The sequence below is a fragment of the Euprymna scolopes genome, chromosome 3 (assembly GCF_053919585.1).
Source record: "Euprymna scolopes isolate OS-2025 chromosome 3, ASM5391958v1, whole genome shotgun sequence".
In the NCBI taxonomy this organism is placed as follows: Eukaryota; Metazoa; Mollusca; class Cephalopoda; order Sepiida; family Sepiolidae; genus Euprymna; species Euprymna scolopes.
Window position 1 is genome coordinate 67,474,696 of NC_136484.1, and position 114,483 is coordinate 67,589,178.

Here is a 114,483-nt window from a genome sequence, read left to right on the forward strand (position 1 = left end):
CATTCCTGTACAAACAGTTATCTAATTTTAAGGCCAATCAAGTTTTATTTTCCCACCGATGTTAATTTCTGAAATCTACTTACTATACACATTTTTATGTATTTTTTTTTACAATGACAATGAATTTAAGAACTAATTTTATTAACTTTTTTTTAGTCAATACACCTATTTTTATTTATTTTTAATTTTACTCTCTCAATAGATTTGTTGTTGACATCAAAACAAAAATGACTTTAATTTTGTGACATTTTGGTAAACTGGTTACCATATTCAGACATTGAAAAAAAAAACCAAAAAAAAAAAAAAAACATACTATACCAATGTTGGTGTTAATTGGAAGAATCTTATGTTTTTCTCACTTAAGAACATTTTTGTAAGCAGAATAAAAACACTATAATGAATTTATTAAATATTTTTCCAATTAGGCTCTCACCTTATTCTCTTTCTTGCATGAAATGCAAATTTTAATTTCATGATTTAAGAATTGCTGAGAAATATCTTTAAAAAAAAAAAGTAATTGTAATTAATGAATCAGTTTAATTGTTTGCAAAAATAATATTTTCTGTAAAATGATTTTTATATATATATATTTTACTTTAAAAAATATTTCTATAAAATTGATTATTGGAACATGAAATTATTTTTCTAAAATATCTATTCTGTTATTTTTTATTTTATTTAATAAGTAGATTTGTTCTAACACTGGCCAATTTTCTCTGAAAAAAACAAAAAATGATACCAGAATTATTTCTTTATTACTGATTGTAATAAAACAGACCTTTGAATTTTCTGCCTTTTTAGTGAATTTAAAAAAAAAATGTCAAACCGGCCACATTCCTTCTATTATCTCATCTTCTCACTATAAATCCAATCTCATCTTCAAAGTGAATGACATTTAATTTATTTAAACAAAAAAATGTATGTCAATACAAATTTTGTTAAAATTTAGCTTTCAAAGTAAAGGCTTCTGTTTGTTTATCCCATGTTGAACATTTTATCTGTAGAACCCGTCCATCATCAGTCACTCTGCTTATCTGCAGTTGTTGATAATTTTCAATGAAAACATTATTTTCATAATTTAGGTACTTGCCTATACATAAAACAATTAAAAAAGTAACCAAACGTTTACACATTGGTTTATTAATAAGATAAGCATAATTAGGATTCATGAATATATTGTCCAGCATTTTTCACTAGTCATATTTTATTCACTTTCTTTTCTAGATTAACACCCACCCTCTCTCCCTAAAATAAGATTTTACTTTTTTGTAGACGATTACATGTTAACTTGGTGCAAAGAAAAAAAAATATATTTTAAAGTGAAGAATCAGTTTCATGTATAAATTCCAACATAACATGATACATTTCCGAACCATTGTAGCAGTTGGCCTTTTTTGTTTAACCATTAGACTGAGTGGTAAGGTCGTAAAGCCACACATAAAAAAAAGTACCCCTCCCGCCAAAAACTTTCAGGATTTATCGTCCATAGTAGTAAAAAATAATAATAAATAAATTAAAAAATATCTTTTTTTTTCCCACCAAGTTTTCCAGGATGTTCCCACGTAATCGCATAAAAAAAACAAAAAAACTGGGAGAAGGAATGCGTAAAATAAAGTTGTTGTTTTTTTGTAATGTTGATGTGTAAAATTCATGTTGCAGCTAATTTAGATATCGTAAAAAATATCGAGATGTAAACACCCCGATTTTTAAAAATAAATTAAGAGATTTTTTTAAATTGAAACCTCAAAAGTTTTTTAAAAACTGAAATGTTTTCAATTAACAATTGAATAAAATGAATTGACGTTAACGTCATGTATTAAAGGGAGTTAAGCTACTGATTTTGATCCCAGTTGCTTCCCTTAGATTTTTGCTTTTATAGTTGACTTTCCCTTCTGTCCATCTTTTATGGCCATCCTCGCCGTGTTGATCTTTATTAATGTTGTTCATCTTCAGTCGGTGCTTCCCAAAGCTGCCCTCGTTTCAGAAATAACATTGTAATTAACGAGGATTTATTAAATAATAATAATAAAATATCATTTAACTAATTTTTACTATTCGTTTGTAGAATTAAGTTGAACCAGTCGGGGGTTCAAAATAGAGGCAGGATTGGAGTTTAGGTGGCGATTAACCTCGAACCCAAACCAAAAGCGAAAGGGACACAAATCTCGATTCACCGATTTGTATCCATGGAAACAATGACCATATCGTTCAGTTACAAATAAGCTGAACTTATTTTTCAAAATTAATATAAATTTTAGCGATATTTGTTTACTCCGTTGACGTCGCGCGCAAAAAAATAAAAAATAAAAAAAAATAAAATAAAACAATATAAACAGATTTTTTTTAATAAAAAATGAAACAATTTTTATATTTACATTATAAACATATAGAACTTTTGATTAATTTAAAAAATGTTAAATAATACGAACATAATTGTTCTTGTGCTTTTTGTTGGAGTGAAAGTACAGAATATTTGCAAAACACCCACACATCAACAGTACCAGAACAAATATCACTAAAATTGAATTAATATTAATACCTTTTAGCGATACATTTTCGATAAAGAAAATGATTAATATTAAAATAGGTCCATATTAAAAGAAATTTAGAATATTGTTTAAAATAAAAGAAAAAAAATTCTGTTTATATTTAATTAAAAAAAAAATTATTTCAGCTTATTTGTAACTGAACGATATGGTCAGTTTCCATAGATACAAACCGGTGAACGAGTTTTGTGTCCCTTTCGTTTTTGGTTTGGGTTGTTTTGGGTTCGAGGTTAATCGCCACCTAACCTCCAATCAAACTCAGGCTTAATTTGTTGACAGGTAATATTTTGTATTTTTATTGCATTAAATTGAATTATTTAAAATAAATAAAATTACGAATTAAGTCTAAAAAGAAAAAGATATACAAAAAACTGCCGGGGATTTTTATTTTTTTTTATATATCTTTTTATCTTTCAATTAAAGGCATACTGAAACTTTGTTTTCTATTCAAACAAATGTCGGGGTTGGGTGGGGAGTTAGTAAACTGTAACCGTATGTTATTTTAAGTAATTTTTTTTCAATTGTGAAAACTTTGGAGGCATTTGATAGTTTAGAAAAAAAAAAAAAAAAAAAAAGTAGTCAACAAAAGCGCATAACAAATGATATCGAAGGAAAGGTAAATTGCTCTTCTACCTTACTGGATAAGTTTTTAGTTTTTTTTTTTTTTTTTTTTTTTTTTTGTTTTTTTACTTATTTAAGTGTTTAGTTTTAAAAACAAGTAGTGTTGAGTGATACGTTAGAACAAGAAAAAATGGCCAACATGAGAGGGTTACATCTTTTGAGTCTTGATAATCACTCAACATAGAAAATCAAACAAAATACCAGTAGAAACCTACCTAATAACTGTCACAGTGATATTTAGTTGTTATATTTGGTTTTTGTTGCCACTCTTTAGTTTTGTTATGTATAATGCATTTTTTTATAACAGATATTCAAATGGTAGTATTAGTTTCTCACATGGTTTCAGTTTAAAGAATTTTTTTTTTAACGAATTTGTTGATACATCTATTAAACGTTCCCTGATTATTATAAGTTTGGGATGCGTTAACATTGTCAACAAGATATTCTTAGTTTTTTTTTTTTTTTTTTTAAGTTGGGAATGAAGGGTCTTGAATATCCAATTTTAAATAATGCCCCACTCATCAGCCAAGGCATGGAAAAAATATGAATTCAAATTTTTTTCTCGTTTACAAAAGTAACGTTTTTAAATATTATTTCTTAGTTTTTAAAAATTCTACACAAATAAAAATAAACTTTGAATTCAATTGGATTTTGTTTAATTTGTCTGTCGATTCAACAATTTTGAAGTATCATTTAAGTTTTTATTTTGATTTTGATTGGAGCAAATTCTGCTCACAATATCTTTTCATGTATATAAATACAAACACTAGAAAATCTTTGATTTCTGGACAGTCCCCACCAAAAAGGCCTCCTTCTATGATATTCATAAAACCATGACAACTGGACCCCCCCCCCCAATTCATAAATGCTTTCAGTCTCATGAACTCAAATTTCCACCATTCATTTTTTTATGCTTTTTTTATGCTAAAACTTTTTTGTTTTGAAACCATTAAAAAAAATTTTTTTTTTTATTTGTCATTTTCTTACTGACAAGAATTTTTTTCTCCTCAACATTGTCCAATTTAGAGAAAAGGGTGGGTGTGTGGAAACTTACAAGTAAAAACTATATTTTCTGATATCCACTTTAATAATAAATTGAAGATGAAAGCAAAATATTTCAATTCCTTTTCATCCTTTAAAATATTTTTAAAATAGTGCGCGGATATTAAAAAAAAATAAAAATAAAATAAAATTCCTTTGAGGGGAAGGGGTATTGTTTTGTACACTTTTTTTTCCTGGTCTGATGTAAAGAGAAAAAAAGCTGCAAAATGTTTTTTTTTTTTTCAAATGTAAAGAGAAAATGTAAATGACCATGAATTTCTCTTTTTAGGAAAGAAAACTTTCTTCATCAATTCAATAAAACAAACAAAAAAATCAATTTTTTGGTTTCAAGTTTCTTAATTTTATTTTTTTCAGATTTCATAAAGTTTGCTTTTTACTTCATCACACCATTTTAATACAAGGGGCGTTCAATAAGTAATGCCCGGCCCACTTCAATTGTCTGATCTAGCTAAAATTTTGCATGTGCAATGATTTATATCTCTATGGGTTATGTGGCAAATTACAGTTCTGAACTAATTGCAGTTTCTGTTTTACAAATATTTGAATGTAATCAGGTTTGAAAATGTAGCCTGTTAAGTATTGTGCAGTGATCTGTTGTTTTTTGCATTTGTAAGCGAGACTTGATGAAATCAAAGAAACACACAGTAATGATGCTTCGTCATGACTTTGTAAAATACATTAAACAATGGGAGAAAAACATAACTGATTCCTATGTAAAGAAAGACTAATAACTATGCTAAGTCTTGTTGCTCTACTAAGTGGGTTAGGAGCATTACTTATTGAACACTCCTCATATATAAGATTATGTATAAAGTAGTCAATTTAGTGAACGTTTCTTTGATGTTAATAGTTTTCTTGTTTTTTTTAAGAGTACTGCCTTTCTTCTAATATGAAGATGACACACTAGCTTGTCATTCAAAGTTTGTTCCTTCAAATAGCAAATTTTATTAAAATTCTACTCATAATTTTTCACTCGCACAATTTTTCACTTTTTTTTATCCATAAATTTTTCTGTTAATTTATTTTGCATGTATCTCAATAAAAAAGAATACTAAAATGTTTTGTAAAACCAAAAACTGCCTTAATTGAAATATTTATTTTTTTGTCAGTGCAAATCATTTCAACTTTGATAATTTTATATAAAAATGCAATATAGGTACAATTTAATCAAGACATTAAAAAAAAAAAATGAAAATATTAAAAAAGGGGGGGGGGGTATATTGTACATATCCATTTTGGACTAAAGATTTCTCCCAAAAAATTTCACTTAATTTGATCGGGTAGTTTTTTTTTTTTTCTTTTCAGCAGAAAAACGTTTTTATGACAGCATGTAGACTGTAGCCATCTTTGAATTTTTTGAACACACCACGGGGAGATAACTCAATTTAAAGCTCCGACACTCCCTCCCCATCTTTAATACAAGCTTTTCTTTCTAAAAATCGAATCTTTTGCTCGGTATACTTTTTTTTTTTTTTTTAAACAGCGAAAAAAAATTATCGGAGAACTTCGTTCCATAACGGATACGTACAATATAAGCTTTTTTTTTTTTTTTTTTTCAATATTTTTAATGTCTTGATTAAACTGTACAAGTTACCACTATCCTTGATAATACAAAGAGAAAGAATTTTTCTTAAGCCTGGCTTAAAAGAAAGTAACAATAACTTTAGTAAATTTTAGCTAAAGAGGAAACATTTAAACAATTTCGGTAAAACCTGCTTTTTCCACTGATAGCTCCTTCCCCAGAGCCCGCTTACATTTTTTTTTTTTTCTTTTTGGAAGAGGAAAAAAAAGGGGGAGGGTGCATAATTGCATTAACGCTGGCTTTGTAAATTCAGTTCTTACAAAGAACAAAATATAGATGACAAAATAAAAATATTAAAAACAAATACTTAAACGGAAAGTAAGGTTCTTGCTCAGAATTTCTCATATATTAAAAATAAAGAAAATTAGTCGTGATAAAATGAAAATATATTCCAGAAATCACATAAATTGATCAAGTAGTTTTACTTTTAAATAAAAAAAAAAAAAAATCAAACTTTGAGTAAGAAAGAGAGGCTGTCTTGACCACCATTTTGAAAACAATCTAAAAGACAAAAGAAAAACAAGGGGGCAATAAATCTATAATTCAAACTTGCAAGATTTGTTATAATGTCTATGATTTCCTTTATAAAAATAAAACTTGATAAATTTAGTTAATTTTTGGAATATATTTTCGTTTCGTTACAGGTACATATATCATACAGATTTTTCTTTATTTTCGTTTAAATTCTGGGCAAAAACTGAAAGCATAGGTACGGTTTAAAAACAGAGCAGATGACAACTTCTTAAAGTAAAAAAAGATTTATTGTATTTTAAGATAAATATACATTACAGCGTTATTTCCAGATTTAACATTGCATACATGTATCTCATCTGTTTAGCAACAAAGAGGAAAATGAATGCTGAGGGATTAAAAGGGAAAATGTAAGCCCTGCCAGAGTTGAAAGGTCAATTATTCTGGAAAGGTCATTTTGCATATAACATTAATCATTAAAAAAATAAATAAAAGTATATTAAAAATAAGATGGTATGTGAATTTTTTTTTTTAAAGTTTATTTCAAATAAGTCGGCTTCTTTCACTATGTCGAGATCATACTTTACACAATTTTATTTGAGATGAAGTATGGATTGTGGGGTGGGGAAATATGATTAAAGAAGCTGAGGAAGAATATATAATGATTCAAAACTTGTTTGTGAAAAATAAAATTTTTGAAGAAATAATTTAATCCAATCAAGTATGAAAATAATTTTTTTTTTGGTTTGTTTTTTTTTTTGATTAAAAAAGATAGAAATCATTGTTTAATTAGTGCATAATTACTTTGATTAAGGTTAGTGGAAATTTGTGAGTAATCAATTTTCCTTTCTCCCTCCACATAACATTCAATTTTCAGAAATTATATCATCAAATGAATTTCCAGATTCTTGGAATTATACAAGTATTATAAAATTGCCAATGAAGTTTATCGATATTTCATAATTATTTTTTCTATTCATGTACAAGCTTTTTAAAAGAAAAACCTTTGGTGCTTATCCAGAATTCAACCGAATAAAAAAAAAAAAAATTAAAAAAAAAACCTTGGTACATATATTCCAGGAATTATGTAACTTGCTAAACTATATATATATATATATATATATTATAACGATTTTCAGTAATTCAGTATTAATTGTTGCCATTACAAGACTGAGTTTGATCTCTTTCTCGAGAGGTTGTTAAGGGGAGGTAAAATGATAATTTATAAAGATTGCAAAGCGAGACATGCCATCATCATAAAATTTGATCTTGGTAAAAAAAAAAAAAAAAAAAAAGACAAAAAAAAAAAAAACTATCAATTTATGGTTTCTCGAGTATGACATTTTCATTCCATGATGGGTATGTATGTCATAAACATTTTTGCATTTCAGTTTTTTTTTAAATTAGGTTGAATTATGGACAAGTATGAAATTTTTTTTTATAAATACCACAGCTTTTAAGATATTTTTTAACATCACTGATAATCATACAAATGAACATGTCAAAACATAAAATGTGTGAGAATAACAAAACAAACAATATTATTAAGACTTATTGGGTAAGGAAAATTTCATTATAATTAGAAATAAATATTTATTATATACACTCATACACCCATTGTCTTTGGTCAGAAAGGATAGAAAATGAGAGACTGTTTAAGATGTAGAATTCGTAGTCAAGGTCAGGATACAGAACAGGTTTTCTGATCACGGGATTGAGATGAGCCAGAAGCCTGAGTCTGGAAGAAAAAAAAGTTGTGCCTATTAATGCTATTTTCTATACGCATGATCATAAAAATAGCTTGCAAAGTTTTTAGTTTTAATTGAGTAACATAAAATGCTTCCAATTATTAGAAGACATGTATGGTTTTATTATCTTACAAAAGAAATTTTAAAAAAATAAAAAAATCAACTTTTAGATTCTTGGAAGCTTCCATGAATTTCAAAGATGTTTTTGTATAAGTAATAACCTAAATTCTGCAAAACAAACAAATCCTAAGATACAAAAATACTCATCAAATTCTTTTTTAAAAATGAAGATCTGTGTCAGCATATACTTGAGCAGTGGACAACGGATATCATGTAGCAACTGCTGCTGCTGCCCCGGGTATGAACGTGTTTTGAATACAAGTATATTACTAGGTACAGTTTCTGTAGTAATGGCCAACCAAAGAGTAGCTATTTCTGTGACTGCAGCAGAAGTAGGAACTGCATAGGGCCATCAAGCCAGTTGAGAAGACTTATCAGGAGTCAATCAATTAGTGAGCCATTTTCATTTTTTAGTGCTAACTTAAAAGGAAAACCATTCAATAAAAATATTCCTGGACTTTTAAAAATAACACAATTAGTCTTTATTTGCACTTTTAATCTTAATAGTATGTACTCTTACATCATAGGTAACTTGCTATGCCGTTTGGTTATTGTATTTATCAACCTTTGACATTACTTCATTTTATGCTAAAACCAATTATGATTGATTTGTAGTTTCATGTTTTGCAAGCATATATTTTGTAAATAGCCTATTTTCTATTAAAGTCATAGATGAGACCCTGACAAATACTACCACTTGGGGTCAGAGTGAACCTGGGAGCAGTGGCAACTCCATCCTCAACAAAGCTTTCAAATTTGGATCTTAGACCCTACAAAAGGATCTCTCTTATGAGGGAGGAAAACCTGTTCCTGTATATTATTATCATTAGACCAAACATCATCTTTATATATAAGAATTAACTTTTTCACAGCATACTCCTTACTCTGGTTAAAAACACATCTGCAATCATGTCTGTATGAACACCTTTCAACGGATAGATACAGAGCTGGCATACACCCTAGACGAATTGAACTGGTTTCCTCCAAAGGAGGAGTTAATAGGAATATAAAATTCTACAAGCTGTCCCCAGTCGCATGTATAATTTCATGTTTCTGAATTTTTATGGTTATAACAAAAGAATATTCTTATTATTTTTAAATTTTTATGGTTATAACAAAAGAATATTCTTATTATTTTTTAATTTTTATGGTTATAACAAGAGAATATTTTCATTATTTTGACTTTCGAGTATATATCAGTTAATATCTTATATGATTTTAGATAGAGTGGTGTGGTTCACAATTGATTAACTGTGTTGGATATATACTTGAGTCAAAACAATGAAAAGAATATTTTCATAGTCCTAGTTATAATTTAAAGGATATTAATGATTTTGGTCATGTCATTTTTTTCAAGTTTGATAGTGATTGGTTCTGAGATTTATGATGGCTTGAAGTGTTTGACATGCAGGTGTTTTCAATGCCAGTCTCATTAAATGGTCAAACCCATCGCAGGTTTCTTTCAAGTATAACAAGAATTAATTATAAGAACTGAAGACGGTCATCCGAATTCCATTTGAAACATCTCACAAGTCTACTATAACTTAAAGGACTTTATATAAAATGGGTATTATTTGGATTATTCAGAAAACTGTTCTCATTGTTAGTGTTATTTTATCAACGTTTTGGCTGATGTAACCTCAGACCTTCAAGTGTATCTTACTGAAATCAAGAATCTTTCAAACTCTGAAATCTGCATGAAATTTTGAACAGAACTCTTTATTTAATAAACGGGAGTAACATGCATTTCAATTGCAGATTCCCAAATTCAATAAGATACACCTGAAGTTGGAGGTTACATCAGCAAAAACAGTGAAAATAAAACTAAAAATGAGAAAAGTAGTCCAAATAATCCATCTATTACAAATTAGAAATCCTCATCTCAGAAATTCAGAAACATGGGAAAAAAAAAGGATTATGAAACACTATTATCTATGATGCAGGCATCTATTATCGAAAAATAGAAGATAAAAACAAAAATATTTGCATTATGTAGTTTCTAATAGCTTTATTTTTCAATAATTCAAATACCAACATTTTCTATAAAAAAAGAACAATCCTCAATTTCTTCTTCATTATCTCCTTTAAATGGATTATTAACAGATTTGAACAGCATTGATAGTAAGAGATGTATGAAAGATTTGGAATGACATCGTGTGAATTTGCAGATGATTTATTGGATTGTTTTGAAGACATTGTTGAATTTCTGTGTCAGCAGTCACAGGATTTCAGGTAACTTTTTTTGTATCAATATTAATTTTTTTTGTATCAATATTAATTTTTTTTGTATCAATATTAATTTTTTTTGTATCAATATTAACTTTTTTTGTATCAATATTAACTTTTTTGTATCAATATTAACTTTTTTGTATCAATATTAATTTTTTTTGTATCAATATTAATTTTTTTTGTATCAATATTAACTTTTTTTGTATCAATATTAATTTCCTGCCTTTAAAGAATCAAACAAAGTTTGGTACTTGAACAAAATAGATATTTCTGTAAAACGTTTGCAAAAATAAAATTCTAAATTCTTTATAAAAATATATCAGTTGAATACTTCATTAGGGCATCTGTAAATTTCAGTTTGATGAGTTTAAGTGTTGCAATCATCATATCAGCAAGTTGTTAAACAACTTTGGTTCTTTGGTGGTTACGATTCTGCAGACAGGGAGGTGGTTCCTATAACCAAAATATATATCTATATGAATAAATGTTACATTTTATAAAATATTTACACACTCATGTGGAAACAAAATAGATGGTATTATTATTGAATCACCATTAAACAAAATATTGCTAAAATACTGAAAAGTTTTAAATGATCCTTCTACTTTTACTTATAAACCAATAAAAAGAAATGAAAAAAAAATCTATTACTTTTTCACTATTAGCCACAATTAACCACTTTGATGTACTTACATGTCATGCTGAAATAAGTAAAATAAACAATTTAGAAAAAAAATTAAAAAAATGATTGAATAGAAGATTAATTACAAGTAAAAATCAATTTTATTTTATTGTAGTTTAATTGTATTACATTGTTCAGTTCTACTTGCTTTAATGAAAGAATGACTTATCTCCCCTGTTTTACTTCTGCTCTTACTAATGACAGATAGAGAAAATATGATGATTGAGTAGACGATTACATAGAACTTTTTAATAAAGATAAACATCAATCATTTTCTCTCTTTTTTTTTTTTTTGGTTATTTTACTTATTTCAGAATGATATTGCAAGTACATCAGTGTTTTTATTTGAACTGTGGTTGGTTGGTTGGTATATTGGGGCTTCACGGCATATCAATCACTGTGGGTTATGTATTTAGTTGAGATGGTTTTTGTTGTTTGTTTTTTTTTCCCCCCGAGTTATGTATTTTAAAATTTTTTGAGTTTTTATGGTTTAAAGTGATTTGAAGAGTTGTATTTTTTTAAAAAGTATTTGATGATTTGGTGTGGTGTTACCTTGTGAAACAATTCTTTGATTTCATTTACTGTATAATATTTATTTCTGGTAGTTTCATATTTTTGACATTCTGTTAATATATGTTTTATTGTCATCTGTTTGTTGCAGAAAGTGCATTTTGGTTTTTCTGTTGCTTCGATTAGGTGCGAGTGTGTTAATTTGGTATGTCCGATTCTGATTCTGTTTAGAACGATATTTTCTCTTCGTCCTTTTATTGTTGTTTTGTTTTTGTGTTTTATTATGGGTTGGTGCTCGTGTAGTTTGTTTTGGGTATATGTGTCCCATTCTGTTTGCCATTTATTTTTGTTATATTCCCTTATTTTTCTGCTGAAATCTGTGTATGGTATTTTGATGTTTGTTATATTTTTGCTAATGGCTTCTTTGGCTAATTTGTCAACTTCTTCATTGCCTGGAATACCAACATGACTTGGTATCCAGGCTAAGATTATTTCTTTACCTTTTTCAATAATTTCATTGTATTTGTTCATTATATCTAATATATAAGGATGCTCTAGTTCTTCTCTTAGAGCTAAGATGCATGACAAAGAATCGGTATATATAATGAATTTTTTCTTATTGTTGTTCTTAATTAATTCAAGTGCCATTTTGATTGCTTGTAGTTCTGCTGTGTATATTGATGTGTCGATGGGAAGTTTTATTTGGAGATGGTTCTGTCCATCTGTACATGCTGCACCTGTTCCTTTTTTTGTTTTGGCTCCATCAGTGTATATTTCTTTGTGTTGTAGGTACTTTTCTCTGAGTTCGCCGAAGTAGCTTTTATTTATTAAGTTGTTGGTATTGTTTTTTTAGTATTTAGTAAGAGTCAGATCAGTGCTTGGATCTTTCAAAGTCCATGGTAGTTTGTTGCTTACTGTGTGTGTGACTATGTTATTAGGGTTTTCATTAATTTGAGTTAATATTTCTTTGATGCGATATCCGAAAGAAGATATGTTTTTTGGTTTGCTGGTAGAAAAGTTTGTATATTGTAGGTTGAAGGTTTTTTGTGTATTGGGTTGTTTGGATCACTTTGTAGTTTTATTGCGTATTGTGTTATTAACTTCTGCCATCTTAAATGTAGAGGGGGTTCATTGGCTTCTATGTATAGGCTTTCCATGGGTGATGTTTGATATGCTCCCAGACTGAGTCTTAATCCTTGATTTTGTATGGGTATTAATTTTTGGAGATAGGATTTATGGGTGGAGCTATATGTGATGTATCCATAATCTAATTTTGATCTTATGTGTGCCTGGTATATTTTTAAGATTGTGTCTTGGTCTGCTATCCAGTCTGCTTTTGATATTACTTTTAAAATTTTCATTGCTTTTTGGCATTTTTGCTTTAAGTTAGTGATATGCATATTGAACTTAAGTTTATTGTCCAGTGTGATATCTAGAAATTACGTGTGTTGTGCTATTGGGATTGGGTTTCCTTGTATTTGTAGTTGTGGGTCTAGATGATATTTTTGTTTTCTGCAGAAATGAATACGGACAGTTTTGTTTTGTGCCAACTTGAATCCATTTTTATTGAGCCAGTTTTCTATTTTGTACCTATGCATTACTGCATCTTTTTTTCAATTGTTGTTATATTTAATGCAGAATATGCAATTGAAAAGTCATCTACAAATAATGATCTTTCAAATTGTGTGTCGGCAATTTGTGTGATTTCATTTATTTTAATTAAGAATAAGGTGGTGGATAATATACTACCTTGTGGCACTCCTGCTTCTTGCTCGTATTGATCTGATAGTGTGTTTCCTTGTAGTATCTTTGAGACGGGAAGTTTTGTATAAAGATTGCCATATTTCCTCTTATTCTCATATTGTGTATGTCTCTTAGAATTTCATATCTCCAGGTTGTATCGTAGACTTTTTTTGGACGTGGTGTCGGCATACGAAACCGTCTCTAATAAATGATTCTAGTCGTACTATTTGGTCGTTTGTACTTTGCTTTCGTCTATATCCACTCTGATATTTTGATAAGAGGTTGTTTTTTTCCAGGTACCACATTAAGCGGTTGTTTATCATCCTTTCCATAGTTTTGGAGAGGCAGCTGGTTAGGGCTATGGGTCTGTAACTGGTTGGGTTATTTGCATTTTTATTTGGCAATTGGTATGATGGTTGATTCAAACCAGGATTTTGGAATTTCTCCTGTGTTCCATATTTTGTTATATATGTCAAGCAATAGTTTCAAAGATGACCCTGGTAGTTGTTTTAGGAATTGATAATGTATATCGTCTGGGCCTGGAGTTGTATTTTTGCTTTTGTTTATTGCTCTTTTTAGTTCTTTTATGTTGAATGGTATGTTGTATGTTTCTTTGTTATTAGTTGTAAAATTAAGTTTTTCTCTTTCTGCTGTTTCTTTATGAATTTGGAATGATGTTGAGTACTGTTTGTTTGATGAATTTTTGTAGAATTCTTCAGCTAGTAAATTAGTTATTTAGTTTTAATTAAATAGTTTATGGTATTTTGTGTTTCTTTTCCAGCTATTTTCTTTATTATATTCCATGTTTTTTTAGTTGGTGTTTGGTTGTTTAGCTGTGAAATATAGTTTTTCCAGGATGTTTTTTTGCTTTGTTTTATGGTGCATCGTGCTTTGGCACACATCTCTATATTTTTGTAAGTTAATTGTTGTAGGGTTTTGTTTGAATTTTTTAAGTGTATTTTTCTTTCTTTGACAGCTTTTTTGCAGATTTCATTAAACCAAGGGTTTGATTTTTTTGTGGGGTTTGTTCAAGTTTTGGGTATTGTTTTGGTGGCAATATTGTTTAAGGTTTGTGTGAATTGTTTTAATGGTTCTTCTTTATTTAGAATGTTCATGTCTAATTCTGTTCTGCATAGATTGGTAAATGTTTCCCAGTTGGCTTTATGTAATTTCCATTTTGGGACTTTTTCTTCCCATATTTTTTTGATTACTTTTAAGTATGATGGGATAGTGATCACTTCTGTGTTGATCTTCTAGTACATCCCAATGGAAGTCCATATAAATGGATGGAGTGCATAAATGGTTGCAGACATGGATCCATTGGCAGGGTGGATGTAGGTATTTTTACCATTGTTTAGTATACATAGGTTGTATTTAAGATTTCATTTATTATATTGCCTTTGGTTTTGATTACTTCCCCAATGGTCACTGTGTGCATTAAAATCTCCCATTATTATAAATGGGGGTGGGAGTTGGTTAATTAGCATGTCTATTTCTTTTTTTTTTATTGGCTGATTTGATGGAATGTATATGGAGCAGATTGTGATTTTGCGGTGTAGATTAGCCGTTAGTGCTATTGCTTGTAGTTCAGTTTTTAATTGGAGGATTGTGTGATGTATAGTGTTTTTGATTAGTATGGACACTCCTCCGATTGCTCTATTTGTTGTAGATATATGGGTTTTGTCGTACATGTTATATTCTTTGAATTTGTAGTTGTGATTTTCTTTGCTGGATTATGTTTGTTGATGATTTCTAGTATTTCTACATGATTAGGTTTTAGTCCTTTGCAGTTCCATTGTAGGAATGTTGTTTTTTTATGATTTGTAAGGTTTTGCATGGGTATTGTTTTTATTTATTTATTTAATTTATTTTTTTTCCCTTATTTATCGTCATTTATAGGTTCATGGGGTAAGAGGGATATCTTTTGATTCCTCAGTCTCCATGACTTCTTTGTTTTCGAATCCTAGAGGCATAGTGTTTTTTTGTTTATCTCTACTTTTGGATTGTGAGCGTGGTCGTGGTGTGTTGGGGAGTTTAGGTTCATGCGCTGCAGAGGTTGTTTCGCTGTTCCGCCGGCCCCTTTTTTCCGGGGGATCCTTCGGCATGTCTACCTTTTTCTGAACACCCAGGGGAGTCTCTTTTGGCCTGGAGAGTGAACGTGACCTGTCCGTTGAATTTTTTTTTTCTGCTATTTTGGTTCTTTTTTCCTCTGGTATGTTTTTTGGTGTTTGCTTTTTTTTTTTGTTTTCTTTTTCGGCTAAAGGGATTGTTTCTATTGGGTGTGATGTTTGTGTTTTTGGTTCCAGTGAGGTTTTGTTTATATTTATTTTTTTAATTTCTTCAATTGTGTTTATTAATATTTTGATTTGGTCGGTGAGATCTTGGATTTTAATGTCTAAGTTTGTTGTGTGATAATTGTCGTTTTGCTTATTAGTATTAGGAGTATTCTTTTTTGTTATTTCTGAATGTTTGATTGTTTCAACTTTTTTCCTTGCTTCTGGGTAGGTGATGTTTATCGTGTGTTTAATTTTGGTAATTTCTTTTTCTTTTTTCCAAATTTCACAATCTTTGGAGTAGGTACTGTGATTTTCTTTACAGTTGGTACATTTGGGAGTTTTTTGACAGTTGGTATGATTGTCATTTTCTCTGCACCTTCCACACACTGGGTGGCGTGTGCATTGATTCTGATGGTGGCCAAATTTTTGACATTTGAAGCAATGCAGTGGGTTGGGGATGTAAGTTTCGACTTTCAGTTTCTCATAGGCTATTTTTATTTCTGGTGGGATTTTTTGTTGGTAAAAGGTTAGTATGTATGTGTGTGTTTATCATTTCTCCATTTTTTTTTTAACTTGAATTCGTCTAATGTCTGTTATGTTCTGTTCTTTCAGATATGAACGTATTTCGTCAATGGGACAAAGTGAAAGTTCACGGCTTTTTACCACTCCTTTGCATGTGTTTAGTGTTTTGTGGGGGTATGTTTTTATTTTATTGAAATGTTTCCATTTTAGGAGTTCATCCGCCTGTTGTTTTGTGAAGATTTCTATTAGCAGAGTGCCATTTCTTAATTTTTTAACCATTTTGGGTTTTATATTTTTAGATAATATTTTCTCTATCTTAAAGGGAGAAAGTTTGGTTAATGGTGTTTCTTCAGTGGATTTCATTATTATAAAATTTGGATATATATTTTGCTCCTCAGTCGAGTCACTATCCGAAGTGTCTAGCAGTCTTTTTTTACTTGGTGTTTTGTAACTCATTAGGATTGTTTGTGGGTTCATCATTCCTGCTCCTCACCCACCTCGGAGCCCTATTTGGGATGTGCACAGGGGGGAAACCCATTCGCCCTGGCTACAAGAGGGTTACAGGAATGGTATACTTGCATATAATGTAGACTTTGAGCAAGTAGAAAATGGGAAATATTAGAGGAAAACAGCCATGTCTAGTTTTTATTCATTATATACAATTGACCCTTAGCCACCGCTTTCACCACTTATTTATGGATCTGTGTTGATGGGAGAATGTTGTGTAGCATTTAGGTTTTGTGTAGGTTATATGTGTATAAGTGGTGCACTAGACGTGACCAGCCGATTGATCGGATCGGGCCCGTCTAGCCCAGTAAGGGCCAAAGTGGTGTGTTGGGAAGTGGGGGTACTAAAACCTGACCTCCAAGTCTCTCAACCACCAGGATCCCGTCCTAATGGCATTACGGGTCGCTACCCACGGCCAACAGCTAGCCCCGTTGAGGGACTTCTACTCTCTTCAGGGGAGCAGTCGGCATATTCTGATGCCCTGCCGACAGGGTCTAGTGGAATCTTGATCGATTTGAAAAATTTTTCATTTCCAGTTGTTTTTTTGTTTTTTTTAAATATTTATTTATGGACTTTAGTCCAATTGTTTTTATTATTTTGGTTGGTATTTTTAAGTTAGGGAATCAGTAGGGAAGTAGGGGTGAAATGACAAAAATAAAATAAAAAAAAAGAATGTGGGGGGAAGAAAGGGAGGGAGGGGGGCTGTTGTTTTTGTTTTTGCAAAACATTTAAGTTTTACAAAAGAGGATGGAAAACAAAAACAGAAATTTAATGTAGGTGCATGTTGTCTCACGAAGCCAAAAGACAGCCTGATCTGGTAGCACCAGATTTGAACTGCGATTAATAGTAAAGAAGCAATAAAAATTTATTTTCATTTAAATTGAGAAAACTACACGCTTCAAAATGTCCATCAAATTTAAAAACTGTCTGGACAGCGTATCATTGTTGATAATTGTACATTTTATTTTAATCTAAGTAAGCAAAATGGCCTCCAGTCCGTAGCAAAATGGAGCCGTAAATGGATGATAACATTTAATGCTAGTAAGACTAAGCTGCTCTCCTTTAACAATTACAAAAAGCCTCTCCAACCACCGATATCCATGACAAATAACTCCCTACCTGTGAATTTTTCCTTCAAATTCCTTGATTTAACATTCACGGGAAATATGAACTGGAATAAATACATTGAGGACATTGCGAAGGCTGCTGCAAAGAAGGTGAGTTCCCTCTATCGTGCTAGAAAACTACTCACACCGGAGAGTATCCTGTACCTCTACAAAGCCACCATTCGCTCATGCATGGAGTATTGCTGCCACATCTAGGCGAGTCTCTCCCTTTTGGATGGGGTCCAAAAAAGAGTCGCCAATCTAACCCGATCCACTTTGTCAGCAAGACTCCAACCTCTTACCCATCACTGCAATGTTGCATCCCTGTGCTTGTTTTACAAGCATTTTAATGGAATGTGCTCTGATGAACTCATTACACTTGTGTCTCCTTAATGTACATATTCCTGACAAATCTGTTTAGCAGCAAAATCACAACCCTTCACTGAAAGCTTTCCACTCTAATAGCTTCTTCCCTAGAACAGCTAGACTCTGGAATTCCCTTTCTGCTACCTGCTTCCCTGACTGTACTGATATGCAGAAGTTCAAATGTAATGTAAATCAACATTTTGTTAATCTTTCCTAGGCATTGTCCCAATTAGCTGTCCCTTATGTCCAAGTGGCGATGTGCCTTGTTTAGGTTGAAGGTGAGTACAAAAAAAAAAAAAATTTTTTTTGCCTTATTACAATTTTTTTTGTTATCTTCTGAAAATGTTTTAGGGAAACATCCGGTCTGTCATAATTACTATCATATAGAAATACCCAAAGTTAAATAATGCTCCCACCCCATACACACACATTAAAGAATTATAGAAAAAAAGTAAAATACTTACATTAGTTGATCTAGAATTTTCAGCTTGACTTGCTGCTATAGCTTGAGCAAGTTGGAAATCTTCCTCCTCTTGTCGAGTCATTCTAAAGTTAAGAAAGAAAACAATGTACGTCAACAAGAAAGAAAACAATGTACGTCAACAAGAAAGAAAACAATGTACGTCAACAAGAAAGAAAACAATGTACGTCAACAAAAAAGAAAACAATGTACGTCAACAAAAAAGAAAACAATGTACGACAACAAAAAAGAAAACAATGTACGACAACAAGAAAGAAAACAATGTATGACAACAAGAAAGAAAACAATGTATGACAACAAGAAAGAAAACAATGTATGACAACAAGAAAGAAAACAATGTATGACAACAAGAAAGAAAACAATGTATGACAACAAGAAAGAAAACAATGTATGACAACAAGAAAGAAAATGATACATAACCATGGTTCAGTTTTTTATGCAATATTATGCAATAAATACTAATCAAAACTGGCAGTGTTAACAATGAACAATGCTCATAAAAACAGAATATGTAAATAATATGGTTTGCAAATTTGCTCTCATTACATTCTGATAAACAAGGAACATAAATTCGATAATAAAAAAAAAGCATAACTCAAGAGAAATTGTGGAATCATTTTTTCTAAAAATATAATTACCTATTAAAATCTTATTCTCTCCTATTAAACTAGGTCATTAATTTTTGTCCAAAATTTTCAAAATAAAAGAAAAAAGAAAAATCTGATGTGCGTACCTGCCTATAAGAAAACAAAAATATCAATTTCCAAAATTCACATAAATTGAATTAGTTAAAGCAGTTTTATTTTTAATGAAGAAAATCATTTTTAAGTGATTAATGGGAATTCATAGGCATTACAACAAATATATTAAGTATGAATTATTGTCAAGTTATTTCTTGGTATATTGCAATTCTTTTTTTTTTTTTTAATAGTGAACGAGACAGTCACTCCTCTGATATGCATAAAAGTTAATTTTCTTATTTAAAAATAAAACTACTTGATCATTTTTCATATGATTTTTGGAATATGATATTTTTGTTTCACCACAAATACATAGATCATACAGATTTTTCTTTATTTTTGTTTTTAGGGTGAATTTCAGATAAGAGACGACCATTGTAGCATTAAAAACATAACATGAAAAAGAAATAAGAAAATTTAAAAAGGAACCCAAATAAACAAAAGACTTCTAAATACTAACTTTTTACTTGCAGGAGTGGCTGCTTCAGGATTATCTTCTAATGAAAGTTGCAATGCCTTCGCTAAAGCTTCATCTTCAGACTGAAAAAAAGAAAGAGAAACAATTTATTTGCAAACTCTTATAATATTTTTATTTATAGACTGTTACAATTTTGTTTTAACAACATTGACACACTGGTTCCCGCTGGATCACCGAAGTTAAGCAACATTGAACCTGGTCAGTACTAAATTGGTGACCATTTGGAACTTCCAGGTGCTGTATGTGCTCTCCACTTATGTCGGCATGGTTTCCAGTCGTCCTGGACTTTTCCTTGCCACTGGACTCAAGCAGTGCCGATTCAGGAGAGGTGTGGGTGGGGATTGCACAACCCTTGCCTCACAATTACATGTGTAACTGCCCCTACAAGGGGTATCCTTTGTCTTTCGAGACTGAACAGAGGCATCAACAATTTTGTTGAGCAGAGGTTCCCAACACCAAATTTTTTCCCAAGAGATAGAGGCGTCACTAAACAATAAAGATAATCATTGTCATGTAATACTGGGCACAAGTGAAAATTACAGTTCCAAATAAATGGACAGGTGAACTCTTTGATATACTTATGTATCAGGCAAAAATAGTTACACCAAAAAGTTACGAAGAGCAAAAAGTCCTGTAAATCAGGTGGAGATAAATCAGTTTATTATAACAACTGATTTATATTATAGATTAAAATTTTTTTTTTTTTTTTAAATTTTGGTGAAGATACTTATTTTTGTATGATACGTAAGTATATGAAGGAGTTTTTACTTGTGCTAAATACTATATAAGCACTAGATGATCATATCATTAAGGGGGAAAGATCATTTATCTGAGGAGGAATAAATCTACACCGACATTGGTAAAGAAATCGCTTAAACTCAAAGTACACAACCTAGTTATTTCCCTTTAAATCTCGGTGACAACTGATTTTTATTTTTGATTAAAATACTACTTAATAATTTATGTACTCACGAAGACAACTGTTTACTCTAAAAGTTTTGTTTCTTTAATATAATTTGTTTTATTTCTTATTTTTATACAATTCTCACATTATTATTTTTTTTTTTAAGTTGTACTATTTAAGAATTTAGTCTCATTTTAGGATAGAGATCACAAAAAGAAATCAAGAGTGAAGTTAAAACGACGGCTGTGATTGGAAAATAGTCAGGAACCACTATTGTAGGAGAAAAACAAAACAAACAAAAACAAACTAATTTTAAACAGAATTATAGAAATATACACAACAAAGTTTACAATATTAAACAACATTATTTCTCTTCCAACTTATTCAATAATGTTTATAAAAGTTTCCTCCTTAACCATTTTAAATTGGATAAGAACTTGGATGTAAACAAAGTATATTTGGATGATGAAACTATTGAGGTTATCAAGAAATTTTGTTACATTTGTGATACCATTGGAGCATAGGGTGGTGCGGGTTCTAGTTTGATTACAAGAGTTAGGAATAGATGGAATAAGTCCAGAGAAACTTGCTATTACGAACAAGCAGAGCGTTATCATTGTTGAGGAAGGAGTTTATCAGGCATGTGTGCACTGTATGATGATATATGGAAGTGAAACCTGGTCAGTGAGAGTTGAGGATATGTGTTGCATGGGAATGATACGATTGGATGTGTAATGTGAATCTTAAAGACAGGCTTAAATGTGATAATTTCAGATGAAGATTAAATCTGGACAGTACAAGGGGATGTGTGCAGAACAGGCGATTTCAATGGTATGGTCACATTGAAAGCATGAAGAAAAGTTTTTGGGTTAGTAGATGTAGAATAGTTGAGATAGTAGGTTCAGTTCACTAAAGAATGCCAAAGCAAACATGGAGGAAATGATTAAGGATTGACTTGAAAGAGGAATAAAGACCTGGCAAGAGATAGGTTAGTTTGGAAGTCAATCTCTAAAAGCCATCCAAATAATGAGCAAGAAATTTACAGCATTTATTATTTCATACTAGTTGATTTAGAATGTAAACTAGCATGAAACTAAGATAACACTATAAATTTCTTTCCACTATTATCTTAATATTACCATACTGCTCTGTATTTCATACATTGAGTACTGTTTTTATATGGATTGATGATCCATACAACAAAGTATTTAAAAAGCCTCCAATGAGTGCTTCATTAAACATTTTTTTAAATATCATTTCTTGTATCACATGCACGCATGTACACACTATCAAATCTACTCACCATTTGCCCTTGGATTGATGAAGCTGCCATTCTTGTATTTTGATTGCTTCGATTATTTTTCCTAAAATAAAAATATTTCATTTAAAAATTTTGAACAAAATAAACAGAAGATACATTTTAGTAGGATGCTTATCACATATTGTTGTATTTTGTTTTATAATGAAAGAAATAGCACTTTGACGATCTGCCATTCATTTTCATTTTGTTAAATGACAGACTGAATTATCTCCCCCCCTGCTTTACAAGTTTTCTGCTCTTATTAATAGCAGATCGGCAAAAAATAAAGACTGATTTTTTGTTTTTAATTAAACTTCTATCCAATATTTTTTCCTAATTTTTGGTAAGGATACTTATGTTTACCTAATACATCAGTCTATAAAAAAATTTTACTTGGAATGTGATTTTCGTATGTGCTCCATAAATATATAAGTGCCAAAAATATAACAATAAAATATTAAGCAATACAAAACAAATGCATTTTATTTTTTAAATATTGTAGCATTATAATTTATAGTTTCAATATCAAATGTATAAGTGATATATATTTGAACATTTTAAAATATGTAAAAATATCGAAGTATGAATAATTTGGACGATTTGGATCTTAATTACACATGGTAATCAAATGATCAACTCACTTGTCAGTATATGTATTAAAATTATTTAATTACAAAGTAAAGAAATAAATGACAAGATTTTTAAAAAATAAAAATTAAACAAATAATATCAATTACTTTTCTGGTTGTTTCTTTTTTTGTGAGGAGTTTACAATAAAAGGTCCAGTCGAATTCTGCATTCTGCTAACAGCTGCCGCCCTGAAAAAGACGGAAAAAGTTTAAACCATTATCAAACAAAAAAGAAATTTAATTAATTTACAAAACAAATTCTTAACAAATGTTTGTATTCCACTTTTCAATAAATACTAGCCTGGGTGCCCAGCGTTGTCCGGATGTTTGGAGGTGTATGTTGAGCAAAAAGTGGTAGTAGACAGGCAGGCTCGAACCGTATGGCGAAGGAGGAAAAGAATGGGAAAAAAAATGTGATGTGCTTGCTGTTGCACCCATTGCCAAGCCATAAGTGACATAGGTTTAAATTAAGGCTAGACAATCAAAAAGAGGGTATAACTTTCAAAAATATCAGCGAAAAGAGCGACTCTTCCTTGTAGAAAACTGCTCTGTTTTGGGCCAATTTTTCGATATTTGTCGTCTGAAGGGTCGAGTTTCAAAATGATATCAATCTTGTGAAAATTTGTTGCCTCTGTCAAAAGTTTTAGACATACATACATACACATTTAAACAAACAGGCGAGATTTATATAGATGGTGGCACCTTTGTCAAACCTCATGTAGTTTCATACATACATATATAACAGTTTTATAATAAAAGAAATAGCACTTTGACGATCTGCCATTCATTTTCATTTTGTTAAATGACAAACTGAATTATCTCCCCTGCTTTACAAGTTTTCCGCTCTTATTAATAGCAGATCCACAAAATATGAAGACTGATTTTTGTAGAAAAGTTTATTTTGGAAAAATGGATTTTGTTGAAGAATTCTCTTAAATTATTTACTTGTAAATATCTTTTTAGAATTTGATAAAAATTTGAACAATCCACCAATATGTTTCATCATGTGTTTATATAGCTGGGTCATTTTCGGTTTTGTAATGTCTTGTAAGATCTAATCTTATTGGGGATGGGGCCAGTTAAATCATCCACAGAAGTGTTCCTAATATGAAAGATTTATGGACAAATTATGTATATTATCAGGTTCTTCAAGAATTCTTTTATGCATAAACTTGATAGCTTTTCTCTTTATTGAAAAATTTCAGTATACAAGGGGCGTGCAATAAGTAATGCCCCTGATCCACTTCTAGTTGTCTGATCTAGCTGAAACTTTGCATGTGCAGTGATTTATATCTCTTCGGGTTATGTGGCAAATTACAGCTCAGAACTAATTGTGGTTTCTGTTTTACAGGTGTTTGAACCGAGTCAGGTGTGAAATGGAGCCTGTTGAATGTCGAGCAGTGATCCGGTTTTTGTATTTGAAAGGATGCACACCACAGGAGACTTTTGATGAAATGAAAGAAACTTATGGTGATAATGCCCCATCATATGACCTTGTAAAACGCTGGCATCGTGAATTCAAACATGGCTGGAAGTCTGTGGAAACAGCTCCCAGAACGGGTCGCCCCCTACCATTGATGAGGCATCTGTCCATCAAGTTGAGGCTGCCATTTTGGAAGATCGGCGCATTACTATTCACCAAATAGCCCAAGATGTCAAGATTAGTACAGGGTCTGTGGAAACTATCATTCATGACCATTTGCATATGCATAAGGTGTCTGCCAGATGGATTCCCAGGTTGCTCACACCATTCCAGAAGTGAGAACGCGTCGAGTGCTCGAGGATGCATTTGGAGATGTGCCAAGAAGATGAGTCAAAGTTTTTCAAAAGACTGATTACACAGGATGAAACCTATGATTTAGAGACCAAAGCCCAGTCAATGCAGTGGAAGCACTTGGACTCACCACCTCCAAAGAAGGCAAGGGTGCAGCCCTCTGCTGGCAAGGTCATGCTCACAGTCTTCTGGGACCAGGACGGAGTAGTGATGACAGATTTCCTGGCAAAGGGTACCACAATTACAGGAGCATATTATGCTTCACTTTTGAGAAAATTAAGGGAAGCTATCAAAATCAAGAGGCGGGGCAAGATCAGCAAAGGTACCTTCCTCCTGCAGGACAATGCTCCGGTTCACTACTTTCATGTCACCAGATCAGAAGCACGGGCGTGTGGTTTTGAAATTCTCCCTACTCTCCTGAACTTGCACCCTCTGATTTTCACCTCTTCCCAGCCATGAAGTTAGTTTTGAAAGGAAAGCGTTTCCCAGATGATGCAGCCTTGATTTTTGAAGTCACATCATGGTTGGAGGACCAACCTGAGGTGTTCTACAAAAACGGTCTCCAGAGCTGCATCAAACGATGAGAGAAATGCATAATTCTGGGTGGTTCCTATGTAGAGAAAGACAAATAACTGTGCCAGGTTTCATTGCTCTACTGCTATGGGAAGTGGGTCAGGGGCATTACTTATTGCACGCCCCTCGTATATCATCACTGAGCCATATATTATTGTAGATAGGTCATACATCTTGAATTGTTTTAAAAATACACTGTATTTCATCTGGGTCTGTTACAGTATATTTGGAGTTTCCTTATAGAATAGGATTAGTTATAGTTTTCTTGGGTTTGGGACTGAAATTTATTTTCCTTTTGTCTTTAGTGTTTTATGTTCAGAAATATTTGGTGTTTACTGTTTTACTTTCGTGTTACTAGTAATCATCATCGAATTAACATCAGTTTTACAATGAGTTGCTTTAGGAAATTCACTTCTAAATTAGCCTATCTCTGCCCAGGTCTTTATTTCTGTCTCTCAAATCCATTTTTATCACTTCATGTGTTTTCGTTGATCTTCGTCTGTGAACTGGACCTGCTACCTTAGCTGTCCTAAATTTACCAATCAAAGAACTTTTATTCATTCTTTCAAGGTGACTATACAAACAAGTCTACAGTTCTGCACACACCTCCCAATACTGTCCAGATTTAATCTTCATCTGAAGTTATCACATTAAAACTTGTCATTACACATCCAATTGTATCATTTTCATATGTCTCTCCATGCAACGCATGTCCTCAACCGTAACTAGCCAGGTTTTACTTCCATACATTATCACATTGCATACACATGCCTGATAAATTCTAGTAACACTCTGCTGGTTAGTAATGGCAAAACTTCCCTGAACTTACTTCCTCCACTCTTAATTCTTACAATCACTAGCACCGCCTATACCCAGTGCTCCAATAATATCACCAAGGTAACAAAATTTTGACAACCTTGACAGTTTCGTTATTCAGACATTTTGTCCACATCAGAGTTATCCATCTTCATTGGATTACACTTCCATCACAAACTAGTTATCTTTTCTCAACCTACCCGTATCTTGTATATCCAATGCTTACAATTATTAGCTTATTCATACAAGATTTCTAGGCATTTCTTTTGAATTCTTTTCTTTTCCATCTTGTCAAAACTGCAATTTTTATTATTTACAGTTTTTGCTGTTGGATTTTTATCAAAACTCAAAAAAATTTTTTGTCATGTCTTCATATCGTCTTTGCATTCTTGATTAAAACAAAGTTGTGATTTGTTGCAGGTGGATTTTTTCAAATGCTTTCTTATATTTTTGTCCACAATTTCCCTAATATTAAAGAAAAGAAAAATCTGGATGATCTATATACCCATGACAAAACGAAAATATATTTAAAAATCACAAATTGATTAGGTAGTTTTATTTTTAGAAAGAAAATCATGTTTAAGCGATTAATGGGAATAGTAGTCATAATAACAATTCAAACTTGTGAGATTTATGTTGAGTTATCTCCTTTTCTTTAGATGGTTTTCAAAATAGTTGCTCTTTGGTTACTCATAAAATTTGATTTTCTTATTTAAAAATAGAACTACTTGATTTCTGGAATATATTTTCATTTTGTTCCAAGTCTGTACATGATACAAATTTTTCTTTACTTTTGTATTTTAACATGGAGAAATTCTTAAGAATTTTTTTTTTTTGGCAATAGAGAATGTGCTTTGATGAAGAATATAATTTGATCTTTATTGGAGTTTACTTCAGAGATTAAATGATTTGAAAAATATTCTTTGTACAAATTACTCATCTCTTCTCTTTGTTACAAATCAGTCATATAAAGATTTTATATATTTTTTTAATTGTATTTTCACCCCAGATAAGGCACAGTGCCACTTTGATGTAGGGGGCTACTATCTGAGGCATAATTGCAGGGGTTCCATATAGGGAGTTGAGCAGCAAGATGTCTGTTACATTACACTTGAACTTCTGCATGTTAGTACAGTCGGGGAAACAGGAACCTAGAAGGGAATTCCAAAGTCTAGCAGCTCTGAGGGGAGAAATTATTAGCATAGAAGGCTTTTTGGCATCTGGGTATCTCTACTGTATAGGGGTGGGATTTTGCTGCTTGTCGGATTTGTCAGAGGTATTTACGTCAAGGGGATACAATTAAGAGTTGTGTCTTCAAGTCTGTGAACATCTTGTTCAAATACGAATGGGAAATGATCATTCCTACATGTATCGCAATCCAAGATAATGTTTTTTTTCTTTTAAATAAATGAAAATATTATGAATAAAATATTTCAACTATAAGCTTTTTTTTTTCAACAAGATGTAGACAATGTTTTTGTTTTTTTTATTCTTCATTGTCGAGATATGAGATCTCGACGTTTTCTCAATATTACATTTAAAAAGACCAGTGTTTGAACGTACATGTTAAAGTCAATAGATAAGCATGTACTAATTTCTGAGTGTAGATATGTAGGAGTTTTATTGTTAAACAGAAAAAAGATTTTTTTGCTTAGTTTTTGTTGTTTGGCAACCTTTTTGTTACTTGCTATTATGCTATGACTATTAAAGTCTTCCATTATGACATAAGTCTTTGAAAATCATTGTGTTAGATTCATAAATTCTGTTATATTATAGTTCAAGTGAATGTATATTGAATATAGAGTAACTGTTTTTAATTATTGCTAACATCAAAATGTCCATAACGTTGTGTCCACATTTAATTATTTTTGTGGGATTTTATGAATTAATATTAAGATCCCGCTTACAACTTCATTATATATATATATACATACACACACACATACACTATAATAATTAAATACCTACAGACACTAGTGTTTCATCCTTTCGTGAATCTTCAGTGCAGGATGTCACGATTAACACCAGTCGATAGATTCGACCCTGCAACACAAACCATCTCTGGTTTGATTAGCAAAGACCGTATCCAATTGGCTACCATTAAATCGTGTGAAACAACATTGAAATTAAATATTTTATTTTTTAAATGTTTTTTTTTTTTTTTTACGTCAGTCAGAGTGATCTAGTCATTATATGATGATCTATGCATAAGAGCTAAATTGACCGACTTAATTCAACTGAAAGTGCTCAACGACAAGAAACGAGTTTAAGGGGCTGACATAATTATTTACTATAATAATTAAATACCTACAGACACTAGTGTTTCATCCTTTCGGGAATCTTCAGTGCAGGGTGTCACGATTAGCACCATATATATATATATATATATATATATATAAAAAAAATGTGACATTTTTTTCACGTTTATTTCCTTTAAATTTCTTGCAGACAAATGATAGCAGGGTGCATGTTTATGATTAGTAATATCAATTGTGTCAGATTAGATTTGATGCTATGAATATTCCATTGAAGAACATTCTTGAGCATTATTTTATATTTGATTATAAATAGTGATGAGATGATTCCAATATTTTTACCTCCCAATTCCAATAAAATTATAGATTCAGATGATAACATCGTTTACAGTAGAATTTCATTTTTTTTCTTTAGGGATTGTGGCAAAAAGTCAACTACTTTTAAATATAAATTTCTTTATAATTTAACAAACTTCTTTATATATTATATCTAAGACTTTGATAAAGTCATTTTCACCATACTTTATTATTATGATAATGCATAGATTTTAGTTTTACTGGGAGTTAAAAACCTATAAGTATTTATCCTTTTATCATTAGTACCAGCAAAGTAAAACAGAATTAAAAAAAATCATTTCTGGAATCAGAAATTAGGCTAAAATTTGTCTGATACTGATTAATCATCCCAACATTAAATTATTAATCATCATATTTTTTTTTTTTTTTTTTTTTTTTTACATAGGCATCACCACATTATCAAGGCCAAGAGGCCACTCGAGGATAAGGGTTAAAGAGTGTACAGTAGAAATTGGACATTATAGTAATCATTAGTAATGAAAATTTGGTAAATTTGATAACTTATATGGAACGGCTCATCAAGAACTTATTTACGTTAGACTTGAAGACAACCATATTGTAGTCAGCCGGAAATCAGGAAAACGGAAGACAATTCCACAGGCGTGCAGTTCTAAGAAAAAAGCTTTGTTCATGGAATCTACGTTTAGGTTTAGGCACAGATAAAGAGTGGGGGGAATTATTGATAGTGTTTACAGCTAGACGAGTGTTTCTTGTGAAAGTTTTGCGAGGGGGGACCATAGATTGAAGCTCAGTCGAACACTTTCCATGAAAATAACGATACATCAGAGACAAACTCGCAACATCTCTTCTGTGAGATAAAGGTTGCAAGGAAGAGAAAAGGACATCTCCTACGAGGCTACGAAGTCTATTTTGAACTCTATCAAGGCAGGCCAAGTCCTTTCTAGCAGCTCCTGCCCAGATGTGGCAACAGTATTCCATCCTTGGACGTACCTGGCTCTTATATAGATAGAGAATAGCATCAGCAGTGAGATATCTACTGGATCGATAGAAAGATCCCACCATTTTTCCAGCGGCCTTGGCAACAGATTTGATGTACATGTTCCATTTAAGATCAGGAGTAATGGTCAAGCCAAGAAGTTTGTCAAAACTTGAGGCCTCCTGAAGACGAGAGCCATTCATTTGAATTGATGTCAGATGTGGATCAGAATGTTGATGATATAAAGAGAGAAGCTTGGTTTTAGATGCATTAAAAGTAACCAGCCATTCTTTACCCCATTGTACTACGTGCTCAAGATCAGAGGAGAGAGAATTGGAGAGAACTTGGTCATTTACTGTCTTAGATGTGCTACCATAAATGGTAGTGTCATCAGCATAGATGTCTACAAATGATGTAAGGATGTGATTTGAAAGATCATTAATGTAGATCAGGAAAAGAGTTGGGCCCAGGATGGACCCCTGAGGGACACCGGCATTAATACTGTGGGCTTCTGATTTTTGCCCCTCAACTACTACTCTTATGAACCTATCAGAAAGAAATGCTTTAATAATTGAGAAGACATTTCCAGCAATACCATAGCTAGAGATCTTATGAAGTAAACCTTTATGCCATACCCTATCAAAGGCCTTAGATATGTCAAGAGCAATTGCCCTAGAAAGGTTGCCTCCGTCGAGAGATTTGCTAATCCTATGAGATATAACTGTAAGCACATCTGCTGTAGATCTAGCAGAACGGAAACCATATTGCGTGTTACTAAGAAGGTTATTTTTGCTAAGATGGTTGATTACTTCTCTATTTAACACAAATTCAAGCAACTTACTCATGACGCACAGGAGACTTATTGGCCTGTACTGAGAGGGGGATGAGCGATCACCTGAATTCTTAAATACAGGGCATACTGATGAAATTTTCCAGGGAGATGGGAAACTATTCTCCTTAAGACAACGTTTAAACAGTTTTGTAAGTATGGGCGCTAGTTCAGGTTGAAGTTTTTTTGAGTACTATAATTGGAATACTGTCAGGGCCAGTTGCTTTACTGGAATCAAGGTTTTTGATTAGCTTGGCAACATCACGTACAGATATACGTATATCACATAGCGTGTTTTCTGATACAGGAGGAAATATTGGGGGTTGGCAGCCTTGATCGCAAAGGGTAGAATTAGCTGCAAAGTTCTTGACAAAGAGTTTGGCTTTGTCTGATGCTGACGAGATTACCTCAGGTCCATTGATAATAGTTGGGATAGAGCACACGCTTCTGTTCAGGATTCTGTTTGCTATTTGCCAAAACTGGTGGGAACCAAGCCGCTGCTCAGCTACTTTGGACTTAACAGATTGAGCATACAACTCTCTTGCATTCTTTATTACTTTCTTACAATGGTTGCTGGCAGTCCTGAAAGCGGCTTTAGTTTTCATACATCTATTACGTTGGAAACAGTGGAAAAAGTGATTTCTGTGCGCAATGGCAGCAGCACATTCTGGAGAGAACCATGGCTGGCTGTTAGGTTTTTGCTGAAACTTTTTCGAGGGTATGAAACGGTCAATACCTACAATTAACCATTCCGTCAGGTCTGATACTATAGAGGACACATCCTTTTTAAACATGGAATGCAGAGGTAGATCAGATATAAATGTACGGAAGCTATCCCAGTCAGCCTTAGTGTATCGATATACTGTACGATGGAGAGGTACGTCTGGGGACTTATTACATTTCATTTTTATCTTAATTGATACAACAGAGTGGTCGGAAGAGCCAAGAGGCGACAGAACAGAAACTGAACATAGTTCAGGGCAAGTTGTGAGAAAAAGGTCTAGTAGGCTCGCATACTGGCCATCATTGTCGGGCACACGGGTGGGTTCCTGAACAATCTGAGTGAGGTCATAGGCAATGGAGAAATCATGACAGAACCTTCCCTCATCATCGGTCTTGTTAGAGTGGGTCAACCATTCGACGTTGTGAACATTGAAGTCACCACATACGTGAATGTTAGCTTTTTTTTTTTTTTTTTTTTTTTTTACAAGGGTGTCACCACTTATCAAGGCCCAGAGGCCACTCGAGGATAAGGGTTAATAGGTATACATTAGTCATTGTGATTTTAGCATAGTAAACAGTGGGAATTTTGTAACTTGGATTACTTAGGGGGACGATTCAATTAGAACTTGTTCACATTGGACTTTTTCTTTTTTTTTTTTTTTTCATAGGTATCAACTCATTATCTAGGCCAAGAGGCCACTCAAGGACAAGGGTTAAAGAGTGTACAGTAGAAATTGGACAATATAATAATCATTAGTAATGAAAATTTATTAAATTTGATAACTCATATGGAACAGCTCATCAAGAACTTATTTACGTTAGACTTGAAGACAACCATATTGTAGTCAGCCGGAAAGCAGGAAAACGGAAGACAATTCCACAGGCGTGCAGTTCTAAGAAAAAAGCTTTGTTCATGGAATCTACGTTTAGGTTTAGGCACAGATAAAGAGTGGGGGGAATTATTGATAGTGTTTACAGCTAGACGAGTGTTTCTTGTGAAAGTTTTGCGAGGGGGGACCATAGATTGAAGCTCAGTCGAACACTTTCCATGAAAATAACGATACATCAGAGACAAACTCGCAACATCTCTTCTGTGAGATAGAGGTTGCAAGGAAGAGAAAAGGACATCTCCTACGAGGCTACGAAGTCTATTTTGAACTCTATCAAGGCAGGACAAGTCCTTTCTAGCAGCTCCTGCCCAGATGTGGATAAGCAAATAAGACTTGGTCAATTTTCTTAGATATGCTTTGAAAGATAGTAACTCCGCTGTTATGGGGGCGATAGAGAGTAAATATAAATGCCGTAGTGCGAGCTAAAGCAACCCGGAAGCACATATAGGGTAAGTTAGGATCTTCCCGGGAGATGATGGGGTCATTTCAGGTGGGTTTTTTTATATACATTTTTCTATCCTTTCAATTTTTCTTTTTTTTAGAATCTTCAGGGTTTTTGATTGGCTTTCATTTTAAGTCATACATTTTATTTGAATCTCAGTACATCAAATCTATTTTGGTTGGTTGATTTTTAACAGCATATTAATTCTGTTAAGTCATTTAATGCAATAAAGGGTTATTTATCATAGATTCTTATGGGTAGGTTATTTATAGTATTGAATTTTTTTTTTCACATATAATGATAGGTATATTGAGGAGGGGGTAAATAGATTGTGTTTTTCAAATTTTGTTGGCAATTCTTGTGACTTTCAGAAAATTTAACATATTTATACAAATAACAATTATAGGAATACCAAACTAATTAGGCTTAAAAATAAGTTTTAATTTTTGCTTTACAGCTCAACTAATTCCATTTCTGGTTCCATTTTTATGATATTTACCATTTATTTATTTTTTTTTAAATTTTTTTTATACAACATTTTTTTGGTTTCTTTATTTTTTCTCAAAATATTAAAAAACTGTCACAATCCCAGTTATTTCAAACAGTAAGTTCATATTTACAGATTTTTATTTGATTATTTTCTAAAAACAAAATATACAAAAACTACCCCCCCCCAAAAAAAACAACCCTACAAACCTTTGTTTATTGTCTATTTTTGTTCATAAGTCAAATCGCTTTAACACCTAATTTCCTGCATTGCAACAGCCTTCTTATACTTGCATATTTATTTACCAGCAATGCTTCAAGCAAACTACCGTCCCTATTTGTATATAGATGATTATTTCCTCAATCAAACAACAGCACAGCTCACAAAAACCATAAGTGCTACAGACCAGAAGTCATGGCTTACATGGGCTGTGATGTTTGATCGTGGAAATAATTATATATCATCTTACATTCAAAAATCTAAAACATGAATATATTGGCTTACATGAACTTTGTTAAACAGATTCTTCATATTGCCTATTTGATAGTATTCTTTCTGGTTTGTTGGAGATCTTTACATACAAAGAGTATGTGTGCAACAGTGAAGGGTAACTGGCATGATATACATGTTGGAAGTATCTTCTCAGGAGATACAAGTTAAGTGAGTATGATTGATTCATGTTCTTGCTAATGCCATCTTCTTCCTCGGCATAATGGAATGTAGTTTATTTCTGGGAAAATGCCACATGTCTTATAATTTAGTTGATATGTAGTTTCTGATTTTTGTTTTGAAGTTTTGGTGTAAGATTTCGAATTATGTTAAAAATATTTTACTAAATGATTAAATTTTTTTTTCCTGAGACTTTTGGTATAGTACACCTTTTTTTCAAAGAAGACTTTTTCTTTGAAAAAAAAAAAAGTAAATAAATAAATAAAAGTGTATCACACCCAAAGTCTCCAAACATTTTAATCATTTAATAAAATATTTTTAACATTATTTGTTTTTCTAAAATTTCAATTTAACCTTACCAAATAATATTTTCCAAGATGTGACCAAACTCCTATTTTTTTTTTTTTTTTTTTTTTTTTTTTTTTTTTTTGAGATCGTGTCTATAATTTTCCTGGAGCTTTTGTGCATACTTCAAAATTAACATATTTTTGTCCTTATTGCCATGTAGGGCATAGTGCAGCATAAGCTAGATGATCCTGTCCACAATTTGCACAAATAAGAATTTTGAAACATTCATTTTGATTAGTTTGGTGGGTTTTCACTGCATCTTCTACATGTGTATTCTCATAGCACACATCTTCATGAGGTCTCAACATTTGACATTTCTAACATTGAAACTTTTTATGGATATTTTTATATCTGTGACCTCCTGATTCTTTTGGTACATTTTTGAAAATCTTTTCCAAGCTGAATTAAAGCAATTCCCTTTTGGTATATACACCTATGTTCAAGTTTTAAAGCGAGTAACTCTGTATATTAGTTTTATAGAATTTTGTCATTTTTATTGAAGTGCTTCTACCTCCACCAATAGAGTCCCATGTTTTAGTTTCTTTACATATTTTGGGAATGATAATGGTCGACACCAATTTTTGCATTAAAGGTTGACATCAAGAAATGTCTCCCTCTAACTCTTCTAAATCTCGTGAAGTAATCAGATTATTTTTTTGCAATCTGTTTCTGGTCTTAAATCAACAGGTGTTTTTCCCCCCCAAAAAAGTTTTTAATACTGTTATTATTGCACTGCGCCACCTATCATAGATTTCAAAATTAGGACATTGCCAAAGGGAAACCTTTTTATTTTGCTATGACAGGAACATTTAGATGGTATATTTGTTTTGAGAGGAACTTATACTTTTTTAGTGTTATGCCTTTAAAGTGTTGAAAAGAAATAAGACAACAAGGAGGTAGAGTTAACAAGAATATGTATTTACACAAAGTACAGAAATAATGAGTTGTCAGAAACCGCTTTTGGCCCGGTCATAACAACTGTTTGTTACAAGCATTATCACTATTAATGTCGAGAAGAGTCCATGTAGCAGTACAATAGGTTAAATCACCATAATTCAGTTTCATCAGTTTAAATATTTCAGAATGGCTGCAGATAAATCAGCAGTGTTGAATCCTCTGACCCTTAGTCATTTATTAGTGGAGGAGGGGAGCATGAGGAAGATGTGTGATGTAAATTTGGTGTGAGGTTTATACAGATTGACATGACCAGTCAATTGATCGAATTGAGCCTCTTTGACCACATGTTTAGTCCAACTTAGGGCTAAATTGGAGTATTGCAAGTCAGGTAACCACTTTTGCAACTGGAAACAAACTGCTCAGCCACCAGGATTCCATCCTCTGGCAGGCATCACCGGCCACCCACCATTCATATAAAATAGGTGATCCCATTGGAAAGATGATTTTACTCCTCTGCAAACTTGATACATCTTAAAGGAGCAGACACTGGGCCACACAACTTGCCACCTTTCTGTTATCAGGCTTTTTTATCCTAAAATAAAAATAAAAAAGCATTCCTTTTTTTTTCTTGTTTCATAACTTAAATTATATATCTTTCTATAATGTATTTGCATATGGTGGGGCACTTTTCGGAAACCCAGAACTGATATGGGTTGTTGAAACTTTTGACAAAAGCAACATAATTTATTTGTAATCAGAAGGGGGAAGATGTACAGTTGTTAAAATATGAAAACTAAATTCATCATTTAAGCGAGTAATTCTACAGAATGTTGTGGGAAGGAGAATCGATGGAATAACTTCGGGATTATGTTCTGAATGCACACTTTGTGTGGGGGTTGTTTTTGTAATCATATCAAAATTTTAATATTTGGCATTTTTTTTTACATTTTGCTAGTCAGAATTCTTTCTAGAAAGACATTGAGTACTTACGGAGGGACACGTGGAGGTTGCCAACACCCTAAGTGAAAGTGATTTTGTGGAACGAACTAAATTTAAACTTGGAACATCCAAATCGTCAGTCTGCATCATTAATCACTTAATCAGCTTTTGTAATAGCAGTCCATTTCTAGTCAAATTTCCTTTGTGACCCATTTCTTCCTCTGCATAATCTTTGGTATGTGCTGATTATCAGCATTGGCATATTGTAAACAAGGATCAACATTTACAGAATGCTGACTTGATCCCACTCTCTTGACTATCAAAGGAACTCCTACTGATCATGATGCTCACATATTTCTTCCAAGTCCCACAGATTTTATATTTGTTTATCATTTTTTTTACGGTTATGTTGGCATAAATGTGGAAGCATGAGGCCCAGGCTTATTTCATCTGTAACCTTGATACAAGAAGAGAATTTATATATCCGATATGTAGAAATGACAGTCCATTGTCATACATTGCACGTGTTAGATATTCATAGTAAAGAATGTTGATTAGGGTTTGCTTTAATGACTGAACCATGCACTTCCAGACCTATATACACATATACAACATAATCCCAAAGTTATGCCATCAATATTCCAAACATCCAGTATATCAGGAAAATGTTTTAATAAATATGCTTTAATGGATTGAATAATGCATTTATAACACTAAAAAAAAAACAAAAAAAAAAACTATAAACATAGTCTGTGACATAAACACATATCAGATCAGAAGCTTAATTTGAGTGATGATCTACTTCTGACAATGAACATGCATATTGATGATGATGTGACAGTGATGTAGATTGATGAGAATAATGAGTGAATCTGGATTTGAGAGAAATGAATAGTTGTATCAAATCATGGCTCATCATCTGATGACAGTTTGACATAAATTAGGCAAAATTCTATTTGGCGAGCAATCATGTCACGTTACCAATTCAGATTCTGATTGGAAGATCTAATTAGATATTAATTAGAGATGAAAAGTGGTTGAAAAAAAAAAAAAAAAAAAAAAAAAAACTCAGCTTTGTGTAAACGGAGAGTTAGAAGATACAGATGTTGTTCAAACTATGCAAAACGTTTAATATTTTTTTTTTATAACAACTGTCAAAATGTACCTCTGTTCAGTCTTGCTATCGAGATAACTTTTGTTGAACATCTGGGCAACAACCACTAATCTTTCTTTGAACAGAATACTAAAAAGAATTTCTAGTCTAATACATCCTACACTGACTGCTAATATTTAGCCCGTTACATCGCTAGTGTTGCATCCCAATCATTTTTTTTTTACAAGTACTTTCATGGAATGTTCTTCAATAAACTTACTGCACTTTTTACTCCATGAACTGAATGCTCCCAACCCACCTTACTGGCAGTAAAATCCCACCACTTCACTTGCAGATTTTCTATTCTGATAGGTTCTTTTCTCAATATGTTTGTCTTTAAAATTTCCTATCAGCTCCCCGTAACCATACCAACACATTGAAATTTAAATATAGCATGAACAAACATCTTGCTGCTAAACTACACACTCAGGTTGTCCTATAAATCTGACCCCTATCACAGTAATTTCTTTCAGCTAACTGTTTTTCTCCTATCTATAGCTTTGGTCTAAAAAAAAAAAAAAAAAAAAAAAAAAAAAAAAAAAAAAGACCAAATGACCAATAGGCATCTCCTGTATTTGCAATAATCATCTTTCGTTCTTGTTAGCTTCTTACAGTGGTTTACAGTATATATATATATAACAGAACATTCGGGAAGTAAATTGTAAAAAGGCTTACCCGGCTTTTGACATGGACTGACCAGCTTCCTGGGAGCTAAGGCATGCATGGTCCTGCTCGTGCCTGTGCTTCAGACAATAATTCTTCTGACAACGATCACAGTTCACAGGAATTAACTAAAAAGAGAGAATAACATTTCATTCTGAATATTAATATTTTATATCAGAAAAATAACCACTTTGAGGACTTTTAAGTTATTTAATGCCAAAAGGTAATATATATTGTATATGATTAATTGAACACAAAATGCTAGTTTTTTTTTTTTTACCTATACCTGTAGGGGGGGGGGGATATTATGGGTTCATACCTTTCCCAATAGTATTAGTACATACACAATGCACATCCTATCAAATACACAATACAAATTATTCTTTTACCAAAGACATTCTCTATATTTGCTGAAAATCACTTTTCCCTGGTCTAGGATTAAGATGCTTTGATATTTTACATATCCTCATAATTAATCAGATCAACCGTCTCCAAATTTCACTCTGTAGTTTTATTCAATCACTTACTTCCAAATTTTCCTTGGCGAGTCAATATTTCTGCAATTCAAGACATCCAGGCTCCTGCAACAGTTTATCCAAGAATACGAGTGTTCGACATGACTGTATCAGCATAACAAATTCACAATTAGGATAGTTTCTATGCTGCGCAATGTAGTTTTTGCAAATCCATATTACATAATAAAATCAAGTGAATTGCATAGAATTGGGATTGATCATTTGTCAGTATCACATGGAATGTGAGGACTATAGAATAAAATAAGGAAAGTAAAAGTTACGAACCTGTCAAAAGTAAACCCAAAATCCACTTTCTATTCTCATCATTCTAATATGAAGAACTTTAAAAGACGCTTATTTAACTAAATAAATAAATTTTAAAAAATCAGAAGTAATCAAAAACCAACCTCCTTCTGTTTGCATCCTTTCACAGAACATTTATTTGTATAAATCTGGAAAAATAAAAATAAAGAAATCTCAGAACATTTAAAATTTTTTAGCAAGATCAATCAATTGTTCTAAATCTACAATTTCAAAAAGAAAATAATCAAGTTTAGTTTTCCAATTTAAGCATTAAAAAAAAATAAAATTCATGACTTACATAATCATTATGAAAGAAAACCCAAGACATACACATTAAAATTTATTAGAACAGCAAAATAAACTTTACTAATTGCAATTAAGAAATTGTATAAGGCAAAAAATATCCTAAACTCAAGCAATTAGGACTAGTTTTTTAAAAACTAGCTAACAATTTCCCAGTGAAGTAAAACTATTAAATCAGATTATTTTGTTAAAGTGAAAACTCTCATTAAGTAAAAAAAAAAAAAAGTTTCATCCTTTACTACTAGAGCTATAAAATTCTTGAGACAGATCATGTACAAGAATGTTACAATAAGATTATGAGGTGTTACAAAATTGATTTTTTTATCACCATTAAATCATAAGATTTTAAATTTAAGCACTTTTTAAAAATATTTTTAGACAAAACTCTTGAGAATTTTGTATTATCAATAATCTGCAGATGCTCACAATTATAGTGGCCTTGTATCAGGAAAAGTTTACAAATGAAACTCATCTATCAATAAGCAGGTTTCTAGAGTTAAAACAATTATCTAGCAAAGACCATGCTATCTTATACAAACAGTAGTTCCCCACTCCCCTCAAAATATTTATCAGCATTTAATATGCTGATAAGTGTTTTCAAAATTTGGAAAAATATTCAAGTTGTATAATTTGGACTAATCGAAGTACTATTCCCATCTTGAGTGTTATTTTTACATTTTAAAACATCTAACCTTCAACTTTCTTTGAATATATCTTGTCAAATTTGAGAATCTTTCTGTTGAACTCAGAATAACAAGCCGAGTCATCCAAATAATACAAAGTATAAATCATCATCTAAAAAAAAAAAAAAATCTTTCTATCATTTTATTAAAGTATTTATAAATGACCAAAACATAACTGAATCAGATTGAGATGCAACATTTTCATAATGATTGACTTGAACTATTCAAAAGTGTACACCAGAAAAAAAAAAGAAAAAAGAAGAGAAAAAAAATGGAAATGATTTAATTTTCTGAAATCAATTATACTCTTTAAAACTTATTTCCTTAATTAAATGTAAAATATTTAAATTACAATTGATTGGAAAGTTTTGGGACATGCAATAAAAATTGATACAACAATTTGTTAGATATTCAGACATGAAAACAGTGGTTGAAGGAAGATTGATGGCCACACATTGAAGCAAATTTGTTGATACAATTAAGTATCACTTAATATAAGAAATGACTGAAGAATATATTTTTTTAATGAAATATTGATAGCAAAAGTAAAAATTCCTGCATATTAAAAAACAAAATAAAGAAAAATCTGTATGATGTATGTACTCATGATGGAAAGAAAATATAATACACCAATAAATTGATCAAGTAGTTTTATTTAAGAAAATCAAATTTTATGATCAAGTGAACAGCAACAATATCGCAACACTATCTTGAAAACAAGCTAAAGAAAGGAAGTAATTTTAACCAATTCAAACTTGCAAGATTTTAGAAAGCCTTTTTAAACATGGGGGCATCGAACAAAACTGAAATCTATTTAGAAATGATTTTCTTTATAAAAATAATAATGATCCATTTTCATGATTTTGGAGTAGAATATTTTTGTTCCTCACAGATACATAATACAAATTTTTTTTATGTTTTTTTTTTAATATAACATTTTTACACAATCTTTTTATACTGAATAACTACAGAGAGAAACAAACTGCAAGTGTATCGAGGGGAGGGGGGAGTCAATAAGAATTTATCTGCATTTAACCCTTTTCCAAGTTAATTCTTTCTGAAAAGAAATTAAAGCTTACCTTTCTTCGTTGCCTTGCTGGATCTGATTGGCAGTCATTGTCTATATGACTACCAATAACAATATCTGGGGATTCTCCCTTTTTTAATGGAAATGATGTATTGCAAAGAGGGCACATGGGAACCTGATTATCCTGAAAAATAATAAAATTGAAAATCTATAGTAACAAAAAAGAATATGTAATAAAAACAATAAAAAAAAATTTATTTGAAAATAAACACATATTTACCTTTTTGTATGAATCTGGGCAATTGTGAGTTGCATAATGAATATGATCCCGGCTGTAAGATGTAAGCAAAAATTTTTAATTTTAATTTTTTAGTTTATAATAAAATAGGATTTTTACCCAGAATTTATAGTTTATAATAAAATAGGATTTTTACCCAGAATTTCCCCTACATTAAAAACAAAAATAAAGTAAAATCCTTGATGTATATACCCATGAGGAAATAAAATATATTCCAAAAATTACATAAATTGATCAGATTTTTTCTATTTTTGTAAAAGTAACATAATAATTAATATTTAAACGATTAATGGAAATAGTAGACATTACATAAATCCCGCAGGTTGGAGTTATATTTAGTTATCTCCCTTGTTTTTAAAACAGCAGATGATTGCCGGCTACTCAGAAAACTGATTTTATTTGAAATAATTGATCAATTTATGCAAGTTTAGGAATATATTTTCATTTCATCATGAGTACCTATATTATACAAGCTTTTTCAGTTTTAATATAAGGGGAGTTCACCACTTCACTTTTCACACTAAGAAGGCATGTTACATGATAAGGGCTGTCCCCTTTTCATGTAAGTATAAAAATGGAGAATTTAGTTTAAAATAAAAATGAAATGGCATAGGCGAAATTCGAACCTCGTAATCAAGTTTAGAAATAGATTACGTGTGAGAATTTAAAAATGTAAAACAAACATTTGTTTAGAAATAGATAAATATTTCAAGGAAAGAATGTTAACTATTAAGATTGTGATGAAATTTTAAATTGAAAGAATGCAGCTTATAAGATAATGTTTTTAACATATTGAAATAGGTTACCGAGAAATAGGAAAAGTTTTGGACACGTATGTCCATGACACGTGAAAGAAGGCACATGTTTTAACATGTGTATGACGTCACGGAAAATAGAAAGTTCTAGGAATAGAGAAAAACTTTAGTTAGAGTTAGACAGTCAGTGAGAAAACTGAGGGGGAGTCAGACGTCTGGAAGCGAGACGTCACTTCAAGGAAAAAATGTGAGACTTTGAATTCTTGGTGATGGAACACGGCCGTGTGAAGAATAAACCATTATGTGTTTTGTAAAGAAGAATAAACCATTATGTGTTTTGTAAAGAATATGTTTTGTCTTGTGATTCTTAGAAAGGTAAAGTCCAATTGTATTATATATTTGTGTTTTATGTATTTACATACACGTCTCAACATCATCATGTCTACACAATGTCTTCACGCAAAGAGCTTCTCCTTCTAATCTACACAAGCAAGGAATGAACATTTTAATATATAAGAATCTCTCCTCACATGAACAATCCCTCTCTAGAACTCTTACAACTTCTCTCTCTCTCTGAGTCTTACAACATCCCTCACTGTAATAAGACTCTTTCTAAGCATCTCTCTCTCAAGACAAACACTCTTCTAATAAGACTCTAAGACTCTCTCAATGAAACCCTTATGCAACATGCATACATAAAAAAACAGGATTTAATTGTTTAGTAAAAAGCATGAAATTACTTCAAAAACTAAAGATAATTACTTTTGTAATTTATCTACATAAGACCAATATTTATTTACAAAAAAAATAAACTGTCATTCAGCAGCTATTAATCTAGCCCTATGTATTCTTTTTAAATGTATAACTAACATCACACGTCTTTAATATGGATTTATTGTAATTAAAAAAAAAAGAAAAAAGAAAAAAAAAAGACAATTTATATTACTTCGCTTGATAATTAATGAATATTATATTTTACAAAACGTTTTGATAATCTATTTTTTTATATTTACAGTCAATATCAATAAAACTAGTGAATATACAAGATGTCCAGAAGTCGTACACCATATACTGAAACTAATAGAAGAAAAAGTTAATTTGTTTTTTTTGTTTGGAAAAGATGGTGCAACATACTGCACTGTACCTCAGGAATTCAACCGCAATCATCCTGAATGAAAAGTTATTAAGCCAAACCTTTTGCTGTTTTGATTAAACGCTTTAAAGAAACGACTATGAGATGTGATCAACCAAAGAACGCAATTGATAAAGGCTTTGGCAGATGTTAAAAACCCTGTGAAATCAGCACGGTAAATAAGCCAGGCGATAATGATTGTCACATTATCAGTGCATCGTATTCATAAAACAGAAATTTTATCTGTAGAAAGTAAATCTTTCTAAAAGCTTATATGGTAATGACACTGATAAAAGATTAGAATTTTATGAATAGGTGTGTAATCCTGTGAATTCTTCAATATTATTCAGTGATGAAATAATTTTTCAAGTAAACCGGCACACTATATGCTGTTGATCAGAAATAAAATCAAAATGGAAATAGGAGGTACATCACAACAACAACCTTAAGATCATGGTCTGGGCTGGAAATCACTAACCCTTTTTAAATAATACTGTCATCAGTGAAATTTACTTTCTGTAGATCTTTTCATTTGATTACATTGAAGATGTTCTCACAACTCAATAATGCTTTTTTTTCAGCAACATGGAACTCAATTACTTTGCAATTTATGTGCATAACTATTTGAACAAGACTTACTGGAAAATGGTTGTGCAAAAAAAAAAAAAAGGTACCTCGATCATCAGATTTGTCCCCCTTTGATTTTCTCCTTTGGAGGACATCCAAAATCTGTTGGGTAGTAGAAGTATCCATGCACTTTTAATGATTTGAAAGATGCAATAACAACAGAGTGTCCAATGATCAATATCGAAACCCCCAGAAGAGTTAAAGATAGTTTTTTTTTTGTTTTGTTTTTTAAGAGAATTAATACAGGTTTTAATGCAGGAGGTGAACAATTTGAGAACTTTCTAAGCTAATGATCAGTAAAGTAGATATTATGTGTGTTTTTATGAAAACACATATTGTGCAAGAGTTTTGAAACATCCTGTATATAGGAAAATAAAACAATGAAGGAGGCAAGAGAAGAACTTACCAGAATACTTGGGAACATGCATCACATTTCATGGGTAAAAAATCTGTAATAAAAACAATGTAATACTTGTACAAACATATGTAACAAAATATCCATCTGTATTGGCAAAGCTTCAATATTTTCAGTCTTATTCCAAACCAACTTTCATGAATTCTAAGAATCATTAGAGAAAAAGGGGAAGGGTTATAATTATTTTTTGTTTAGTTCGTCCCACTTCTTAAAACACTTCTTATGCTAGTAATAACTAATACAATACAAAGTCATGTTTACAATGGAGATAATGATAAAAATGCTGCTGCAATTTCAAATTTTAATAAAGATATTCATAAACATACAAATGGATATTATTCTGCATTCTGTATTTATTTCTAAATTCTGTTGTGTCTTTTTTTTTTTTTTTTTACACAGTGATCACCACTTATCAAGGCCCGGAAGCCACTCAGGGATAAGGGTTATTGCAAGTACATTACGTTAGTGTGAAGATTTGATGAAGTGTTTAATTAAGGGGGCGGTTCATTAGGAATTTGTTAACATTGGATTTGAAGACATCCAAGTTGTAGTCCAGAGGGAAACAGGCAGACGGAACAGAGTTCCACAGGCGTGCAGTTCTAAGAAAGAAGCTTTGTTCATGGAATCCACGTTTTGATTTAGGCACAGATATAGAGTGGGGGAAATTTTTCACAGTGGATTCAGCTAGACGGGTATTTTTTGTGAAAGATTGGCGAGGGGGGACCAGAGATCGGAGTTCAGACGAGCACCTGCCATGGAAATAACGATAAAACAAGGATAGGCTTGCAACGTCTCTTCTGTGGGAGAGAGGTTGCAGGGTAGAGAAAAGGGCATCCCCCACTAAGCCACGAAGTCTATTTTGTACTCTGTCAAGGCAGGATAGGCTGTTTTTAGCAGCTCCTGCCCAGATATGGCAACAGTATTCCATCCTTGGACGTACTTGGCTTTTATATAGATAGAGATTAATTAATGATGAAAAACAGTTCAACTGACTGTACCTGTGGTGTAACAGATAATGTGGTAAAATTTAGTTGCAAGTTACATTCTTCTGAAGGTTGAAGGTTCAATTCTTAGTGTGAGTGACACTCAAAATGACAGTTTGCAAATTACTTGTACTCTGTCATGACTGACGGAATGAGAGCATACTACCCCATCGATTAAAGACAGGGTTTTGTTCCAAATTCTGTGTGGATTCAGAGGTTCAACAGAAAGATTCACAGGTTTGATACAATATACCAGAAGAAGATCAGAGGTTACATCGACCGAAATGTTGTGAAAATAAGGCTCAAGACAAGAACAGTAGTCAGAATAACCCAAATAATACATATTATCAAGCCTCATCTAAAAAATTTAGAAACCCCAAGTGATTTACTTTAGATGGAATTGTTTTGTTTCTTTATCAAATGTTTTTACTAAATATAAGACTACTAGGACAGAATCATTTTAATATAGTGGGGCAGGTTATCTCACTATTCCATAAGAATCTTTCACTTAGTGATACAAGCACCAAGTGAAAGATTTTTTCAGCAATCTGCCCCTAATAATGCCAAAAATGATATCATACTGCAGTAATGTTTTTTTTTTATATATTAATACACTAAAGCAAATTCATGTTCATACATACATATATTATCACCTTGCACCCCTTTTTAAAGGATAGAATCACCAGAGTGCCAAAAATGCAATGTTAAAAATTTCATATGCAGATTGTTTGTGAATATTCAATAGTATTATTCCAATCGCACATTTCCAAGTTCCTATTCTAAGTAATGTTGATGCATCAAATTACCAGCATGCACTTCAGCCTCAAAGAAAGAATGCCATTTCAAGTTTAATCAAAAACTAATTACACATGTCTAATTATTAGGTACCAAGTTAAAATTTACTCAAGACAAATGGTATAGGAAATGAGTTTTTTTGATATAAGAGCATTTTTTTTCCTTTGTTAAGTAAGAACTCCAAAAAGCTGTGAATTAAGAATCATGCTTACAGGAACACATTAAGTAGGGAGTTGAACAGCAAGATGTTTTTCACATTATATTTGAATTTCTGCATGTTAGTGCAGTAAGGGGAGAAAGATACATAATGGGAATTACAAATTCTAGCAGTTTTGAATAAGAAACTATTAAAGTAGAATGCTGTGCTACATCTGGGGACCTTTACAGTGAAGGGATGGGATTTTGCTGCTTATTATTAGTTAATCTTGAGGGGGCACCAGTGCTTACCAAGCGATGCTGGATTGCTTTGCTAAGAAAACTCATGAGTCAGGTATGGTCGTATTATGGTTGACACTGTCAAAAATTTTAGATGGCCCAAGGAAGGAGATATTTTCTTTTTGGAGATATTAGAAAAATGAATATCTCAATGATAAATAGAAATGATAATGGTTAGACTAATTTAGTTGGTATATTCAGAAATTGTTAATTTGAAAAAAAAAAATAAAAACCTAAATTTTATTTTGATAGATTTTGAGAAAAGAAAAATGGCAAAATGACATGCTTGCTTTCCTGGGTCAGAATGGTGAACGCATATCAATGGAAGACCTCCCAGAAAGTCGACATAAATAATTTAAATGATGTTGAAAGGAGATTATAAAAATACAAATAGCTGATAACTAATTTCTTTGGAGAAAAGAGGAAAAGGAATTTTAGAAGAAAGAGGGAGAAAAGAGAAAAGGGGTCATCTCAGAGAGCTGGAGGGAGAAATAACAGACTATATAAAAACTAAATACCTGGCAAAAATTGTGATTTTTTTCCCCCTCTGGCCATCTGAAAGATACAGGTCTCCGCCTTATAAAGAAAATTCTCAAGAGTTAGCCCTCGAAATTGCTAAGTAGAAGAAAGTTATTTGGAAGCTTGAAAGAATTTAAAACTCCTGCAACCAGAAAACAATTTGTTTTGCTTAACTTCAGAGAAGGCTCAAATTATCTAATTTCCTTTCTTTTTCACCCCTTTGTATGAACCATATATCGAATTACTTTATGCAAATAATTTTTCTGATAAAATTATCTCTGATGTTTCGTTAACTGCCTTGTTGATTTGCAAAATCACCCAGTTGTTTCCAGACCTGTCCTGATATCCAATGCTCAGGCTGCAGTGAAAAGAAGCAGCTTATCAACCAACACAGAGGCATCTATGAAGGAAGAACTCGAAGACAAAATCTGACAACTAACAGCCAGCCAAGAGACTCATTTGGTAGGGTCATAAACCAGCACGAACTTAGGGCTGTTGTACGTTTTATGCATTCAGGGCATTCGAGTGGTAAATTCCAGCAAGCAGCGAGTGTCTGGTTACATTTTGAGGGGTCCAGCACTAAAAGTGTTGCCACTGGGAGTTGGGGTTAGTGCACACCATCTTGCACACGTGTACAGCCATACCCAATAGGCTACACTATGAGATTGAAGTACATTCAATTGAAATAGTTGTAAAACAAGCACAGGGGTGCAAAATTGTAGCAATGAAATGGGGGTGGGTGCTTGCTTGACAGTGCAGGACCTATTAGATTGGAGACCGTTTTTTGGATCCTGTTTAATACAGAGAATAGTGGTTGATGCAGTCTGTATGTTACAACAATAATCAATGCATGGACAAATGGCTCTGTAGAGACATAGGATATTGGCAGGTGCGAGTAATTTTCTAGCACAGTAGAGGGAATCCATCTTTGCAGACTTAGCAATATCTATATATTTGTTCCAACTCATGTTACCTGTGAATGTTTAAATGATGAATTCAACTGGAATGCTATTTGTCATGGCAATCAATGTTTGAGAAGGTTCTTTGTATCCGCTGAAAGAAAGGAGCTTTGTTTTAGTAACATTACATATTACTATCCATTTCACATCCTCATTCTACTATAGACTAGAGGTCATTTTTTAAGGTTGCAGACATTGCCTTGGATATACGAGTATTTGTTCCTCTCACCCATATACCTGAAATACAGTGCGGTGTAGTCAGAAAATATACTCATCTCAGACAATTTTATCAAAGAGGTCGTTTATGAATATCAGAAATGATCAAGGTCCAAGGATCAAGGACACATCTGCAGTAATGTATTGTTTGGATGTACAACTATTGAGGACAATCTGGATTTTTTGTTCATCCAAAAAGGATCTGATTATATTAAATATCTGTCCAATAATACCTTCATGCCTAACCATAGCTACATCACGGGCTCACGCCCTAGTTTCTCATGCCTTGTCCAAGCCATGGCATATGTATTTAGAGATCGTTATTCGGATATCCACATTAGAATGGGCTCGTTTAAATTCATATTGACAATTCACAAGGTAGTGGACTAGCGCTAGATTAAGGATGTGAAGATTTTAGTAAAGAAAGGGAGGAGAATGATAGGGCGATAATTGAGTGGGTCAATTCTTTTATGATAATTCTTGAATACTAATACCAGAGATAATTTTTCAGCTATCACAGAAGTAGGATTTTGCAAGGTATTTGTTGTAGAGTTTGGATAGAATAGGGGAGAGCTCAGCAGAGCATTTCTTTATCAGTATAGCCAAGATAAGATCAGACCAACACACCTTGGAGATGTCTAGGATTTTTATGATACCACAGATATGGGAAGGGTGATGATCAGATCATCAAATGTGGTTTTTAGCTGCAAAGGAGCATTTGTAAAAAAGTGGTTTGTAAGATTGGATGGAGTTGGAAGCAAACTGCTGGACAAGTATGAACTCAAGCAACATCATGGTTGTCGCATAATGAGAGAATTGTTGATTGCCTATTATTCATCACACTATTATAAATTTTCCAGAAATTGTGAACTCCTAGTTTCTAAATTTCTAATATATAAATACCACTTTTATTCTTGAGCAACTTCTGATCTCTGAATATATCTACTAATAGCTTCTTTTCTTGAACTGCCTTTCTTTAAAATTCCCTCCCTGTTCTTGATTGTACCAACATACAGAAATTTAAATATAATGTTAATAAACATTTTGCCCCTATTAATCTGACTCTTAATTCACAGTAGTTCCGTATGTCTCAGTGGCAATGCGTTTGGATTAAGGATGAATATTAGTAAAAAAAATGTAGAACAAAAGCATTGCCAGCACCCTCAAAATAAAAATCTGGATGGGTCAACGCTAAAGGGCATGCCCAGGGTGATGAAAACAAATTTTCCAGCCACAGTTATGATCTTTGGAGTGGTTTCAAGTTCCCAGTTCCAGATCCGTATCAAGGCAGTGATTGAGGTTGAAAGCAGCTACAGTGAATAGATGTCAGCTCCACTACATAACCAAGTTATCTGAATACTTTTAAAATAAAGCTTCTAATAGCATCCACCATTTTTGTGAGTGCATGTAAACTGTGGGTGTATAAAACAATGATTACTAATTTGAAAACTTATCTTTGAAAGTTTTTAGAAATTAAAAATGTCAATAATTTCCTATAAACATAGATTAATTATTTTATAGTTTCTCATTTTCATGACTATTTCTTATTTTAAAAAAAAATTGTTAAAATTGAATTATTTCGATTATTCAGACTATTATTCTCATCTTGAGTGTTATTTGTTCAGTCGATGTAACCTCCGATCTTCTTCAGGTGTATCTTGTCGAACTCAAGAATTTGGACAGAATTTAGAATGAACATTTTAATTTAGCATGTTCTCATTCCATCAGCCATGACTGGGTAGAAGTCCTACGTAATTTGCAGTGAGGATTGAACCTTTTAACCTTCAGAAGATTTTAACTTACAACTCAATTTTATCAAGTACTTTATCCACTATGCCAGGTGTCATGGCGGATAATTCTAGTATAAATTTCAGAGGTTTTAAATTTATTTTTGTTTTATCTACATTCATACTACTATATAATTCATATTCAAAAAAATGAATATCTGAATATAAAAGTATATTGTATACACACACACACACACACACACACACACACGAGAATATTCAATTTATTTTATCTACTACTTAATGGTTAGGTCCACTTAGTTGGTGACCGGTAATGAAGTTGGAGGTTACATCAGCCAAAATTTCATTTGAATATCAACTCAAAATAAGAATAGTAATCCGAATAATCCAAATTTATAATTTATTTTTGTTTAATTATTTTTTTTTAGTTTTCATGTTTTTTTTTTATGAAAATGGATGAAAAAAAAAATCATGATCATTGTAATTTCCAAAATAAAATTTGAAAATAAAAGAAAGCTCTTAAATTATACAAATGAACTAGCAAATTACTAAAACCTTCAGTTTTAGCCTGCTCTTTTTGAGCTCATGCTTATGCTCAGCAGACGGGATAACGATGACGCGCAAGATATGGTCCCTTCTGATTAATGACCATCTTCCTCTCAAATGATGTGATCCCCCCCCTTTCCATATTAAGAATAGCTTTGTCTTTTGGCCATGTCTAATTATCTAGTCATAGACACCAGAAACAGGAAGTTAGGAAAAAAAAGAAAAGGAAAAGAGAAAAAAAAGAAAAGGAAAAGAGAAAAAAAAGAAAAGGAAAAGAGAAAAAAAAGAAAAGGAAAAGAGAAAAAAAAGAAAAGGAAAAGAGAAAAAAAAAAGGAAAAGAGAAAAAAAAAGGAAAAGAGAAAAAAAAAGGAAAAGAGAAAAAAAAAAGGAAAAGAGAAAAAAAAAAAGGAAAAGAGAAAAAAAAAAAGGAAAAGAGAAAAAAAAAAGGAAAAGAGAAAAAAAAAAGGAAAAGAGAAAAAAAAAAGGAAAAGAGAAAAAAAAAGGAAAAGAGAAAAAAAGAAAAGGAAAAGAGAAAAAAAGAAAAGGAAAAGAGAAAAAAAGAAAAGGAAAAGAGAAAAAAAGAAAAGGAAAAGAAAAGGAAAAGAAAAGAAAAGAAAAGAAAAGGAAAGGAAAAGGAAAAGAGAAAAAAAAGAAAAGGAAAAGAGAAAAAAAAGAAAAGGAAAAGAGAAAAAAAAAAGGAAAAGAGAAAAAAAAGAAAAGGAAAAGAGAAAAAAAAAGAAAAGGAAAAGAGAAAAAAAAGAAAAGGAAAAGAGAAAAAAAAGAAAAGGAAAAGAGAAAAAAAAGAAAAGGAAAAGAGAAAAAAAAGAAAAGGAAAAGAGAAAAAAAAGAAAAGGAAAAGAGAAAAAAAGGAAAAGAAAAAGAAAAGGAAAAGAAAAAAGGAAAAGGAAAAGAAAAAAGGAAAAGGAAAAGAAAAAAGAAAAAAGCTAACAATCTTGACTATAACCAAATGTTATTTTTTTTATCAATTTAGTAGAGTTGTGGACAAACTAATTGGGCGTCTTTTGAAAAAAAATCGATGCGGCCTCTATTTCAAAAGAGATTATTACTAGGGGGGGGGGACAGTAGGAACTTATTTCGTCTAGTTTGCCACTTTTATATAAATATAATTCACCTATGTTGCCAGGTAGGTTTCAAAATAAAGATTGGAATGTCAAGCGTTTCAAATTGCACACAAACAATACAAAAAAAAGTATAAAATCAGTACTTATACAGAATATGGACTGTGTTAGTCTTTGTTTAGGTAGGATTTTCAGGCATTTATTAGTATAGAGAACAAACTGAAAAAGTGGTAAAGAAACAACTATATAACAATGTTACCATTCTACCTACCTGGATAAATTCTTGCTAAAATGTTAATTTCTTGACCACTTTTTCGTTCTATTGTTTACTGATAGATGCCTGGATTTTCATTTCAAGTTAAATTCAGTTTTTACGGTATCTTGTTTATAAAAAAAAAAAAAAAAATGTCGACATCTTTTTTCGTTTGTTGGCATCATTGCACAATCTCCAAACTGGGTGATCATTGTGTGTTAAATTTATACAATAAAGAGACACCCCACCCATCTTTTAGAGAAATATTTTTTTTACGCTATTAACATAGTTGATCCTTAAAATAAAAATCTCGTTTTATTCCATTGACAATGTGGGAGCAAATGGTAAAATTTAACAGAAAATTATTCTTGACAAACATGTTATTTTTGTCTCAGTTTATTGCTAATCGCCTGGGAAGCCCTTATCAAGGAATGCCGACGGAACTGCCCAAGCATTTCTGTAGGTCAAAGTTCCTTCCTGAGGGGGGGGGGGGGGGCTGACTTCTCAATCCCACTTTCCGACTCCTGTTACAGTTCTAAATACCATCAGTGATCCCTTGGTGCTTGTTCAGGTTATCTTGGTATTGTTTCAAATCGCCCTGGACTTCTCGCCACTGGACTCAAGCAGCAGTTCAGATTCAGAAGAGGTGTGGTTGGAGATTGCGCAACCCTTGCCTAACAATTACAAGCGCAGCTGCCCCTACGTGGGGGGGGGTATCCTTTCTCTTTCGAGACTGAACGGAAGCATCGTCGTTGAGGTATAGTCGACAGATCGATTTTTAAATATGTTGATTTCTAAAACAACAGTACTTAATTGCCAATTGCCATATCGAAAATAGTAATATACTAAAAAAAAATTACGAAAAAAATTCATCGAATAGAAAATTTGGTGAAAGTGCACTGGGGGATCACTCGAAGACGGTCAATGTGCACTGCAGACTGCACTAGTGCACTGCAGTACTGCACTGGTTGTCCAACCTGTAATGGGTGTTTATTCCGAAAGCCGTTCTTAACATGGGGAGGTTAGGGGGTTGTTTATTCTGAAAAGCATTTTCTTATTTTCAACCTCCCCGTAATCAACAAAGGTGTCTTCGGATGGTCCCCCAGTGCACTTTCACCGTAATTTTTATGGAAAATTGGAGGAAATATTATTTTCCCTAAATATGAACATTTTGAAGATCGCGAATACAGGGGACATATTTATCTCCCTTTTCGTCACTTTAATGGCTGACGTTTTGTTTTAGCCGTTAGTGAGACTTTCTTTCACTGAAAACACAATTGCAGTTGTTCTACTTGATAAATTTTAGTAATTTTTGGATATATTACTATTTTCGACACAACTGTACTTCGTTTTGGTTTAAAACCACATATTTAAAAAAAAAAAATCAATCTGACTATCTTGAACACCCCCCTTTTTTACATAGGAGTTATCACTTATCAAGGCCCGGAGGCTACTCGAGGATAAAGGTTAATTGATGTACATTAGTCAATGGGATTATAGCGTAGTAATCGTAAGTAGTGGAAATTTTGTAAATTTGATTACTTAGGGGGACGGTTCATCAAGAATTTGTTTACATTGGACTTGAAGTCAATGAAATTGTAGTCAGCTGGAAAGCAGGCAAAAAGAAGCTTTGTTCATGGAATCTACGTTTAGATTTAGGCACAGATAAAGAGTGGGGGAATTATTAATAGTGGTTTTGGCTAGACGAGTGTTTTTCGTGCAAGTTTGGTGAGAATAGATTGAAGCTCAGACGAGCATTTGCCATGTAAATAACGATAAAGCAGAGGCAGGCTTGCAGCAATGCAGCAGCGTCTCTTATTCTTCTGTGGGAAAGAGGTTATTTATTTATTTTAGAAGATAGGCAAGACTGGATTTTCCCAACATTAAAAATAAAAAGAAATTAAACACTTTACCCTCATAGGGTCCATCTAAATGCGATAGATGGAGGTACTTGGCCTTTTGGCCAAGATCAAAGTGTTGTAGTATCTGTTCTTCGCTGCACTTCCATTTCTTGTTCTCTTTCGGTGGAGATCGGTCCTCCTTCACGACCGAGACAATTTTTTCTTTTATTTTTGTACCTTTTCTCAACGTTAAAAAACGACCCTGGCGTCTAACTGTCCCGTGGAGAGGCATAGCAAATAAGTACAAATTAATAAAAATCATGCACACTGAATTATTTTTTAAATTTAAAAATAATGTCTACATTAGAGTCGCTTATTTGTTAAATCCATGTTAAATGGACGTTTAAATTTTCGTTTAACGATTTAAAAAAATAAATTAACATATGACACTTGTTAAAAGTTATCTATTTTCGCGACAGAAAAATGTTTTACTTTCATATGGATAGATTTTGTTCTAATTAAAACGAGATAAAAATGTTTGTTTTTTTCTTTCAGAAACAATGACTTGACAAAACGAAAAAGTCGAAAACAATATAACAAATGTTATCAAAGGCAAAATAAGTTATTCTACCTAGCGGGATATTTTGTGTGTGTGTGTTTTAACTTAGCGTTTATCGAGTTAAAAAAGTAGTGTCTAGTGTTACGTGAAAACATGGGCGACATGAGAGGGTTACATTTGTAGAATCACGATAATCGCTCAAAAATAGAAAATTAAAAATAATGGTAGAAACCCACCCAATAAATGTCACCATGACATTTACTGAGTGGCTTTCTACAACGTTTTCGTTTTGTTCCTATTTACTTGTGTCCCCACAAGGCCAGAGTTAGACACAAGTTGGGTTTTTTAATGTGGGGAAGATCCAGTTCTTCAAAAAGGGGCACTCTGGATAGGAACAAAAATTAAGATGATCTCAGTCATGAAGGATCTCTCTTCCACTGGTCGAGGACAAGTGTAGCATCAGAACAAACTACACTGTAATTTTGGCCAGTTTTCATTTTGTTGTTTCGTAAAAAAAAAGCCAAATTTGTTTTATTCAACTTTTGAACTCATGTTCACATTTATTTTTTTTTTTCACACTAGAAGAAATTTTGTGATCCTTAAGATTTTCATGTCTATTATAAAATTAAAAAAAAAATACTGAATTTTCAAATTTAAGAATCAAGTTCATAAAAACCTTTAATTATAAATATTTAAATTCATAATTATTGTTTAGAATTTTTTTTTCGCAACAAAAAAAAGACTAAGAAAATAAACAAATATAACAATTAAATACTTACCTAGCATATTGCAAGATTGTTCGCCGCAGTTGGCACCTAAATTCGGAAACTCCATTCTTTCTATTATCAAACACTGAGCGTAGACTTCTTTTCTCAGTTTTAGTTAAAACTCCAAACCTGTGTAAAAAAACATATAATTGTTTTTTTTTAGAATTAGTGAAAGGTATAGACAAAAAATGTAGTTGTCATTCCAATAGTTTCATAAAATTTGAAACGTCACTTCCTGTCACGAGATTATGACTTCCTTTTGTTCTTTTTCGAGTCACCGTTCGCGTTCACTCATTCCTGAGAAATAATTATACTCTCTGTAAGAGTGCTGGGTGAGGGAGGGCTACAGGGGAGAGTTAAGTAATCTCCAACTGTACCTCGCCTGAACCGACCCTGTCCGAGTCAGGTGGCAAGAAGTCGTATTTCACCTTCTTATGTCGAATAATAGATTTGGCACGTTCAGTGACGGTAGCACATGCTTGCTTGCCACTGCTAGTGCTCGCCACCAATCACAGTAATAGATTTGTTTCATCCTCGGCCTCGCAAATCAACAGAGATTAGACCATTCCTGTAATGATCCGGTCTTTGTTGATTTTGCGATGGGAGTTTAGTTCTGTGTAGTTTTAGGAGGTCCACTCTCTCTCTCTCTCTCTCTCTCTCTCTCTCTCTCGGAGAAAGAGTTTATTGCTAATAATCGCCTGAGGTGTTCTTACCGGGAACGCCGATGTGGGGTGCCCAGGCTCTTTTTGCAGGTCAGGTCAGAGTGCCCCTCATCTGGGGCGCTGACTTCTTAATCTCACTATCCTATCCTGGTGTATGCAGTGAGAGAAAACCAAATCTTCATGTAAATCAAATTAACCAATCAATTGCAACCATTTGAAATTGGAGAAAAATCGTCTGCTTTGAATATTGTAAAAATCAAAACTGCTGCTTATTTTTATATGTTCTCTGAATATTTGCCGATTGTACAATATTTTATTTGAATTTAATTTTTACTTTTAAAAATAGAATTTACATTGAAGTGTAGTATCTGTTCTGATACTATACTTTATCTTTTCTTTCTTCGGTCAGTGAAATAAAAATTCTAGATGGAGGCAATTTTTATTTTTGTTCCAATCAGACAGAGTACCCATTTGGAATGGGTCGATGGATTTTACAGACCTCTGCCTTCCATTTAAATATTTGCCGATTTTACAATATTCGTTTTATTTTTCTTTGTTCTATAGTCTAAAAAGAAAAAAAAAATTGATAGCTTTTCCACAACATTCGTGTTATTCATATACTTCCTTAACTTCGCCAAATACTCAACTGATTCTCCTCCACAATTTGCCCTTCATATTGCAGCCACATATTTTTTTAATTACATTTTCACCCCAAACAAGGCACAGTGCCACTTTGATGTAGGGAGCTATTATCAGGGACATAAGTTGCAGGGATACTATGTTGGGAGTTGAGCAGCAAGATGTCTATTCCCATTACATTTGAACTTCAGCATGTCAGTACAGTTGGGGGAAGCAGGAATCCAGAAGGGAATTCCAAAGTTTAGCAGTTCTGAGAAAGAAACTATTAGAGTAGAAGGCTTTCTTACATCTAGGGATCTCTACTGTGTAGGGGTGGGATTTTGCTGCTTTTTGGGTTTGTTGGGAGTATTTACGTCGAGGGGTACAAGGGTTTGTAGTTTGTCAGATGGATAGATAGAGAGAAGATAGATAGAAGAAGATAGAAGATAGATAGATAGATAGATAGATAGAAGAATAGATAGAAAGAAAGAAGATAGATAGAGAAGATTTCAAATAGTTGGTTAATTTGAGTCATGTGAATGGGAGCGAACATAAAAAGTGCTCCCCATTCAGTTGTTTAATGTCGGTAATTCAGTTTCCCTAAAGCAACATAAATGTTATAAAAATAACTTGAATCAGACCTGTCAGCATCCACTGGTAATGGTTTCCTAGCCAACCACCAATAAACTAATCTCCCTCCGAAAGTGAAGATAATGCCTGAGAGGATGGGCTGTTGATTTTTTTTTTTTATCCAAAAGCTAATTTTAGTCTGAATGTTAAGGCAAGTAATTATGGACCTATTACTTTTAACAAACATGGTGGAATGACCAAAAAGTTGAAGTAATTGGAAATTGAGATTAGTTCACCCACCTCTATTCATAAGTGTAAACTTTTGTTGCAAATATTTTCAGTACATAAATACCTATTTGATTCACAATTTACATTCTCTGATTCACTGGAGTGTGTGGAAGAGGGGGAAGAAAAATTGAATCTCCAATTTGTCGTTAAATTATTAATTGTTAACTATTCTGCACTTTTACTGAACATATTGTTAATCATTCTACACTTTCAGCTAATAATGTCAGACATTAAATTCAACACACTGCTGTCACTATTCAAAAAGTTCACTCTTCCAAAATCTGGCACATTGCCGTCAAAGCTCATTACTCCAAAATCTGGTACACAAATAGTTGCCCCTTACATTCCAAGTGACAATGTACCTTGTTTAGAGTGAAAGAGTGAAAAAAATAAATAAATAACTTACACATTAATAAATGTATACACAAAACCAGTTGCTATGGCAACGACCTTAAAATGCTTAATGGCTATTCACTCCAAAAGAAAGGTACTTGATTGCTACTTGCAAACTCTTAAATGGTAAAAAATATATGCATACAAAATCAGTTGCTATGCCAACAATTCTACACTTCTTAATTAATACTTGCTTACTAAAAAAATAACCTTACACATTGAGAAATATATAAACACAACACAATTATTACAACTGCAATAATTTTCGTTCATAACTGACAACTGATATTCTTGTTCTCTCTAGTTTTTACTGGGAATTATGTAAAAATCTGTTACTAATGTAGGTATAAATTGTATATATTTTATATGGATGACTATATATGCATTGGGTTTACATGTAGAATTAAAATTAAATTAGATGTACCATAAGAATAAGTGAATATTCACAAATTTTGAAGACTTCTTGCAACATTTCATTTACATTGTAGATTTTTAAAATCAAATTATTCTACCTATTAATATCATATACAAGTAATTATGATAAATAGGTAAGTTAATAGTATAGGAATGTAGAGCTTTCATTTTTTATCAACAATGTTAGCAGCTGATAGCATGAAGATGATTAGTACAGTGTAAGATTGTTTTGAACTGGAATAAGTATTTTGTGAAAAACTGAAGCTAAATATATTTTTACTATAAAAGAACATGACACAAGAAAAAGAAAAGAAAAGAAAAATTGACTATTCAGAATGAAATACTGATATTGTAGAACATTTATTAATTCAGCAGATTGGCTTCTCTTTATATATGAGAAGAAAAGAAAAAAATAATATATACCATACAAAAGGAAGATAATTAGTTATTGTGTCTACAATCTCATGCCGCAATTACATCATGTGCACTAACAAAAGCTTCTTTTTTTTATTTGCATACTTGAAAAATGCTCAACTATGTCAAAAGCTTTAAAAGAGAGAAGATTATTATATATTCTATTACTATATACTAACTTGGGTGCCCGGCGTTGCCAGGGTGTTTGTAGGTGTGTGTTGAGCAAAAAAAAAAAGTTGTAATAGGCAGGCAGGCAGGCTCAAACCCGTGATGCAAAGGAGGAAAAGAATGTGAAAAAACAAAAAAAAACATGTTAGCTGTTGCGTCCATCACCAAACGGGAAGTGGCGTAGGTTTAAATTAAGGCTAGACAATTGAAAAGAGGCGATGACTTTCAAAAAAATCTGCAAAAAAAAGGTGACCCCTCCTTGTAGAAAAGTACTCAGTTGAGGATGAAGGAATTAATGTTTTTGGCCAATTTTTCGATATTTGGTGTCCAAAGGGTCGAGCTTTGAAATGATACAGATATCGTGAAAATCCGTCCCCTCTGTCGAAAGTTTTTGCAAGACATACATACATACATACATACATACATACATATATACATACATTTAAACAGACAGGTGAGATTTATATTATAGATAGTTCATTGTCAACAGTTTTCGCATTTCATTTGTAAAGCTGCAGTTGAAGTCCACATTTTTTTGTTTTAAATTTTTAACTTAACTACAAATCAGAATGACATTTATGTATGGAGAGAATTCAACACTTAAATGCCAATTTCAAACAAGAAAAATCATCGATTGGGTTTTTGAAATCCAAACGAAATTCTCGGTGAAAAAGAAATAAAGAAGAAAAAAAAAAACAACCGCAACATGTACACACATGTATTGTATACATGTGTGTATATTAAAGAGAGAGGGATGGGGGGGTCAAGAATAACGAAGGTGGTGTGGCTTTAACTGAACTTTAGCTGATTGGTTTTTCTTTTTCCTTGCTGACTTCATGAGAGTAAGAATGGTCTTTCATAAAATCACTCGTCTAGCTACACCCGCTATCAACATTTCCCTCCACTCTCTATTTGTGCCTAAATTTAAATGCAAATTCTATGAACAAAGCTTCTTTCCTAGAACTGCCCACCTGCGGAACTCTGTTCCACTGGTCTACTTTCCATCCAGCTGACTACAATATGGTCGTCTTCAAATCCAATGTAAACAAGTTCTTGTTGAGCCATCCACTTAAATAATCACATTCTATCCAATTTCCACCACAAACGATCACTACGCTCTTGTTTCTGTGACCACTGTATACTTATTACTTATCCTTGAGTGGCTTTCGGGCCTTGATGAGTGATGACTTCCTTGTAAAAAAACAAAAGAAAAGTAGAAGGAAATAATGAAAAAAAAGAAAAGGAAATCAGAAGTCTAGCAACCTATTCATTTTCTAGCCGGGTGATTTATTTTTCATTTTTTTTTTTTTGTGACTCGATTGTTTGGATCGCAGAGAGTCGGATTAAAGATGTTGGATGTGGGAAAACAAAGAACAATGAGGGAAAAGAAATGATAGAATCCACAAAAGAGGTGCCCCATTGTGAAGCACCAGTATGTGAACATGGTTGAAGATTTTGGGATGAACTCTTTAACAAATAACATTTTTGTTGTTTGGCATATTTTTTACGATATTCATTTTGACTGGTCATTGTTGAAGCATTGCGTTTATGTTTGTTTCTTTTTCTTTTTTAAATTATCTCATCTTGTGTACTCCACTGCTAATCATGTTGCAGAACTCAAGCAATTCCCTTTCGAGCTGAACTTTCCAGTAAAACACATACATTAAATCCGTTGCCAAGGCTGCTGGAAAAATGGTGGGATCCTTCTATCGATCCAGTAGATATCTCACTGCTGATGCAATTCTCTACCTATATAAGAGGCAGGTACGTCCAAGGATGGAGTACGAGGGGCGTGCAATAAGTAATGCTCCTGACCCATTTCCAGTTGTCTGATCTAGCTGAAATTTTGCATGTGCAATGATTTATATCTCTACGGGTTATGTGGCAAATTACAGCTCTGAACTAACTTTGGTTTCTCTTTTACAGGTGTTTGAACTGAGTCAGGTGTGAAATGGAGCCTGTTGAATGTCGAGCAGTAATCCGGTTTTTGTATTTGAAAGGATGCACACCACAGGAGACTTTTGATGAAATGAAAGAAACTTATGGTGATAATGCCCCATCATATGACCTTGTAAAACGCTGGCATCGTGAATTCAAACATGGCCGGATGTCTGTGGAAACAGCTCCCGGACCAGGTCGCCCCCCCCCTTCTGCCATTGATGAGGTATCTGTCCGTCAAGTTGAGGCTGCCATTTTGGAATATCGGCGCATTACTATTCGCCAAATAGCCCAAGATATCAAGATTAGTACAGGGTCTGTGGAAACTATCATTCATGACCATTTGCATATGCATAAGGTGTCTGCAAGATGGATTCCCAGGTTGCTCACACCATTCCAGAAGCGAGAACGCGTCAAGTGCTCGAGGATGAATTTGGAGATGTGCCAAGAAGATGAGTCAAAGTTTTTCAAAAGACTGATTACACAGGATGAAATCTGGGTCCATCACTATGATCCAGAGACCAAAGCCCAATCAATGCAGTAGAAGCACTTGGACTGACCACCTCCAAAGAAGGCAAGGGTGCAGCCCTCCGCTGACATGGTCATGCTCACAGTCTTCTGGAACCAGGATGGAGTAGTGATGACAGATTTCCTGGCAAAAGGTACCACAATTACAGGAGCCTATTATGCTTCACTTCTGAGGAAATTAAAGGAAGCTATCAAAATCAAGAGGCGGGCAAGATCAGCAAAGGTACCCTCCTCCTGCAGTACAACGCTCCGGTCTACAACTCGCATGTTGCCAGATCAGAAGCACGGGCGTGTGGTTATGAAATCCTTCCCCATCTTCCCTACTCTCCTGACCTTGCACCCTCTGACTTTCACCTCTTCTCAGCCATGAAGTTATTTTTGAAAGGAAAGCGTTTCCCAGATGATGCAGCTTTGATTTCTGAAGTCACATCGTGGTTGGAGGACCAACCTGAAGTGTTCTACAAAAACGGTCTCCAGAGCTGCATCAAATGATGGAAGAAATGCATAACTCTGGGTGGTTCCTATGTAGAGAAAGACTAATAACTGTGCCAAGTTTCATTGCTCTACTGCTATGGGAAGTGGGTCAGGGGCATTAGACACTTTCAATAATTTCCCCCACTCTTTATCTGTGCCTAAACTTAAACGTAGATTCCATGAACAAAGCTTCTTTCTTAGAACTTCATGCCTGTGGAATTGTCTTCTGTTTTCCTGCTTTCCAGCTGACTACAATATGGTTGTCTTCAAGTCTAACATAAACAAGTTTTTGATGAGCCGTTCTATATAAGTTAACAAATTTACCGAATTTCCATTACTAACGATTACTTTATTGTCCAATTGTCTACTGTACACACTTTAAACCTTATCCTCGAGTGGCCTCTTGGCCTGGATAAGTGGTGATGCCTTTGTAAAAAAAAAAAAAAATGTAAATATAAATGTGAGAAGTCTGGATAATAATACGAACATAACATTATTCTTATCCAGGTTGTAGTATAGTTAATTAATTGACGGAACTCCTTTTAGTTACAGCCATGTCACATTAAAACACTGATTCTCATCGCATCACTAAGTTAAGCAATAATATCCCTGATCAGTATTTGAAGGTAAACCATTTTAAAATACTAGATGACATAAATTTGAAAGTAAAAATACCGTATATTTTGGCGTATAAGATGACACTTGAAATTAAAAAAATCATCTTTAAAAACCAATATTTCATAAGACACCGGGTGTTGCAATCTCTAGCCTAGGCTAAACAAACATGGTTTCGTGATTTCTCAGTTGCTTATACAACCGATATATCATAAATTTATTAAAATTTGATCTGACGGTCATCTTATACGCCAAAATATACAGTAGCTGTACAATCATTCCCTTAATACCATCTCTTTTGCTTAGCGATGGGTGAAATAATAATGTAGACCAGACTCTTAGGCCTTGTTAAAGCAATAAATCTAGGAGTCATTGTTTGATTATCCTTGCATTACTTATAATTGTCTTGTACTTTTGTCTGTCATTGGACTAAATCAATGTTAAGTAAAGAAAAATGGTTGAGACTGGCACAACATAGAGGGTAGAAAATGAACCTTGGTTTATTTTCAGCAGTTTCATAATTCCCACTCCCCTTATGTTGTGCTTTAGTCCTCACATTCTGTGAATGATTTTTCTGACAGAGGGAGAAGAATTGCTGTTTTCTGGGTCAGAATCTATTCATATAACACTTATAACGCCTCTGTTCTCTCTCTCTTTCTCTGTCTGTCTTTCCCCCACTCTATATCTGTGCCTAAATCAAAACGCGGATTCCATGAACAAAGCTTCTTTCTTAGAACTGCACGCCTGTGGAACACTGTTCCGTCTGCCTGCTTCCCACCGGACTACAACTTGGATGTGTTCAAGTCCAACATTAACAAATTCCTAATGAACCGCCCCCTTAAGTAAACACTTCGTCAAATCTCCACACTAACGTAATGTAATTGCAATAACCCTTATCCCTGAGTGGCTTCCAGGCCTTGATAAGTGGTGATCACTGTGTAAAAAAAAAAAAATTTTTCGATCTTAAAGTAGTGTTTTTTTAGCTCCTTAAATCGAGTGGTTTCATGCTTTGTCTGGAGCAATTTCCATAAAAAGGAAAAAAAATCCCAAATACTAACATAGCCACCCTTTCAGGTGTCCATTGTTTTTCGAGATACAAGGAAACTAATCAGCTGGTCAGTCACTTCTTTATGAATGTAAATCTATAATATCAAGGTGATCTGCTAAGTACTAGGGACTGCTTGAAAATTTGACATTCCCTAGAAACTTCCTTCTTAAAGTTGAATGATGCATTAGAACAGGGTAGGGTGTGCCAAAAATATTTAAGAGCTCATTTGGAGAAGCCGTACGATTTTATGAATATGAAATCTTTGTAATCTTTTGCAAGTATAGATTTAAATATGTAAACCAAAAAAAGTTTCAGAACTCCTTCTCTCCAATGCCGCAGTTTGTACCAACTCCTCTTAACTTAACCCATAGTTCACAACACCAACTCCCAACGCCTCTGTTCTCTCTCTCTCTCTCTCTTTCTCTGTCTGCCTGTCTCTCTCTCTCTCTCTCTCTCTCTCTCTCTCTCTCTCTCTCTCTCTGCTGTCAAAAACTCAACTCATTGTTCTCAATTTATCCTTCTTATAGTCGCTATTCCCCTCATGCAAATTGATGCCACCTATATAAAGATCCATTTACAAACTCGTTTTTCTTTTCTTTTTCCTTCTCTAATCCCATCACTTAACAGGTCAAACAGACACGCTGCCACTTGTGAGTAGTTTCTTCGATTACAACATTTTATTCACTTTATATTTTAAAGCACAAAATATTCTGTTGGTATCATTTTTTTTTTTTTTTTTTTGTAAAAACATTTGAATTTGCAAATTTTTGTTTTTCAATCAATCAGAATGCTGCTTTGTTTTCTTGTATTACCTCTTAAAGTTAAGCTGAACCCCCACAAATAATATTTTCTCCTGTAAATTATAATATAAAATTTTTAAATATATTATTTTATAACTAATTGAAATAAATATCACAGTTTTTTCACTTTCTGCTCCACAGGGGCAAAAAAAAAAAAAATAAATAAATAAATAGATTGTAGCCAATTATATTTAGACAACTATTTCTTGTAAGTTATGAAATTTAATTTCAGTTAATCTTGAATGAATGTTTTGTACAATATGTACGTTTTACTCATTGTGCATCTTTTATTTAATTCCTTGAGTAATTTTTATACATTTAACAACTGATTAATGATTGATTATTAATAATGTGCACAGTCCAAAAAACTTCTCCACATACTTGAGAACGAAATTTTGACACTCATTATAGTCTTGGGATTATGTCACACAATAGATAGCAAATACTGATGTTAATCTTGACAAGAATTGAACTAAGTACAGATCGAAGTGACACAATGTTTTGGGAAATAATCTAGAGACAGGTCATATGAGGTTAAAGAGGTCAAAAGTAAAGTAAAGCAAAGAGATATCAGGACATGATGCACGATGTTATGGATATTGAGATTGAAAGAGAAATGAGAGTTTAAGATGAGTCTGTCTATAGGAGTCATACATCACACATTGCCAATAACACGATAATAACTGAAAGGAAAACTTTGATAATTGCCAAGAGTGAAATACACTCCCTAAGATTTCTGTTTGCTGTATTCACCAATTTATACTTGATAAGATAGTTAACCAATTAGTTAATAAAATACTAGCTTCTGTTTCATGCGTTAGATGTTTATCTCCAAAAATAAACCAATGTTGGGATGATTAAGCGGAATCAGAATCAGAAATCAGAAAAAAATGAAAACTTTTTGGGGTATCAGAATCGGAAAAAATTCTGCCTATTTTCTGATGCCAAAAACGATTCATTTGTCTTTTTTATTTGATTTTGTTTAAAACAAAATCTTCCACTGCTGATAGCATTACTAAATTAATGAATATTTATCAATTTTAAACTACCAGTAAAACTAAAATCTATAGATTACCCTCCGCCCCACAAGTGTATTTTTACATTTGAGAAAATATCTGCATATTCAATATGTGTTTTTACGGTAATCAGGGAAAAATAACAACATTATAGTTAAATATTTAGAGATTTATAAATGAACTAGCCTGGGTGCCCAGAGTTGCCCGGGTGTTTGGAGGTGTGTATTGAACAAAAAAAAAAGTGGTAGTAGGCAGGCAGGCTCGAACCCGTACTGTGAAGGAGGAAAAGAATGTGAAAAAAAAAGTGATGTCTTTGCCGTAGCTTCCATTGCAAAACTGGAAGTAGCAAAGGTTTAAATTAAGGCTAGTCAATTGAAAAGAGGGGGGTGAAAAAAGCAACCCCCACCTTGTAGAAAAGTGCCCAGTTGAGGGTGAAGGAATTAATGTTTTTGGCCAATTTTTCGATATTTGTCGTCCGAAGGGTCGAGCTTCAAAAATGATACTGATCTTGTGAAAATCCATCGCCTCTGTCGAAAGTTTTAGGCAGACATACATACATACATACATACATACATACATACATACATGCATGCATACATTTAAACAGACAGGTGAAATTTATAAATAAATATTCAGAAACGTTATAATTAGAGGCCGATAGTCGTAGATCCCATGTGTGGTTTAGCATATTATACTGAAGTAATTGCTAAAAGTTTCGTCAGAACTGATTAAGTACAATATATATTAATATATATTATATGATTATATGATTACTGAAGTAATTGCTAAAAGTTTCGTCAGAACTGATTAAGTACAATATATATTTCTCAACAAAGCCTGTATATCTTTATATATCTTTATATATCTGTATATCTTTATATATTTCTCAACAAAGCCTGTATATCTTTACAGTTCTTCACTGACTGGAACACTTGTTCAGAATGATTTTTGCAAAACTACAGTATTCTCTCTATCTTGCTCATCTGCTTGTTAATGGTCATTACAGGAACTATAACTACCCCTAAAGAATAAAGGGACGGTAATTCAAGTTTTGGGGGATTTTTTACTAGTTTACTCTTTTTCATGCCAAACAAGGCATATTGCCATTTCAAAAGTTAGGAGCTATTATTTAGGATCATGTCTAACAGGAAACTGTGGGGAGTTGAGTAGAGAAATTTCTGTTCACATTACATTTAAACTTCTGCAGATTAGTACAGTCAGGAAAGCAGGAAGCAAGGGCGGAATTTCAGTCTAGCAGTTCAAGAAAAAAAGCTATTAGAGTAGAAAACTTTCTGGCATCTAGGGACCTCAACAGTGAAGGAGTGTGATTTTGCTGATTGTCAGGTTAGTCAGGAGTGTGCATGTCGAGGGGGCATTAAAGACCATTTCATTAAAATACTTGTCAAACAGGCACACAGATTTAGTAATGTGGGATAGAGGTTGCATCTTGGCCAACAACATGGGAACTATTAGATTTAATACTTTTTTGAACTCTGTCTAGAAGTGAGAGACTAATGATAGATGCACTAGCCCAGATGTGGCAAAAATAATCCATGTATGAGTGAATGGTGGCCTTGTAAACATATAAGATGCTTTCTGGTGTGAGTAATTTTCTAGCGTGGTAGAGGGAGTTTTTTTCGTAGCAGCCTCAGTAAAGTTCTCAATGTATTTTTTTTAATTTATGTTGCTTGTGAATGTTAAGGTCAGTGAGTTTGAAAGATGGGCTCTCAGATAAGGTGTTATTTATCAGGTTTACTCTAGATCAACAGTGTTTTGTCTATGTGCATGCATATTAATAGGCTTATCTTGTTAAAGGTGTGGTTTCTCACCATGCATGGACGTTCGTTTATTATGGAAAAACTGTATTTTGTACATCACATGGTGCTGGAATGCATGGAGACTGGTCGAAGATACCACGAATAGGCCATCATGGAAAAAAATATTTTTCTCAGATAATACTTTTAAGACTTAAGACTTTTCTTTAGACATTTGGATATATGAAACTGCTATTCCCTTGGATTTATTTGCAATCAACATTGTTTATGTAATTTAGCAATCAAAATATTATTGTTTCCTTTTCTGATTCATTGTTGCTATTAATACTACTATTGATTTTGTGACAACCTATATACAAAATCTTCTTCATATATAAGCGCATCTTTTATCGTGACTTATCATTCATTTACTGTTAAATTTATATTAAAAGAAACATAATGACATTTTTGTTTTTGTTTTTTGTTTTTTACTTTAGTAAAAGCTTTGAGTGGAGACTTTTGAGTTTTCAACTTTCCTTTCAGAAGTTGGCAGAAAAAATTAAAATTTTGATTTTTTTCCTAAAAACCCAACTCTGACAAAAATTATAGATTCCCAACTCATCTGAAAAAAATATCTCCTAAGTAGTTAAAAAAAATGTGATTTCTGTAAAAATTACTGATTTCAAACATTTTTTTCAATAAATTGATTACATAAAATATCAATGTAAAGGGTTGATATGACATTATAGAGAAATATACAAGCTTACAGATTAAACGTGTTAATAAAACATGCGTATTGTATTTGGCCATATTTTCTCCTCATTTGATAGCGAGTTCCATATATGTGTTTTCCTTTATAGAGAGATAAAAGTAATGAAAACAAATACAACAAAAGTTATATCTGCCAAAGCAATGTGAAAATAACAACCAAGATGAGAATAGTCGTTTTAACAATACAAATAGTATACAAAAAATAATTTTAAAATATTAGCGATAATTCAATAAACCTTGCACTCAAGAACAATTATGTAATGAAAATATTTTATTAATTTGAGAGAGGTTTTTTAAAATGGAAATCGCTCTAAACAAGGCATAAAGCCACTTTATGTAAGGAGCTAAAAAAAAACACTTCAAGGTAAAAAAAACTAGACAACGATAAGAGTTATATGAATAGATTCCAATTCAGAACTCGACTAGAATCGACCCAAATCAATAGGGATTAGACCATTCCTGTCGGAATTTTATCTTGCTTCCAGATAAATTCGACGCTAAAGTAACTAACCCGAAAAAAAAAATGACAGCATGGAATAAAAAAGGGAGGGGTAAAGAATAAAATATAAAGGTCTTGCTTTGAAACGAAGAAGAGATTTTATTCACAATAAAATTAGTTGCAAATTTTTCCCTTTGCAAGCATTAAACTTATGAAACACCATGGTAACATATAATGAAAAAAAATAACACTGGTTCTTATAATGAAGATGTCGTATCCATGAACAAATACAATAATAAGATTCAAAATAGTAGTTCCTAATCACACTCTCATATGTAGTAAATTTTAGGAGCATACTCACATATTGAAAGCCAGTTAGGCACGTGCCTTTTCCTGTTTTTTTTTTTTCTCGTTTAAAGTCCTTTTAGAATTTTCTCTCCTCCATTTGCGTGCAAACCGTAGACACGCAGATGGATTTCAGAAGTATGGCCGCGTCGCATATCCGGGGTATTCTTGCCGGGTTTTCTTCTTTGTAAGAGGTTCCAAAATTCGTTGTCACGTAAAATAAGGTCTTTTTTTAAATAATTACACTCCTAAAATACGTGCAAAACCGTACCCACGTAGATAGTTTTCAGAAGTATGTCTCGTCACATACCCAGGGTATTCTTGCCAGGTTTTCTTCTCTGAAGGAGGCTCGTCAAAATTCCATTTTCAGCGCCGGGCAATGAAACGAACGTCCAATCTCCACGTTGGCGGAATTTCAAAATAGGGCGAATCTTGCGCTGGGCTTGTGACGTCATCACAGAGCTAGCATTTTCCTTTTCTCCAAACTAAAGGGAGTTTCGTACAAACCCAAAATGTACGAAACTAAAAATCAAAAAAGATACAAAATACAAAAAATCGAATACAAGAACCAGATAAAAAATAATAAATGTAAACAGGGGTACCATTATTGGTACAAAAAAAATTCCAACATTCCGGTAATGATCTGATGTTGATTTTGTCATGGGAGTTTAGTTCTGTGCAGTTTTAGGAGGTCCACCCTCCCAGGCTTTATCTTTTCTCTTTGAAAAGTTAGTTTATCACTAATCAGCTGAGGCGCTCTTAACGAGGAATGCTGACGGAACTGCCAAGGCACCTTTTGCAGTTCAGAGTGCCTCTTGTTGAGGACACTCTCAATTCTACTTTCCGACCCTAGTGTCTAAGTTCTTGTAGTAGGAGAGAACTAAGCAACCCCTTCCAACTCAGAAAACAGCAATACTTCCCCCTCTTTGTTAGAAACATCGTTCATGGAAAATGAGGACTAAAGGACAGAATAAGGGAGGCAAGTGTTATGTGGCTGTCGAAAGTAAACTCAAGGTTTCAAAATTTCAAGACTTAACAAAAATTTAATTTTTACAGACAGCGTTTTCATAAAACGTTTAGTGCAGGCAAACGCTATTTGCTTTATTATTTTAGTGAATTAAATTTTTTCAATGAAAATAAATACTACTATTATTAAATATCATCTTAATTTAATGTTTTCATGATATTATTTGTTAAATAAGATTTTCCATTCGACTTTATAGCAAGATGAATTTCTATTAATGTTAAATGGTCTTGTTTTTTTGTTTGTTTGTTTGTTTTCTTTGTTTTTTTTTCTTTTTTCAATTCTCGATATAAACAAAAATAAATTTGGCAACTTCAACCCAGAAAAGAATTCTCTCCTTTCACTCCTTGTAAGATTTGCACAAAAGACGCCTTGTACAAAGATAAGTCAAAAACATTTTCTGTCACATTATCTCCCAAATTATAAATACCGCATTCTGGACTTATCTTCCAAAAATGTTTTCTAAATTTGTTTGTGTGCCAAATCATTACTAAGCAAAAACAAACAAATATCATTCTAATATACGTCATAAATCCTTGAACAGATAATTGGTTACTTTAAGCGCATTAGTAATTTATCTAGAGCAGTGATTTCCAACGTTTTTTATTTTATTCCAATCATGACCCCAGTTTCAATTTCATTATACATTTTTTATTCCCACCCGAATATGAAACTTTTAATCTTAAACGCAACAAAAATGAAATATGAAAATATTATAAGTAAGAAGAAAAGCTAAAATAAATTAATTATTAAAAATTTTTTTTTAAACCTCAAAATTGAGAGAGAGTAGGACCGTCTTCATTAGTACATCATCATCAGCATGCAGTCCGTCAGTCTTGACGATGACTAGTGGAGGCCTTAGTGCTTTATCCCTCGGTGTTGGCGTAGTCTCACTCCATCGCCACAGGACTTCCCACCTTAGCTTCAAACTTGCTTGCACAGTTTAGGTGCAGTATCTGTTGCGCATCAGATAGACACTTTCTGAACCTCCAATGCTCATGTCCAGTGGAGTGAACCCGCGACGACTGGCAGCAGAGGAGGCCGCAGCTTCTGGCAAACAGCTTCTGGTAAATAGTCGCCCTATTGTGTCCGCTACTACACTTTTTCTTTCTAGATGAGATTCCATAGCTTTTTAAGGAAAACTGCAAGGCAGCAGTAGGATTCCCATCTCTTAGCCTTTTGCTGTGAGCATTAGTACATATACAAGCAGTGAACTGTTAGACACAGTTGGCACAGTTACTTAGCCTTCCCTTTAATACAAAAAGTATAAGAACAAATCATGGTTAAAAAAAGAAATAGTTCATTACTGCTACTATAACAAAGAACGGAAATTTTATAGTTTTGAGATGCACTTCTATATATATTAATAGAAAATGAAAAACGTCGCACAAAAATAAAACAAAAGACAAAAACGAAAACGAACCCTCTTTTTTACCAACAACAAAAGGATTTATTTAAGTAGAAGAAAGTTTGACAGTGTCTGGGGGTGAGAAAAATGAAGAATTGAATGTTCTTTGGACTGTCGAAAGTCTGTCAGCAGTTATCTTCAGGCAAAGATAGTCAATATTGGAGCATCCACTGAATGAAGATAGGAGGGAGAGAGAGAGAGAGAGAGAGAGAGAGAGAGAGAGAGAGAGAGAGAGAGAGAGAGAGAGAGAGAGAGGATGTCTTTCCACATTACTTCCAAGGTTCTCTCTGCTAACCAGCCATGACTCCCAAATGCTCTGAAGAAGTTCTTCAGGCAACAGATTAAATTGATGAGCCCTGCAAGCTGATTGGTCAGTGTGTGGCCAAAGTGCCTAGTTTATGTTATTAGTCTACCAGAAAACACCGGAAAGTAAAATAGTCAATTATTATTATTATTATAATAATGGTCGATTATTACGATTGGTCAAAGTAGAATGCCAGAAGGAATGTTATCAAAGCGAAATAAATATTTCCAGTTCAAATATTTACATTTAATAGTTCACAGGAATGTATCGGGTAGTTTTAGGAATTTAGGACAAAGAAAACGGATAAACAAAATACATTTTGAAAAAACAATAGGTGATGTGTTTTGATGCTATATAGAGAGTGACGTAGGAAAAGAAAGTGAGTTTTAGATTACACATAGAAAGTAGAGAGTTAGATTGAACAGTCTGTAACAGAAAGTTGTGTATTAGAGACAGACGACGGCAGTCATGGGAGCACTGTACTGGGTAAATGAACATATGTAATTGTGGAGTAAAAAAAAAAAAAAAAAAAAAAAAAACGGCGTGCCACCTCAGAACCAACAAATCGCAACTACAATAAATGTAAATATGAAACAACTTGGTTGTTTGAGTTTTTTGTGAGAGATATGTCTACATTTCAAGAGCACGTCAGAACAGACGAAAATGGTTGTGATTCAAGATATGTCATTCTTTGTCCAGCACATATTTAAAAGGTCTTTCTGTCTATAAACTGTTTAGTATGTCGGCACATACAGATAACCATTATGCATACACACATCAATAAGAGAAACAGCTTTACACCAGATGATAACACATTGGAAGATGCCATACACATTAAGTAGACAACATGTTAACAAGATGAAGGACTCATTATGTACAACTCACATATATACACACGTTATATAGCAGCAGTATACAACACTTCAGGGTACAGATAAAATTAATATGCTTTGCAAGCTGATTGGTCAATGTGTGGCCAAATCACCTAGTAGGGATATATCTCCACAAGAGTAAACAGGTTTTTTTTTTTCATGACTGCAGCAATTTCATTATTGAACAATACTCTTTCTTTGGTTTATGGGTGCACATAAACCATAATATTCAAATTTTGTCCAGAAACTTAATTTTAGCCAGAAATTATTTACAAATTCAAATGTTTCAATCACTTTTGAAGGGTATAATATCAACATTGTTTGTGACCCTCCCACATAACGGTTGTTAAAATGCTTTTGTATCAGTAGTACTACAAACAAAAACAACAGCCGAAACAGCCAGCATTAACAATGCTTGAAATATCTGCTTGACTTGTAAGTTGTTCACTGATTGGAGCAAACACATAATTTCGATCGTGATTTGCCCAATCAGAAACAATCTCTCAAGCAAGCAGAGTCGCAACAGACATGAATATAGATTCAGACCTGTTCACTAAAAAACATGTCATGGCTGAAGTCCTAGCAAGCAAGATCTGTTGAACAGTCAAACTGTCGATAATGAATGAGAGCTTTTTACAAAAACATTACAAAACTTAACAATTTGAATATCAATTAAAGAAAAAAATGAGAATTAATTCATAAAGAAAAAGCTGTGTTGTTTCTACAAAACAACATTCTATGAATAAACATTTTGTTGTTTCATGGATTTAAAAAAAAATTAAAATTTATTTATTTACTTAAAAAATTGCATTTAAAAAAAAGAAGAAAATAAAGGTACATGATTCATTTATGCTGAAATAAAGCTTTATTTAATATAAATGAAAAAGCAAAATCAAGAAAATGTAAAATTATGAATGTTTGAAGCAAGAGGCAATCAAATACTGCAAAAACTATAAAAAAAATGATAAATAATTTTTTAAATGGAAACAATTTAAATTCAAAGATATAATTTAAATACAAAGTTACTAGTGCATGAATACATCTTTTTAAAATCACACTTACAGAAAAATATGTTGGATAATTTAGTTAAAAACAGATTTCTAAATAATAATGTTATTATTTCAGCACGATCCGTATTCTGCATACATACCAAAAAACTGATTGATTAATGAATTTTAGATTCTTATTTAGAATTCGACTTTTAAAAAAATTACAGACAAATCTTTATGATTTTTGTACTTGTCACTAAATGAATATGCCATATTTTTAAAAACGTAAAAAAAAAAAAGCAGTAGGGCCCAGTATATAAAATCAACAATAGGTTCTTGGATAAGACAGGGGCATGTTTGAAATGAATATTTGTTTAGAGCACAACTGAACCATGATACATGACTTTTGCATTTTAAACTTTAATTCAAGTTATTATACAAAAATAATTTTATAAAATCAACAGCAAGTTCTCTACAGTGCAATGTAAACTACAATGAATTCTGAACTAAGTCACTGCAAGAGGCATGTGAAGCTTCCCTCGGTACACTTTGGTGGGTCCCTGACTAGAGCAAGCAATAAAAAAATTGGGTGATTTCACCGATTTTGATGACAATCAAAATATTGGAAGTGTCGAACATTCATTGATGCTCATTCAATCCCAGCAACATCAGGTCTCCCTGTTAGTTTATATAGGAGTTGGAATTCCCTTCCAGGTTCCTGCTTCTCCAACTGTACTTACATGCAGAAATTCAAGTGTGATGTAAACAGACACCTTGCTGCTCAACTCCCTACATAGTATCCCTGCAATTTATGTCCCAGATAGTAACCGACGACATCAAAGTGGCACTGTGCCTTGTTTGCAGTGAAAATGTAATAAAAAAGAATGAAAAAAAAAAACTAGGAAGAAGACCCAGACTGAATGTGAAACCCTATGACCTTCTGCCTTCAACTCATAAGACAATATTATTAGCTTTTTAATTCTTATTTTTTGCATTTTATAAATTAACTTTTAAGTGAGTGAGGATGCTGACAGATTGCGTCAAAAAGGGTGTAAGTCCGGTGACATTTATTTAAATAATGTTCAGAAAATTTATAGTCCTTAAACCCCTCATGGTGCACTCAGAGTTTTTCAAGAATAAATGAGAACCTGTACAAGCAGGGAAAGAAGTGAAATAGTAAGAGGAAGAAGGAAAGAGAGTAGCTTAGACAAGTTAGTGGTACTTATTTAGTTTACGACCCAATCTCTGGCAACTTTATGTCGACATGTTCCGATGGTTTATATAAGCAGATGGAAGACGCTGAAGCAGTTAATTAATAAGTTGCCGGAAGATAACACGTTTGAAATTCATTAAATGAAGAAAATGATTTTATTTTAACTTTTTTTTTTTTTTTTTTTTTTTTTTACACAGGCATCACCAAGAGGCCACTCAAGGATAAGGGTTAAAGAGTGTACAGTAGAAATTGGACAATATAGTAATCATTAGTAATGAAAATTCAGTAAATTTGATAACTTATATGGAACGGCTCATCAAGAACTTATTTACGTTAGACTTGAACACAACCATATTGTAGTCAGCCAGAAAGCAGGAAAACGGAAGACAATTCCACAGGCGTGCAGTTCTAAGAAAGAAGCTTTGTTCATGGAATCTACGTTTAGGTTTAGGCACAGATAAAGAGTGGGGGGAATTATTGATAGTGTTTTCAGCTAGACGAGTGTTTCTTCTGAAAGTTTGGCGAGGGGGACCATAGACTGAAGCTCAGTCGAACACTTTCCATGAAAATAACGATACATCAGACAAACTCGCAACATCTCTTCTGTGAGATAGAGGTTGCAGGGAAGAGAAAAGGACATCTCCTACGAGGCTACGAAGTCTATTTTGAACTCTATCAAGGCAGGACAAGTCCTTTCTAGCAGCTCCTGCCCAGATGTGGCAACAGTATTCCATCCTTGGATGTACCTGGCTCTTATATAGATAGAGAATTGCATCAGCAGTGAGATATCTACCGGATCGGTAGAAAGAGCCCACCATTTTTCCAGCAGCCTTGGCAACAGATTTGATGTACATGTTCCATTTAAGATCAGGAGTAATGGTAAGCCCAGAAGCTTGTCAAAACTTGAGGCCTCCTGAAGACGAGAGCCATTCATTTCAATTGATGCCAGATGTGGATCAGAATGTTGATGATGTAAAGAGAGAAGCTTGGTTTTAGATGCATTAAAAGTAACCAGCCACTCCTTTCCCCATTGTACTACGTGCTCAAGATCAGAGGAGAGAGAATCAGAGAGAACTTGGTCGTTTACTGTCTTAAATGTACTACCATAAATGGTAGTATCGTCAACAATGCTGATGCAATTCTCTATCTATATAAGAGCCAGGTACGTCCAGGGATGGAATACTGTTGCCACATCTGGGCAGGAGCTGCTAGAAAGGACTTGAGTTCAAAATAGTCTTCGTAGCCTCGTAGGAGATGTCCTTTTCTTTTCCTTGCAACCTCTATTTCACAGAAGAGATGTTGCGAGTTTGTCTTTTCAAAATGCAATGATGCAATGTGAAATATGCCCCATTTCCCATCTTAAGCTAGACTTTCTATTTAGAAAGCCATTCTTAATGTTCATTAGTACATATATAAGGGAGGAAGGGAAGTAGCATTTTGAATTAAATATCTGGCAGTCTCCGCTTCTGCATCTTCCGGCTAATGCGTAACCTGCTGGAAGATGACAATGTGGAGTTGCCAGAGATTGGGTCGTAAATGTAACAAGTATCAAGTTAGTAACTTAGGTACGTTTATATAGTATGTCTACTTATGCTACAGACCTTGTATATGGTTACTCCAACCCCTGAACCTTTTATCAACATTGGCGATTGTGCAGTATAGTTAATAAGAAAAAAAAGGTGAAAATAATCAAATTTACAGCAAATAACTTTTACCAAACTCAGGAAAATTTAAGTTTTTATTGATCTGTGTAAGTTTTCAGTTTTGTAACTTTTTCTAAGTATTTTATTAGTTTTTTTTATTTTTTTTTATTTTATACTGCAACCTAGAAGGCCTTGAAAAATAAATATTCAAGATGGCTGCCATTCTTTACTTGATATAAAGATCCGATGTCACGTGTTTAACAAGTGGAAAATCGAAAATTAAACAAAAATACAACTAATAACTTTCATCAATTAGTCAAATATTTAATTTTCGACCGAACTGTATATTTTAACTTACTGAAACTGTTTCTAAGTATTTCTTTTATTTCAAAATACTTTGCACTATATTAAAGCATTCAATTTCACATGGCCGGTATATTGTTTCTAAAAGTCTTCCAGGTAACGATACAAAATCGGAAAAAACAAACACTTAAAAATAAAAATTCTCAAACTGAAAAGCTATACAGATTGATAGAATATTAAATTTTCATGCGTTTGATAAGAGTTATTTGTTGTTTGTATTATTTGGATTCATTGAACTACTGTCCTCATCTTCAGTGTCATTTTCACAACGCTTCGGTCAATGTAACCTCCAACTTTCTTCAGGTGTATCTTGTTTAACTTGGGAATCTTTGTCGAACTCGAGAATGCCGAACAGATCGCTTTATTTACTTCACAGGGGGTAGCATGCTCTTGTTCCGTCATCCATAACTGGATAGAGGTCCTATGTAATTCGCAATTGGATTTTTTAATCGCCCTCACTGAGAATTGAACCTTCAGTCTTCAAGAGAATATCATTTTTACAATTGATTTTTCCAAGTACTCTAACCATTTGTCGAAATTCTAGTACGAATTTTGGGAGCCTTAAACCTATTTAACCCCCCCCCCTCCCCAATGTAAACAGAATTTTTGTGAAATGTTAAACGGTATTCTACTCGGTAAAGGTCGGTGCGTTACTTACGAAAAAACGGTTAATTAAACTGCAGAAGCACCCGTTAAACTACACAAGTTCTATAATTGAATACCCACAAAAGAACGAAAAACATCACCTGTTATACTACACAAGTTCTATAATTGAACCCCCCCGCCAAAAAAAGAACGGAAAACATAAAAATGTTTTTGCAAACCTGTGAAAACTTTTTAAAAAGCATTAAAAACTACGTAACACAAAAAATGAACCACATTTTTTTAATTTTGTTATTTCAAATATCCGCTCAACATTTCTCCGCGATGTGATAAATCACTTCACTACGCGCGTGCACGCGAACGCATCATGTAAGAAAACACTACTGAAGGCGGTGAAGTGGCGTAAAATAGTCCTAGGGTCCAGGGGTTCATACCATGCAAACGATAACTTTGCAACGGGTTTGATTATCAGATTCGTTGTCAGCGACCCTCGAATACCCCCAAAAAATCCAAATTAGAGTGATCGGTGTTCTGTTGTAAGGTAACGTTACATTTACCAACATGAGTTTCTCAGTTTCTCTCTAAAACGAAACTACTATATTTTTGTTTTTGTTTTTAATTAGGTTGAATTCTAAATAAAAACCAGTAATATTTAAAAAAAAAAAAAAAAAAGAAAGAAAAAGAAAGAAAAGAAACTTCAAAACAACTACATTTTTGTTTTTACATTTCTCTGTTTCAAACGAAAAAAAAAAGATCAAATAATTATACTTGCACTTTTTACGTTTTATCCTTTTGATGGTCGACGATTTAGGAAAAAATGTGTTACTTCTTCTAATTGATAAACTCAATGTGAATGAAACTCGCCTTGACTTATAACTATATATATAGGTGTGTAAACGCAGAATGAATCAGCAATTTCGTCGGTGAGTGACAGTAATCTCTAGAATAATCCATAATGTTCTCGGCTACATGACGAAATACAAATGTTTTTATTTTAGGCACAAGAAAACACAAACAAACAAAAGAGATGATTAATGATCTATTATTACTTACGCGACACGCCTTTCCGCGAGGGCGGCGACTTTGAGAGAACTTTGAAGACACTTTCAGTTAACCAAAACAAAAAAAAACAAAAAGACTTCAGCTACTTCTTAGTCCCATCCCTCATCTCTGCTGTGTATTTATTTACGTATTTACTTATCTGGGTTCTTTACTAGACTAAATGGCTCTTCCGAAGAATATTGAATTAAAAAAAAAAAAAATTATTTTATAAGAGCACACATAAACCATACTACTTGACTTCCGCTAATACATATGGTCCTGTGTAGTTCTAGGAGGTCCACTCTCCTAGCCTTCGCCTTGGGTTAGTTTATTGCTAATCACCGGGAGCGCTTCTACCAGGAAATGCCGATGAGGATACCTAAGCATTTTTTTTTTTTTTTTTTGCAGGAGTGCTTCCTCAAGGGCGCTGTTTTTTCAAATCCCACTTTCCCGACCTTGTGTCACATCTTTATATGGCCAATACATTTTACGGAATCTCTCTGGTTCCTAGTTTTTCGATAAAAAAAAAATCAGAGTTGTTTTGCTTCGTCCTAGAAGGCCATTCTTCTAAGCATCACCTCCTCCTTTTGGAGTGAGGATTAGTTTATAGTCGGTGGTTAGTACCAAAGGGTTCTATTCAGATTATTTTATTTTATACGGCATAATCGCGTTGACACACCGGTTCTCGTCAGATCAACGAAGTTAAGCAACGTTAAGTCTGGTTAGTACCAAATGGGTGATCATTTGGGAATTCTAGGCGCTGTATGTGCTCCCTGCTTATCTCGGCATTTGTTTCCAGTCGTTCTGTACATACACTTCACTTGCTACTGGCATTTAACAATGTCGACTCAGGAAAGGTGTGGTTGGAAATTGCGCACATCCTGCCACAAAAATTTCACGTGCAGGTACCCCTTCATGGGTATCCATAGCTTGTTAAAGACAGACGGATCCCTTTTTTTGTATTTTTTTATATCTTTCTTTGTATGAGAACGGCATGGATTACCCACATTAAATAATCGACCTTGTTTCACATCAATTCTCGTGAGAAGAGGAGTAAATAATGCACTTTGATTCGAGCTAGAAATTATTTTCAAATTAAGATTTTAAATATGATTTAGAAAAAAACAAAAAAGAGTAAACAGTCTCTTATAGCTGGCAACAAACAGATGCTGGGACAACGTGCAGAGACGAGATTACCGTAGAGGATAAGGTAATATCAAGAGATTCTTAGAGAAGATATTGCCAAGGCTGCTACAAAGAAGATGGGCTCCATCTACCATGCTAGAAAAATGCTCACACCTGACAATATACTATATCTCTATAAAGCCACTATTCACTCATGCATGAAGTATTGTTGCCACATATGAGCTGTTATATCAACCACTAGTCTCTCTTTATTGGACAAGGCTTCAGAAATGTCTCCAATCTAATAGGTCCCACATTGCTGTCAAACAAGCTCTGAAACTTGTCCCATTGTATCAGTGCTTGTTTTAAAAGTATTTTGATGGAGAGAAAACCAGAGAGAACTTTGTCATTTACAGCCTTTGAAGTGTTGCCATAGATGGTAATATTGCCAGCATAAATGTCTACGAATGATCTTAGGATATGATTTGGGAGATCATTGATGTAGATCAGAAATAGAGTTAGCCCCAAGATGAACCCCTGAGGAACTCCAGCATTAATACTGTGAGCTTCGGATTTCTGCCCATCAACCACTACTCTTATGAACCTATCAGACAGAAATGATTTAATCATTGAAAAAACATTTTCAGCTATACCATAGCTGGAGATTTTGTGGAGTAGACTTTTATGCTATACCCTATCAAAGGCCTTTGATATGTCAAGAACAATTGCCCTAGAAAGGAAGCCTCGATTGAGAGATTTGCTAATCCTATGAGAGATAACTGTTAGCACATTTCTACTAGAGAATGGAAACCATATTGCATGTCACTGAGCAGACTATTTTTGCTGAAGTGATTGACTACTTCTCTCTTTAACATAGATTCCAGCAACTTATTTATGATGCACAGGAGGCTGATTGGTCTGTATTGAGAGAGAGATGACCGATCACCTGAATTTTTAAATACGGAACATACTGATAAGGTTTTCCAGGGTGTTGGAAAGCAATTTTCTTTAAGATAATGCTTAAATAATTTTCTGAAGAAAATGAAACAAAGTCCATTTCTATTCTTAAAAACAACTTTATTGAGTCGTCTTTGTTAACATGTAAATAAAACAGGATGAAAGAGAGAAGCGTTAATAAAGGAATATGTTCCATGAATATGGATGAAGATAAAACGTTAAAGAGTCCACTTGTTAAATAAATGTTCTGTGAATGCATGCACTATCGCAGTGTTTAGTAGTTCATGAATATTACTTGTTGCGTCTGGCTGTATCAAAAGAGGAAAGACGGTGAGAGAAGATTGAAAAGTGTAAAAGATTGTGTGAGAACCGAGGAAATATCGTTGAAGGAGCATGTGGTTAGAAGTGAGGAGTGGACGCTTAAAGTTGTGGTCAATGAAGTGGAGGTATGTGAGACCAAGGCTGATTATCGTATGGATAGAGAAAGGGCAGAGGAACTGGCTAAGAACAAAATGCATGGATGGTTCTTCCAGGATATAGCAGAAGTGGTTGATGAAAGATCATGGCAATGGCTTAGAGCTGGGTATCTGGCTAAGAGTACTGAAGCTTTTGTTTGTGCAGCACAAGTGCAGGCATTAGGAACACGATTGTTCAAAAAAGTGGTTCTAGGAGAGGAAATTGCTGCAGAATGCCGGATTTGTGGTAAAAGCTCAGAGTCAATTGCGAACCTTGCAGCAGGGTGTAGTGGACTGGCCCAGAGAGAGTACTGCAAAAGACACAATCGCATGGGACTCTGGATATATTGGGAGGTGTGTAAGAAAGTTGGGGTGAAGTGGGCTGGAAAATGGTTTGAGGAGGTGCCTGATGAAGTGAAAACAAGTACGAATGGCAAAGTAGAGGTATGGTGGGACAAAAGTGTCAGAACGACCAAGCAATTGGAACATAATCATCTGGATTTGGTCGTCATTGACAAAGTCTCAAAAAACTGGCAGATTGTAGACTTTTAGTACCCTGGGACAGGAATGTGAGAAGGAGAATGAGAAGTGGAGAAATTATGCTCCATTGGCCTTGGAAATAAGGTGTATACACCGGGTTAAAACACAAATAATCCCGGTCTTAGTTGGTACACTAGGAGTAGTATCAAGTCGTCTGGAAGGACAATTGAAAAAACTACAAATCCCCGATGTTTTAGGCAGCCTTCAGACCTCTGCTATTGTAGGTACCACCAACATCCTTCGGAAAACCCTTGATCTTTGAAGCTCCTGGTTTGAAGCCGGGATTGAGGGAAATCCTCTGGAAATGAATCCCATCCCTTTCCAGAGACGTTGATAAACGAAATCAAAATTATTATTATTATTATTATTATTATTATTATTATTATTATTATTATTATTATTATTTTCCTTTGTCATCTTTTTGTCACATGCTGAGGTTAGACATTTCGTGAATAACTTCCAACTTTATGTGTCTGTTGCCATTTCGTTTGTGCTGGCCACCAAGATCAGGTCATCATCAACTGATCCCCTCCTTATCTTAAATGTCCTACCATGTGGCTATTTATAGATTAAATAGAATGTATCATATGCAAAAGATTTATTTACAACTGACTACAATATGGTCGTTTTCAAGTCCAATCTAGACAAGTTCTTGATGAGCCATCCTCTTAAGTAATCCAATTTATCAAATTTCGACTCGTAACGATTGCTATGATATTTTCCCATTGACTACCATACACTCATTAACTCTTATCCTTGAGTGGCCTCCGGGGCCTTGAAAAAAGGTGACTCCTTTGTAAAAAAAAAAATTATATGTCTACAAAACAAATGAATCCATTTGCAGCATGAATAAATATTTGACGATATGAAGCAATTGAAGCATAAAAAACTTTTACCAAAATGTCAGCATTAAATAACCTGAAAAGGGTTGATAGGGCATAAAACAATGACTGGATCCAAAATTAAATACTCTGAAATAAGTTGATATGCCATTAAAGAAAACAGAATAAACAGTCTTTAATATTTTAAAACAACTTAATTAAGTTGTCTTTGTTAACATGTATGGTGTCAGAATTTAATTCTTCCATCTACCCTTCTTTCTCTGTTTCTTTTCTTCTTTCTTTAACCCACCCCTCTATGCAAATAGTTGTAGACTGCTACTGATAGCACGTGACTGTTTCTTTGTTGACGATTAGTCGAGTGATTTTTTGCTCGCCGATTTAAGCGAAAATGGAAGTGAAAAAAGGCAGTTGCTGCCTTGGCCTTTAGGAAGGAAAGATTGTTATTTGAAAATGTCGGAGCTGGATGTAGTAACCCATCGTTGTGAGACATCAGGAGGCTCTAGAAGAAGGTCCTATTTCGTCAGTTAAATTTTTGTCTACATGATGAAAATGAAGAGAAAAATGCCAGCTGAGTTCAGACAGAAAAGTCTTTAAAAATCAAGTCAAAAGTCTTGTCTTGAGGAAAAGAAATAAGTGCAAATGTTAAACCTCAGACGAGGGAAAAATGTGACGGTGCAAACAACAATAATTTGCTTGGTCCTCATAAAATATTCGAAGTGAGAAGAAAAGTGTATAATCTTCAGTGGTGCAGCAAGAAGAAAGAACCTTCTCTAATAAGAAAAGGTTTTCATTCGACTAAGCTGTCGAAGCTATATCAGGTCAAATAATGTTTTTTCCCCAAGTAAAAGCTGACAAATATGAGTAAAAGAAAGTTGAAGAAGATGCAGATTTATTTGAAAAAAAAAAGAAGAAAATCCAATGAGACATTTTTTTATTTTTATGCTATCTCAAGCAGGAATGATAATTCTTCTCTCTAAAAAAACATTCTGTATAAATTATCTTTGCTTCAAAAAAAAAAAAACAAACTATTCTTAACTCAAACTAAGTTTTGCCTCTTTCTTAATCTTTTCTTATCTTTTTATTCTATTCTTTCTCTCTCCCGAACTGTTACTAGAACCTTTAAGGTTCGCCAAGTGGGGGACATTTTTGGCAGTCAAAATGCAGTCTTTTATACGGTTAAAAGATGAATTTGAGACTTTATTATTATTTCTTTTCTCCCTTTAGGAATAGAGGAATGCAGCAATAGAATGTTCATGAATATTAAAAGTTCTTGCAGAGCAAGGGAAAGTCTTTCGTTAAGATATAGAAAAGTTCTAATGTTGACAGTTTTAGTGCCATGCACAGCATGTATCTGAAATATCGTATCAAAACTTCACCACTCAATTATATGAATTATATTTTCTTCATTGAAAGTTATTAAAGAGAGTGTTCATTGTTTTTATTATTATTAGAAAGAAATTGAAAGATTGTTTAAATGTGTGTGTGTGTGTGTTCATATTGTTTTGATTGTTCGGACAATTATTCTCATCTTGGGTGTTATTGGCACAACGTTTCGGCCGATGGACCCTACCACCTTCGTCAGGTGTAAACTCCATGTTGTTTTCAGCTAAGGAAAAGGAGTTGTAGGTGTATCAGAATTTTTGTAGGAATTTTTGACACTCCTAACACGAAACTGCGAATAAAATATAAAAAACTCATAATTTCTCTTTTAAAAGTGGGTTGCTTATTTTCTGTATGGATTATACTTCCAAAATAAACTATTAAAGTTGTTTTAAAAGTAATAGAAATATTATTTTTGAATTTTTTAAAAAGCAGTAATGAAATTAATTGAATTTTACGAGTTCAGTATTTTTCAATTTTTAAACTTTAAAAATCTATCAAAATTTTTCTATTGATTCTATTTTTACAATGGTGAAATGTTTTTGACGTGTGATGGGGGTATGAGACGAATGGATTCGCCAATCATTTTTATAACCAACGGCTGTGCTAAACAACCAATGAAAACGTCGCAAAATTATTATAAAAATTGTCAAATTTTAGATTCAATCAGTTCGCCGTTTGCTACGTCATGGACTGCATTTAATTCTTTGCCGCCATCTTGGTTACTGATCTGAACTACGCTGCCATCTGTGTTCAACATAATATCTCAGAACTTAAGAGGTTAACTACGCCACGGACCGCATTTAATTCTTGATCGCCATCTTGGTTACTGATCTGAACTACGCCGCCATCTTTGTTCAACACAATGTCTCAAAACTTAACAGGTTATGGGCCCAGCCACCGTCTTTTCTTTGACGAATCGGAATCTAAATTCGAATTGTGGCAGGTAAAATTTCTGGGATATCTAAAGATTCGAAAACTACACAAAGTCATACAATCTACAACAGAGAATCCAAATGACCCCGAATTTCTCAAAAAAACGCGACTGTTTTTGCAGAACTGATTCAATGTTTAGACGATAGAAGTCTGTCTCTGATTATAAGAGATGCATTGGATGATGGGAGGAAAGCATTGAACATATTAAGAGAACATTATTTATCAAAAGGGAAACCGAAAATAATATCCCTATATACAGAATTAACCTCTTTGAAACGTAACGATGATGAAACGATTACCGACTACGTCATAAGGGCAGAAACAACCGCCAATGCCTTAAAACTCTCAGGTGAAATAATAAGCGATAGCTTGTTGATATCAATGACCCTCAAGGGACTTCCAGCCGATTTTAAACCATTTACAACTGTTATAACTCAGAAAGACAAACCCATAAATTTCAGCAAATTTAAAGTGGCATTGCGCAGTTACGAAGAGACTAATTGTATGCTCGTGGAAAATAATAACTCCAGCAATATTATGAAGTTCAAAAATGCTTCTCGAAAGCAGACACCACCAAATTATGCACCTCACCGCAACATATTCTTCAAAAGTAATTTTCCCAAGAAAAAGAATAAAATTATCTGCTATAATTGTGGACGACCCAGCCACAAAAGTTTCCAATGTCGATATAAACGCTCTAAAATGGACACCGTAAAAAACGTTGAGAACTTTGAGGAAGAACATGCATTTCTATTCACATGTAACTTTGACAATACCACAAACGGTAAAAATCTCCTTGTAGACTGTGGTGCTACAGCGCACATTATCACCAAGGAATCTGATTTTATTAATTTTGATTCAAACTTTAATCCTCAAAGTTATTTTGTCGAACTTGCCGACGGTAGTCAAATAAATGACATAGTCTTGAAAAAAGGCGATGCTAAAATATACCTAAAAAATAATAAAGGCGAAATCTGTAACTGTATTCTAAAAAATGCTCTGTTCATATCTACATTTAAGCAAGACATTTTCTGTGCAGGCTGCAATTAAACAAGGCGCGAATATACAATTTGGCCAAAATACATCAAAATTGACATACCCCAATGGAACTGTATTTGACATTAAAGAAAATGGCCGACTATATTATTTAAAAAGTATGGTTCTCTCAAAAACTGCCTGTCACGGCTTGGAAACCTGGCATAAAATTGTAGGACACTGCAATACAGCTGATATTAAAAAATTACCAAATGTAGTCGAAGGCATGAAAATAATACCTTCAGACGATCTCCCAAATTGTCATGTGTGTGCACAGGGGAAAATGACAAAAGATATAAGCCGAATGCCAGACAAAAAAGCTACAAAAATTCTCTCAATTGTGCATTATGACTTAGCAGGTCCGATCAGCCCGATGGGGAGACACAATCTAAGGTATGTTTTGAACTTTATTGATGATTTTTCCGGTTTAATTATGGTTTATTTTCTAAAAAACAAATCCGACACTATCCTCGCTACTAAGAAATATTTAGCTGATGTTGCCCCGTACGGTTCAGTAAAATGTATTCGCTCAGACAATGGGACTGAATTTACTAATAAAGACTTTGAACTTCTATTAATTAACCACCGTATTAAACACGAGAAATCGGCGCCGTACTCCCCCTTCCAAAATGGCACAGCTGAAACGGCATGGCGAACCCTTTTTGAGATGACAAGATGCCTACTTATCGAATCGAAATTAGCGCATAGTTTATGGACATACGCTTTAATGGCAGCAGCATATATCAGAAATAGATTGTTCAATAAGAGGCTAGGAAAAACGCTGTATGAAGCGTTTTGCTGTGTAAAACCTAAAATGAACAGAATGCATCTATTTAGTTCTGATTGTTTTGCATTTATAGAAAACACCAGTAAACTAAATACTAAAAGCGAAAAAGGTACTTTCGTAAGTTACGATAAAAATAGTCCGGCATACTTAATCTACTTTGCAGCTCCAAATGCCATAAAAAGGGTTAGATGTGTAAAATTCAATGATATATTAAATTTAAAAAAATGGCGATCCAGTGAATGAAAAATGTGAAATATTGCCTAGCATCTTAATCGATCACAATGAAAATATTAATAACGACGACAATTACAGTACTTCTGACGAAAACAGTAACCAGACACACATCGATACCCAATAAGGGAGCAAAAAAGGCCAGACTTCTTACAAATTGAAAAGATACAAGATTACACCGTGGATTACTGTTATTCATTGAACAGCGCACCGGAAAGTTATAATGAGGCGATTAATTCACAAAAGCACCAAGAATGGGAACAAGCTATGGTATCCAAATTGAAAGCTTTATCTGAAAATAACACATACGAAATAGTGGCAAAACTAACAGATAAAAATATAATTTCTTCACGCTGGGTTTTTTCCAAAAAAATCACAGCTTCTGGCAGTGAAACTTTTAAAGCAAGATTTGTGGTGAAAGGTTTCTCACAAATTCCTGGAGTTGAAGATTGTGCAACATTTTCACCAACGACAAATTTAACAACAATTAGAATTTTATTACAACTTGCCACTCAATACAATTTAAAAATACATCAAATGGATGTAAAAAATGCTTATTTAAATGCTCCGATTGACTGTGAAATCTACATTTACCCTTCAGAGGGATTTAAAATGAAAAATAAAAATTGGGTGTGGAAATTAAATAAATCGTTATATGGACTAAAACAAAGTGCACACAATTGGAATTTAACACTCCATAATTATTTAATAGAACAGGAATTCAAACAATGTCCTGTAGACGCGTGCATGTATACCAAAAATGTAGGTAATAAATTGTTGATTTTGGTTTTTTAGGTTGACGATATATTCCTCGCCTCAAACTGTGACAACACTTTAAGAGATGTTAAAAATGAATTAAATAAAAAATTTAAAATGGCCGATCTTGGACGACTGTCATGGTTCCTCGGTATAAAATTTACCTGTGACAATGAAACTATAACTATGAACCAATCACGATACATTGAAAAAATTCTGCTCAAGTTCAGAATGCAAGATTGTAAGCCGCGTTCCACTCCCGTAGAAATGGACATAAATAAAAAATATAGGGACCGAAACAAAATTCATAGATAACCGAATATACAGGGAAATGGTAGGGAGCCTCATCTACTTGATGACCGCAACAAGGCCTGACTGTAACAAAGCTATCTCAAAACTTATCGAAACCGACAATTAAAGACCTTAATCGTGCAAAACAAATCCTTCGTTACCTAAAAGGAACCAAGGAACAATCTTTAAAATTTAAAAAATCCACATATCCTCTAAATTTAGAAGGCTTTTCGGATTAAGATTGGGCTCACTCTGAGGATAGAAAGAGTATAGCAGGGTATTGTTTTAGACTGCCGAAGACTGGACCTATGATCTCTTGGAAAACTAAAAAGCAACAAATTGTTGTACTTTCTACTTGTGAAGCAGAATATGTGGCTCTTACTCATCCCGCGCAGGAGGCAATTTTTCTGAACACCCTTCTAAAATCTATTTTAAAACCAGATCTAAGTAAAAAACTTATAGTAATTCATTGTGATAATCAGAGCAGTATCTTATTAGCAAATAATTCTATAATTCATCAAAGGTCGAAGCATATTGATATCAGATATCATTTTATAAGGGATGAAATAAGAAAAAAATCTATTACTCTTACTTATGTGACATCTGAGAATAATATAGCCGAAATTTTCACTAAACCTATAAAAAGAATAAAATTAAGACATTTTATAACCAAACTTTTTGGAATCTAATTATGAATAAATCTCTTTTCAGAAACCCAAAAGGAGAAGCATGAACAGTTAAAATCACACCAGAAAAAAAAAAAAAAAGATTGTAAATTGTCCCGGGCACGACGTTAAACTGCGACCATTTCTACCTTACTAACCAAATTAACCAATTAATACCTAACATAATGTTTCCAGTTTTTGTTACAAAAAAAAAAAGCAAAAAAAAAGCCACTTGTTAAAACCCTTTTGTAAACATCCTATTTGTCAAATAGTTCTTTTTGTATCTCTTTTTTTTTGGCAAACATTTGTTAAAACAAAACAAAAGATGTATATTTGTGAATTTTTGTGCATATGTTTATATGTATTTGAAAAGTATTCTATTTGTATGTTTATATATATTTAAAAAGTGTTTATTTTTATATGTATCCAAAAAAAAAAAAAAAAAAATGGCTTCTTTTTGCACACATTATACCAACATATTAATTCTTTTTGACCGATGAGAATAAAGACAAATTCCCATAAAACCAGAAGAAAAAGAAAAAAAAAAATACAAAAAAAAACAAAACAATTATTTTATTGGTTCATTTTTCTTTGTTCATTTATTTTTATTTATTTATTTTTCTTTCCTTTTCTCAAGGTAAACCAAAATTGAATCCGAAAGGATTTTTCCATTATATCAAAAAGGGTGCGTGTAAAATGTTTTTGACTTGTGATGGGGGTATATATTTAATTGCTGCCCACATCAGCAATATGTGGCACAAGGCCGGAAAGTGGGAACCCCGCAGGCTCCCCTAAAGAAGGGGCACTCCTGCAATTTTAAAAATTGCCTGAGTAACCCCGTCGGCATTCCCCGGTCGGGGCGCCTCAGGCAGCAAGCAATAAACTTGCCCCACCGGAAAGCCCGGTGGCAAGGCCTGGGAGGGTGGACCTCCTAGGTATTACCCAGGCGATGTACGTCAGTCCAACAGGTGCTGGGCCGGTTCCCAGCCCTTCACCTGTTGGGATGAGTGTCAAGTGACGAATCCTTGACGTGTACTACCCTGTCTCCCTGCAGCCGAAGCCGTTAGGAGACCTTCCCCATCAGACGAAGTGGTGAGGGTATATATTTAATTGTCGCCCACATCGGCAATATTTGGCACAAGGCCTGGAAAGTGGGATACCCGCAGGCTCCCCTAAAGGAGGGGCACTCCTGCAATTTTAAAAATTGCCTGAGTAACCCCGTCGGCATTCCCCGGTCGGGGCGCCTCAGGCAGCAAGCAATAAACTTGCCCCACCGGAAAGCCCGGTGGCAAGGCCTGGGAGGGTGGACCTCCTAGGTATTACCCAGGCAGTGTACCTCAGTCCAACAGGTGCTGGGCCGGTTCCCGGCCCCTCACCTGTTGGGCTGAGTGTCAAGTGACGAATCCTTGACCTGTACTACCCTGTCTCCCTGCAGCCGAAGCCGCTAGGAGACCTTCCCCATCAGACAAAGTGGTTGGGGTATGAGACGAATGGATTCGCCAATCATTTTTATAACCAACAGCTGTGCTAAACAACCAATGAAAACGTCGCAAAATTATTATAAAAATCGTCAAATTTTGGATTTAATCAGTTCGCCGTTTGGTACATCACGGACCGCATTTAATTCTTCACCGCCATCTTGGTTACTGATCTGAACTATGCTGCCATCTGTGTTCAACATAATATCTCAGAACTTAAGATGTTAACTACGCCACGGACCACATTTGATTCTTGGTCGCCATCTTGGTTACTGATCTGAACTACGCCGCCATCTTTGTTCAACACAATGTCTCAAAACTTAAATTTTTCATAATAATTTTTGTGAAATTTTATCCTCTTTCCAATAAACCGAATATAATATTTTAAACAAACTTTTTTTTAAATTCACGCCCCCCTATTTTGAAATGTCTATTAAAAAGTAAATAATTAACTTACTCACCAAAGTTTTATATCTTACAAATTGAAGATAAAAGATCAATAAATAAAATATTCAAATTTAAAACAAAAAAAGAAATGTTTTTTTAGAAATTTACCTGTAAAGTCCGAAGTTTAAAACCTTTTTTTTTTTAAACACGTTGTTTGTTTGTTTTTGTTTTTTTTTGTTTTTGTTTTTTAATGAAACCTTGGTCCTTGCTTCTTTAATTGAAAAAAAAAAATAGGGTTTGAATTTCATTTTTCGAGTAGTTATAAGCTTGGAAAGACAGGGGTCGAATTAATTCACGCCCCCCCCATTTTGAAATGTCTATTAAAAAGTAAATAATTAATTTACTCACCAAAGTTTTATATATCACAAATTGAAGATAAAAGATCAATAAATAATATATTCAAATTTAAAACAAAAAAAAAAAGAAGTGTTTTTTAGAAATTTACCTGTAAAGTTCGAAATTTAAAACCTTTTTTTTTAAAATGACGTTGTTTTTTTTGTTTTTTTTAATGAAACCTTGCTCCTTATTCCTTTAATTGAAAAAAAATAATAGAGTTTGAATTACATTTTTCGAGTAGTTATAAGTATGGAAAACAGGGGAAGTTTCTGACACACCTAAAGGAGTTGGCTCTATATTGTAAGAAATTTGAGGGTGTGTCCGTAAATTATTAAAAAGATCAATTTTAAAGGGTCACTAGGGTACTTTTTAAGACTTCCTTATAATTCTGATGTTAATTGTCAATATTAGTGACAAAATGTTTTATGAAACCGTGGATAAACAACTTAATGTGCTTTCGTTTTTATTTTAGAAAACACAGTGTAAGGGAGGCGACTCTAAGAAAAATGAAGTTTGGGGGATTATCTCTCTTAGGTTAAGCGTATTTTTTTTATTTTCTCTCATTTTCTCCATATAAATTTGTAATTAATGGATTCCAAATATGATTGGATTCAATACTTGGACGGCTAGGAGGTTGTTGCTATCCACCATATATGCTGCATTCTTGAGTTTTTTTTAACCCTCCATCTTTCTTCTATATCTAGTATTTTAACATCATCATACCTTGGGGAATGGGTGCCTTTTTCTCTCCATATATGGTCTACTAGGGCTGGTTTTTCGATTTCTCTGTGTATGACAGCTTTTTGGTGTTCTTCTCATCTTACTCTGAGAGAGCGGCATGTTTTACCTTTGTAGAGTTTCCCACATTTACATGAAATCTCATAAACGCAGTTTTTTGTCATGAGTTTTTCAGTCAGGTTTTATTTGCACAAGGTGTTTTTGGAGTATTGAATTGCTTCTAAATACTGTCCTAATATCATACCGACTGCATATTTTAAAATATTTTCGGATAGGGCTTTCAGGTATGATGTGCAGACTGTGCTAAGTTTTTGGGTGGTGTCATTTGGTGTTTGTTCTGGATTTTCTGGAGCTGATGTCATGCGCTCTGAATAGTTATTTTGGTGGAGGGTTGTTCTAAAATTGGCTAGCTCTTCTTGATATGTAGTGTTGTTATTACATATTGTCCTCACTTAATGTTGTGTGTTCGTTAAACTGCAATGGGTTTTAGCCATCTTTTTAGTACCAACATGTCCCCGATGGGCACTGTCACATGCATGCTGTCAGTTCTGGATTCAAGTCCGAAAAAGAAGGAAAAGAGAGCAAACTGTTTTGGGTTCAACCTTTTTATTTACTTCATCATGTGCTCAACTCGCCTGAAACATGATGTATAATTGGGAAAACCAGGAGGTAAACTGCGTGTCTGTGCCATAAATTGTTCACAAACCAATTCAACGTTTTCAATCTAATAAACGTTTAGCATATCAGTTATGACTTTCTGAATTCCGGCATTAGCCAGATCGATGGCCTTCATGTCTAGTTTGAAAAGAAATGCATACACCAAAATAGCATGCAAAAAAGAAAGAAAGGAAGAAAGAAAGAGGAGTAAGCAGTTTCTTCCAACAGACAGTTTGTAGTTGCCAAAAGCATTATAATGTCATGTACTTGCCAAAAGTCTCTCCCTCTTAGATAAAGTCCAAAAAAGAGTTGTCCCACTTTATTGACTAAGCTCCAGCCCCTGTCCCAAAGTCACAATGTTGCATCACTGTGCCTGTTTTATAAATATTTTAATGGAATGTATTCTGATGAACTTGTTTCACTTGTATCCCCTCAACATACATATCTCTGATAAACCCACTTAGCAATAAGATCTCGCCCTTTCACTAGCAATAAGATCTCACCCTTGATGTTCCTAAATGCCAGAAAGCTTTCTATTCTAATAGTTTCTTCCCTCGAACAGCTAGACTTTGGAATTCCCTTCCTGCTACCTGCTTCCCTGGCTGTACTGATAAGTATAAGTTTAAATGTAACATAAACAAATATCTTGTTAATCTTTCCTAGACATGTCCTCAAATAGTAGCCCCTTACGTCCAAGTGGTGATATGCTTTGTAAGGGGTGAACATGATTAAAAAAAGCAAAAAAAAAGCTATAGACTTTATGACTGAAAGAAGTCGTAACTGCTGGATGCTGCTTCTGCTTTACCAATGAATGCAACATAAAGAAATTATTTAGACAATATTCTGCTTGTTTCTTCCTTATGTTACACTTTGAAAAAGGACAAATTCACCATCATTTTAAAGTTGCTTCTTTAAATATTTGCATTGATGCAATGTTTTTCTACATAATTTTGAATCCTTCCATCAAAATTTATTTTTTAAACATGATAAAAAAAAAATCATTTTGCTTGCAATTTTTCGAATTTATGCTAATTTGTTATTTTATTAGATTTTCTCCTTTCTGATGAAAGAGTTTATCTTTGAAAATCCATGAATTAAGGGTAACTTTGTTTATATTCCTTGCTGGAAGATTTGATGATTTAATAAAGTTTGTAAATGTTCCGACTTTATTTTCGTTATTTCAATATTTATTTTTATTCCCAATTTTCCGTGGTATTGTGCTTGTTAAATCTTGCACATTAATCCACAACACGTCATCCTCAAGATTCGTAATCTCCATATGATCATCTACATAGTTGCTTCTCTTTCATAGCCACCATTATTGAAAAAAAAAATACACTAACATTAAAATAAAACTTGCTGTGTTCGTGTTGCTGCTTTCATTACAGGTACTAGTAAAACCATTTTGTTTTTAATGGAAATTACTCAAGACAAGGCATGGGGCAATTTAGTGTAAGAAGGTTATATATATATATATATATATATATATATATATATATATATATATATATATATATATATATATATAATTCCTTATAGGTCTAAAACCAGCCAATGATAAGTGTGAGATGAAGAGATTCTGACCCAGAAAAAAACAATCCTTCCCCCTTTGTCAGAAATATCACTCATGAAATGTGAGGACTAAAAGACAAAATAAGAGAAGCAAGAGTTAAACCCAAGATCCACTTTTCTAATCTCTCTCTCTCTCTCTCTCTCTCTCTCTCTCTCTCTCTCACACACACACACACACACACACACACACACACACACACACACACACACACACACACACACACACACACACAACGATTACCTATGTATTGAAATTCTCTGGGTGCCTATTCCTTACTATCATAGTATTCATTTATAAGAATTTACGTTTGTTAATTTTCTAAGAATGTATTTAAATTTAACTTATTAACATATTTCAAATAGACACATTTTCATCCAATTTTAAACAGAATCATTATTTAAAAAAAAAAAAAGTTAACATCTTGATGAATTATCAAGAATGATTGTGAAAAATACTCAAAGAAGAAATACTGGGGGGAAAAACTTTTAAGACTGAAAGAAAACTTTACAATTCGGAAGCTTAACTAATTCTTCTATTTTATTAAAGTTGAAAAAATCATTTTTTCTTAAAGTTACTTGAATGTTTTGTTTAAGAAAAAATACAATACCTTGGCATTTTACATTTTTTTTGATAAAACTTTGTTACCTTAGTGTAGTGCAAAAAGATAAAATTTCTCATAATTCTTAGTAAAATAGAATTACCTTCCTTATAACAATGAGTTAAGCTTCCGAATTGCCGAATACTTTTTCTTTTTTTTTTGTAAAATACATTCAGTTTGGAAAATTGTTTGTAATTACAGTTTTAATAAATCCATAATCTTAACTACTCAAAAGAAAGATTGGAAATTAACTGTACAACTTACTTGGAAGGCGAGAACATTTGGTCCCCGCGCAAAGTGATTTATCTCTCTATTTTTGAAAGATAGAAAGTTAAATGTACTTTCAAAACATTTTCACAAAATAATTTTCGTTCTATTTTTAAGATGAGTCAAGATCAAAGTGTAGTATCTGTTCTTCAGATGCTGCACTTCAATTTCTGGTTCTCTGTCAGTAGAGGAGAAATCTTTCACGACTGAGACAATATTTATTTTATTCCTTTTCTCCACATTAAAAAACGACCCTGGTGTCTAACTCTGTCCTGTGGGGAAGCATTGTAAATAGGAACATTACGTGAAACTTAGTCTAAGGGAAATAACTCTTTAAAGAGTTATTTCCCTTGGACTAAGTTTTACATTCCAGACGATCATTATGCCTTGGGTGTAACTTACCTAGCACCACTTGAGTAGGTGCTATTCTTACGCCTCATGTCTACGTTCTGGACAATCAATCCAAACAGTGACCGTGTTACCGTCGGACTGTTCAATCCTAGGAGGATCAGGTTTATCAGGTTTTACTTTCTCTCTAAGAAGGGGTTAGTTTATTGCTGTATGAAGCAATTCTTTTCCATTTGCCTAACTCTTGCTAGAGTGTAAGAATGTGTGTGCGAGATGAATAAACCTGCATGTGAGTTATGGAGTTTATTCTGCCTCCTCTGACCAAAGGCAGGAGGGAGTGTTGAGTAGATTCAGAATTCTCTGTGTCACCAGATTTTAGCTGCTTGTTTTATAGGAGTTTCTAACTTTGTGTTGGCTTACTATTTTCATATATATGTGTTACTTTTGAGGGTTTGAAACGATTTTCATTTTGAGTTCACAAATTTCTGTGAAAAACGACTTGATGAAGAGAGTGAGAAATGCAAAAAAAAAAAAAAAAGAAAAAGGGTAGCAGTTAAAGACATTTAGGAATCACTAATCGCCTGATGTATTCCTTACTGGGAAAGCCGATGGGGTTGCTCAGCCATATTTTGTAGGCTATGACATACCTCACCTAGTGTGCTGGCTTTTCAAAACCGACCTGACCTTGTGTCTAATTTCCCAAAGAAGAGATAACTAAACATATGCAAATACAATTGGTTAAGCTAAACCACTGTCCCCCCCCCCTCAAAAATCTTTTATTTTTTTAAGAGGAGGGGGGGGGTAAAAATGATGGTTATACTCAGCTAACGTACTTCCTAATTTTCAGTGTACAACTTCTATTCCATATACTAATTTGATATTGGTCCCTTGACTTATTGGAGAGGGACCTATGTTTTCAGTGGCGTTCATGCGTCTGTCTGTGCATCCATTATTCCGGACGATTGCCAGATAACCGTCCATTAGTTTTTCCTGGAATTTTGCCACAAATTCTATTTCATTAAATTGATGTGCATAGTAAAAAATTTTTTTTTTGCGAAAATTCCCATCACGCCCCCAGGAGCTCAAAAGGGGTCACAAATGCCCCAAAATTACAAAAAATGATACTTTTTACCCCATAACTTTTGCCCCATCCATTAAATTTTTCTGAAATTTGGTGAAAATTTGAAGGCAACATTGGCCCTTCACACTTCTCACATTAATCATTTCTTCACTATATTTTGTGGCGTTATCTCACATGCAGCACCAGAGGGGGACCATACATGTGTAGCTTGTTTAATTTATTATTGACATATAATTATAAAATACAATTATTAACTCATAGTTGTCAGATTTAAATTAAATACTACATTATGTAAAATATATCACCATATTTAATTTTCTAATCTATTCTGAATGTATATAACTGATTACAACTAGTGTTATTATTTGCTATCATTATATTATTACATTTGGTTTATTTATTTGGGTTATTCTGACTTACAATTTCCACTTTATTCTACCTTACTTGTTAATTTTTTTTATCTTATTTAATATATTTATCTCAATAAAATTTAAAAAAAATTTTCCATGCGTTGATAGTTCAATTTATTTTAACCTAATTCATGCTCCTAATCAGGTTTTAGTCAAGACAAGATATACTTAGATCTATGTAAACAGTTTTGAATTACTTCCTGTTTTTTGTTTAGAAAGCTTTCTTTAGATATTATTATATGATTCGAGATTGTGAAGGTTGCATTGGCCAGACTTATTTGGAAAGTATTTACTAGCACTTCCTCGTAGAGACCATTTCTATTTATATTCAATTTTATTCTTATTTTTAATTTTCTTAACTAAGCACTCTTCAGGATAAAATTTAAAACAGACGGCATCGATGTTGTTCTAATTTTCTGTAATATATATAACAGCTTTAGGCTCAGAGAAAGGCAGACAGAAATGCCCTTTTTAATCTTTCTAAAAACGAGAGTACAAAAGCATTTTTATTTTAGAATTTGTGAAATTTATGTTTTTCATTTCTAAAAATTAATATTAACGTTGTTACATCTTACAAAAGAATTATAGATGGAACTATTCATGGATGACGTCACAAAATGATGATGTCATTCATTATACCAGAAAGGAGAGTAAGATATCTTTTATGACATTTCATCTAGATGATCTATGACTCAAATTACTAAGGAGCCGTCTATAGATCTCAATCTTTTTTTTTTTTTTTTGACTCAGAGATCTGTTTGCTTTTTAATGTATTTTGGTGGACCCCTATAGCTTGTTTTATTTTTCATTAACAAAAAGAAAACCGAAGGACATAAATCAGCAGTTTATTTAAAAGAAAAACTGGGCCCATAGTAACGTTGCATGGACCCTAGTTGAAAACCAAACTCATGGGGATCTCAGATACTACTAACTCTGTGTACCTTGTTATCTTATTATCTTGATTATTTTTCTTGTCATTGGACACAATTCATGATTATTATCTACATATTTATTATGAATAGTAGATGAATAGTAGTTACTAAAAGTGTGTAGCATTGTAAAACATGCACCAAGATGTGACATTGTGGTGATGGGGCAGAGGTTGAATCTTACCTGATAGTGTGGGACCTGTTAGATTTGAGACTCTTTTTTGGGACCTTGACTAAAAGTGAGAGACTAGTCATCAATGCTCCAACTTAGATGCATAGACAAATTGTGGTTTTGTAAAGATATAGGATGTTTTCTGATGTGAATAATTTTCTAACACGTTAGAGGGATCCACCTTCTTTGCAGTAGTCTTGGCAATGTCCTCAATGTATTTTTTTGTTCCAATTTATGTTGCTTATAAATGTTAAACTGAGCAGTTTGAAATATACAACAAATACTCATCCTCCTGGATGGCCTAGTAATACTATTAAGGTGCTTATTCGGGATTTGGTCATTATCTAAGGGAGGTAACTAGCATTTATTAAAGAAATAATATTATTTTGTTGCAAATAATTTAGAGCCGCTTTAGAATGCTGCAATGATCAGTAAAACATGGAAACAAATTTCTTAAATGCACCATTTTGTCAGGATGCTGAAAATTAGGATTTTTATGTAAATTTATAAAGTTCATCTTTCGAACAATGCTGAAATAATTAGCAGAACAAGGAAACAACAAAATAATGCAACTAGTAAAAATTGTAATGAAAGTGAAAAAGTGACCAATAATAAACAACTGAAATAACGAATTAAAATGAAATTTTGAAGTAAAAAATTAAAAATTCAAGTAAAACATGTTAATTAATGTAAATAAAATTAAGAAGCAAATGTTTATTTCAACTGTAACGCAACGCCGATCATTCTAGTTATTATAGGAGTTATCGAGGCTGCTGAAAACGAAACTAGTATTTAAAGCGTCACAAATTTAATTGTCTTTACATTGGTGGGGTGGTGTTGTGGCGGCCATGGCTGCCCCCCCCCCCCTGCAAACAGAATTTTTGTGAAATGCTGAACGGTACTTATGGAAAGACAATTAATAGAACTACAGAAGCACCTGTTAAACTATACAAGTTTTATAAATGAATACCCCCCCACAAATAAAAAGAGCAAAAAACATAACGTTTTTGTAAATCGCTTGTGAAAACTTACTGACAGCATTATTTTTACTATTAAATGAGGTGAAAAGCATTTTTTTTATTTCATGAAAAGTATTTCTTCTAATTGCTATTAAATGAGGTGAAAACTATTTTTTTATTTTATGAAAACTATTTCTTGTAATTTAAAATGTCCTCCATGTATTCATGGCCTTGTGAAAAGTCATGTGATTACGTGCGTGTGAACATACATTTCAGTAAGAAACCGCTAGCACGTATCGTAAACAAAGGTGGTGAAATGGGGCAAAATAGTCTCACGGTCCAGGGGTTAATACCATGCAAACGGTAAATTTGTGACGGGTTTAAATGACAGATTCATTTTCAGTGGTTTCGATAGCCCCTAAAAACGCAAACTAAAATGGTCGGCGTTGTGTTACAGTTAAAATAAACATTTACCAATTGATAAAAATAAATAAACTATAACAATGAAACAATATTAATTAACCAAATATAAAGAGTAAATATTTAAATGCTAGATAGAGAGATAGAGAGAGAGAGAGAGAGAGAGAGAAGGTCTATTATAACCTTACAAGAGAGTTTCACCTGGCACACCCTGAGTTTGTTATATTCATACCAGTGGAGAATACATCTTCGATACTGTCCAACAGAGTCTTGACCATTTGTGAGGAGTTTTTTATTGTTATTTCATCCCACACAAGTGCCACTTTAACGTAAGGGGCTACTAGGATGATCTTGCATCTGTCGAGCTAACTTATAGTTCTGGATAGCTCTAGGAGATACCCCCCTCCCGGTAATTCGTTACCTCCTATCTTTCAGGTGGAATAAGTTTATTGCTTACTGCCTGAGGCGCCTCTACCAAGGAATGTTGATGGAGCTGCCCAGGCAATTTTTAAAAGGCCAAAGTGTTCTTCGCTTGAGGTCTTTGGTTTCATTTTTCACATCTTCTTGACCTTGAGTCACATCATTCTGTGGTGGGATTGAAGTAAATAACTCATTATATATATATATATATATATATATATATAGACCAATCACGTTGACACACCGGTTCTCGTCAGATCACTGAAGTTAAGCAATGTTGAGCCTGGTGAGTACCAGATGGGTGACCATTTGGAAATTCTAGGCGCTGTATGTGCTCTCTGCTTATCTTTAGTCGTCCTGTACATGCACTTCATTTGGCACTAGTATTTAACAATGTCGACTCAGGAGAGGTGTGGTAGGAGATTACGCACCTCCTGCCACAAAAATTTCATGCGCAGGCATCCCTTCCTGGGTATCCATAGCCTGTCAAAGACTGAAGAAGCCCTTGTGTATATATATATATATATATATATATATTTCATCCATTTTGTAGACAAGATTTTTATTTTCCAAATTCCCACATTATGCATACATTGATGTTTTAGGATTTTATGTAGGTTAACCATTGATTGAATTTGTTTTGGTGATTGTAATTAGTTAATGTTAGGTTCAGTTTCTTGCCATCTCCCTTTTTCAGCCTTGTGCCACATTTTATAGTTATTTGATATTTTGTATAAAATATTTATGAATAAATATAATCTCTACTATTATACAAAAGGAACTGTGTGTGTGTGTGTGTGCGCGCACATAACAGAGAGAAATAGAGTTCCCTATGGACTCCTAAACAGTTGGGCAAATGTTTTTGAAATTACACAAAATGCACTTTATGTGTCTGGTAGTGTTCTTAGATAGGTTTTGTATTGGAATGTCTTTGATAAGTATCGATAATTGATAATTGAAAAATCCAATGAAAGACCAGGCGATTTTGACTAAAGTTGATGCGTTATACAGTCTAACATCACAAGTGCATTTGAGAAGTTTTATTACCACACAAGTAAAAAGGCCCAGTATATAAAATGAACAGCAAGTTCTTTGATATGACAGTTCTTCATACAGATATACTTTAGAATGAAAGATAATTTATGAAAAAGACGGAAGATGCCTATTGACCTTAGTCTTGAAAAGATCAAGTCAATAGGTAGGAGGAAAAAAGTTATCAGAAAAAAAAGTTATCAGCTTGCAGTTCTTGGAAAGAAACCACTAGAATATGAAACTATATTACAATGATGTATCAAAACAACGAATTGATGGAGACCACTAGATCAAAATGGTATAAAAAAACATATGAGAAATATTTGGAATCAAGTCTCCCCTTGCTGTTATTTTAGATCATTTGAAACCATAGCAGCAAGTTTTACTCTCCCCTCCATCAAGGCCAGAGATTTTGGGGAAATAGCAGATATTTTGTAATTCATATGCAATACTAGAAAAACCAATGGCTATGATTGAAACATTGGTAAAGGTGCAGTATCTTTCCACACTCAAAAAATCCTTTAAAATTACCACTATTATAGGTTTTCAGGAGTGCTGAAAACGTGAATAATGTTTAAAATTTTAGGAAACGAGTAATTTTCTTAGATATGAAGAAATATTTTCAAAAAGTATTGGGATCACTTTTATATATTAATTTAATGTAAAATGAACACCCACTTTATAGCCAACTATTTCATGGAGGGGGCGTCTGTTATTTCAAATAATATTTTTGTTTTCAGTACCCTCGGAACCCCACAATAATGATAATTTTAAAGGATTTTTTGAGGGTGGAAAGACATGGCACCTTTACCAAAACATTTTATGGCTGTAAAAATGTGCCAAAAATAGGCTCTGTATGATGGGATGATCCCTTAATGTGCGACCTTAAGGGCAAATGTCACATAGCCCTCTACACAATTCAGGTCATTAGCTTTCTAACAAGCCCTCATTTGTTTAATTCTGATCAGTAGTTGCTGAGATTTGGAACTCATAAAATTGCAAAAAAATATGGATATATCTATTCTCACCGCCAAATTGAATATTGTCATCTCCATACAGTACTGTTTTGGTTTTATGGGACGAAAATACATGAAAATTTGCAGGTTTTTTGAAGATTAAATTCTATGGTTAAAATGGTTCTATGGTTAAAATTTTATGACAATTGATAAAAAAGAACCTATATTTTCAAACCAATAAAATAAGCCCAAATTTGTCTATATTTATACATATAGTGTCATGGCAGGCCAGCTTTAGTTTTGCTGCTTTGGGATGAATTTTGCTTAGTTTTTTTTTTTTGCTTGGTTGTCTCCCTTGTGGCACTTGCCAGGTCACTAATATATATATCTATCTATACTCCAGTGAATTTTTTTTTTTTTTGCATGTGGATTGATATTCACATTAAAAACCCTTTTTTCTATTTATTTAAAAACAAAATACAACTTTGTTATATATGGGTCGTGGAATTGCATTCATCTGCAAAAGATTTAGCTAATTTGCATATTCTTTGAAACATTCATTTTAATTAATTTTTTATTAGTTTTTTTGTTTTCTTATGGAATGACCATCTTTAGTCAACTATTATATATAATTATATTCATGCAAATATTCTACATGATTTATACTTGCGTAATATTTGTGTAAAAAGGTCATAGTAAACACAAACCTCCTTCTATATATATTTATATGGATATATATATTTGTTTAAAAAATTTTTCCTACCAAACTCTTCTGTCAGTTTTTGGTCTACAGACATGAAACTTAATATATAGAGTATTCAAACTCATATGAAACTTAAATATTTGGGCTTTAGCTGGGGAAAATCGGTGCAAAGGGGTGAAAATTAAAAAAATGGAATTTGCCAGGTGAAGGTCAAACGAAAGCATTACGAACATACATGCATAACGTAATAGCTATTGGTTCATGTCTTAAATTTTAGCCTTGCAGCAAACATGTCTTCATAGCTCAGGCATTAACATCAAAGGAAAAAGTAAGCTAAACGTTTTGGCTTTGATTCTCGGTGGTAGCACATATATATATAGTCATCTCCATACAGTACTGTTTTGCTGTTTCACAGCTCATCAATGCGGCTAGACAAGTAACTACCTCAAGCCAGGATCGAAACCTGATCACCCAAATGACAGTAGGAGCTTCTAACCGTTGCACTATACGGCTGCTGCTATGCAGACAGTGAATTAACAATGTTTTTGACATTGTCCAAAGAAAGTACCTAAGTTCATCATTTCATATGCTAAGGGTAATTTGTATATCACTTCCCAAATGCTCAACCTAAGATTATAATCATTCACATACAGTACCGTTATATATATATATTATTATGTTTTTTAATTTTTTTTCATATTATTATTTTGTATTCCTGCACGTCACCAATTAAAAACGAATAAAGAAAAGTTACAAGCTTTTATACTTTTCGCATTCTTTTTTATTCAATATATATATATATATATATATATATATATATATATATATATATATATATATATATATATATATATAATGTATTAAAATTACCATATACTATATATTATTATTATTATTACTATCATTATTGATATCATAAACGGGTTGGTATGTAATTATATAGTAAGAGGTTCTGTGTTCTATATTGATTGGACAGATATGCATATTTTTAAATAATACAAGACTTTTGTTTTCTTGCTTTAATTCTATTTGTGATTTTATGAGGGGTGCTGAACAAGCGACTTTTCGGAATCATTCAAATACAATAAAAAACAAAATATTCTAAATTGCTTTAGAAACTATCACATGCCCGTTATGTATTGTTTGAATGTTTGGTATTGGGATATATAATGTGCTAATTTTATTTATCTCATATATCATTCAAACACGGTAGTGTTTGAATATGTGGTTAAGTGGCAATGTTAGTCATTTAGATCTACTTTAAAGCTTCACCGCTCACTCATTTTTCGATCAAATTTCAAACAATTATTATAGTTTATACATCACCTTCTCAGCTATATTGTGAAAATAATTTCAATTTTCGTTCAGTAAAACAAAAGTTATGATAAATTTTCTGGTGTTCAAAATCATAAAAATATATAAGGAGGTAAGCGATGTTTTTTTATGACTGGTTTCCATAGCAACCATGTTGCTTAAGTAATTACTGTTGCTACTAATTCACTAATGAAGAATGAAATGGAGATAATTGGGGGATTTTATTGAAAGCAGACGAGTGCTGTACATTGTTATTACATATGTGTTTATGGGGGAAAAAATAAGACTGAAATTAAACAAAGAACATGTGAATTTATTGGAAGCCTGGAAAAATCATGGATTACTATAGAAAAATACGAGCATGAAAAGTAATATGGTTAAGCTTAAACATGGAAAAGTAGAGGACTAGTTGTTAAAACTGGAAAAGAAAAGAAAAAGATATTTTAGTAACAAATATGATAAATTTATAACTTAAAATATTGCAGCATTAAGAATTTTTTAAAAATTCAATTTATAACATTACATAATCAATTTTTAATGCTGCAATATTTTAAGTTATATATATTTTTCTATTGTAATATATATGATGATGAGAAATAGTATTCCGACAAAATCGAGAAATATAAAGGAATAAACCAAGTTATGTATTCATCAACGTTTCGTCTTCTGGATAAATGTGAAGTGAATAAAGATGAAACGTTGATGAATGCATAATTTGGTTCGTTTCTCTCTCTCTCTCTCTCTCTCTCTCTCTCTCTATATATATATATATATATATATATATATATATATATATATATATATATATATATATACTAGCAAAAGTACCCGTCGTTGACTTGGTTCAAATACAGCCTACAGAAAATGGACTCAGATTTATGAAAGTATGATAGGTTATGAAAAGGAAGGATTGTAAAGAGATAGCTTCGAATTTCGGGGTATCAAAACCAAAGCAAAATATGATGAAAGTAAAAATAAAATAGATAAACCCCATAATTTATTATACCATACTTGTTCACACTGAAACACTTATCACAATATTCTGTGGATCTATATAAAAAAAACCTTGTTAAACTTTGTGACATATTTCCATTCTATGGAGGTCAGGTGCGACCAAACACCCCATAATTTTATCATACTATATTTCTTCAAACTGAAACATAATTATCAAAGTATACTTACGCAGATAGATATGAAAAGTCTTTATTAAAGTCCATGCCTATTTGCATTCTATGGAGGCCAGGTGCGAACCCAGACCCCACAATTTTATTATACCATCCCTATTTAAGTTAAAACATACTTATCAAAGTATTCTTATGTACATCTATATCAAAAACACTTGTAAACGTTTTTTTTTAATTTTTAAATTTTTTATTTCCATACTGTGTGGACATGGTGCGAATGCAGACCCCACAATTTTAATGAACTACCGTTCTGCCAAATCAAACATCCATTCCTGTGTCTCGATACATCTTCTATCATTATAAGTAATCAGTTTTTTAAAATAGTCAACCATATAGGAGCCTATTCGTGACCACACACACACACACACACACACACACACACACACACATTCGGCTTTATATTATAGATATATATACTGGTTGGTTACATTTCAGTGACTAAAGGAAAGAATTAGTCCATAATCATATTTTTTGTTTATCTTTTTATTCTTTATATCAGCAAATGCCTATATTATTTTCTTCTTTACTGTCTTATACATGTTGTTTTGAAACTCATAATAAAAAACATTGTTTTTAGTGCATATTGCTGCTTTTCACAAACCATCAAATATCAATAAACACCGACACAATTTTCTAAAATAAAATAAAAGAAAGAAAGGTGCTTATGAAAGATGAAAAACATGAAAAACTCACTTTAAATGTGAAAATCAGAGAAAATATCCCCCCACTCTAAAAAAAGACTCTGACACCATGTTGGAAGGTTCTCAAACTATTATATGGGAGTTTCTTTCAGTCTTGGCAGACTATGGATACCCACTGTAAGGGTGCCTGCACATGAAGATTTTGTGGCAAGAGTTGCACAATCTCCAACCACACTTCTCCTGAGTTGGCGTTGTTAAATACCAGTGGCAAGTGGAGGTTTGGGAATACTGGAAACAATGCCAAGATAAGTGGAGGATACATGCAGCACCTAGAATTCCTAAATGGTCACCCATCCGGCTCAACATTACTTAGCTTGCGTCAACGTGATTATGCCATATAACCATAATATATATAGGAAAAATAGATGATGAGATAATGAAAATAAAATTGAATAAATTGCAATGTTTATTGACTATTCAAATTCAAACAATAAATTCTAATAATGAAAAATCCATGGATTATTTTTATATATTTCCAAATTTATGCTAGTCAGTGATGGATGAATATTGTAACTTATTCAATTTTATTTTCATTGTCTACTTTTCTTTTTCATTTGCTTTATCTAGTATATTGAGCGGTTGATTATCTTGATTGGTTCCAATTTTAAAGATTATATCTTTCTCTCTCTCTCTCATATATATATATATATATATATATATATATATATATATATATATATATATATATATATACATAGCTAAATCTAAAGGAATAATTCATAGGCAAATCGATTGACAATTGTTTCAAGATCTTTTTATTTCGAACCTAGTATTTAAACATAAATTCAAGATTCTAGTTCATCATATTTTCTCCAATCCAAAATTCAAAAAACAATGGATTATAAATAAAAATAAGTTCTCATCAGAAAACATTTATGAGAAAATACACATACTTGGACAAACAACAAAAATTAATTGACACATCTTTGTGTTAAAACATATTCTCTCTCTCATATATATATATATATATATATATATATATATATATATATATATATATATATATATATAGTGAAAGACAAAATGTAGTAAACAAATTAATTAAACCCAGAAGAAAGAAAAACAAACAAGAGATTGGTCAGTTTTCATTTGGATATCATATCTGAACAAAACCGGTCCATCATTTGTTTTTGATTTTTTACTTCCGTTTAATTTGTTTTTTTTTTTTCCATTTTCACTATATTTTGTCTTCATAGCATTTCGTTTTATGACGTGTATTTTATATTCTCATGTGTGCGTGTGTGTGTGTGTGTGTGTGTGTGGTCATTTGATTTTTTTTATATCCTTGCAGAATGTTCAGAAAGGGATATTAAAAGGATACTCTGGGTGTTCTACCAAATGAGGAGCAGTGGTGTCGAAAGTAAAGAATCTGTTCTCTATATCAATGTTTGCAATATCGTTCATGTCTTCATTAGTCAGCTGAAAATCAAATATGTTTAAATTCTCCTTTATCCGAATCGGATTGCTACTTTTTGGTATTACTCGAATATCTCTCTGTACAAGGTTTCTGAGCATGATTTGGGCCGGCGTTTTGTTGTGCTTAGTAGCCAGTCGCTTAAGAACTTCATTATCAAGCACTTTCAAATCATCTTCATCGCTATCCTCATTAACATTTTTGCGACCAGGTGAACCGAGAGGGGCAAAAGCTGTGAGAGTTATGTCCCTTGCCTTGCAAAATTCTAACAATTCTTTTTGTTGAAAATACGCATGGCACTCGACTTGGTTAGTGTAAGGTTTTACGTATTTCATCTTTGTACAGATCCTCTCTACTTGTTTTGAATTAAAGTTCGATAAACCAATGTATCGGATCTTTTTCTCGCTCACTAATTCCTCCAAAACGTGCCAAGTTTCGATTATATCGTGGTTGACTAGCGCCAACTTACCTTCGCTGTCGCGCGGAAACAGGCACCAGTTGCCTGTGTTTTTTAAGCCGAAAGGTGCGTGTATCAAATATAGATCGAGGTAGTCCAATTGTAGACGCTTTAAACTTTCTTCGAAACACTCTCTTACATTTTCTTTTCCCATGTGGGTTAACCATAATTTGCTTGTGATGAAAACCTCTTCTCGTTTTAAGCTGCCGCTAGAAAAGCATTCTTTTAGCACTTCTCCAATTTCATTTTCGTTATCGTAAAGAAAAGCCGTATCAATGTGTCGATAACCAAGATCGAGGGCTGTTTTTACTGATGCTTTGACCGAATCCCCGACAGTATTCCACGTACCCAAGCCCACCATGGGCATTTCTATCCCCTTCAGAGACATTTTCTTCTTCTTTTTTTTTTTTTTAATTTTTTTTTTTAAAGCTCTGCTTTTACGTAAGCTGTACTCCGAGACTTCAGTTTCCACCGCTGTCAAAATACGTTTTCCCTGTCCCGTCGAATTGTGTGCCTTCGAGACGATAATTGATTGTGTGCGGTTGTGTCTGTTGTGATTATTTATTGATTTAAAATCTAGCAAAATAGTAACACGATCAGCTGACAATGAACTTTCGTTGCTTTACAATAACAAAACATAAAAAAAAGAAGAAAAGAAAAGATAAAAACACGATTTTAATTGATTACCAAATAATCTGCTCGGCGACGGATTACTTACTAACGGCGTCTATGGCAAAACCGGCTAACGACAACAATAGCCGAAGAAACATATGTAAAATGAAAACGAAGTTCTCAAAACGAAACGAAAAAATACTGATTTATTTACATTGTTGCATTTATTATTGTTATTTATTTTTATTTTTGTAATGAGTAGGCTTTATATTTGTATATATTTTTTGGTGAACGTCACTGTTGACGACATTAAAGGTTTTAAAAGGGAAATATAATTGGGAATTGGGGAATAAGGGTCGGCACCGGAAGTATGATCGGACTGGAAACGCCGGGCGGCAGAGACAAATAATTAATTTAACCAAAAGAAGGTACTAATAGGAGAGGCGACAGAGACTGGTTCCGTGTTTCTGGTTCACGTGTACGAGCGGTACCACCCCACCCCACCTAGATTTTTTTTTAATTTCGTCTTTTTTTTCTTCTTTTTTCTTTTTTTCTTTCTTTTTTTTCTCTTTTTCTTTTTTCTTTCTTTTTTTCTCTTTTTCTTTTTTCTTTCTTTCTTTCTTCTTTTTTTTCTTTCTTCTTTTTCCTTTTCTTTTTTTTCTTTTTTTTTCTTTTTCTTCTTTTCGTCTTTTTTTCTTTTTCTTCTTCTTTTTTTCCTTTTTTTCTTCTTTTTTTTTCTAGCAGATTATTATCGAATGAACACTAATCTACTACATTATCGAAAAAATAAACAAATAAAAGTTAATATTTAAATATTTGTAGGTAGGGGTGCTGGCTGGAGGTGCTCAGTTTCTAATGTAACGTTCTAGTAAATCAATCGCCCATTTTAGAGCCACTCGACGTTTTTAAGCCAAATTTCGCGAACTTATCTCTTATTAAGCAGTTTGGCCTATTTTGAATTTCGCTTAAAATTTGCCTTTTTCCGATTATTTTATATACAAGTTATTGTCAACTAGTTGCATCAGTCGACATTTACAAAGGCTTTCCCCAGACAAAATTTTTCTTTCAAATTTTGTTGTTTTCTTTAATACGGAATTTTCAAGTTTCGTCACTCGATATTTACAATTTTTAAATTAGCAGGAAAACTCTTTGGTATATTTAAGTATGCAGTTTCTAATACAATAAATCGATATTTAAAACATATTGGAATCACTCAATGAGAACGTGCAACGCTGCAACGTGCACACTGCACACCCTTTTACATAAAGGATATTTCATTTATCAATCGAAGAACATTAATTAATAGTCAATGTGCGCTAGCATACTTACCTTTAAAAAGTTGACTTTTAGGGGTATTTAGGTCTGTATTTTATATTGTTTTCACTGGTTGCTATGTTTGTTTTCGCATGGGCATTCAATTTTTGCACGCATGCGAAAATAAACATGGCGACCAGTGAGAAAAATACGGTGTCTTTTTTTTTTTTTTTTAACTTTTTACAATTGTGTCACCACTTATCAATGCATAGAATCCACTCGAGGATAAGGGTTAACGAGAGTATGGGAGTCATTGGGACCATATCGTAGTAATCGTTAGAAGTGGAAATTTGGTAAATTGGATTTCTTAAGGGGACGGCGGCTCATCAAGAACTTGTTTATGTTGGACTTGAAGACGACCATATTGTAGTCAGCTGGAAAGCAGGCAAACAGAAGAGAGTTCCACAGGCGTGCAGTTTTAAGAAAGAAGCTTTGTTTATGGAATCCACATTAGGTTTAGGCACAGATAAAGAGTGGGGGAAATTATTGATCGTGGTTTCAGCTTGATGAGTGTTCTTTGTGAAAGTTTGGCAAAGGAGGACCATAGATCAGAGTTCAGATGAGCACTTGCCATGAAAATAACGAAAGAGCAGAAAAAGGCTCGCGTCGGAAATTTATCCTCTTTCAGATAAATTCGACGCGAAAGTAACTAGCCTGAAAAAAAAAAATAAAAGCATGAAATAAAAAGGGGGGGGGGTAAAGAATAAAATATAATGGTCTTGTTTCAAAATGAAGAAAAGATTTTATTTACAATAAAATTAGTTGCAAATTTTTCCCTTTGCGGGCATTAAATTCAAAGAACAAAGAATGCCAAGGTAACATAATATAATGAAAAAAATAACACTGGTTCTTATAATGAAGATGTCGTATCCATGAACAAATACAATAATGAGATTCAAAATAATAGTCCTTAATCACACTCTCATATGTAATAAATTTTAGGAACGTACTCACAAATTGAAAGCCAGTCAGGCACCTGCCTTTTTCTTTTTTCTCGATTTAAAGTCCTTTTAAAAAATTATACTCCTTCCAATTACGTGCAGACCGTAGCTACATAAATAGTCTTCAGAAGTACGCCTCGCCACGTGTCCGGGGTATTCTTGCGGGGTTTTTTTCTTTGAAGGAGGCTCGTCAAAATTCCATTTTTCAGCGCCGGGCAATGAAACTGCGTCCAATATCCTCGTCGCTGGAATTTCAAAAGAGGCCGAATTTTGCGCTGGGCCTGTGACGTCATCCAGAAGCTAGCATTTCTCTTTTCTTCAAATTAAAGGGAGTTTCATACAAACCCAAAATATACGAAACTAAGAATCATAAAGGATACGAAATACAGAAAATCAAATATAAGAATCAGAATATAAATAATAAATGTAAACAGGGGGGGGTGCACTATTATTGGTACAAAAAAATTCCAACATTCTCCCCCAACAGGAAATGCCAGTCAACCTACAGCTGGATGACACCTGTAAAATTTACAATACAAAATTTTTCTTTATATATACATATATCACACAATGTATAGTCAGAAGAACTCCGGGAAACACATATCAGAACAAAAAAGCAGAAAAATTCAAATAAGATTATTCTATAAAAATTCACATGAAAACCTCCATGTTTTAGGTTTGAACAGAGGAGTACCAAACCAGATTCACAAATTTAAAACTAATGATCAGATGCAAGGTCGCAACAGACGTTTGAATGGAGAATATTCTACCAGATAATTAACTATTTACATATAAAAGGATATAAAGACTTGAGAAGTTCACCTACCATCCAACCTCCTCATCCTTATAATATCTCTGGTGAACACCAAAATATCTCAGCTCCCTCGTAACCACAAGAGCCCAGTGAGATCAACACCGGCGCAACAAGAGGGACGAATCCAATCAACCCTATGCTTTGATAAGTTCTTCAACTTGGTGGAATGAAATAAAACTGAAACCCAAATTATTCAAGGCAATTACAGCTTTAAACGTTTGTATAGCTATATACATATAGCCAAACAAACAAAGTTGAGTATAGGTGTCAGAAACACCCAGGTAGCTGGAGATGTAATACTTATGGAAGACGCCTATCAAGGAGAGATCCAATCTTCTTGTGTTCAGCATTGAAACAAACATCTCAGCATCATAAAACTCACTTCTAACTAAGTATAAGATGGTCCTGAGTGCCTCAGAAACACCTCAGGACAAATCGATCTTGACTTCGATAGCTCTTGCAATATTGCAGGAAGCTACATCAAGGCAGATCTTCAAAAAACATTTAAACATGATAACACCTGCATGTGACTCCAAAACAAGAAACGTTCTACTTAAAGGAGCAACTTCATAGAATGAAGGTTCTGCAAGCGATCTCTGCACAACATATCCTACATTCTCATTGGAACTCGGAAAAGCTGAACTACACACCATGTAGTCAGCAAATTCGACAGGATCCATCATGGGATTCTTTATCAAGTTACACTCAACATGAATCTGGATGACCCAGTCCAACTTGAGTTCACATAACTCTTTAAAAACCATTCTCCTCTTGGTTTTTACATGTTGACAGTACTTTCTGCTCTATACCCTTGATGGAGAATTTCTCTCCCAGTGCTAACATTAGCACTTAAAAAAGTGCACAAAACTTGCACTTTCACACAGGATTGGCTCCTGTCCTTTAACCACTGGCTATTGTCATAACTACATGACCTGAGTAATATTTCACCATCATGACTAAGTTCCTCATTATTCTGACAAAGTTGCGGTAGATAATCACATACACGAGTTTTCGAACTCACATGGTTAGAGGGTAAAACAATTCCAACATTCCATGGAAATCGTTCCATGAATTTCATAATATTCATGCCCACGCTTAACAAGTCGTGGACACGAGTGGTATCATTCATGATACCTGGGAATCTCACACCCAATACATTTTTCTTTAAAATATTACTGGCAAACTGCCCGCCAGAAAAATCAAACTTCAGTGCCTGACTATGCAGATCATCTGAAGTGGCACTTGTAACACTGCTTTCAGACTGATGCAGCATTTTCTAAGCCAAACTTGCCAGCACTCAGCAAACCGTCTTCAGAGTCTGGACATTTGGGCTTAGTAGTTGGTAACTCGCCAAGCATTTAGGGATTTCGAATATCACAGGGTTGCACAAGGAATCACACTCCACACCATCTGCCAACCTCGAGAGAATAAATCGAACCTGGGATGAGAACACTACAACATTAACAGCATCCGCTTCTACAAGCGAACATTCCATGTCCTCATGCAAAGAATGATCACCCAACAATTCTATTATATTATCTACCGATGATAACCATTCATCGACATTAGCCTTCATTGTCATAAAATAAGGTTTAAGTAATTCCCTCTGCAACCGCAATAAATCTAAGACGACGATAATCTTCCCTAAATAAAACTTTCGTTTCCTTACAAGGAATCCGGAAGAACGAGTGACCAACATCGTGCAGCATTTGTTTTTTTCAAAAATATGGACTAAATCCAAACAAATACAAAAAATAGACGTTCAAATATTATACACAAAAAAATGCACACACAAAGGTTCTCTTTTCTTCAAATTAAAGGGAGTTTCGTACAAACCCAAAACATACGAAACTAAGAATCATAAAGGATACGAAATACAGAAAATCAAATATAAGAACCAGAATATAAACAATAAATATAAATAGGGGGGGGGGATGCACTATTATTGGTACAAAAAAATTCCAACACTCGCAAAGTTTCTTTTGTGGGAAAGAGTTTGCAGGGAAGAGAAAAGGGCATCCCCTACTAGGCTGCAAATTCTATTTTGAACTCTGTTAAGGCAGGATAAGGTGCTTTTAGCATCTCCTGCCCAGATGTAGCAACAGTACTCCATTCTAGGATATACCTGACTCTTATACAAGTATAGAATTGCATCAGTAGTGAGATATCTACTGGAGTGGTAGAATGACCCCACCATTTTTCCAACAACCTTGGCCATGGATTTGATGTACATGTTCCATTTCAGATCAGGAGTAAAGGTCAGATCAAGAAGTTTGTCAAAATATGGAACCTCCCCATGATGAAAGCCATTCATTCAAATTGGTCAGAGTGTTGATGATCGAAAGATAAAAACTTGGTTTTAGATGCATTAAAATTAATCAGCCAGCCCCTTTTCCATTGCACCATGTGCTCAAGATCAGAGGAGAGAGAATCAGAGAGATCTTGGTCATTTATAGCCTTTGAAGTGTTCCACTCAAACAAAAACAAACAATGGCTATACTTGTCGGCAGAAACGGTCATATGACCAGCACATCATGAACATGCATGCTAGCAACTCTCTTCTGTCTTAACCACAAACAAGAGAAACAAACATAAAACTTGACTTTTCCCAAATAAACAATAACAGCAGACTTTTGATTTCAAGCCGAACTTAATCGAAACAATCAATATAAATTTAAAACTATTTTGATTATAGCAAGTTCGGTTAGAAATTAATTTTAGGTCATGTGTTAGTTGGTTGGTTGGTTGTTTTTGTTTTATGGCATATCAACCCTTTTCGGGTTATTTAATGCCGAATCCAAAGATTTTGAAGAAAAATTTTTTTAATAGAATATATTTGTTGTTTTCAAGTCGGTTTCTATTTAACCCATAGTTGGGACCCTAACCGGTACTACCATTCCGGGTCAGAGTGGACCTGGGAGCAATGGTAATTAAAGGGTGGCTCCACACTCCCCAAAGCCCACAAGCTGGGGCCTCACCACTGGATATAGTTTAAGGTCATATCCAGGAACCCCATTGAGGGACTTTTACCCTCTGCAGGGAGGCAGTCAGCATATTCTAATGCCCCACCGACAGGGCCCATGTGTTAGTTTACTAAAAGCACACTTGTTATATCAACACTCTTTCATGAAGAAGGCACTTCCTTGCTGAAAAGATCTTACTCGGCTAGGGAGCAGGAAGCCTCCAAAAATACGACTTTGATGCTCCGAATCAAGTCAACTGAACCCAGCAGATAAAGGGACTCAGCAGCAGTACAAAAGTAGTTCAAACAGGCCGTTTTAGAGCTGCTTTTAACAAACTACTACCACAAACTACTCGTATGCAACTACTACTACCTGCCTGCTTTCTGAGACTACCCTATACAACTAGTGAACTCTGGCTCACTCCAGCATCTCCTGCAGCTTCCAGTACCTCCTGCAGCCTTCCAACACCTTCTGCAGTTACAGGCTGCAAGAAGCCTTCAAGCACTTCTTGCAGTCTCTGGCCTCCTTCAACCTTTCAGCATCTCCTGCAGTCTTCCAGTGCCTCCTGCAGCCTTCTAACACCTCCTGCAGCCTTCTAACACCTCCTGCAGCCTTATAACACCTCCTGCAGCCTTATAACACCTCCTGCAGCCTGGCCTTCTGCAATCCCCATGTTCCAGAGCCTGCTGACATCCAGCTACCTGTTCCAGAGCCTGCTGATGTCTGGCTACCCGTTCCAATGCCTGTTGATGTCAGGCTACCCATTCCAGTACTCACTGACGTTCAGCTACCTGATTCAGAACCCAATGACGTTTTGCTACCTGTCCCAGTGCCCTCTAACATCCAGCTGCCTGTTCTAGTTCCCACTGATGTTTAGCTACCAGTTCTAGTACTGATTAGCATCTGGTTACTCTGTTCCAATGCCGACTAATGTCCAACTATCCGTCACAGAGCCCACTGATGCTCAGCTACCAGTTTCCAGCGACTAATCCATTACCTACAAATTTACCATTTTTGCTTTCTTGATAAATAAAACATATCTGTTGTCTTTAAACGAATATCAGTGTCTGTCATTCTTCTTTTGCTTTGCCCTTGTCTATCTTGTATTTGCTTTGCCGTTGTGTCTATCTTGTATTTGTACAGTCGATTGGCACCTCCACACCGCCTTTCTCCCCTCTGCAACAATGAAATACAGATCCGAATTCCCCCTAAAATTAACTTTTTAAAGGTAAGTCTTTAGTTAGTACTCTAATTCACATTCATTGTAAATGTTGGGGGACGTAACTTGAAGAATGCATATTTAAAAAAAAGAAAAAAAAAAATTCGTCCAGGCAAAACCTTTGTAAATGTCGGCTGACAAAACTTGAAGATAACCTTAAATATATATATAAAATAATTGGAGAAAGTGAAATTCAAAAAAGGCCCTACTGCTTAAAAAGAGTCAAATTCACGAAATTTGTCCTGAAAACGTAAAGTGATTCTAAAATGGGTGATCGATTTTGTAGAATGTTGAATTAGAAACTAAGCACCACTATAAATATTTAAATATTGACTTTATTTTCATTTTATTTTTAATAATCTAGTAGATTAGCGTCCATTTGATAATAATCCATTGAAAAAAATTGAAAAAGAAACGAAACTAAAAAAATATAATGGAGGGTACCAATCGTTACGTGAACCAATGTCTATCCCCTCTCCACTATTAGCACCTGAATTTAATTTAAAAAAAAATAAATGGCACTTGTGCATAACCTTATTTTAGACATTATTTTTGTTTTCATTGTTGAAGAACTCCTTTGCGGGGAAAAGAATTATCTGAAAATGTCAAAGTTTCACGTAACTTTTACTTAAAAACAAATACATGGCTTACTGGATAGTAGCATTGAATCTCTAAGGCTCCAGGTAAGCATTATCTGAATATAACATTTTCAAATCATACCTAAAGCAGATCAGAGGTTTAGTTGGCCAAAAACGTAGTGAGACAACAACTATGGAAGGCAGTAACTACCTGGGGTACAATTATTCCTATTCTGTTATGGTGAATCACCTGGAGAAGGCCAGAGGATGAATTGACTGCAACGTGGTGAAACGACAACAACTATGAAGATGAAGATAATAGTCTGCAAATAATTAAATAAATACACATCTTAAAGGATTCCAATAATAAAAAAAAAAAATAATATATAAAACAAATACAATAAAGTAATACAATAGCACAAAATAAAACATTAATTATTTGAGCATTCATTGGATTAAAATAAAATCAAGAAAATTTCTGAAATATATGAAAATGTGTAACTTTTAAAATTTATAAATAGTTTTGAACATTGGAATGCGTATGGCTTGAGAAAACGAATTTTTCCTAATTATATTTTAATTCAATAAATAATGAATGTT

At 33.3% G+C, this 114,483-nt stretch overlaps 2 protein-coding genes across 9 annotated transcripts; both read right to left on the reverse strand.

Annotated features, from left to right (window-relative positions):
- Positions 1 to 7,819: 7,819 nt before the first annotated feature.
- Positions 7,820 to 107,509, reverse strand: LOC145255901 (AN1-type zinc finger protein 2A-like). 8 transcript variants are annotated; one of them, XR_013863920.1, is made up of 13 exons: positions 76,580 to 76,716; positions 54,146 to 54,262; positions 43,425 to 43,467; positions 40,487 to 40,538; positions 40,259 to 40,390; positions 38,298 to 38,342; positions 37,388 to 37,503; positions 22,732 to 22,812; positions 21,998 to 22,058; positions 19,773 to 19,852; positions 18,556 to 18,637; positions 10,575 to 10,832; positions 10,142 to 10,386 (listed from the first exon to the last, which is right to left on the reverse strand). XR_013863920.1 is itself a non-coding variant. In XM_080114638.1 (12 exons), exons 2-12 carry the CDS (start codon positions 54,198 to 54,200, stop codon positions 7,964 to 7,966), a joined length of 804 nt encoding a protein of 267 aa, XP_079970764.1. In that variant the 5' UTR covers positions 54,201 to 54,262; positions 107,384 to 107,509; the 3' UTR covers positions 7,820 to 7,963. The 8 variants fall into 8 exon arrangements, 6 of the variants coding, with proteins under 6 accessions (XP_079970764.1, XP_079970762.1, XP_079970761.1 ...); XM_080114638.1 differs by lacking the exons at positions 10,142 to 10,386; positions 10,575 to 10,832; positions 76,580 to 76,716 and adding exons at positions 7,820 to 8,020; positions 107,384 to 107,509; XM_080114636.1 differs by lacking the exons at positions 10,142 to 10,386; positions 10,575 to 10,832; positions 76,580 to 76,716 and adding exons at positions 7,820 to 8,020; positions 76,861 to 76,997.
- Positions 104,586 to 106,208, reverse strand: LOC145255884 (1,5-anhydro-D-fructose reductase-like). The gene has a single exon (XM_080114633.1). The coding sequence runs from the start codon at positions 105,828 to 105,830 to the stop codon at positions 104,868 to 104,870; it is 963 nt and encodes a 320-aa protein (XP_079970759.1). The 5' UTR covers positions 105,831 to 106,208; the 3' UTR covers positions 104,586 to 104,867.
- Positions 107,510 to 114,483: the final 6,974 nt, after the last annotated feature.

Bases quoted from the DNA above. Each gene is read 5' to 3' on its own strand.
- LOC145255884 (XM_080114633.1), bottom strand. From the start codon at position 105,830: ATGTCTCTGAAGGGGATAGAAATGCCCATGGTGGGCTTGGGTACGTGG.
- LOC145255901 (XM_080114638.1), bottom strand. From the start codon at position 54,200: ATGGAGTTTCCGAATTTAGGTGCCAACTGCGGCGAACAATCTTGCAAT. The intron at 40,391-40,486 runs GTAAATATGTGT...ATTATTTTTCAG, and splicing joins GCCCAGATTCATACAAAAAG to GATAATCAGGTTCCCATGTG. The intron at 37,504-38,297 runs GTTGGTTTTTGA...CTCTCTTTTTAG, and splicing joins AAGGATGCAAACAGAAGGAG to TTAATTCCTGTGAACTGTGA.